The sequence below is a fragment of the Haliotis asinina genome, chromosome 11, assembly GCF_037392515.1.
Source record: "Haliotis asinina isolate JCU_RB_2024 chromosome 11, JCU_Hal_asi_v2, whole genome shotgun sequence".
Taxonomy (NCBI): domain Eukaryota; kingdom Metazoa; phylum Mollusca; class Gastropoda; order Lepetellida; family Haliotidae; genus Haliotis; species Haliotis asinina.
The window spans coordinates 10,215,294-10,359,472 of record NC_090290.1 but is presented as its reverse complement, the minus strand read 5'-3'; the positions used below and the strand labels follow the sequence as shown (position 1 = coordinate 10,359,472).

Below are 144,179 nucleotides of genomic sequence, written 5' to 3'. Positions count from 1 at the left end.
CTCCTAACGGCACAAATCTCTTAACTACAACCTCTCAATCGTGCAGAGCTATCACAAAAATTACTGAATATTACGGATTTCCAGGCCGCGAGCGGGGATGGCAGCCTTGCAATAACATTAACGCGGTCCAAGTCTCCAACGACGCCGAAATGCCGTGAATTTGAAAATTAAATCTTAGGAGCTCTTTCACTATTCGTGGTGGAGACATCGATTTGTTGGGAGACAGTGAACGACATTAAAGTTTGATAAATCCCTCGCCATTGACTTGCCCTGTGTCATCCACATCGCTTCGCGTAATCAATTTATGGCTAATTTCACCCGAAATAATCGCTTCGCACACGCGCGGCTATCATCGAAACCCGACAATTATTCAGCAAAACAGCCTCAAGCTCATCCTTATCTTCTTTCCAAGATGGCCGCCTGTCAAAACCCTCCAGTCCATTTTTGCGTGTGCAGCACGTGCATTGACTTTACCTCGTGACCTAGGTTTGCACGTGAAAAACGTGGACGGCGAATGTAAACATATTTCTCTCATTCCGCCTGCACGCGACTCGGCAATCCCGCGCCCTTAACACGTCGATACACCGCCTGTAAAACAAACATGAATATATGGCTCCTCATTGGCTGACCGGTCGTTACCATGGAGACAATTTCCCTGAGGGTATGCTGAAAAGCAGGAACCGTTGATGAGGGATTGGAAAGTGTGCCCGTCGCACTGGGACAAAGCTTAGACGGAGAGTTATCAGGAAAGCTATCTTAGCGAAGATTCCTTATTAACCGTCTCTGCCGAAGGCGGGATAAGATGGGACTCGCTCCATCACGTTCTATAGCTGCCAAGTTTCAAGAGAAAATGAAAGAAATTAATTCTATTGATCCTTGTCAGCAAGAAAAAGATGCAAATGAGTTCCTGTGGTCACTCTGTAAATATTCTGACCATTTATGATGATTGGTGCATTATGAAATCAACAAAGGTCAATAATGAGACATTTGGACCAAGCACGTGTGACTACAAGCCGAAGGCCGAAAGGACAAGGAAGTTAAAGGAAAAAGCCAATGTACCTGAAAACCATTAGGCATCGATTTTCTATCTTTCTCCGACAATCATTTTTAGACGGGCGATATTTTCCAGTCACAGACAGCGCTTGATGTATGTTAGCACGAAACGACGCTACAAGAATCACGTAGACATTTTGGTCATGCAAAACGCATTAGAAAAATACTTATTTCACTTTCAGGGCGGTGAGGTAACCTCGTGGTTAAAGCGTTTGCTCATCACGACGAACATCCAGTTCGATTCCAAACAAGAGTACAAGAGTTAAATGTATGAAACTCAGTTCTGGTATCCCCCACCGTGATATTGTTTGAATCATGCTAAAAGCGACGTAAAGCCCGCCCAGCTCACTGTTCACGCACTCGACAGCAGGAAGTTAATAAAATAATTATGTCAAATCAAATAAATTCTGTTGGGTCTCGTGCGATTTGCAATATATTGTCATTACACTTTCACAAAATATAAACTGTTAACAATGTTGATTTTAGTGACCCTAGAAAGATCGCGCTGAGTCTTATAATCTGGAAAGCAAGTTGAGCAGGTGCTACACCTAGCATGGGTTTGATGGTGGCAAACTCTGTGCGTATGGGATTCGAACCTACCATGATTCGTTTCTGTCCACCCTTAGCACTAGATGACTAAGCCAACCAAAGGAGATGGAACCAACACTGAAAGGGAAAGCGACACGTTTTTAGTCATCAGCTGTCAACAGAAACCATGACTGTTTTCTGTCAGAAAAATAACACGACAGAAGCATTTTGTTACTTGAAAATATACAGTACATTCATTTCCTTATTTGGAGAAGTCGCTTGTGTTAATGGGTGATAATACTATTGTTTTTAATGGCTAACAATTTTTCTGTAATAGTTTGTTAATATCGCTTACATTTTGATATAATAACCAACTGTCCCTTGAATGGATATCGTGGCATCCGAAGTTGGAAATGTCTATTCGGGATTTGAACTGCTTGTTTTGTAGAGAGATCCCGTGGCATACGATAAATGCATTATGATTTAATCACGAAAATGCCATTTCACATTTCAGTTTCTCTGTCAAGAAAAGAAAGGCAAAAGAAAGGAGACAAACCAGGTTTGGTAGAGGCTAAAGTATAACAAACAGACAAGCTATTCCCAGGTGATGTATTCGATACGGCCACCGTAGGCGATGTTGCGTGTATAATATCAGTATCTATCAACGGATGCCGTGTACGTGACGCGTAAAGGACCATGCGGTCGTAATTCCACGTAATTTACCAAGCATGTACTATCTTTTGAGCGCCAGGATATGTCACAGAAGAAGTACCACATTACACCAGTGTCACACATATATTGAACTGGAACCACAACTATATTAACCAGATTTCACATCGTAGTTAAAGCGGTCTAGAAGGCAATATTAAAACATCACCCCGTATAGCTATGTAACTCCTCGAATTATCATCTTTGTCCGATCTTATTTGAGAAAATTCAAATATTCCTTTTTGCATGATAATTCCCAATCATTATAGACAAGAGACGAAGAATCATGTTCCCACAATTATCATTTTTATTATTTGATTAATTTCTAGAATTACCGACTAAGCAGCTCACCCTAATTCACATGACGTTGAGACAAAGAATATCTGAAAACGAAAACCAGATTAAACTAATTTGACGTCGGTCGTATGATTTCTTTTTACAAACACAGCGTGGTCTAATCAAAGATCATATATATTTTGTGGTATGTTTGCATTTTTTACGTCATATATTGATATTGTGTATTACACGCGATTTCTTTTAACAAAAACGAATAAAATTATTAATACAAATAAGTCGATACTGTTATATCGTGTTGTAGTAAGTCGGTGGACGTGCATATGTGCATCTCATAGTATATACTCCGATGTGTATATTTTCCTATTAATAAAATAAAACTCCTTCCTTGCAAGAATTATTATATAATTTCTGTTAAATGTTCAGCCACGATGAGTTCCATGTGTGTTTTTTTTTCGCCAATAGTGTATTTTTTCTATTGTAGAGGCTGATCTCAGAGGGAGAGATGCAGTCGGTCTCACAGTCACTGAAACATGTTATTGTCCCTACACCCTAGTCCTACCGGCAATGCTAAAGTTGAAATGAAGCAATTTCCCAGATTCTGAATTTCTGGATTCTGGGTTTCCTTTTCAATTTAAATGGGTTTGTTTGTTACAATTATAGATAGTCAGAGAGTAAGTGCTAGTCTAAGAAAGATGAGATGAGATTGTCGTGAGTAATAACTGAAATGTTTTTATTTGCACACAATAACCTGTTTGTTGAATTATGAATAACTGTTCACCAGCGGCGCGGCGTCCTTTTTCGCTTGAAATATTATGTCACGAATCCTCCACTTTCACAAAAGGCCTGAACCTACATTTTCGCAGCTCTCTTAGCATTAAGATAGTCGTACGTTAATGTTAATGTGTGGCACTTGCGACTATCATAGGGCTAAGAGAGCTTCGAAAATCTAGTCCCAGAAACATAAGAGTTCTTAATGTCTATGTATTTTAGATCGCAGTTTCACGTGCATCATAAAGACTTTTACTCTGTACCCAGGCACTACACAGACATATAAATTAACCATCTGATATTTACGTAACACATGACACTGTTTATAAATATTATTTCAAGCCTTTAATTACATATATGAAGTACCGATATCAAAATGTTTAGAAATGGTTTTAATTTAAACATGTATATCTACATTCGTGTCAAGCTGTCAGTCTCATCGATGTCGATATCTGTGGGGTGGGGGTGTTCATTTCATTTGGAAACATCTCTGAGTCAACACATCACGTGTTTTGGTAACAGTGGCACAAGATCTGGAACGCGCCAGCACGGGGCTGTCTTCCATACTGGTACACCCCACATGGTGGCACCACCTCTATCCTATATTACCACGGATTAAACCTATACATAGACATAAACAACGACTTATCTCCCTTGATGGTCGTGTTTGTTGTGAATTCAGGGCAAAGACAGCGTTTCATTGGCATTTCACGGTCTGGACGTGTTGTTGTTACTCTTGGTGTTGTTGTTGCTGTTACTGCTGCTGCTGTTCATTGCTACACCATTTTTTGAAATAATCAGCGAAAATAATAGTAACACTCGATATTGGACACATGAAGGAGAAATTTATATTTCGTTTAGAGACACATAAACAATTATCTACGAAGTACATAATCTATGAAATAGCAAAATCGCTTTTGATGCTGTTGTCTATTGCCTGGATTTCATTACAATATATGGCAAATATCATGAAAGCGTTTCTTGACTAAAGAGTTTCCAATATACTCAGATTTATAGTTATAAACACAATATTAAAGAATACGATTTTATGGAAGAAAATGTCTTCTTTAGAGTACTTTTCGGTGTAGATTCTTAAACCGTAAAGTTACAAGTTAAAAGCTAACAACTGTGCACGAATCTACACCGACACGTGTCCCAAAAAACAGCTCTTATAAACATCATACGGTTTTTATTGGCACACTAATCTGTAGAACGTGGACCAAACAGTGGTGCAACTCATAGTGCATAGTTTCTTTACACAGCAAATAAAAAATATCGACATTTCGAAATATAGGTATGAAATTGTGTCGTTGCATCAGCACAGGTCTGAGATATTTCTTTGTATGTTGTTCAAACCTAGTCTGTTACTTATCGTTAAGATATACCGAACTTCAACTACCATCACAACTAGACGGTCTTTCCGAGTTAAAAGACAGACCATTTCTTTGTTTGTAAGAACCTCAGTAAATGAAGTCAAAAGTGGCCAGTCTTAATTCCGATTGTATTTTCCTTTTATAGTGCCACCGAGGATAGTTGTTTATAACGGGAATACCACAAATGAAATATTTCCAAAAAATGTTGAAATTTCCCAACGGACAGACTTTTGTGAATCTATTTTTCTACTCGTTCACGATGCAATATTTTTAATCCAAAAAATGAATTACATACAGTACTCCTTGGGGCTGTTGGGTAGCCTAGTGGTCAAAGCGTTCGCTCGTCACGCCCAAAACCCGGTTCGATTCCCCAGACGGGTACAATGTGTGAAGCCTATTTCAGGAATAATGCTAGAAAATCGCGTTTTTTTCTCCCGCGATCTATCAGTTGAATAAGTCTGACATGTCATTGTTTCTGACGCGGTTGTCGTTTGTTGCTGTTGTTGTTATTGTTGACAACGTTTTTGCTCTTTTGAATGACAATGGTATTATTGTTTCTCACACACCCGGAGAAAAAGCGCGATTTCCGTGCGAATAAGATAACAAAAAAAATATGTGTCACGTGGCTGAAAAGATGATGTGAAAAAGTGTATAATGCTGAGTAGAAAGTATATGTAAGTATCTCACGTTGTACTGAGCATTCAGTGGTGTACGTGCATTACATATCTCTCATACATATATTACACATTTCATAAATAATTTGAGTCGTGCGTTTAAAATGAAAATATGTAAAACTGCTTCGCACGCTGTACATTCATCCAATATGTTCGAATTAGAGTGGATATTCTCATGCTTAATTACATTTTAAAAAATATATTTTGTAAAATATCCACGTGCTTGAATTAATAACAGCCTTTCAATTTCGGGTTTGTTGGATCACTGTGGAAAAGTATGTTGTATTAGGACAGATTTCAGTCAGATTTAGTCTCCATTTAAATGCAAACAGACAGCCGATGCATACAAGTCTGTAAAATACAGTTTTGCGACATTGTTGAGAAACTGTAGCAATCGGACAACAGCAGTGATGTGATCAAATATATCTAGGAAATATGTTTTGATTTTATTAGAAAAGAGCGGCCGCCTCCAGTGAACAAAGTTGACTGGCATGGTGACCGCACGTGGGATTTGATCCTAGAAATGTTTATCTGACACATTGGTCCATAGACATAAATGCGATTGTTACGAAACAATAATGAAACATTCAGTCAGCTGATTAATCGATACAATCGGTGCCTTATAAGTGAGGTTGTATTGTTTTACGCCGCTTCCAGCAATATCACGGAAGCGAAAACCCAGTCGGTCTTCGAGTCCAGAGATTTCACTGGAACAACCTTTGAGTGTTTTATTCATGACAGAAAATATTTTTGTTGCACATTCAGCTCGTCGATCACCAACTGGATCCATGTATTTGAATATCTGGCATTGCTTGTCAGTATTTGCATATTCTCATTAATAATCGTGAGTCGAAAATTAATTGCGTGTATAAAATGTTGGAAACTTGCAAATATTTCGAGCTGCACGGATTCCGAGTTATAAACGTCCCCAGAACGACATGCGTTGGTGTTAGAGCCGACATTGTCGATAGCGTGTCGTCCTAGCAACGTAGTTGCTCACTATATCGATCACTTGGTTAGACTGGAATCGGTTTGTATTTTCTTGACAAAAAGACACTCGTGTTCCATACATTTTACACGAAATTTGGATATCTTGTTTTGCGGCGACAATATTTTTGGTTTCGCAAATCAAAACTGGTGTGGACGGCGTATTTTATGAAGTTAAATATGTGTTTCTCAGATGAACTCTGTGTTATCCTATACAATCTGTTACCTCACACCTCATGAATGATATATGTGTATATGTTACCGGAAACAATTATACTCAGAGATTATGTAGTCAGTGAAATTTTCAGTAATTAGACACAATCACTGAAATTAACCAGGGGAAATTATACTTGTTTACTGAATGCATATTCATGAGCTTTCAGATGAGATAAGATATGAGTACGTCTTAGTATGAGTGAGGATGTAAGTTAAGACTAAATCTAATGAACTACGTTATTCTTTGTTACATTATCATTTCGAAAATCGTACAATATAGACACAACGACTTATACCTGGTAAACAAGCGTTATTTTCCCCATTCATGTCAGTGATTATATCGAAACGCTGACAATTTTAGCAGTTTTTCATGACAACTAAGTGAAACGTGCATTAGACATAATTACTATAAGCTGTGACTGTCATAGTTAACTAAACTGAAATATACTGTATAAGATGTACATGTACGAAACTGATGCGGAGAAAGCCATCTCATTCATTCATAGCGTCACTTTTAACAGCCAGTATGAAGTCGGTTTGTGGTCTAAGGGCAGATAAATGGTATCGGATTGTGAAAAGTTGCAAGGAGTTACTTCCCTTAGACCATACCCTGTTCGTCTACTGTCCGTTTTACAATCACAGGTGCATGAACAACCATGGAATATTCTTGGGATTTGTGTCTCGAATTTAAATAAAATTGGATTAATTAAACAGAGCGGAGAATGAAAAGGCGTTTTCTAAATTTTCAGATTGGAAGCCGGTGAAATCTGTTTCAAGGCTGGTCCGAGTTTGTTGATGAACTTTCGATCGGTGTTCTCGTGTATAAAGTTTTGAAATACTTTGACGTGGTGTCTGAACTCAACACCTCGCAATCATCACATATTACAATCAGCACCGTTTATTCTGCATACCAATACTCGAAAAAAAAATATCGTGAAGCTAATCATGGTCTTTAGCCAAATGGGTTGAAAACTTGTTCCGCTCCATTCCCTGTTTTTAATGTAAGGCATAAAAAACAACAAGAAAACAACAAACAAAACCCCAAACAAACAAATAAACAAAAAACAACAACAACAAGAAAAAAACAACCCAAAAATTAAAAAAAAAACCAAAACAAAAAACAAAACAAAAAAAACCCACAGAAACCAGTATGGCTTGTAGCACAAACACACAAACTCAAATAAACTCGCTTTATCAATTTGAAATGATGTAGCGCACTCAGCTTGATGGTGTGAGACGTTTCACCTTGACTTACATCTCGTCTCTGAAATGAATATATATACTCATGGAAACTAATTAGGGAACACAAGAAAGTACGAGTGCTCCTTTATCTATCTCCCGGAATTCTCCTGCATTGCAATACAAACCTTGTGAAGAAACCTGGAAAAGAATAAAGGGACACTTGTACTTCGATGTGTACCCTTATTCGTTTCTATGAGTATATTACAGAAAACGGCTCGAACATTGCCTGCATAAAATGTGATATAACAAATCCAGAGATTCTGGGGAATCGAACATGGGTCTTCGGCGTGATGGGCGAACGTTTTGACCACTGACAGTCTTTGTCTTCCATTTTCCATATTTCTCTAACCCGAGGTGATGCTGTGAGGGGCATCATTTAGACTCTAAGATCGTCCTAAATATCCTAGTTTGCTTTGACAGTCATTAGTGAGTTCGTACAAAGTGACATACAAAATATAATAAACACCCGGACCAAGGTTTTCGAAGCTCTCTTAGATAGCCGTTAGTTATTTTGAATGTGTGGCACTTACGACTATCTTAGAGCAAAGAGAGCTTCGAAAATCTAGGCCCCGATCTCTGGGGAATACCCAAAACAATGTAATATTTTCACAAGTGATCTGACCTACACGTCAAACCTCTGTGTATGTGCTGCGAATCTTCGCAGTTTTCTGCGTGGTGTATCATGAAAATCATGATTTCTTTTCGCAGCATGTACGGAAAGTTTGTGACATTTACTTCACAATCAAAGCACTTTTTAAAATATTAACCTTTTCTATGGAAATGATCCCCAAACACCAGTACTTTCTTTTGTGCGTCAGAATAATCTGTTTAAGCGCTGAAATGAAAACGGCATACTTGTTCTTAAATGTTTAAAAACTGAAATAATCCTCCGCTAGCAGACGGAATAGTTCTTGTTTAATGGGCATTCTAGAAATTGGTGAGTCAAAAAGGAAACATACAGCGATATGGATGACAAATTCATGTTTAATACGTTCAGCGACATTTCGATATAGATTCTTACATCGTTATCAAGCACATTTGACTTGATAACGATGTAATAATCTACATCGAAACGTCGCTCAACGTAATGAACAAGAAACTGTAACCCATAAAGCTGTATGTTTCATTTTTAGACGGAATAGTAGTTTGGTCGAGTGGCCTGAGATTGTTGTTTGAATCACTGTCTTGTTTTATTCCTTATGTTTTTCTTAATGTCCCTTTGAAAGCACCTATGCGTATTATACTGCAGCTATCCTGAGTGTATCGTTCTGGAGTAGGGGGTTGTGTGCAAAACCTCATATTTGTCAAAATCCTATATCTGCCTCCGTGTTAGACTTTTGGATAGCTAAAGAGTTTTTTGTCACAATCAATATATACATGATAAATATTCTCACTTACTGAACCACTGGATGTACAAAAGCCACTGTCGGCTCGTTACATTTGAAATATATCTCGTTTTGCATCAATAACTCCATGTGTAAATTTGTCTGAAAATATTTGTTTTAATGGTTGGTCTATATTGCACAAATAGGTTAAAGACTTAATAGGTGAACTTGTCACCTCTAAACGAGAGGGAAAAACATTATTGGAAAGAAGCAATGAAATCCACTACACACTTTACAAAGCAGTAACTTTTACACGGATCCCTGCAGTTTGCCTCAAGGACTGGCAATTGACGGTTGCGAAAATAATTAATCTGCGAGAAAGATTGGTAACGTCGGTTGTGAAAAGCAAAGTAACATATTGTTAAGAGTTGTCGCCCAAGTTTAAAACTTAAAGGTTAATCGAATCACTTCGTGAGGCAACAACAACGAAATGTGCTGTAAGTTCACATATCAATAAAATTTCTAAATAACGTTTTCACTATGAGTGAGTGAGTGAGTACGTTTAGTTTTACGCCGCACGCAGCAATATTCCAGCTATATGGCAGCGGTCTGTAAATAATCGAGACTGGACCAGACAATCCAGTGATCAACAACATGAGCATCGATCTGCGCAAATGGGAACCGATGACATGTGCCAACCAAGTCAGCGAGCCTGACCACCCTATCCCGTTAGTCGCCCCTTACGACAAGCACAGTCACCTTTTATGGCAAGCATGGGTTGCTGAAGGCCTATTCTACCCCGGGACCTTCACGGGTCTTTTCACTATGATCTTACACATAGACTGGCAATAGGAATTCAGAGCTGTGATCATATACTTCCCGTCAAACCTTTAGGATTAAGGATTAATTAAGGATTAATTAACCGAATTATATTTTCACACAGACCGGTTAGTCCTAATTAGTGGCGGCAGTTGTCCAAATGCTGGCACTGCTATTTCCGTATATGTCCCGTTTCTGGAAGTGGATTAAATTATAACACCGCATTACGTCATCTGGCGTCATTTGATTCTAGAATAAGCTTTCCAGATCATTATCTACATCTTTATATTATTATTTAAATCATATTTTCACACAGACCGGTTAGTCCTAATTACGGGTGGTAGTTGTCAGAACAGAACAGAACAGAACAGACAGAAATTTATTCTAAAAAATCACATAAGGTGACACAGAGAACATACAGCAATTTGATGTAAATTAAAACATTGAGCAAAGTCCAGTTTTGATGAATCTGGCAATTTTTAATTAAGCGGTAAATAGTCACATTTCATTAGATGCACAAATTTTTTAAATAGAGGGGTGTTTACAGAAATGTTGAGGAAGATATTTATTTCTGAGGGCTCTGAGTGCTAGGCAGTATAATAGGCAGTGAAGTTCATCACAGACAGGTGATGCACAAAGTTGACGTTTTCTGTTACATCGTTCGATGCCGTACCAACGTCAAGTTTCAATGGGCAACCTGTAGTTTGAGGTTCTAAATTTAGATATCCAGCGTCTACAGTGATAAGGTAATTGTAGCAAATATGGTTCTAAAAATAGAGAATGCTTATACATTACATAGCAATAACCCTTCGATGAGTCGGCAGCAGAGCGCCACCATAACTGCTTAAGATGATCGGCTTGAGTCACCTGTACAGTACTCTTAAGCCAAGCAGTGCCCGGTACAGATTGGCTGAGCCAGACATAATACAATCCCGTATCCTGGAGGATACGCTTGACACTTGGTATCAATGGAAAATTAAAATCAGCATTTGAAGTATATAGATTGTACGTACCATGATAAAAAATGGTATTTATTTTGTCATTACAACATAACATTTTTGCCCAGTTTGATATCATTCTAACTCTAACGGATATACTGATGGCGTATCTACCTAATTCACCGTACACCATAAAATCTGGAGTTGACTGTTTCACATTCAAAATATATTTACAAAATTTAAGATGGACACGTTCGATGATGGCAACATTTTCAGATCCCCACACCTCGGCGCCATAGAGAAGGATTGGTTTCTCAAGATTATCAAACAGTTTCAATTGGCAGTCTATCGGAATCTCAAGTTGGCGAATGTTTTTGAAAATAATAATCAATGCCTTATTAGCTTGTACAGAAAGGCGTTTGATTGGTCTAACAGACCGACCATTACCGGTGAAAAGTACACCAAGATACAGATATTAATAGTTGTACCATTTAACGTAAAAGTGTATTTCTTCCGACAATATCCTTTTGAAAATATGATCACCTTTGTTTTTTTCTAAATTGCTGGCACTGCTATTTCCGTAAACGTCCCGTTTCTGGCAGTGCATTAAATTATAACACCCCTTTACGTCATCTGATTCTAGAACAAGCTTTTCAGATCATTATCTACATCTTTGATTGGCATTCGAGAAGTTGGGTCGATGAAGGATGGGGAGTATTATATGTATATACAACTTCTTTATTTTGTATAGGTGGCGTTTCGACATAGATTCTAATGTCGGTGTCAAGCAAGTGTTTCATGGGAAGTATTTTTGGGGTGATATTTATACAAGAGGTGTTGGGAGAACACATCAGAGATGAGGCGAAAATGAGTTGTTTATGCAATAGATGTGGTTCAGGTAAATAGATGGAAACCAGTTAAAGATGGAGATGTTTGCATAAACGTGTTGTTTTCGATCCGCCTACATTCTTAAACAACACTTCATGGTCTGTTGACCACAGATTACACAGTGATAAACAACAGTCACCTCTATGATCTGAAAGTTGACTCTTCTGTTTGAAAGAAGAAAAAGGGGTATTACAGAGGTATAAAATTACTTTATTTATTAATATTGAAAGATATCTAACGTTTTAATGGGAAGAAATAGTAAGAAGACGATTTCCCCCGAATGATTGGGTATATACATTTAATGCCCAATAGACGTGCACAGAGTGTAAATATGCAATATTTCCAATACAAGATTGCACAGAATATTTTAACAGCTAATACGTCTTTACACAAGGCTGGAAGTAGAGAATGCACATTTTGTAAACAGAAATTTGTATGGCATCTATTGTTTTACATTAGTTTTGTAAAGGGAGCTAGTGTGGACCGAATTGTCCGTATAGCTCGGGAATTGGCCAAAGGACAAACTGAATTAACATTAGAAAATACATTCCTAAAAAAATAAACGCATAATGAAATTCAATAATGATACTTACAATTTTGTACACATATGTAAACTCAAACATTTCTGAGGGTTGCACATTGTTTATGGAATGGTTTAGAAGATCATGTTTGACCAAACGCAACCAAAAATGATTTTGAACGGTTTTATCAATCAGGACAAGTCAAAATATTGCACACGCGTGAACGATTGGCTGGTCGTCGTGTCTTCAGCAGATACTCGATTGTCCCCCACCCTTTGAGACAGAATCACAATAGGTATGCAACGATAGCTGCAAGTGTGCTGATAGTAATAAACTGACAACAAACCATTCTGTTAATATGGAATATCAACACACATGACCCCCAAAACTGCAAAACAAATCTTGAAAAGAAGGCAGTCAATGTTTTGGCCATTGATATCATCACCGAGTTTACACCTCGTGGCTAGAGCACCACTAGAGACAGTCACGTGACTGCAAATGGCTATATTTAGCCAAGTGAATGAGTTTAGTTGAACGCCGCACTCAAGAATATTCAAGCTACTCGGCGGCGGTCTGTAAGTAATCGACAAGACAAGCTAGTGATCAACAGCATGAACATCGATCTCCAAAACTGATAACATTAGAGAACATAACTCTCATATCTTGTATTCAAGTCTATACTGACAAGTGTTAAATGCCGAATAAGGTATTCAGAATATATTCATAGATAAGTTAATTTTATCAATGGAGATTTGTGACTGTGTAAATTGGAATGTAATGTAAAAGATATATTATTCTGTGGAAATGAAGATGGGTAAAATAGATAAATAAATGAATGAATGAATGAATATATACATACATACATACACACACACACACATACATACATACATACATACATACATACATACATACATACATACATACATACATACATACATAAACAAACAATAGATAAAACAAACATGTGGTGGTACAGAAAACTGTACGTGTACATTCTACGATATATTGTACCCCGATGCGTTGTACACATGTGTAATTATCACTGTCATTTCATGCTGCGTTTAACGGCAATTTACCATTATCATTATCATCCCAGTTAATATGAAAATGTGATAAAAGCATCCCCAAAGCATATGCCGAAATGTTTTGGTTTTTCTTAATAAAAGTTTTATTTACGCGAATTTGTATGGCTCCAGAACTTTGGAGTTTCAAACTCATTTTCGTATACACTTGGCTGTATTTATCAAATAAACCTTTTTCTGCGAAATAGTTACCAAACGTGTGTGTGCTTATTTTTTTTCAAAATTTTCGTTTCGTGTGAATTTGTATGGTTCCAGAAATGTTTCCTTTGAACTTTTGGTTTACAAGAAATGATGGTGATGATGATCATCATCATCGTTAATGCAGACATAGGATTGACCGATTAATTATGACATCCTGAACAACTCTTACTAACACTTACTAATCACATTTTATGATCGCTACTGTGGGCGAGTACAAGCATGTCCGATGTAAACACCTCCACGTCATTTCCAATTCTGACAGCCAATCCGCGGCTATTTCCGGCGCGCGCATGACAATTTCCCGCGAAACAATTTCATGGCGGAGTGTTGAACCGCGAAAGGAAAATAGGAGAAATATATGTTGTCAATGGATGATGTTTGGTGAACGAAATTACACAAGTTGGTCCCGAGGATACTAAGGTATATATCAAGTGTCTGCTGGGAGAATATTGTTACCAAACTGTGTCGGAATGTTGAGGTGTCTGCTGGCGATATGTTCCTGGTGCTGATCTTGCGAGTTTTCGTTTTGTTCACATCGGTCTTCGTGCGAAGACGATAATTTTGTTAGCATTTCAGACTGATTATTCAAGAGACCGCAGGATTATTTTAATGAGAAAGAAAGAATGACATTGCATGGTTTAATACGTCCAATCACCAAATATCAGGGATAACGTGCTATTTGATGGTGAAATCGTTTAATTTTTTAATGTGAATCTTTTTACGATTATTTAGTCATGAGTATGTATGTCTGTTATCTAAATATTGAGATGGAGTGTCTCGTGAAGAGGACAACACAATATAAATAATACACAATACACATTACCTAGATTTGTATTGTCACAGGACAGGTCAGACCAGACCAGACAACAAAGATCATTCTGTCATCTTTGTCTCGTTAGATGTCATTAATTCACCATTTCCATACATGGCGTATACTGTAACTATAGGCTTATGGTTATGTTTGCAGACTCATTCCAGGTCGGCTGGCAGTATAACTGCCTGTGGCTGTGAGTTCTCCCACATCAAACTGACTTGATATCCAGAAATATTGTATAAAATGTTGTTAAGTCCATTTTACAGTTGCCATCATTCATTATCTTGGTGGTGGGGTAACCTAGTGATTAAGGAGTTTGCTTGTCACGCTAAAGACCCTGGTTCGATTCCACACATGGGCACAGTGTGTGAGGCCTGTTTCTGGTGTCGTCCACTATGATATTGCTGGAATGTTGGTGAAAGAAGCGTAAAACTAAACTCATTTGCTTATAACCATGAGTGTAAGCAGCTGTTTAGCTGAAATATTCCGCGTGGCATTAAGCCATACATGCCACCCTTTTGCATTGTTTTTGATCATTGAGATTATTTTCCGAGATTTTTGTTGTGTTGTGAAAAGGTACAAACTGAAAAAACAGGAATACATTTGAACATTGAACTTTTTATACCAAATCCTTGTTTCAGTTAATGTCAGATTATGATGGTAGCAGCTTCCTCGCCGAGCAGCATGAATCTGTCTGTCGTCTTGACAACGCTCGAGTCCAAGAAAACCAACCTGGATGATAAGATCGAAGCCTACACAACTCTCTCAGCGTAGGTGTCGAGCATGATTCAATGAAGTTCTACTGATTTTCATACATTCAGCATCATGGAGCATAACAAATGTTGTGTGTTCTGAAATTCTCAAATTTTGTGAACTGTCAAGTTCTCACTGTTGTAAGTTTGATGACCCGTGAAGGTCCGGGAGTAGAATAGGCCTTCAGCAACCCATGCTTGCCATAAAAGGCGACTCAGCTTGTCGTAAGAAGCGGCTAACAGGATCGGGTGGTCAGGCTCGCTGACTTGGTTGACACATGTGCAGATCGATGCTCGTGTTGTTGATCACTGGATTGTCTGGTCCAGACTCGATTATTTACAGACCGCCACCATAAAGCTGGAATATTGCTGAGTGCGACGTAAAACTAAACTCACTGTAAGTTTGATTGAGTCCAGACTTTGACATCAACAATGTTAAAAGCAGAAGTTTTACGACCAGACTTTTAGAGGGGAAATTTCACATTATGACTACTTGAGTTAAGTTTGTGTTTCAGCAACCAAGACTTGTCATAAAAGGCAGCTAACGAGTGTGTGAAATTTACACTGGTCCTGTGGTCCCTGAGTAGTGAAAATTAATCAGGACCACTAAATAACAAGTTTACAGTGGTCCTAGTGGCTATTGAATTGTGTATTGAAAGTGAAGTAAATCTATGAATGTTGTGTTGGACCAATGAAGTACATACAGGACTACTAATTATTGTCCTCTCAATGGTTCTCTGGTCTTGGAGGAAACCTTGAAAGGTTTAATTCGCCGCTGAAAGGTTTAATTCGGTCGGGTCAGGCTGAATGACTTTGTAAATTTATGTCTTGTCTCAGTTGTGTAAAAGGGTCGTCATGGCATCAATCACCAGATTGCCTGACTTAGTGCTGTAAGACACTAGTGTATTTGTTTCTTCAGTATTGATCACTGGATTGTCTGGTCCTTGCTTGATATTTTATAGGCTTCAGCCAAGGGATGGGACCGGTCCAAATTTTCTCCCTGGGTAACCCACCCCTATTACTTTACCCTACCCATATACCCATAAGGGTAGTTCCTGATCAAATGTGCTAGAAATGGCAACATATTCTTTGGCCTCAAGGCTACGATTTTGAGGTTTTCAATATCTCAGCCATGTAGTGTATTCAAAACACATGACTGCTTAATTATTGTTGAAATCTTCAAAGACAGTATAATCTTTTAATCATGGATGCATAACATTTTACATTGTTAAATCTGTTGGTCATGTGATCATAATAGGTCCAGGTATTGAGGCGGGTATAGTTAACATATTTGAGTGTGGTGATTGACGACAAACTGTGATATGTGTCATGTTGTATACTCAATGCTTTTCCAGACAATTAAGAGAAAATGAGTTGAGTTTCATCAGCCTTGACCTGACAAAGCAAGCTGACCGAGTGTTGACGGTTTTAAGGAGAGATGTTCAGAATGATTCCAATGCTGTTCGTCAGGGGGCGCTGCAAGTGCTTGGATTTTGTCTCCACGATACAGAAATAGTCAGGTATGTTGAGAAACGGTTTGGTTCCTGAATTGACATCAGTATTACCAAACGAAGCACGCTCTTGACAGAACCTCTGTCCCTGAACCATGGTTTATTGTCTGGTTCGTCTTGATCATGTTAATGGTGAGTTAAAATTTAAGACAATATACCAAGATATCCCATGGATTCTGGCTGGCAGTGCTCCTTGTGTTAAGCTTGCAGCTGACCATAGATAGCCATTGATATGCATGCTAGTCTTATGGTTTGTGCCTTCATAATTGAGATAAGGACTTTTAACAGTAGAATGATTGTTATCCTGTTTGAGAGATAGCTTTAGAGGGCATAATTTGTGAATCAGTTTTAATGCATAAGTTCGCTACAAATTGTAGCTGAATAGAACAAGCAGAGAAAATGTTAACAATATTTGTCTCTTTCAAATCAGACAGGTAAAGTGTTGCTAGAATGAGCTATAGCCAATCTCTTTGGGCAAGTATTCTGGTTAAACTCTACTCAAGTTTCCATGGGCGGTTAGGAACCCTAGTGGTGAAGACATTTGCTTGTCATGCTGAAGACCAGGGTTGATTCCCCACATGTATAAAGGCCATGTCTGGCAGCCCCATACTGTCTAATTGCTGGAATGTTGCCAAAAGCACATAGAACTGTACTCATTCACTCGTGTCCATTACATTTCCAGGTTCCTAACTCCGGCCTTGAGCAGCGAGCTCCTCACTCTGCTAAGACAGTGTGTGGAGAAGACCGAGGACAAGACAACAGCAACTCGAGCGCTGTGGTGTCTCAGTCAGCAGCGTCTTGCTGAAGCTGTGGTTATGAAAGAGGTGAGGCCAGGTCTAATTACATTGTACCTCTTGTCAAAGTTCAAGGGTTGAATTTGTCCAGGTCAACCTGTGTTCCATGTTGAATTGGTTGTCAGCGTCAATATAGCTGTCAGTTTTTCAGCTGTGAATGCAAATATATGTTTACATTTTGATTCTGTCATTGACTCTAGAGTCCTTTGTCTAATCACTTTAAGACTCTTCCTATCAGAGGTGCATCCTGCATCCTGCATCCTTTACATTAAACTTGTGCTATGAAATATGATTGTTCTGAATCAGTGTTTAAATCATTTCAGCTGCCGGTGTTACTAGTCATGTGTGAACATGCCTTTACCAAGTGGAAGAATCAGTCTACTGCCGTGGAGTACGAGGCTCTCAATGTTATCTCTAGGTATGACTGGCAACAGCTGTGCTTCATGTTTTGTTCACACTAATGTGTGCTCATGGTGGGAGGCTTCATGTGTCTGTTAACACTCTGATGTAAAATATTTAGCCCATTGTGGATGTTTTTGTTTTTTATGCAGAAAAAATCAGTGCAATTTCCCCATGGGCTAACAAGTGTTCAGTATGAAGTATCCCCAGCCATGGACTGGTTGAAAAGCTGCTGTTGACATACTCACTCGCTCACTATATTGTGAAGGCATATGCCTTCAGTTGAAAATATCTGTGAAAAGCTTGTGTTGTATGAAAGTATTGTAATTTAGTTATTGTTGAATAGTTCTTGAAATTTCATTGAACATCGCCTGTGAAAACAAATTTAACGTCGTCTTGCAAGTTGGTGGAAAGTGCTGTCAGCCATCTATAGTTATCTAGAGATGCCAGCGTCTACAATTTTATAGTAATGGCTATTCATACACCAGTGCATTTGCACTGAAAATTCTACAAAATTTTAAGAAAGTGCATCATAATTTTGATATATAGTGATTAACAAATATTTTCGTCATTGAAATACATTTTCGCCAAAAAAGAGACAAAAAGATTAAATATAACGCTGATAATTTGGAAATTTGCTGTTGTGGCATGTGAAATTGAAGCTTCATGTTTGGATCGTGTCATATCGTTTTTCAGAATTCATCATGATTTGAAGTATTTAGTTGACAACTAAGTTTGTGATCAGCTGTCTAAGGTTGATCCTTGAAACTTCTTTTTTCAACAGTTTGTAGTTGGCTTATCTGGTTATCCTTAGTGTTTGACTCTGTGTTTGGGACAATAAATATTCTGTGTTGGTGCCAGATTTGTGGAACAGATTCCTGCCGAGATGAAGTCTGGTTGTCCGAAGTGGGGAAAGCTGGTTGTGCCCCTTGTTGCTCACCCTGCCATCAAGATCAGAGAGAGAGTGCTACCGCTGCTGGACACATGTCTTCCCTGGATGGTCAACATTAAGGAGTTAAGGACCGTACTTGTCCAGGACTTCCGAACTGTAAGTACACTTCTTTGGGGTGAGGAGAAAATTTTACATGGTGTTGACCAGACAAAGTTAGGTCCTCTACTATTGTAGGGCTGGTAGGACCCCTTGTAGAATCCCGATTTGATGATACATGTGTGTTCTTTTCCAGTGTTTCCTTTATCTGGTATAGACTGTTCCTTAAACAGTACAAAGTTACAATGTCAGCTATTAAAAAGGCTGTCAGTCATCATGTCTGACAGATGTTTAAATCAATTTTCTAATTACCCATGTCACTTTTGCTTCTCAGAAAATGTTACATTTGCACATTGACATCAAGGTGTTGTCAAATGAAAAAAAATAGCAGTTTTGGAAAGCTGTAGGCTAAAAATAGCAGCATTGATGCATTGTTATATTCTCTACATTTCTGACTGGTTTTTAGGATGCAAGGTCTCACAGAGAAAAAGGTGTGATACTTGAGTGGTAAAATTTACAAATGACCAGTGTTTGACGGTCGCAATGTCCAGCTGTAAATAATGCAAGCAGATTTCTCAGAATGACCAGTCTGTCATTATTTTCTGCGCAGAACTGCATCCTTCTGGCAGTCAAACATTTCATTATGTGTTTGAGGTTATGTTTCATTTTGTCAGTGCCAGTACTTTTGGTTTTCACCAAAGTGGTAAGTGTTGGAGACAGATGTTACTTCAGTGTGTCTTCTTTTATCCCCTGACATGACATTGCTGGAATGTTGCTAAAAATGGCATACTCGTTTATCAGACGTTAGGCTAGGATACAGTGTTAGGAATGAAATACTGTTAAAAACAGGTTTAATCCACAGACTCACTCTATTAACAGAAACAGTGTCCAGAGTTGAAGAAACTGTTCCATGGCAATGAGATCTATGTATTGAAAGTGTGGAGGATTCTGGTGAAGCTTTTCGGAGAGGTAAGAAATATCAGCATTTGATGAACCAATGACCATTCAGCAAAGTACTTGTTCAAATATGGTTGCAGCGACTCTTGTCTTTGTGTTATCTTGTGGGCAAGTGCTTTGCACTGATAATTTATTAAGTTGGGTTACTTGTGAATGAATGACATCCCTTTATCAGAACTTATTGGTGGTCCAGTTAATTGAAATAATCAAAGATTGATCACCGTGACTAAACAACAGCAATCCATAGTATTTTTTCAACACAAGCTTTGGAACACATGTTTGCATTAACAATATTTTTCACAAGGGTGGTTTTGCCTGCGTTACTAAATTTACTCTTCATAACCATCATTCAAAGTCACAATTGAATCTTATCTTAAAAGACACCAAGAAATTTATGCTGCTAACATACTAGAAATCCTGTAATTTGTTATTTCTCATTTTGTGCAATTTGATATTACTGATCATTTCAACTATGATTTAGAAACAAGTATTGAAATCTAAAGAAATGGTGCTTAAATATTAATGGAAATAGTGTCAGTTCTTGGTGTGAATAACAGGACTGTGCATGTTGTTCCAGGAACTCCACCATGGGGGCTTCATCAACCACATGCTGCCTATAGCAGAGCTCGGCTTTAAACACGCCCTGGCAGAAGTCAAGATTGAAGCTTTCAAATCCTGGAAAAACCTCATTGACAACTTTGCTCTCAATCCAAGTAAGCATCGCTTGTTTCAGTTGTCCTCCATTTCACAGTTTCTAGCTTCTGGACCCAGTTGGATTAAATAATTTGTATCTGTAAACCAGGTTCAATAACAACATCTTGATCAAGAGTTATAATGTTTACATCGTCATAGTCAGCCATGATCCTACTGAATTTGACAGATTCTGTCAAAGTTTGTATGTCCTGTTTATTTTAGCTAACTTGGTAGTGTTTCATGAGATAATTAGTCGTATTTATTTTCAGGTATTGTCAGTGATCCAAAGAGGGTGAAACTCATAATGCAAGTTTTCAAAATTAATAATGCCAAAGTGGAAAGTGTTGCCTTGGAGAAGCTTGAAGCATGGTGGCATTTTGTGACAGCTCTTGGTTCCAAAATCTCACAAAATTTTGACCAGGTATGTAGTGCAATTGATGTATCTGTGACTAAGGATCAGAATGTAAATTGAGAATATGAGTTGTGTGTATATTCTTTGTTTACGCCAACTTTCAGCAAGTCATATTTTATGTGTTTCAAAAGTAAGCATTCAAACTTCAGAAAGTATGTTGGAACTTATTCACTGATGTTTTAAAGATGTCTTATGATGCCAAACAGGTAAAGCATGCGTGGTGATATATACAGAGACACCTACCCATCCATGCACCTACCTGTCCATCTTCCATCTATCCAACTACCTATTCATCATGTGTTCTTCCATCCACCTACCCATCCATGCACCTACCTGTCCATCTTCCATCTATCCAACTATCTATTCATCATGTGTTCTTCCATCCACCTACCCATCCACGCACCTACCTGTCCATCTTCCATCTATCCAACTATCTATTCATCATGTGTTCATCCATCCACCTACCCATCCATGCACCTACCTGTCCATCTTCCATCTATCCAACTATCTATTCATCATGTGTTCTTCCATCCACCTACCCATCCACGCACCTACCTGTCCATCTTCCATCTATCCAACTATCTATTCATCATGTGTTCTTCCATCCACCTACCCATCCACGCACCTACCTGTCCATCTTCCATCTATCCAACTATCTATTCATCATGTGTTCATCCATCCACCTACCCATCCATGCACCTACCTGTCCATCTTCCATCTATCCAACTATCTATTCATCATGTGTTCATCCATCCACCTACCCATCCATGCACCTACCTGTCCATCTTCCATCTATCCAACTATCTATTTATTCGTCATGTGTTCATCCATCCACCTACCCATCCATGCACCTACCTGTCCATCTTCCATCTATCCAACTATCTATTCATCATGTGTTCATCCATCCACCTACCCATCCATGCACCTACCTGTCCATCTTCCATCTATCCAACTATCTATTCATCATGTGTTCATCCATCCACCTACCATCCATGCACCTACCTGTCCATCTTCCATCTATCCAACTATCTATTTATTCGTCATGTGTTCATCCATCCACCTACCCATCCATGCACCTACCTGTCCATCTTCCATCTATCCAACTACCCATTCATCATGTGTTCATCCATCCACCTACCCACCCATCATACACCCATCTATACTTCAACACCCACCCATCCACCAACCCTGCATCCATCCACCTACCCTGCATCCATCAATGTCAGTGACATAGTATTGATGTCATGTAAAGCCAGCGGATAATGCATGGGGAGATACGAAGACATGAGCACCCTATGTGCTGAAACAATGATTAAAATTATATATATTAATCCCTTGTGTCTGCCAGGTTGTGCTTCCGCTGCTACAGTTCTGTATTGGTGGCAACAGAAACAGTGCCGTCCACCCGATGACACCGACAACACCACACATGGGTTTGTAGCTTTTTCTGTAAATGAGAACCTAATGTCATGTGTCCGTTGTGTTGTGTCTGTTTCCATGGCAACAAGTTTCACATATTATTTCACGACAAGTAGTTACCATTACCTTGGATATCAATGTGCTGTTGTTATATCTTGTGAGTCTGACCTCTTGAAGATGTAGTTACCTGTCCCATTATCTCAAATACATCTTCAAATGTTTCCTTTTGCCAAAAGCTTCTTAAGAACCTGACTCACTCATTCCATTCCCGGTATGTCAGGTTTGAAGAATGCCATGTCAAGTCCAGTGACTCCCCGCCTCAACCTGACGGTCAGCAGCCCTGGGATGTCCCGCCCCGTCTTCCCCGCGCTACAGCTCAAGGGCTGCGACGTCCTCGCCCACATCCTGGTGTGCCCCAGTAAGATGCTTGACCTCCCCAAGGTCGACATTAAACTCGGTGAGTATGTTGTTTAACACCACACATGGAAATATTCCACCCCTATGATAAGACTGACACAGACTGTCCAATGATTGGTCCTGTGGAAACAGGTCATGCTCGGTATGACAGGTGGATGTGGATGATCCTTAACTTGAGTAGTGTATGAAGATTTGTGAGTACATTAAAGTAAGGGTGATAAAATGGGCAAATAGTGTTCGCCTGTAGTGTGCATCTGCACCGTCTAGTTCATTATACTTGGGGCAGTGGGGTAGCCTAGTTGTTAAAGCCTTCACTTGTCATGTCATATTGAGCCCATGTGACGTGACACCGTGATATTGCTGGAATTTTGCTTAAAGCGACGTAAAACCATACTCACTCATTAATCTCAGCTGGTATGAATCAGATGACCGCAAATTACACAGAAAATGGCCCTCAAGTCAGCATTTGTGTTCAAGACTGTAAAGGTTAAATCTTCCTGAATTTATTGTCTGTTTGCTAGGTACAACTGGAGGATATTGGCAGTTTTTTTTAACTCGACCTTGGTTGTGTTGTAGATGGGCTGTCATGCGAAGTGGTCAGTGGGACGCCGATGTTTCTGAAACATGCTTCTGTGATAGTATCCTGCAGTCTTGACCTTATTGGTGCCCAAGGATCACATATACCAGGTGGGTGGTTTGCAGGAATTGAAATATTCAGTATGTGTCTTGGGATCCTTATTAGGTGTATTCACAAACCAGGTAGGTGGGACCCATCAAGATCTTGGTTAGTACTGTCTTCAGTGACCAATGCTTGTCAATTAGAGGCAACTTGCAGGATGAGGTGGTCAGACTCGCAGACTTGGTTGACATGTCAGCAGTTCCCAGTTGCACAGATTGATGCTCATGCTATTGATCACTGGATCGTCTTGTCAATACTTGATTACTTACAGACCACTGCCATATAGCTTTAACATTGCTGAGGGCAGCATAAAACTACACTCACTCACTCACTCACTCACTCACTCACTCACTCACTCACTCACTCACTCACTGTTACAGAGCCTCAACTGATATACATCTGGCACTGTCTGCTGCACCACCTCCGTTCGGCCATTGAGTCGTCCTCCAGGTCTGAGAACAGAGAAGCCTTGTCCAGCTTTCTTGGTCACTTCCAGACTCTCGTCTTCAGCCAGAGTCTGACGCCTAAAACTATCATGGTAGGTATCAATACGGCTAGCCATAGATAGTTTGCCTCAATGTGGCCAGCTATAGACCGTTGGGCTCAGTGTGGCCAGCTATAGACAGTTGGACTCTAGCACAAGTTGTTTATACTGCTTACCTTCATTACTGCACTGACATGTTGTGGACTTGAATGACATGTCATTGGTTCCCCAATTTGCAGATTGATGCTCATGCTGTTGATCACAGGATTGCCTGGTCCAGCCTCGATTATTTACTGACACCATATAGTTGGAATAATATAACTAGTATATTGCTGAGTGTGGTGTAAAACTAAACTAGCTCGCTCACTCATTACCGATTCCTTGGTGTAGTGGTTAGTCTCAGAGCGTCCTCCCGGGGAGAGGAAGGTCGCAGGTTCGATCCTTGCCACATCATACCAAAAGATGTTAATATGTGGTACTTGTTGGTCCCTGCCTGGTGCTTTGCGGTAACTGGTTCAGCAAGGACTGGTTGGTTTGGAATCAGTATAATGTGTTGGAGTTGGATATTCATGCTTAATTGCAAAATGGTATCTTTGTTGAGTTAGCGTTATAAAACCACCAGAACTCAGGGCAAAGACAAGCCATGCATACACACACATGCATGTTGTCATATGAGGACATATTCTTCTGTGTGATTATAATCCCCTTCTAAGCCACTTCACTTACTCATTACAAATGAAGTGGAGTGAGTCAGTAGGATTAACAGTAACGATCATAATAATCACAGTCTGTTGCATCACAGTTTGTTTCCATGCATTTCCACACACTCAAAGGTTTAAGGGAGGTCACTGTCTATAATATGGACCTGTGAATGTCTGGGTGAGAATGTATCTTCAGTAACCCATGTCTGTTGTAAGAGGCAACTGATGGGATCAGGTGGTCAGGCTTGTTGATCTTGTTGACATGTCCGAATTGTCTGGTCCAGACTCAGTTATTTACAAACTGCTGCAATATAGCTGGAACAGGGCTGAGTGAGGCCTAAAACTGAACTTGCTCACTCGAGCTATGTTCATTCTTCACTTTGATTGAGTGAAGTCAGTTTTCTAAGAATTAAACGCGTTTTCAGACCCTGACAACTTTGAAGATATGAAGATATATAGTTTCAAACACTGAACAGTAGTGCCTAAATAGTAGTTTTTGTTTGAATCTAACAAAATGTGATTGATTGCTTGGTAAAATGTTCACTGTGACCAATGTTGGATTATTTTCATTAATTAGAAAAGTACAAGATGTGTGTACGTGTCTTAGAGCTGTAGGAGTCAGTGTTCTGTTCTCTGTTTTCCAGAAACTGTTTGCTCCAGTGTGCAGCTTACCCCAGAAGGCGCTCGCATCAACTGCATACAACATCAACAGCGGCAAGGTCGTTCGGGTAGGGGATCTTGGTCTGGCACTTTTCAATAATTGAAACTTTTTAGTGTTCACAAGCAGTGGTACAGAGATCGAAATTCCTGCTTCTCAAGACTTCCAAATTGTGGACAAGTAACACTACAAATTTTAGCATGAGGCCACACTAGTATGTTTGTACTAGAAATTCTATGAAATCTAAAGAAAATTAATTAAAATTTGGATATATTAAGAAAAACATGTTTTTGTTGACTAAATAAGTTTCCATTATAAGAGATTGCAAGAAGGAACATAATTCTTACAACTTGGAAATCTGTTAGAGGTATGTGAAATTAAAGCTTCACTCTAATGTTATGGCCAAACTACTAATTTTAATCCTTGAAACTGTTATCAACACTTAGGGGATGCTTACTGGGGGCCATTCTATGATCAGTCACTGGTTTCTGTTGCAGGGAACACCTGCTCTGTTTCTGTGTGAAGTTCTGCTGGCGCCAACACTTCTCAAAGAATTAGCCAGCTCGGAAAAGTAAGTTGAATGTCGGCTCATGTTTCTGACCATGCCAGATTTTTCCACTTAATTTCGGTATGACTGTCTCATGGTAGGTGAACTAGAAGGCTGTTTCAGTGTTGTCACAACCCCTAGTGTACAGTGCACAACCATGTGCACTTAAAAGAACCAGCAAATACATTGGTAAATGACGAAATGGTGGCGGTATCAATATGTGCAAACGGAAATGCATGTTGCGGGTACAGCGACATGCAGTAAATTTGAACAAGGTACTGTGACTCTGTCCTAGTCCACCCAGCTGTGAATGGGTACCTTGCAAGGAAAGACGCAATAACTTGGTGTGCTAAGTGGCTGCAAGAGGTATATATATGTTCCCCAGGGATTTGAGATTGATAATATGATGTGCTGTTTAGATAGGCAGCCAATGACTAGTTGCATGAATATTTAAATATCCTATAACATGCATTAAAAAATAATATGACAAGTTATACCCCTTTCTGCGTCAAGATACGAAATGTCATTTGGAAGATACTGCAAGATCCTGTCTCTTTATTTCATTAACAAGTCACAATTCTGAAATGAGCATGTATTTTGAGATAAGCGGGTTTAAGTGGGAGTGAAAAACCAGAAAATTAAACAGTTTATCAAGTGCTGTCTTTCTCTGGGGTAGGAGAGTGGTTAAAGCGTTCTGTCATCATGCCAAAGATCTGGGTACGATTCCCCATATGGGGCCAGTTTCTAGTGTCCCTTGTCATGATATTGCTGGAATATACTGAAAGTGCCATAAAACTAAATTCACTCTCGTCCTCTGTCATAGGTGAACTATCTCAGCAGTGTCACATGACATAACTGCGAATCCTGTTACATCGTTTTGAAATAAGATCACACTTGAAAGAATGTTCTGGGCGTTATGTCGTCTTTTTGATTAAAACAGTTTTCAAAGGAAAGTTCTTCAGATGAAATAATTGATTAACAAGTAATCATTCTTATGCTGCAAAGCGGCAAATTTGGGATTGAATTCCTGAAACAAAAGTTACTTATTTCTAAAAGCATTAATGTGCATTTAATAATCAAGGAAATATTTGAGCTTTGGGTCTCATTTATTGTAGTTGATCAACCAATCAGCTTGTTGTACATGTTCTAGTTCATATGAAGTTATTATGCAGCCTAGATCTGGGTTTTTGAGGCTCTCTTAGCGCTAAGATAATCAGAAGTTATGTTAAAGTATGGCACTTACAACTATGTTATCGTTAAGAGAACTTTGAAAGTCTGAACCTAGTACATTATATTGACTTCCTTTAACATATTCAGTTACCAGTAACCAAGGTAATTAGATTACCATTTTGTTGTGGCATTTATTGTCAACCCTGGTAAGCCTTAAAAATCACATGCATATCTTGAAAATCCTTGACACTGTTCGTCATATTACGAATAAGATATGTTATAAATTGTTCACTGGTTACAAGGGGGGGGCATGAGTGGATATAACCCTTGATGTTTTTTTAGGGGAACATAACCATACATCGAGGGTACATTAACCCATGAACCCTGAGAGACCATTGAACAATATATTTATCTTACCGAACACCTCAGTGTTAATTTTGGATTCTTTGAAGCATGGGTGTTGGATTGTACACTTCAGTCAACCTGTGTGAATCAAACAATTGCGAATCTTGCATCTTGCTGCTTTTCTCACTAGTATTGTCTTAGTAAAGTCACCACAGTGTAATTCCCTTTCTTAATATTCACTGGGACTACATTAGAACATTTTGTTAAAATATATATATTGGAATGACAGGCTAATCTTTTTGTAGTCGTTGCTAGATTTTGTACACGACACAAGAAAAACAGATTTAGATATATTTCCCTGCCATTGATTTGCATTCGCAAAACTTTGGTAATTTCCGTGCATCATGGGTGATAAATGTTGTTCGAGATAAAGAAACACTACCAGGAAGTGCTGAATGAGTTGCCATTGGCAGCGGGGTACTTTAAAGAGTACCTTGCTTGTAAGTGGGGTACATTGAGAATAATAGTAGAGCGCTAGCCAATCAGCAAACGACATATGTGCGAGGTAAGATAAATCTGTATGTACCTTTCTATCATTTTCAGTTTCATCAGCCTGTTTTCGACTCTCATCAACTGTGGGACCAGCACAGTGACGGGTGTTCTGGAGTTTTGCCAGGCTGTTACCAATGTCCTCAATGAACAGGCTTCCTTCATTACCAACCCCGACGCCCTCTGGCGGCTGTGGAGCATCTTGGCCAACACCCTCCAGGAACATATCGTCAAGGTAGGCAGTGTTTTCGTTCTCTGGTATATGCCTGAAAATTGCTGGTAGAATTCATAAGGGATCGGTAAATTAAAAACTAGCTGGACACTATGTTAAGTAAATCATCAAATAAGAATCAAAATAAAAAGTCATGGGTAAGCAAATGACAGTCATGTCTGTGCTTTCATGGTCGCAAAAATGGTTAAGTTTTGGAAATACCCTGGCTGTGTGACAAGCGATGCTTGACCATGTGATTGGTCAATGTAATTGGTCAATCGGAATTACCAGTTCAAGTATTATTACCTCAAATGGTGGCTGGAACGTAATGAACCTGAGAAAATGGAATATCTGGATTGTCTAACCACATCTCCAATGTTACGTCATTATTTCGAATTTGTCAGCATGTCAGTATCCTTACAGTATGATAATAAGATATGACTGGAAAATTTCATTCATGCCACCGTGTCTGATAAATAATGGAGTCAGCGGGAAAAACTGTGTAAGTCTAGATGTGGGCTTTAGTGGTGTTCCGATTAACTGAAATAAAACGAAGATTGGCCTCAGTGACTAAGCGACCGAGCTGTCAATTACAATCTCTCATAGTGGAATACAACAATTTTAGAACTAATGAAAAAATCATGACTGACTATTTCTTGAAGATTCCTGGAAGTTTATGTTTATGAAACTTGCATCATTATACACTAGATGTGAAGTTTGCAAATGTTACAGTGTTCCCAGAAATTATTGAGAAAATCTTTGTTTTTTTTCTAATGATGCTAAGATTGGAAAAAGGGCTTTCACTATGCACTAAGCATACTAAATAAGGGAGACAACTCTTGAAGGCTTAGAAGGCAGCTCATTACGTCAAGAGTTATCTCCCTTGTCTGAGCAGACGGCTTCCTGTGTTGACATGGCAAAATTTACAGCAAGAGAGAAAAGAAAGCTCATTCTAGATGATTTTGAAAGGGGTGAGGCTGATGCTAAAGTGTTAGCTTGTAGACATGGTATTCCTCTGTCTACAGTATACAGAACTTTGAAGAATATTCAAACAGGAACCCTGATAGAGCACAAAGCAGGGGCAGGTCGGCATAGGAAATTCAGTGTTGTGGATCGCCGAAGACTTGGGCAGATTGTGAGTAGGGGCAAATTGAAAAGTGTTGAGAACATCAGAAATGAAATGATTAGCAGAGGAAGTCCTCAGGTATGCAATGAAACAGTTAGGCAGGAATTACAAACGTGGAATTCCCTCGCCGTTGATGAAAGATGCACAAAAGGAAAAACGTTTAAACTGGTGTCGGGCTCATGAAAATCAAGATTGGGATAATGTTTTCTTTTCGGATGAAAGTTCTGTTTGGCTTTTCCCTAATTGTGTGAAAATTTGGACCAAAGATACTGTCAAACCTATCTACCAGCGACCAAAACATAGCCCGAAGTTTCACATGTGGGGTGGCATATCGGCTTGCGGAGTGACGCCATTGTGTGTTTTCACGGGAAACTTGACAAAAGAAAGATACGTTGACATTCTAAATGGTCACCTTCTTCCGACAGCACAAACATTGTATGAAGATTACTGGATTTTCCAGCATGATAATGACCCAAAACACACTGCGCGCTACACAAAACAGTGGTTGTCGGGCGAAAATGTTCAAGTTTTAGACTGGCCCAGTTACAGCCCAGACCTAAACCCAATTGAGAATGTGTGGGGAGTCATGAAGGACAGAATAAACCAAAAGGGACTGAGAAATATTGAAGATATGAAGGCCGAGGTGGTCCAATATTGGGATACCCTGTCACACGATTACCTACAGACTTTGATGGGTAGTGTGCCTAGGCGTATTCAGGCATGCATTGGTGAGCGAGGAGGTCTAACAAAATACTAAAACAAGACCGAGACTGTAAAAGGATGATGTTTTAACATGTTTATGTAAGTAAAACGCCAGAAGTTAATAAACGTAATGAGTTACATGAAGCTACATGATTCTCAATAATTTCTGGGAATACTATATTTGTGCAGTTTCTAAATAAAACAAAAACAACAAGAGAGAACCAAGTTATACTTATCTGCAAAAACGCAAATAGTCATAGTTCCAGATACGGCGTGTAGTTGCGTATTTTACTCAGTGAAAATCACATTTGCTCAATTAATTACAAATCTGGCGGTACAAAAACTGCACAAAATCATTTAAAACTATAGACTTTACTCAACCAACTAATAATTCGTCATGCCGCCGAAACTCTACAACAGCATTACCTACTGGTAGGCGACGCCTATATATATATATATATATACTATTATGGCCATAGCCATGGTCCGGTGTTTACTCTAATAAACGAGTTGAGTATTTAGAAATTCCTGCCAAGTGTTTGGCAATGTGACATTTAGAAAAAACTTTTAGTCTATTGAGATGTATTTATATTTGTATATTTAGAAGAGTTAAGTATACTTAAAGGATAAGAAACCGGGCGTAAGATTACTCAATTCTTTTAACTAGTGGGAGTAAACAAAATGCTAGTTAGTCCGCAAAACATGCAATTACTCATACATAAACAGACCTGGGAGCAAATAGAAAATTTGAGGAATGACGCAAACCAATTTATTTTGAAGATTGCCCTATGGTAATGAACCAGTCATTAATTGCGAAATTTAAACCAGTTCCCAACACATGTGGTGTCAAGCTTACTTTGGTACTGTGGTCAACAAACGTTTTAATGTTGATATCCCTTAACCACTGCAATGTGACATTAACTGATCATTCAGGTGATTTATTGGTGTAATGTTAAATGAATTTCAATGTGAATTGTATTTCCAGACAAACGAGGTGAATCAAGGTGACTCGCTGGAATACAACTTTGACTCCTTGTATACTGTCTTGCTGTTTCCTGTCAAAAACAAACTGGGTACTCGTCTAAATCAGGTGAGTATTTAATGTCATCCAATCATCTGATTTTTTTTAAAGTTCAGGTAAAATGACATTAAGTTAACAAGATGTTAGTTTGGGGAAAAAAGTTACATAAAGTGCACTTGTTTCTACTAATGCCCTGATCTTCCTCTTTCTTCCCCAGCCTATCTCCAAGTCGCTGCTCAAGACGTGGGGAGAACTGTACCGGAGTTTCGCTCGTCTATCAGCCCTTGTCACAACGGCCGAGGCTAACATTGCATGTGAAGAATTTTGCCAGAAAGTCCTCCATTGTCTAGAAGAGGAACCATCAAAGGTAAGAAATGCCAGTTGACTCTTTTTATTGTAACAATTCCTAATAATAGGATTTGAATAGTCATGATTGCAAGTGGCAGTTTGATGGTCACACATAATTCCTTGTGTTCCTGAGTTCTGTTGTTCTGTGGTAAATTCTGTGCACAATTTCTGACTGTTCTCATATTAAAAATCAGTTGCTGTGTTGGATTTATAGCAGATGGTCGTTTTGCACACCATGGGAAAGTTGCTGTATTACTTTGTGATATATTTTTGTATGAGTGATGGTGCCAGACTGGTTTGAAACCTTACATGGTTATAAAATGAAAATGCTTTTTGCTGTTGAAATACAACTTAAAATAAAACTCATTCTTTAAGTTGATACCTGAGAAGGTCCAGGTTAGAAACCTGTCTTCAGAAACCCATGGTTGTTGAAAGAAGCAGCTAATGGTATCGGGTTGAAAGGCTTGCTGACTTTTTGAGACACATGTCATCAGTTCCCAGTTGTGTAGATCAGTGCTCATGCTGATGATCACTGGATTGTATGGTCCAGGCAGGATTATTTACAGACCATCGCCATATAGCTGGAATATTGATGAGTGCAGCGTAAAACTAACCTCAGTCACTTACTTTAAGTTTAATCTGAACAGCTGAGCCAGATTTAACCTTAACTGTATTTGTTTCTACCAGGAGAGTGCAGTTGTGGAGTTTGTAGCTCAGATGTGTCAGGTTGTGGTTGACAATGTCGACTTCTCCTCCCTTGGAAGCAACAGTGGCTTTTCACATGGAGGTAAGACAAAGTTTATGTTGTGTTGATTGTACTTCAAATTACTGCCATACACATATGTTTTCATGACTTCTGAAAGATGTTATGTTTTCCAGTTCTTGATTTTGAGTAAACATCATTGATGTCGACCGAGTTCTTTTGTTTCCTTGCCTTCAAGGAAGGTGTAGTGTCATCTCATGAACCATGTCACACTGCATCACACATTTTTGTTGATTGTGTGGAAATTCATGTAATTTTCTATAATGCCTCATTGCAATTTTCTCGAAGCTTCTCTGAGTCCGTCCAAATGGATCAAGCGGAAGAACAAACCGATGGAAAATCTACAATCCTTCATCAAGCTGCTGGTCCACTTGCTTGAGGATCTTGCTGAATTGACAGAGTCAGGGGAGACAACTCTTACTGCCAAGCAGGTATATGTTGTAATTACCTCTAGTCTAACAAGTAATAATATAACATAACATCGGAATATTATTATTGAAATAGAATTTTCAAAATACCCAATCAGACGCATGGGATTTTGAGCCAATCAGATGTCAGCCTTCTGAAACCGATCACCTGCATACCATTTTTTACATATTTGCTAACTGAATCTGAAAGAAGCATTTATGAGGATACCTCAGGAGTGCTACATATTTCTAATTGGATTAGATGGTGAAGGTTAGAATTAACCTTCAGTAACCCATTCATGTCGTAAGGGATCGGATGGTCAGAATTGGTGGCTTGGCTTGGTTGACATACATCATCGGTTCCCATTTGTGCTGATTCATACTCATTCTGTTGATCACTGGATTGTCTGGTCCTTATCCGATAGAAGACAGCCACCATATAGCTGGAATATTGCTGTATGCGGCGTGAAAATCAAATCACCTTAACTGGGCTAGTTAAAATGGAAAGGGTGCTACATAAAGTTTTTAAACAAACAGTCCTGTGATTACACGATGCCACTTAGAAAGTGGTCAAATGCAACATATGTCATATTTGGGATTTCACTTTCTTAGTAAAGTACAAATTCTAGTACTTTTTTCGGTTTAGTCCCATCCGGGATTCGAACCCGCACCCTCAGAGTCAGGCACCTAATCGCCAGCACACAAAGTCAGCCGCCTAGTCCGCTCAGCCATATGTTGCATTTGACCACTTTCTAAATGGCATCGTGTAATCATAGCTTTTGGCCGTGGGAGCCGTGCCAATTTACACTCATCAGAGGGGTACACAAAGTACGCAGTCTAGACTACCAGTTGTCCGACTTTCATTTTTCTGGAAGTCGCGGTGGCTGAGTGGGCTAGGCGGCTGACTTTGTGTGCTGGCGATTAGGTGCCTGACTCTGAGGGTGCGGGTTCAAATCCCGGATGGGACTCAACCGAAAAAAGTACTAGAATTTGTACTTTACTAAGAAAGTGAAATCCCAAATATGACATATGTTGCAGTCCTGGTCTGTACTCTATCTTTGAATCTGGAATAGTTTATGTGCATGCAGATATCCTCTTGTTGCAGAAACCAGCAAATGTGACGGCAGGAGCTACATTTCTTGTGGACGTGTTGTCTACGTTGTTCACTCATATCACTGTGTCGACCATCATCGCAAGGATGCTTGGACAGCTGGCCACGCCCACTTCCTGGTTCTTCTCGGCGTCAGGCAGGAAGACGTGCAGCAAGTTGTTTAATGCAGCATTCATGCAGAAGGTAGGAAGAATAGTCAGAGAGCACTGTTCTTTCTTTTTGTTCCCCACAAAACAGACAAAAGGTTAAACAATAAAATAATGCTTTTCCCTCACAGATAAGACACTGAAAAATGTGTCAAAGTTTATACTTCCAACTTCCATATTTGTTGTGTTGTTTATTGTCATAGTATTATTTGAATATATATAGTTAGCGCATTTATTTATTCAACTAGTAGATGCTCACTGGTATTTTCCCCTCGATGACCGGATGTCAATCTCAACGTCATATTGCTGTCAGTCTCAACTCCCCAGGGAACATACAACTCTTACTGCCTCTAGGTGCACTGAGTTGATGTGGCCTTTCCATTCTTATGAAGTGGGAATGACAAATGTTTTGATTAAGAATCTTTTATTGTGATATATATTTGCATCTGATATCTGGAATTTTGTCAGATGCGCAACCCGAGTTCTCTGAGAAATCCTACTATAATGAAGAATGAATGACTTGTGTTTTTAATACTGGTCATAAAAAACAGTAAAAAAAACCTCATGAACTTATTGAGTTTTGTCCAACCTGTTATAGAAACACCTATTTTTAGCCAATATCAGAATATTTTGAATAATGTGACAGATTATCTTTGAAGAAGAGGGGTAGAATAGACCTTCAGCAACCCATGCTTGCCATAAGAGGCGACTGACTATACTATGCTTGTTGTAAGAGGGATCAGGTGGTCAAGCTCTCTGACTTGGTCGACTTGTCATCAGTTCCCAATTGCGCAGATTGATGCTTATGCTGTTGATCACTGGATTGTCTGGTCTAGACTCGATTGTTTACAGACCCCTGCCATATGGCTGGAATATTGCTAAGTGCTGCGTGAAACTAAACTCACTCGCTTCTAAGAAGGGATGAGATTCACCCAGATTTCAAACTGAATTGGGCCATGACTTCTTGATGTTCATTAAGTGTCTGTTGAAAGACTCCCCATTTGCCTAAAAGGGTTACCTCCCTTCTGAAGCCAGGATGTGATAATCATTATCCCAAATACTGCAATATCATTTGTTTCGATGTTTGGTTGCTCAGTATCACACCAGTTGTGTTCTGATTAATGTAAATAATAAAAGATTGTTCAAATTGACCAATCGACCAAGCAGTTGATCACATTTTCTCATAACTGAACACAAATGATTAGGAACTACTGTTTTTAGTGTTTGAAACACTTGACAATGGAAACTTGTCTTGAAAACATATTTAGTTCTCAGAAAACTGACTTTACTAACTGAAAGTCTTAATATTTCTTGAAGAGCACAGAAGGTTTATGTTGAAGATATATTAGTCATCATTTAGGTAGCAATTTCCATGCAGTTACAATCTGAAATAAAAAATCTGAAAAGTGATGGGTACCAATTGTTTTTTTTCAATGACTGAAAGTGATAAACCAATTGTCAATTATGTCATTTCAGCCAAGTCCCAACACTGTAACATAACCATGACTTTCACTGAAGCAGTTATGTCTAAGTGTTTAACCTGCCTTGATATTCATTTGTTGTTGATGTCATTAAGTGGCTACTGTTTCAGTTGGAAAAGCTGTGGTTGGATATCTCGACCTGCATCCAGAGTCGATATACGATGCCGTATGACACAGAGTTCCTGACATGTGTGTCGCCTCTACTGAAGGAGACGTTGCTGCACCCTCGCCGACAGATCAAGAATCAGTCCCTCATCCTGTGGAAGGCCACCTTCAGTCACGCTGCCCCACTCATCTACCCTGAGGATCTCAAGTGAGTGGGTCAACATCATCTGAGTTGTCTCCCTTAGCTGGTGTCTGCTTGAGTTCCTTCTTTCTCCGTTTCATTTCAACCTCATCTTAATCTGTTCAGTGAGAAAGTAAAGGGGAATTTAGGTCTGCAATTTTGAACCTATCAGACTGTGCAAACGGAAAGTCATCTTGGAAATTTGAACATGACGCTGAAGTCATTTTGTCACACTTAAAATGTGCATGTTACAACATTTGAGTTGGCGGGAAAATTGTCAATCATCAACAGCTGCCAGAGCCCAGTCACAGATGCTCAAAGAGTTGATGGAGTTTTGAAAATATTTTGGTTGAATTCTTTTGTCATTACTTTCACAGCTAGTAAACGTCAAAGTTCAAATTTCTTTCTCTGATTTTTAGATGCTTGATTGTTGAACTTTTATATCTTTGTGACCTATGTTTGGTGTACAGAAGGCTTTCCTGTTGTTACCATGATTATCAGTTACCTAAATCTCCCTTGTCAGAAGATCCAGTTTGAAAAAAGACCTTTAAGTCTCTACCCTCAAAATATCTTGGATGTACTGCAGTCTTGGATAGAGTATTCCTGCTATAGTGGGTGTTAAAGGTAGGGAGAGATGGTCAGCATCAGACACGGAGGACGCGGAATGCAGTTTTTGACAAGTCCAAACTGCTGTTCAACAGCTGGATGATCTGTCACATGTTTATAGTTCTCTGATGTTTGCTGTAGACCCGTGTTGATGAAGGTGAAGGACAAGACTCCCATCATGCTACCGGGGTGGGTGCAGACTGACACCAACGTCATCGAGGAGACACCCTTCAGCCAGTACAGTCAGGTAGACCTCTAGAGTCATCTCCCCTTGAGATTTGGAGTAGAATTCATCTCCATGCTTGTAATGAGGATGAGAATTGATGGATTGGTTGATGCAACATGTATTTTGTTAATTTCATAGGGGAATCATTTTGATAAATTCAGCAAATTTCCTCAGGTGCAATTAGGTTTATATATTGCAAAATTCGCAAGTCATTTTGCGATTTCTCGTGCTGGTTGTGGCTACCATGGTTACTGATTCACCATGTTATCATTCGTAGTGGCAGATGTGGTTTCCATGGTTACTGACTTCCTAATGTGGTTATTGTCATTACTGATTCTCTGAACTGAAAATTATACTGAACTGTCAGTTGTGAGGAATACGTCTGCTTTAGGTGTGTTAGTTTTGTGTATAAAACCTTACATTGAAAACTGAGATCAGTCAAGCAGTTCTATTTCAGGTGATTATTATTCAAGAATAGTGGCAATTTTACATCAAAATAATATTTCCAGATGGACTCGTTCACCCCGGACGCTCGCCTCCCAGGGTTACCCTCTCCACACAAGCTTGTGGGCAGCTTCATGCACAAGGCAGTTTCCCCCAATATCAAAAAGTCCCCTGCCAAACTGCCCCCTCCTGATGTAAGGCCTGTTGGCACAGCCAAGAAGAAACTCTCCGTCAACGACTTCAGAGATGAGGTATGGATACACATACTTCTTTCTTGGGATATTTGATGCTTTACAGGTGCCGAGCAACCTATGCTTGTAAGCGGCTGTTGACTGCAATTGACAGTCATAATAAGTAGCTTGTTACATGATGGCTTGTATTGTTGCTCTCAGTATCAATCACTATTTGTGATATGTTCCTGTTTAAATGGGGCAGTGGGGTAGGCTAGTGGTAAAGGCATTTGCTTGTAATTCAAAAGACCCAGGTTTGATTCGATACATGGGCAGAATGTATGAAGCCCTTTTCTCGTGTCCCCTGTCACTTGGTGTTAGAATATTGCAAACAGGAGCGTAAAACGTACTCATTTGCCTATCTGACTGTTATGAGGTCAGTGTCCATACCAGATACCAGCATTACCCATTATACTGTGCAAAATCTGTTCAATGGTAATGGGACAAGGTGGGTGAACTGTCTAGGGCACCACGCTTGTAAGCAAAAAAGTGCCTGGATTGATCCCCACTTGTGACCAGGTGTATAAACCTTGGAACAAACACTACTTGCAGGCTTTTTCAGTGTTGTCATAACCACTAGTGGCCAGTACAGGACCCACTCATGCAATGGTTGGTCCTCCAGATGGTGGACACAAGAACACGTGCAGGCACCATATTGTTAGTAACGTGCAGTATCATTGGACAGAATACTGTGATTGTCGGTGTTGCTATGTAACATGCTGCTATGTTATGTTTATCTCAGGTTATTACCAGGATGCTGGCAAGTCCAGTGGCGATCGGAAAGCCTTGTGGTTAAAGTGTTCACTCGTCACACCGAAGACTCAGTTTCGATTCCCACATGGGTACTAAGTGTGAAACCCATTTCTGGTGTCACTGCAGTGATATTGCTGGAATAGTGCTAAAGGCTGTGTTAAACTAAACTCGCTTACTGCATAAGAAAAGTAGAGTTGAGTGCTAGGGTTGTCAGAAACGAATGTTATTAACTGTGGCTGGTTGTCTCTGAATTGTGATGTTTTGTGGATTCTGCATGCTGTTATGTCATAGTCTGTCAGTGGTGCTGATTGGTTGTGGATTGTCTTCAGGACTTTGTGGTCATCAAGACGTCACCCAAGAAGAAGCGAGTTTTGACAGAGCACCAGAAGGAGGTGATGAAAGAGAGGAGGTCAGTGTCCCCATCACATGTACAAACATGAAGTCCGAGTGTCTTTCCTCTCTCAAGTATTGCATCCTGCTGTCATTAATATGAAAGTTCAAATTTTAGAACAGCTGCAATGTGTCGTCCTCGGAAACTCATGTCACAGTTTTCTAGTTTTGTAACAGTAGCGTGAGTTTTTTGTATTTCACTATGTTGGCCTACCAAAGTGAACTGTCCCACTGTGAAGAAGAACGCCAACAAGTAGCAGCATAAACATATTACCTTGCTACTGAAACAGGAAAAATGGCAACGAAAGACTATGAAACTGCAACATATTTGTATCAGCAAACTTTTACCTCTACTATGCATGTGCATTATGATCCCCGCTTCCTTCAAATTTTCAAGCAATCTTGCTCGTAGAAAAACATTGAATACATCGAAATATGTTTCTGTCAATCACTTCATATGAATGGAAAGTAAGCGAAACAAGTGTGCACACAAGTATGATGATGATAATAAATGTCAAATAGCACAACAGATTTATTTTAAAAGGTAATGCAACTTTTGTCCAAGCTGGAAGATATCCACGTGTAGTCAAGACTTCCTCTGCCATGTGCACACCAAAGTGGCAAGGTCTTCAATGTTCATCCAGTTTCAGCGATTTAAAGTTGCTGTTTTTAGTGTTTCAGAAGCAAGGTATTATGTTTATGCTGCTACTTCCACGATTAATTTTGGCTTTACTGCATTTTTCTGCACATTTGGAGAGTGTCCTTAGGCAGGCATGACTATAGGTAAAGCAGTCATGGTCTTGAATATGCCACACTTTATTGTCCTATGAAAGGTTTCACTGAAAGTATGATTGCTATTTTTCCTTTACAAAAGAAGTTAGGAAGAGAAACAGATAAGACGAAGCAATTGTTTTTGGCCTATACAGGAAACAACTATTTTGTTTTAGTCTCAACATTGTTCCTGATAGATTAGTTCCTGTCACTTGCTCATTGCTTGTTGTTTCCTACAGGACCATCCCGGTGATGTATAACAATCTTGACCTCTCTCAGGACGTATCGCTAATGGCCTCCCAGTTTAACACAGACACACAGCAGGAGTGAGTACCAATTGTAACCATTTTTGTTTTTAGTCTTATGAAAACGTAAATTACTATTTGAAAACCAGGGGATCATGATGTTCCCCCTCAGAAACCATCTCTGTGAATTTATATTATTTTCAATATTATGTCATTTGAAAACATGAAAAATTTGATTTTGCCCCGAAACATGGCATATTATATTTGTTAACCGAGACCTAGCTGTCCCCAGAATCAAACAAAATTGATTCTTGAAGATTCACAAACGGCAACTAATTGATTTCATGTGGTTCTGTTTTATGACTTTATGGATAACCGCCATCATATCATGGTGGCGTAGATTGAATGCTTATGCTGTTGATCACTGGATTGTTTGGTTAGTATTTGATTGTTTACAAACAACTGCCATATAGCTGGAATTATTGCTGAGTTTGGCATGAAACAGTAATGAAACACTACATAAGTACAAAATGTTTCTGCTATCACCTGGCTTGATCATGCTGGAATGTTGCTGAAAATGACGAAAAAGCACTTGCCAACAAGAATATGCCATTGTTACCATAGCTGACTGCATATGGTCTGGTTACTGTTGTTGCTAGCTGATCTATTTCCCCTTACGTCATGGATGATGATATCAATCAATCACATGGTTGACTGGTCCAGTCTCGTCAATTTTTAACCGCCATCAGACTGCTGGTATATTGCAGAGTGCAGCGTAATAACAACAACAACCAAAAGCGAATGTGTTTGGCTTTGATTGTGTATGTGGATTTGTTTTTTCAGTTCCGTCACAATGCAGTCACAGCCACAGTCAAATGATTCAGTCATAGTCATAAATTCAAGCCAGTCACAAAACCTTGAGCATGACAAGGTAAGAATACAGTGCAATAGTCAGAAACTTGTCAGAATTTTAGTTAAGTCTGTAGTCCAGATCAACGCAGTTGCAGAGTTGACGCCCTTAGACATACTGGGATCGTATAATTAATCGTTCAAATTTTGATCCAACTATGATACTGATTATCAACACCATACACTTGTTCTTTTTCACAAGTGATAGTAGAGCTAATATATTCTTCTCTCACATCATTGACTTAACTGACCCGTGAAGGTCTGGGTGAGGATACTGGCCTTCAGTAATCCAAGTTGTTGCAAGAGACAACTAATGGGATCGGGTGGTCAGTCTCACTGACTTGCTTGACACGTGAGTGGTTCCCAATTGCGTGGATCGATGATCATGCTGTTGGTCACTTTATTGTCTAGACTCAATCATTTACAGACTGACGCCATATAGCTGGAATATTGCTAAGTGCTGCTTAAAACACGACTCACTCGCTTTATCACTCACTGATGTGTGATCTCTGCCTTCAGGTTACAGCCACTGTACCCAAGTCTTCAAGCACAGAGTCTCTTGCTGATGAAACCACGTCCGATGTAAAGAGGGGTCGCAGGCGGCGGTCAGTCCGATTCAGCACGGATGACAGTCAGGAAAAAGAGGGAGAAAAGTCTGAGATGAAGAGTCCACCCAATGTACCTCCAACCCTCCGGTCTCTGAGGTCCAGGAAGGATACAAAACAGTCAGACGAGGAGCAGAAGTCAAATGAGAAAGATCCAAAATTAACAGAAAAGGAATCAAAGCTGACCAAAAATGATATTGAGAGCTCAAAAGACAAGGATGGTGATAAAGATTCAAAAGTGAGACGAAGTAAGGATGAGGAGTCCATCAGGTCAAGTTGTAACAATGACTCCAGTGATCCTTCAGCGAGTCCATCCTTGAAGCAGAACCTTATGCACGCACTCGGTGATCAGTGGTTGAATAACTTGAGAAGTTCATCCAGTTCATCCCAGGGTAAAAGTGACTCCACAGTGGGGAGCAAGTGTGAGGAAGAATGCGTAAAAGAATCTGGAAACTCGACAAGTAGCTCTCAGAATTCCCAGGAAGGAAATGTGGATCATTTCAGTCCATTCAAATCAATCAGTCAGTCCCCACCTGAACGAAGGTCAAGGTCACCAGGGAAAAAGTCTCTCAGCCAGGAGGTGATAAGTTCCGTGAAGTCACCCAACAATAGCCGAGATCGAAGCAAGAGCTCTCAAGCTGGTAGTTTGGATAAATGGTTGGTGAAGTCACCTGCCAAAGGAAAGAGTCCAGTGTTAGATCCCAAGTCTCCTGATGAATCTTTTGTTCCTGATACTCAGTTGTCAACCACAATGGAGGTATCGCTGTTGCATTCAGTAGTTGAAGATACAATGTCTCCATCGAAGGGCACGCACTTGTCAAACAAGTTGTCCCACTCGTTCGTTGAAGACACACAGTCCCCCTCTAAGTTTAGTGAAAAGAATCTGTTTTCCCCTGATATTAATGCCTCAATCGAGGAGACACCGGTGAAAGATTCATCCAGTGTTCTGCCTGGACCGTTATCACTCCCCTCCAGTCGCAACTTGTTTGGCGAATGTGACAAAATTGCAAGTCAGGACCAAGAATTGGATGAAAAGGAAAATGATGTTAAGCTCGGGACGCCTGTTTTGAAAATAAAGAAACTGACTTCTGAAGAGATAAATGTGTTGTCTCATGGTTCTCCTGAAAAATCAGTGTCAAAGGCTCTGTTCAAGGAACCCTTGTCAGTTACTGATGACAGCACATTGCAAAGTACTGATGTTCCGTGTTCGCAAGGGTTTCCGACAGCAGACACCAGTGAGGACTTTGAAACGATGGAATCCCAGTTTAGTCCTGTGTATCCAAAAATATCGGGAGAGAGACCAGACTCACAGATATCTGTAAATTCTGATCCTGATTCGATGGGCATTTTGAGCTTTGGACAGAGAGAGGAGTTGATTAATGCATCGAGTTCATCCTCCAACTACAGTGTTACTGTCCTCAATCCGGACTCAGTAAAGAGTTCTCAAGATTCCACTTCTCAGAGTTCTGAAATTCCTAAAGCCAAGGAAGCAGATACGGAGACAGGGGACAAATTTACTGAGGAGCTGTTTGAAACTTGTCCAAATGACCCCATCACTGCATACAACCCAGACTCAATATCAACCTTGAAAGAAGGTTCTTCTCAGAGCACATCTGCTTCCAGCAACTCTCAGAGCACCAGTTCGAGTCAGAGCTCACAGGCAAGTTCAGAAGCTGAGACTGTATCGTCTGAGGGGTCTTATAAGGTTGACCTTGTGTCCACTCTAGCTGAAGAACCAGCATCTAGGAGGAGGAAGCAGGATACGCCGAAGAAAATGGGTTTGGAAGATTTGAGGAGGACACCGAGACAGAGGAAGAAGAAGACTTTCGATGGGTTTGAAGTTGATGGAATATCAAAGTCTGAGAATACTGCTGATAGTACTCCTTCCAGAAGGAGTGCACGACCTCCTAGTGCCAAGAAAAGGTTGGAGAAACAGTCTGAGGACCTACAAAGCTCTCAGGAGAAGGAGACTGAGAAAGTGGAAGATGTGTTGATAAATGGAAAAGAGGAGGGCAGGAAGAAGGTTGGACGACAAAAAAAAGGTTTGAAAGAAAGCGAAGAGGTAGATGGCTCTCAGGAGAAGAATACTGAGAATGAGGAAGATATGTTGCCTCGTACAAATAAAGAGGAGGTTAGGAAGAAATCTGGACGAACGCGAAAAGTTGACGTTTCTAGTTCACAGTCAGAGCAGGACAGTCAGGAGAAGAGTGAACCCAGACGAGGAAGAAAACGGAAAGCAGATGTTGATGAGGAAGAGGAAGATCTTCCTCTGTCTCAACTTAGTCAATCAAAGTCTGCGTCAAAGAGGCAAGGAAGAAATAAAACTGATTTAGAGGAGACTGAGGAGAAGGCAAAAGATGCACCCAAGAGGAAGAGAACAAGGAAGAGTCTAGCCACTGAGATGACCGAGTCAGAAAACCTCGAGTCTCAGACAAGGAAGAAAAACCATCTTGAAGAGTTAGAGAAAGTAGATTTGGACCATGACTGTATCCAGAAAGAAGGGGATGAATTAAAAGCCGATGTTGTTGAGGAGACCAAATCTGAATCCCAGGTCAAGCAGACTTGCAGGAATCCAACTCAAGATGATGCTGCATCCTGTCCAGTAAGCTCCAGTGCCACTTCTGGATGTGATGATTCTGCTTCCTCACAGGGAAAGAAGCCGAGGAGAATTCAACCCCAGATGGTTGAACCTGGTCAGGAAATGATTCATCCTGCATTTACATCTGGTTCAAAAGAGACACCAATTATTTTGGAGGAGAGCTTTGTGAATTCTGAAAGTACTGACTCAAAGGAAAGTGATAGACAGACAGAGGAAAGTCAGCCAGGTACAGAGGTTATTATTGTTGGAATGGAGTTCGACAGTTCCAAGGCACTAAATGAGCAGACACCAGAAGAAAGCCCAATGTCCAGTGAGGATATATCTAAGGAAGGCGAGCAGACGCCCTCTGCCAAGCCCTCACCAGCTCCTGTGAGACGCAGTACCACCAAACAGAAGATAGAAGCTGCAAGAAAAAGGTCTATTTCCAAAATGTCAGACAAAAAATCTGAGGATTCAAGTGTTGAAGATGCAAATGAATGGACAGAGAGCAAATGCAGTGCAGCAAAAACAGTTCTTTTACAGGAAAAGAACAAAGATAAAGAAAGTGATAAAGTTGACAGTCCAATGGATGTTACTGAGTCATCACAGACTCAAAATAAGTCCATGTTTGTTAATCTGGACCTGTCGTTTTGTAAGGACTCTCCCCGGGCAGCTGAGCATGACAAAATCAAAGGAAAGGTGGATGAAATAATAAGTAGTTTGGCAAGCCCAGTGCCTCCTGGTAAAGATGTTTCTAGAAGCAATAAACGAAAGAGGAACATGTCAAAGCCAAAAGTCTCCTCTCCAGTCAGTGTACGACTACGGTCATCAAAACTGGTTTTACGAGCACGAGCCAAATTAGCAGGTAAAACTGTGTCCAAGGTTTCACCTTTAACTTTGGTAAGGACAAGAAAGAGACCATCTCCCAGACCAAAGAGAATTCTTGAGGAAAATGATTCAAAAACAGTTTTGGAAGTTGACACAAAATGTACATTTAAAACAGATGATAGAGACGAAATCACCAGCAATTGTGATGTGGTTGCCTTGGCAACAGATGATAATTCCGGAAGTGCTGTAGAAACTGAAACTGGTTTGGAACAAGTGGAAACTGGTTCAGAAAAAATTGAAACTGGTTCAGAAAAAATTGAAACTGGTTTAGAACAAAGTGCATCCTGTTTAGAGCCAAATAAGACTGGTTCAGATAATGATGAATCTGTTCCAGAACAGACTGAAACTAGTTTAGAAAAAAGTGAAAATGATTCAGAAAAAAATGAATCTTGTTCTGTTGTTGCTACTGAAACGAGTGATGAAAATACAAGTCTTGCTAGTGCTCCTGTTCGACCTAAGATTGATCCTCTGAATGATACCCCAAGGAAATCTGCAGAAAAGCCCAAGCGCAAAGTGATCCATGCTCATCGTGGCTTTTCTGATTCAAAAGTGCTCAGCTTGAATAGAATTCGGGCCAGAAACCGCTTGGCTGATCGTGGAATGAGTATAGTGAGACGTAGCATACTGAAGCAGAAGAACTCCACCGACAACAGCAGCCCTTCAAAGAGGCCATGTGACCCTGACTTTCAGCCAATCAAAGTTTTCCAGTTTCATTCACCGAGTGCCTCCCCAAGTGCTGGGATCTTGAAGAAGCGTCGACTGATTTCGGACACACCAGTCAACTCTCCATCACCCCCTTCCAAGGTGAGTTAAAACATTGCTGGGGGTGGTGATTATTTCTTATAAGCCTGAACTTTTCATGATGCGATATTTGTTCCTGAACAATCTTGAAAAAATATCTTGTGATCAGGTGTGAAGTAGGTGTGTGTGGAGGTGAAGCAGGCTTATTGACAGAGGATTCATGAAAAAATGTTTTATTAGCATGTTCCATATCCTCCAAATTGACACCAATTTTAATTTTCCGGCTTTTGCCAAGCGAAAATATCGGCAAATACAAATTAACTGAGACTTGATTGATATTTCTCACTTTACAAATACTGTGGTGAATTCGACTTAGCTTTTTGATATGATTGTTTACCATTTAAGAAATGTATGCATCATAATTACATTAAGAACTTAGGAAAATGTGCGTGCGTGCGTTCCTTTAATATTTATAAACTCTTGCTCTTTGCAGAATAGACTTTTTAATAACATTGACATTTTGTGTCATTTGATTATATCTGTGTAAATTTCTCTTTTGAATTGAACCATGCTTTCACTTGAAGAATGATTTATGGGAGGTAAGTCAGAGAATATGTTTAGTAAAATCACTCTTGGAGTTTTAACTAAATTTGCAGTTATGTTTGCACCGGCATTGTTAACAAACGTTATTGAAACCACCAGAAGCAAATTTAGTGCTTTGTTGCTTTCAGTGGTGCAACTCATTAATTCAAAGTGCAACCTCATTATTAGTTTTACTTAACTAGGTGCAAGACAGTTTTCAGTGAGTAAACCTTTGAATAAGACATCTGAATAATTCAGTAGCATATTTCTTTCATTACATATCACAATAAAATCAGTGCAAATGGAATTTGGTGCAACTAGGTTTTCATCTCAGGTTGCACTTGGTGCTAGTAGGTGAACATTTACTTAATAAAGCTCTACAGTGCCTCCGCTGTCCAATGGTATTTTTAGCCACAAGTTGGGTGTCAGTGACTTCAATGAAGCATAGCTTGGAATTACATTTTCATATTTGCTAGTGCCGATTACGACTGATGTGGCAGTAATGTTTCACAGAAAGGATGTTTTTGTGACCGCTATCTATTCTGTTTGATATGTAGGAACTTGATATCCATACAACTTTTGAGCAAGGTTAATATACATGTTTGTGATCAGACATTTTTTTGTGAAAAGTGATAGATAGCATTAGAACTGATTTTCATTGACTTATGCTGGTGGTAGGTGCTGAAAGACAGGAAATGTCCAGTCTGGTGGACACAGTTCAGTGTGTCATTTTACCTCAACAGTGAAGGTCATTTTGATCATGGGTTTGTCTAGCCCAGACGAAATTAATATACTGGATTGCAGCTGTTCAAGACATTACCAAGCAAACATTGACCTTGTCCAGTGTGATGGTAGGAATGCATTCTTGTAGTGTCAGTTGGGTGTGTGCAACAATAGAATGCTTATGTAACTCGCATGTACATTACAGAGGCGGGTGTCATTTGCTGAACCCATCATCAGCGGAGAAAGCCCTCACCGGAGCGTCAGCATCGACTTCAAGTCCAGGAGTGCTGCAGGAAAGGTAGCCAATCAGATGACAGCTTGTATCTCTGCCCTGTGTTTCAATACAGTACGACCAAGACAAAGACATACACTGGCTCCCTTGCAGTTTCTTTGCTTCTCTGCTTGTCAATTAAATCTGCTATCTTGGCCTCAGTTGGAACTATTGTTTCATCTTATTGCGCCTGATTGCAATTGCTTGTTACTAGGTTCTGATCTGTTGAAGCTTGGCCTCATTGTTTGCTTTCTGATGCTTACCTAAGACATGCTTTGCTCTTCCTAATCTTGTTTTACGTCTTTGCTTGCCTTTGCTTTGCTCTGTTCAATGCATGAGCTTTGCTTTCAATTTGTTCACAGCAGTTGTTCACAGTTCCACGAAGACCTACCAACAACCTGCGTGCCCCACATAGCAGACCTAAGAAGGTTCATCTTTCATCTTTCATATCTCTGCATATTCATGGACATTTTGAATTATACTTGTGATTGTTTTGGAATGAAATATATCAACACAACTTGATAACAGCAGCTTGAGATTCTTAGCAGCTTTAAACATATGTCTCTTATTGTTGAAGTGAATGCACATATAGATATATATATCTTCCTTGCTTCAGCAGCAACTTTTTTGATTGGCTTTTTGTGATTTTGGCAATGCCTATGTGTAATAAACATGACAGTGTTTCAAATTTGCGTTAAACCTCTCATTAGACAACCAGCATTTCTTTTATTCTTTTAATGAATGTAATGTGATGACATAACATGGTGACAAATTTATCACTAAATGTTTGAATCAGTCTCCGAGTACTTAATTTCTTAAAGAACTTCCATAATTTTTTAAACATTGATAATTATTGAAAATACAGTTCTGGTAAATATTACACATTTGCCGAACTGTGACACTTATAACTGGGTCAGTGTCTCCGGCATGTAAAATTCAGTTATCATTACATCAACAACTTGTGAGAGAATGATGTCATTGATTGTATCATCTCAGAATTCAGCACCTTCAAGTTTGTCAGGTGTCAAGTGACAGTGTAATGTCGTCTTTAGTATTATCTCACTGACAACTAAACGTGATGGCAGTATCAAACAGAATGATTGTGAATTAAAAATCCTGCACAGATTTCGAAAATTCAATGGGAAGTGGGCATGAAACCAGTTACTTCGTGCAATCAATCAGAGCTTGGGTCCTGTTGATTAGTTTATCACCAGCGACCGGGCTGTGGTGTAACTCTCATGTTAAAATGAAGTGAGAGACTGAGTATGGTTTCATAGCAACATTTCTCCAATATCATGGCAGGGAACATCAGAAATATGTTTCACATAGTCGTCAGGACATGAATGTCCTGGGTATAAAAACTGGAACCAAGCAGGAAACCATTGTGTTGGGGGATATTGACAGCGTATGAAATAGCGTCTGCCCAGTGGCCTGCTGCTTGCTAGTTACATGGAGAACTTACAACGTTATTGTATTGTCAGCCATGTGGACCAATCCATTTTCCATGGGTGTATATTCTGCGAGTGATATTTTGAAAATAATTTTCAATTGTGGTAGCTAGGTGACATCATGGTTCATTATTAATCAAACTGTACCCTCAACAGGTCAGTCTACCCTTTTATCTAACACTAAACGTGATTGGTCTAAAGAATGATTTCAGTGATCAAGTTATATTTGTTAAATTTCTTGCTGCGCATGTTTGCTTTCACACAAAGTGTTTGTAATCCCCTCTGCTAATTGCATGAGTAACATGTAGAGACCATTCTTGCCAAAGATATTGACAATTCTGACTTTGCCTGTTTGTCTCATTCACATGGCAGTGACACTAAATGAATCAACAGGGACCACTAAGCTATGCTCTGTAAAATTTGCTTTTGCATATATTTAAGTTTACCTCACTATAAGTAATTCTTTGATAAGAGTATTTTAACACCTTATCTCAGTTTCCTTTTTTTAAGACAGGGCTGGTTACATGTTCACAGTGTCAGCAACATTTTTCAGTTGTCAGCCTTGCTACCTGAGGTTTTTTTTTAGGATTTTCATGCGCTGCTATTGATGACCGTGTCTTCTTCTTGTCGTTTTCCATACTTGTAGTGCCCAGCTTGTAAAGAAATGAGGTAGGGTTGATGGGGTAACCAAGTCGTTACAGCTTTTGTTCGTCTGGCCAAAGCCCCAGGTTCAGGTCTGGTGTCCCCGCCATGATACTACTGGAATATTTCTAAGCAGCTTAAAACTAAACTCTCTCAATTTATGAACTGGGAACACACCTGTGTAACCACGGCTATTCCCTTGTCATATCACTAGACATGGTAATTAGACTTTGAAAGTTCTGTCACCACAGCTTCAGCTGTAGACTTCCCAGGAAGCTGAGACTAAAATTTGGCTACTCACTAATGCATGGACATGGATCATTATGATGTATTTTTGACGACTGTTAGGGAACTAGTCTCACTATCCATCTGATTTATACACCATATTATTGTAGACGGTCGTTGATGGCGGTGTGGACTCACAGCCCAGCCAGTCACCAGCCAGCCAGTCACAGGCCAGCTACCGGAGCACGCAGGAGTCACAGTTGAATAGCTCCGATCCTGTGTACCCAGATCTCATCACTTGCACTGAGTCCGTCACGAAGGTCCTGCCTCAACTGACATCATCTGTTTGGTAAGATGACTATTGACATCTTCAGTATTTTTGCATGTTGCAAGGCTCAGAGGGGCTTCCTAGTGGTTCAAGTGTTAGCTAATCACACCAATACCCGGGTTTCATTCCCGACATGAGTACAATATGGTAAGCTATTTTCTGGTGCCCCTTGCTGAGATATTGCTGGAATATTGCTAAAAGTGGTGTAAAACTTACTTAGTCACTATTTTATATCACAGTACGTCACGGTGTGGGGCATTGATGGGTACAATGACTGGTCGGAGACAGTATAATGTGTCTCAGTGGGATATTCATGCTCAACTGCGGCATAGTATCTTAGTGAACTGGCATTACAAAAGCAGCATAAGTATGATCACCTTCACCTGAGCTTCTCTGCATATGCATGACCCAGGAGGTCAGATGGCACCAGCTGCTTGTCGAGATAACTCCATTAAACAGTGGACCTGAGAAAGTTCTTAATGTTATATTCTTACGAAGCATACACACATTGGAAACATTAGACCATCTGTATCAGAAGTTAGGACATTGCTGACGATTTCTCGACAGTGAGATGTTAAACGGCAGCCTTGTCTTGGCTGTTGGGACATGTTGACAATCAACTGACAAAGGTGCACCCCTTTACTATATTAGATCCAACCACTTATGACATGGTCACGCTATGCATTAGTATTCATTTAATCATTAAATCAGGTCAAGCTGCAGTACATGCATCCATACATATGCATGTGTGTGCATGTCGTCATATGAGTGAAATATTCTTCAGTGCAACGTTGTGTCCATTTCACCTCACCGGACTGCACCCCATGTTATGACTACACAATGCCAGTTTGAACCATGTTCGGCCAGAAGATTTTCAGTGCTGTCACAGGATTATTGAAGCTATATGACGGCGTTCATCAATGCACAAACAAACCTGTCCAAATCAATGGATTTGTTTCGTGATTGTTTTGCTGTAGTTGAGTAAATGATTGTGAGTTTTCTTGAATTGTAGCAGATGTCAGTTTTGTTGAATAAAACAGGATTATATGAGTTTGCTGGTTGAATGATAGAGGATTATCAGTTTGGTAGTTGAATGTTCGAGGATTATATCAGTTGTCTTGTTGAATGATAGAGGATTATCAGCTTTCGTGTTAAATGATTTAGGATTATATCAGTTTGTTGGTTAAATGATACAGGATTATGTCACTTTAGTGGTTGAATGATAGAGGATTATGTCAGTTCAGTGGTTGAATGATAGAGGATTATGTCACTTTAGTGGTTGAATGAGAGAGTATTACATGTATATGAGTTTGGTGGTTGAATGAAAGAGATTATATAGATCTGTTTGATGGTTAAATGAAAAATCGTATCTGTTAAGTTGAATGACTACTTTTTAATGTAATCCACCTGTTCAGGTCCCGTGGTCTGGGTCAGCTGGTAAAGGCCCGCAACATCCACACTGTTGGAGATCTGAGCAAACTGACAGAGGTCGACATCCACAATCTTCCCATCAGGTCGCCCAAGGTCGTCACAGTGCGCAGAGTTCTGCATGACCTTGAGCAGCACCTTGAAGTCAAAAGGTCAAAGGATGCCAAGGCTACAGATTCTGAATCTGATCAAGAAGACAAGGCTGAAAGTGCAATTTTCAAAGGTAAATAAATGCTGGGGACAAATTAAAACTTAATGTTACTTCAAGACTTCATATTTTGTTAAGTGATTTTGGGTCTATGGCAATCTCAATTCATGGCATCATTGTTTGGATTAACTCACTCACCACCATCAGCAAACTAACCAACCAAACTTCATTAAAATTTTCTGAAGGGAATTGTGTATCTATTTCTATACTTCATAACAAGGTTCCTCAGCTTACTTAGTAACAACTGTGATAAAGCTAATTTGGAAGTGACCTGTGAAGATATGGGGTGGAATAGGCTTTCAGCAAACCATGCTTGCCATAAAAGGCGACTAAGCTTGTCTTAAGAGGCAACGCCGACTTGGTTGACACGACATTGGTTCCCAGTTGCACAGATCGATGCTTATGTTGTTGATCACTGAATTGTCTGGTCCAGACTCATTTATTTACAGAGGGCCAACTTTTAGCTGGAATATTGCTGAGTGTGGCGTAAACCTCACTCACTCACTAATTTTGAAGTAATTTCAAGTTTTTACGATTGTTGATAGTGCCAAGCATAGCTCCAATGCAGTCACTTGACACAATAGAGGAGGATGGTGAGACGGAGACCAAGGAAACCCGTGAAGAGGAACCCGACTCCCTTCCAGACATGGAGGTGGCTCTGGATGAACTCATGCCGAGAAATGGTATTAATGTTTAGTCCATCTGGCCTCTACAATAAGTTAATTTGACTTTAAACGGTGTCATCTTGTGTAAAGTTTTGCAACTCCTGATCAAGGATTTGAGTAGGTGCTGGATGTGACCAATGGGATAGGGTTGTCAGGTTTGCTGCCATGGTTCATACATGTACTTGTATTAAATTTGTGTGATAGATGTTAGTCACATTGTTTGGACTAGACGTGATTGTCATCATATATCAATGTTAGTGTTATATCTTGTATACAGAGGATACTAAACAACCTTCTGTGTAATACCATTTTTATTAAACAGGTTAATGAATTGGTATCAAACGAGCTAAACCGAGTTTGATCCCAAATCTTTAACAATTTTAATTAAAGTGGTATTTCATGGAAGTGAGTTTAGTATTCTGTATATTACTCGCCAACATAAATTGACACAAACTGCGGCGAAATAGTGCTTACAGCGTGAAGCCTCTCTGCTCTCCGCAAGTCAAGCAAGGTCTAATAAAAATTGTGACAGCGACATTAGCATTGCGACGTCACAACTTTGTACCATTTTGACATCATACGTCAAGTGTTGTTACACTAGTGTAATATTGCCATAAAAATATTACTCTGCAGTATCTTCCATGGGTGAGTAATAAATTGCTATATTGACATTTGTCTTGCTATGTTCCCTATATCTGACATTTCAATATTTCAGCAGAAGATGAACTAAACAGCAGTATTGAAGCTGAGCCTGAAGTGACAGCTGAAACTGCAGCGGAGTCATGTGACCAACCAAATAGCCAATCACAGAGTTCAGGCAGTTCTAGCCAATCAGATTCAGTATTTCTACCAGACTCTGTTGCTGATACAAAAGGAAAACCTACACCAACTGGGGAACTGGCGTCAGTTTCTGCCATGGCTGAAGATCCGGGTGCCAATCTGGCAAATGTTTTGGAAACTCTTGTAAAAGAATATGACTATAAGAATCTCCAGGGGATGAGAACTGGGGACTTGTTCAAGGTTCATCAACATCTTACCCATCTGTCAAACATTGTTGTCACAGCGATGAAGAGTCGATGCCATTCACCTACTAATTCTCAGTGAATGGTTCTTTATGGGGATTGGATAGGTAAAATGGTTGCTAGGTGTGGCTTGCACCTGAATTCGTGATAGAAAAGGCAATTTGACATCACTGACGGACTTGCGATGAGAGGACAGTTTTGATATATGAGATCGTAGTGTCCTTCGACAGCAACCCTCTCAAGCAGATGCATGGGCTTTGGACAAAGTTTAGAAATTATCACTTAACAGAAACAGCTGATGATAATAATGAAGTAATTTTAAAGTGAGATTTCTTCCGGTACACGATTGAAAATATGTCGATAAACTTTGGTCCAAATGGCAGTGGACTGTTCCTACTGTGCAAGAGCAAGGAACACCCTCTGTCAGCCAGGACAGTACGATTACACCCAGACCCTATACTCTACTATACCTTGGTTTGTGAGACCATTTTGAGATTATGTCCGTGGTCTTGTTTCTTATTGGCAACAAATTTACTCTTGTTCATCAGTGTACTTTGATTGAGAGGCTAGTTTAAGGAATGTTTTGCATGATGCTGTATTGTGTTGAAACTTTTAAACACTTGTACAGTGTGAAAGCGACATATGTTGTCTAAAGCACCACTTCACTGTTGCGTAGTTGCTTCCCTTACTATGTTGTATGAGTCTGTTATAATTCAAGTAAGCCCCTATTGTTTAGGTTTGTGATTGTGTGTTCAAAACAGTGGTAAGCGTCAAAGACCAGCATCACTGACTTTTCACACACATCAAACCTCCACACTATGGTTCGTATTAGCAGAGGAGTGTGGTGCTCACTCTATCAAACATTGGTTCTGGGGTTTTCTTAGAGGCTGGTTCCTGGACATATGGAACGGGGCTGTTTCAGGGGAAAAAAATAGAAGGAAGATATTGGTCTGAGAAGCAATAAACATACATTCTTATTAACAAAGGGGATATTGGATTTGCCGAAAGGTAAAAGTGTTCCCTTGTCAACTTGAATACCGAGTCCATATCACAGGGCAGACACCAGAAATTGTACAATCCGTGAAGCTAATTTCTGGTGTCCTAGCTGTGATATTGCTTGAATATTGCTAAGAGCAACATTAAACCATGCTCACCTTCAACAAAGTTTTGATTTCCCACATTAGTACAATGTGTGAAGCCAATTTCTGGTGTCCTAGCTGTGATATTGCTGGAATATTGCTAACAGCAACGTAAAACCATGCTCACTTTAAACCAAGTTCTGATTGTTTACATTATTGTCATGGTTTTAATGATTTTCATTGATTTTACTCACGAAATGCACAATTTCATACAGAAATAACATCTACCAATTTACAATTGTTTACAGTGATTTTGCATGATTTATTTTACCTGCTTTGGACCCGTGAAGATATGGGGAAGAACAGGGGACCCTTTCACAAAACTCTCGTAAGGCTAAGGTCTCGTATCGTAGCATTCCTACTTCCTACGTTACAGTATAGGAGGTTTACAGTATAGGAGGTACGAATGCTACAAGAAAAGTTACGAGACCTTAGCCTTACGAGAGTTTTGTGAAAGGGGCCCCAGGTCTACAGCAACCCATGCTTGCCACAAAAGTGGATGTTGTCAGAGGCAACGAACAGGATTGGGTGGTCAGGCTTGCTGACTATGTTGGCACCTGTCATTAGTTCCCAGTTGTCTGCTCCAGACATAATTATTTACAGCCTGACACTCTAAAGTTGGAATGTTGCTGAGTACCGTGTAAAACCAAGCTTCCTTCTCTCCGTTTGCCAGCATTGCACTGAGGATTTTTCTGAACATTCAGTGTTGTATCAAAGAAACAGGTGAGAAGCCCTGTCACTGTTAGTAGTGATGACCACAGTTTGAACAAAGACAAAGACATGACAGCTATACGAAGCAACAGTGAGTCAGTGAGTCATTGAGTTGGGCAGAAAGAAACCTAAACTGTTTTCTGACTCGAAGTTCTCAAACAAACTTTAGTTTTTATTCAAAGTTTAAACTGTAATTTGCCAGATTGAAACATCTGAATTGTTAAGTCAAGTGTAGTTAAAACAAAACGGCCTATAAAGTTTTAATTAATCTATCCACCGAACTCAATTTATCAGCTATGTTTGAGTTAAATATCGATTTCACTTCATTCTGGGAAATAAATTTTGCTGTGTTTTCTCAAATTTGAGTAAAAGCTCTAATTTGAGTGAAAACTCAGACCTAAGTTCGTTTCAGTTAGCAAAAATCTTAATCCAAAATATGACATTTTTTTTAGATTTTTGTCCGCTCATTCATGAACGAATTTTAAAATATGTCTGGCCAATGTACGAGCAGAACATTGATTGACTCCGTTGAGGGCGAAGGTATAGTGCTGTAGGACAAGTCAGAGGCTGCTACAGGTCTGTAGTAGGAATGTGTCTTTGAGGAAGTATTTATCAAGTTTGTGTCTTGAGAATGTATATATGTTTGTTCTTAATCCTGTTAATAGATTTATGGTCATTTTGAATGCTATAAATAGCCACAGCTAACAGTTGATACATGTGTAGATATTCCTTGTATTTTCATGGATTTGATAAATAAACAAGATAAATATGTCTTGTGCATTGTCATCTGTCTGAAACTTTGGTCGTTTTTTGTTTACATTCTTATTTATTTTTCATCTGTTGATGGTATCAGTGGGTTTGCAAATGGCGTCAGCGCCGTTATCCAGATATATAAAGATCCAGCTTACAGGTGGTCTTCAGGAACCCATACTTGTTGGGAGAGGTGACCAGCGAGATCCCTAAATTACAGACAGCCGCCACAGAGCCTGAATGTTGCCAAGTGTGGTATTAAATAACGTTCCAATCTGCGGGATCGGTCTGTGCTTCGGTCAAGCTGCACTAAGGCTTGTCATCATATCCCTAATAAGAAGATTGGTGCTCATGCTGTTGATCCCTGGATTGTCTAGTCCAAAACCGACTATTTACAGACCGCCGAAGTCAGGGTCCATGCAGGTAGCTTAAGTCCCCATGGTCGCTTGTTTGGTGATCTACCTTCGGTTGTTGGCGATCTTCATCCCGAAAATTATATCTTTCAGTTAGACAATAATGAGCAATCAATCATTCAATCAACGTATTATCGGCTAATCTTTGGAACAGTGCGTTGTGTGTGTATAACGTGCCTTAGTAAAGGTGGTTTTGCAACTCAACTGAATATTCTTGTTCGTCGCGCCGAAGACACGGGTTCGATCCCCTACAAGGGCACAATGTGTTAAGCCCATTTCTGGTGTCCCCACCACCGTGATTTTGCTGGAATATCGAGGTGAATTTTTTAGAGTTAATCTGCAAATTTAAGGTAATGTGAGCCACCAATTGTTACTATTGTTTTAAAAATCACCAATGAAAGACGACAAATGCAAGCATAGGACTTGTACCAAAGAACATGGAGGGAAAGAGTGTAGTACCTCTATATTACTATTATTACACCCACGGCATGTAATGCGGGGGATATAGTTAACGCCTCGTATGTCTGTCCGTCCGTCCGTCCGTCCGTAATCACTTTGGTTCCGGAGCATAACTTGAAAACCGTTCATTATTTTTAGACCATAGTTGATAGATATAATAATCTGAACCTATGGGGGTTGTGCCTTTTGCTATTTACAGAGTTCGGGCATTTTCATTTTTTTGGTTTTTCCATGGAACATGTTGGTGTCAGTCTAATGGTGGGGTGGGCCTCGTTTCCGGAGCAGATGTGAAAAACCGTTCAATATATTTCTGCAAAACTTGGTATATAATTATATCAATTAGAACCCAAAGTGGTACCTTTCGCTATGTACATGTTTTCTCGGTTTCCATGGAAACGTTTCGGACTTCGTCTCAAAAGTGAGAGGGCTGTTTCGTTTCCGGAGCACATCTAAAAACTTCTTAATATCTGTCAGTAAAACGTGGTAGATATGTGTGACATACCCCAAAGTGGCGCCTTTGCTATTTACAGGTTTTTGTGATTTATTGTTTTCTCGGTTTCCATGGACACGTTTCGGACTTAAGTCTCAAAATGGAGCGATGGGCTTCGTTTCCGGAGCAGAACTCAAAAACTGTTGAATATTCTCTGCAAACCTTGGTAGATATATCAATCAGAACCCAAAGTGGCGCCTTTTGCTATGTACAGGTTTTTGTGTTTTATTGTTATCTCGGTTTCCATGGAAACGTCTTTGACTTAGTCTCAAAAGTGAGAGATGTTTCGTTTCCGGAGCACAACTCAAAAACTTCTTAAAGGGACACTGATGCGGAGCGAATAATGTTTCTCACCAACGATCTAATTTACGAAACCAAGCAGCAAATTGGTCAACTCGACCGTGACGGACAAAGGGACTGGGCTCCTGTCCACATTAGCAAACTTTCTTCACCCTAAAAAGTGAGGAGGCCGGACACCCATCACATGCCGTTATTTAAAAATATCCATGGTATTCCTTATCTGATTGTAACCCCCAAAAATTTCTGATGCCTGGATGGTATAGTGACTGATCCAATTTGATCCTATTTCTGTGTTTTTACCTCGATATTTAATCATGTCATTTGAAAATATGATGTCTGCATACACGTTGCAAGCCATTTGTTTCATATAAGTCAGAAAGATTGCAAAGCTTTATATTTAGATAGTTTTGAGGGTTGGTCCAGCTGTCATAGCAAACATCATACGTAAATTTTGGTAGCTACGACCCTGGTTTACTATCTATGATAATAAAAACACACAAAGTTGATTTATCTGAATTCGTAAACTAATAACAACGACTTTGCCATTGGTAGAGAAATCTGAAAATTTTCGTACGTAAAAAAACTGATTATACCTATTTACCAAAGTAAACAGCAAATTCCTATGTGCATTTCTTATGTAACAACGACGTCCCGTTGGTATCCTCAGAACAGTGTCGGCCCATAAGTGTTTTCAGGCTGCATGCGACACAGAGATTACATCCTCCTTGCTGTAACTCGCGTTTGATGGTATAGACCTACACGTTATATGTTATCATTCTCTTGATGGTCAGTTAATGAATTTATAACGGGAATAAAAGGTTGTAACACACACCACTAAAATTACTCGACATAGGTTCCCATTTGGCATTTCTCCTGTCTGGAGTAAATACTCAACATTATAAATTAAGGTCTGTAGTGGCAAATGTATTGCATGTTATGTAATATGTGCATGTAAGTGATGCAAGAGGGTTTATCAGCTGAGTTACAAAAACAAACATCGATCAAAGGATTAACCGATAACACACTGATTGATTAATTAATTACTTACTTCCACAGCGGATTTGTCTAAAAGGCAGTGTTTATGAGTGTAAATTTACGTAATCTATACTGAATACACCCTATCGTAAACTACGAGTGTAAAAACAACATCCTTCCAACAAAGAATTAACCGCCACTGGCTTGATTGACCGATTGTTGCTCATTATTGGCTAACTAATGGCGGATATCCTACAGTTAGTTGCCAGGTGTACTGTCCTGGGTGACCACTGAGATTATGTAAGACTGTTGACAGACACAAGACATGGAACAGGGTTATTTACCAGCTGCAGATGAATGGAATATCGTTCTTTTACGTGGATATTGATGGATACATTCCTGAACGAGGTAATAACCTGACATTGTTGCTATAACTTTAGTCTCTATCAAATTTAATATTTGCATTTTGTTTTAATTTATTTCCTGTATCATTCAGCAGAATTTGTATTACAGAAAACATGCACTAGGTCGCGAATAGGGTGTGTGTGAAATATGATTCATTTTGGCCATCTATACAATGTTTAGATATTAAGATCATGTAGAAATTCACTGTAAGTATAAGCAGACCGTGTTTTTTATTAACTTTCAAAATGCATACAAGTGTTAGAAGGAACTAATTAGGTTTATGAGACAAAATATAAAGACGTACTTAGTTATTTTTCTGTCCTAACGTGTTTTTTTTTCATACCACTGGCAGATGAGTAAACTTCAAGGTGTTTCATTTGTTTTCATAATAACGAAGTGGTGCCTTTTGCTATTTACAGTTTTTTTGTGATTTATCATTTTCCCAGTTTCCACAGAAACAGTTCTGACTTATTCTCAAAATGGAGGGATGTTTTCTGGAACACTACTCGAAAACATTCAGCAAAACTTGGCATATATGTGAGGCAGACCACAAAGTTTAGGCATTTCTACTTTCCCGGTTTCAATGGAAACAATTCGGACTTAGTCTTAAAAGGGGGGGATTTACAAAGTTTTGGCATTTCTATTTTCCCGGTTTCCATGGAAACAATTGGGACTTAAGGGAGGGATTGGCTTCGTTTCCGGAGCACAGCTCGAAAACCATCTGATATCTTTCAACAGATCTTGGCAGATACATGAGGCAGATCTCGAAGTGGTGTCTTTTGCTTTTTACAGATATATGGCATTCATATTTTTCATGATTTCCATGGAAATGATTCAAACTTAGTCTAAAAAAGTATCAAGTAACCTTCAGAGGATTTGTCCTTTCAAATATTAGGGGACCGGGGTTATGTCATCTTCGGATGAGTCTTGTTAATTGTATCATTAACTCATATATTAAGTTGCCTGATCAAGAATGGGTCGTTGCTGAACTAACACGCGCAATTGCTGAGGTGTGTGTGTGCACACGCGCGCACGCACGCACATACAAAGTTACATAGGAATTTCAAGGTGGACGGTTTGGGAGTTATTGTGAGGTATTCTTTCATGACGCGAAAAAAGTGTTTCAAGGCGAGGCCACGTTTCAGAGTTGACGATTTTTGTTCATTAAAAACACTTTTTGTCCGAGCTGATATCCTGTTCTCCCTTCACTTGCCTACACTTCTTCGGATGGGCAAGTAGGGGTTTATTCTACGGTATGTTGATATGAAAATTCTTCAAGGCCGATGTCGAATAGAAAGGCACGTCTGTTCAACACATGACCAGCATTGTGGTCTAGAATAGTGTGATCTTAGGGTGTTATTTTTGTAGAAATAGCTATCTCAGTTGTGGGCTGACATGTTTGGCTTGTCCTCTCATCGCCCAAACACACATCACATCTCGATGGCCTTCCTTGTTGCTATGACTATATAACCTCTGTGTTTGATTCAGCGTACTCGCTCATTTATACCGCGTGGTGTAGCTCTCAATAGTCCACTTTAGCTCTTGGGTAGCTTTGTGGCGATGGGTTTGCTCGTGACGCCGAAGACCCGAGTTCGATTGCCCAAATGGTTACAACTCATGAAGCCTATTGTGTCCCTCGCCATGGTATTGCTCGAATGGTGGTAAAACGGCATAAAATCATACTCACCCCACAGTGACTCTAAAGTCGACCCGTCTGACAGACCATCCGCTCATGATATCAGCCGAGGGGTGGGTGACTCAAGTTCGGTAAGCGCTGAGGTCGCGGTGACAGCGATACTATTTTTCTAGGCTGTAAAGGACAAACGCCTTCCACTGATAGGTGAAGTATTGGTGAAGATTGGACAAAGACATCGCGAGACTCCGACATTTATAGGCGAAGTCGACACAGTTATGGGCTGTCTTTGTCCCTGGCGGTCAGGGATTGTAGCAGCTAAGAAAACCTGTACAAACAGCCCTGGTCTATATTCCACGAACAAATATTCAGATTGTACCTGACGCGACCACAGCCTATCTCTCAACGCCGTATTCTTTGTGTGTATTCAGCGCTTACCTTTGCAAACACTACATACGTTCGCTCTCGGTGTTTTGTCTAACACCAAGCTTATGAACGGTTTAGACCAAACTCCCTCACTCACTCATGACGATATTGAATGCGAAATGACCTAAGGATGTAGCTGCTGGCATGTGTCTTGACCATTGTCACCCAATTTGACAAAGTCCGACCAGCGTCCCTCCAGGCCTTGCTCCCCCAGCAAACGGAACTGACATAACTGAAATATTGACTACCACATTCACTCCAGTGTACCCGATAAGCGGTTATGTAATGGATTGTTGAAGTTCTTCCATCAAAATGACACCCTCATCTAACACACACACCGTCATAAATATACAATCAATCAATCAATCAATCAATCAATCAATCAATCAATCAATCAAAGAATGAAAGAAACTCGCAGGCGTAGTTTCACAAATGCAATCTGATCACTTGCACTTCATGTCACCATGAGGCCCAAAACGTCTCGGCATGGACTGAATAAGTCTTTGAATTCGATCTCCTAAATTCTGGCATACTCCTCTTGAAATGCCTGCGACGGTTGATCTAAATCTCTGGGACGCCGGTTGACGTATACGTCCCCCCACATCACGACGCTGTGATGACATAATCGGTCAAACTGGGTCACACAATACTGGGCAGAAGGTTCATTTCGACGTCGATAGACACGTATTCTTTCCGTCACGGCTCCGAAGCAGAAAGCATGATCCCTTGCTAGAGCATATGTCGACTGTATTGTAGAGGCCAGAATCGAACATTATTGCACCACTAGGCCTATCGACGTCAATGGAGCCATTGGAGTGAGTGGATGAGTTTAGTTTTACGCCGCACTCAACAATATTCCCGTTATATGGCTGCGGTCTGTAAATGATTGCTGAAGGCCTATTCTACCCCGGACCTTCACGGGTCCGTTGGACCATAGGGTCAAAATGGTTTCTTCTGGCTCGACGTTCAGCTTCCCGTAAATTTACGAATGGTCTACGAACGGTTGCAGTTGCAGTTGCAGTTGCAGTGGCAGTTGCAGTGACAGTTTGATTCCGTAAATGAACTACCCGGATGTACCTATCCTACGCCGAGGTTGTAATCCGACTGACGGTACTCTGGTGAAGATTGAGGCGACGTGCAACGGCAGATTTACAGCAGTGATTTGTAGCAGAGGCGTGGCATATCGGTATTTTTCAATCAGCTGAAAGAAATGCCAGTGACTGTCAGAGCAAAACGACCTTATGCAGGCATTGTCCCCAATCACGATTTCTCATTTCCATTCAAACGTAAATGTGCATTAAAGTTTTCGAAGGTGGGTTTTTGCGCAGTGCATTTGTTCCATGTACACAAGCAGCTGTGAATACACAACACCATTTAGAAAGTGGTCACATATAACACGTTATATTTGGGGTTGGTAAAGTACACATTCAAGTACATTTTATGAGTTGAGCCCCATGCGGAATTCGAACCCACACCCTCAGAGTCAGGCACCTAATCGCCAGCACACAAAGTTAGCCGTCTAACCGCTCAGCCACCAACACTTCCACAAATATGAAAGTCGCACAACTGGTAGTCTAGACTGCGTCCTTTGTGTACCCTTCTGATATGTGTTAATTGGCACCGCTCCCACGGCCGAAAGCTATGATTACACACTACCATTTAGAAAGTGGTCAAAAGTAACATATTTCTTGGTAAAGTACAAATTCAAGCTCTTCTCAGCCAGCTAATTTTGTTCATTGCGGTGCTATGTCGGAATCGTTAGCATTCGGTTAACGGAGAAGTGTAGACGTGTTTGTGTAGCTCGAAAACCCAGTGCTCAACCGGAACAGGTGTTCTGTGTCTTTTATCTGTGAATTTTGTTGATCCCGCCATTCATGTGTTAGATTAGGGGGCGTTAGATTAGCATAGCGCCTTATGCGTTCTCTGAACACTTCAATACAAATTACATGCATACATATTACGTTTCATGAGCCAGTTAGTGAACGGGATTGACCATTTTCAGGGCCGGTGCGGTGAGTGCAGGACTTTAAAATCTGCCAACGTAATAGTAAATTACTTTTATGACGGCCTTGAAGCAATGGCCTGTCACTCAAAGTCTCTTCCCGTCAAGAATATATGACGTCATGATTTGCACACGACACCACACAGCAGTCTGTCGGAACTCGGCTGGTCTGTTTCACAATCCCCAAAACGCATTTTCCCTTCCGCCAATGGTCAGCCCTTTCTCAAGGGTCCATATGAAGCAGGATTAATTTTTTTACGCTGAATCTCCCTCATTACTGGTGCTCCTTTTTCAATTCCAGTGGGACTGTATTGCTGTCTAAATTATTATACTCAGTCATTAACCGTTAGTCTTGAGCTCAGTAGAGTTGGGAGACGAGACGGTGCTCACTAACTTGCATCCATGATGGTGGTAACCCACCCATCCCTCTTTAATATCAGAATACAGTGGAAGCTGTCTAAAATGGCACTCATCGGCCCTGAAGAATTAATCCAGTTTAGACAGCATGCCAGATTGTAGGACTGATGATAACTGTACAAGCCAGGGATGGAGCTGATATTTTAGGCCGGTGTTGACAACTTGCAGGATTGGACAAATGCCGGTTTTCACAACTTCCACTGTATCTTCTGACACACACGTAATTCCTTTCAACAGCCAGCAACTCACTCTCTCTCCCTGTTTCTCTCTCTCTCTCTTCTTTTCAATAGCCCACCAACTCTTTCTTTTTGTATGTGGTGGTGTGTGGCGTGTGGCGTGTGATGCCTGTGTGTACTATTATTGTGTGCTGAGTCATCACTACAGTACAACATCCCCCAAATATTCGTTTTTCTAACTTGTTATGTTTAGTATATGAAGATCAAAACTAGTGGGCAATTCTTTGGAGTTGGAAGTACACGTGTAAATTCGTAATGCATGATATGTACTTTACGGAAACACTGAAGAGTAATAATCTCTTGATCATATAATACCACTGCTAAACTAACAGGTTTCAAATGTAATTTCCCTCAACGAAGTGCCTTTAAAAACCGATGAATACCTTTGTCTTTCTGTGTTTAGAATATCAGGATTTAAGACGTGTGCTATGGTCTTTACACATTTGTAGTCTCAATATATACGGACAGCGAAAGAAACGAAACTTATATGAGAATTGCGTTTCTTTTGCTGTTCAGTATATGATATATACTATAAGGAAACGCTCAAGAGTAATATCATATCTATTCATAGTATAATTCATTCTTAAATTATTTGAAGTTTCAGACGTAAATTTGTTCAATGATAGGCATTAAAATCAGCATACGAATACTTTGTCTTGAGTATTGCACCCGGTACTTATATAGTACCCAAAGACGTGTTGTCTTGTTTGGGTGGCATCCTCTGTCTGGTTGTCTGGGTACACTCCACTGGAGAACAATGAGAGCAACATACTAGGAGAATAGGTCTGGACAGATACCGAGTCTGAACACATGGGGAACGTTAGTGGATAGCAGGTTTGGAAAGCAGGTGTTACGTTTGGTATGCGGTGCAGTTCCTGCTCTACGTGTAGAGTTATCCAGTCACGATACGAACGTAATCGTGTTGGTTTATTGAATCGGTAACTCGATCCTGTATATGATAAGAAGTTAAAGAGGGCTATATCACGTTTCTGATTCAGTTTCTAATGTCCAGCTTTCATAATTAGCTGAACTGACCATTAGTCAGTTACGACGCATGGAGGTCTGGGTTAGAATTGGTCTTTGAACAGCGACCCAGGCTTGTCGTAAGAGGCGACTAACGGGATCGTGGATCAGGCTCGCTTACTTGGTTGACACATGTCATCTTATCCCAAATGCGTCGATCGATGCTCATGCTGGTGATCACTGGATTGTCTGCTCCAGACTCGATTATTTACAGACCTCTGCCATATTGCTGAGTGCGGCGTAAAATTGTACTCACAATAACCAATCAGTGTCAGTAACCCAGTTAAGCTTACGTTGATGCGCGTTGACGTCTCCTCACAACAAGATGGACTGAGCTGATCCTACAGACGAATACTCTTGGTGTCTCACAATCGTGCTCACAGAGTTCTGACTTGAACTTAATAATAAGCGACATTTTTTCCATCACACTTCTGACGTAGAGTTGCTTGTTGCTGTTCTTATTAAGGTTGTGATCGTGCTTGTATACCTGACTTGCTATCTGGGCATACTTCACGGCTGACATCAAAGGAAAGTATACAACAACCCCTGGAGTATCTGTTTACCGCTCACTGCCTACCATGCTGTTTTGAACGCATGTGTCATCACGCATGCGCATCTACCTGTCGTCTACCAGCGGGACGAGCAGACGTCATTACCAGGGATAGCGCTGTTAGGTGAGGTGCGACTCCGGCAAGGGAAGTGTGTCACAACTGTGCAAAGTACGCCGGCTACATTTCTTCATTTCTGGCCCGAAACTGACGTCATCAACATTGTCTCGGTTTTTTTTCAAAGCAAAAGAAAAACTTTTGCGATTTGGACCAGTATTTATCACAGTTCAAAATACTATTAAACAAGCGTGAAAATTTTCGATATTCATCGAAAACGTTTGATTTCTGTTTGGATTATTCGTTGCTATGGAAATAGGTGGATCAAAGTCGTCGTTGACGTCGACAAAAGCATCGTCATCCAAGGGATGCGGAGGCATAAGCAGTAAACGCCTCAAGTGGGGCGCCGTGATCGGCGTGGTCGTCTTGGCAGTTGTTATTGGTGTTGCCGTCGGGGTGCCACTGTCCCAAGGGAAGAGTAAAAGACAAACAGACGCTTCCAACTTGACCACGGCTAAACGCGTTCTGAGTGAATATCCACTGATTGATGGGTGAGTAGTTTCACATTCACCTTAAGATTGAAACTTTCAAACTGATTTGATGGAATGACAATTGCATTGAAGACTGTCTTCCACCTTCATGTGTTGTGTTGGATGAGTACTGTTTTCACAGGATGTGTTTCGAGTATATCGTAGCTAATACTGTTAAGTCGAAGTAGTTTGCGGTGTGGATGTAGACTACAAGAATGTACATATCCCGATGAATTAACAGGGTTTTGGGATAACAAGGTTTAATTTATCGACATGTTACAATGTGATTCCAAACGTAAAGGGCAAAACAACACTATATCTATTATGTTTTATGTTAACACTTAAAATAATAACCCATTGAATTTGGAATAAAATTATAGTACTAAAATGACAAAAGAGATTTCCCTCAAATGCGACTTTGCAAGGCTTACGCGTCTCTCTCGCTCTCTCTCTCTCCCCTCCTCCCTTCCCCCCACACACCCTCCCCCCGTCTCTCTGTCTCCTTCCGGCCGTCTCTCTCTCCTTCTCTCTCTCTCTCTCCTTCACTCTCTCTCTCAGGATGTCGGCCTAGTCCCACCCCACTCCATTTAAACCGTTATAACATCCACCCGGCTGAACCATCAGAACGTTAAGCGTATTACCAGACTCAACCTCGCTCCTATGAGTATTTGAGTATTTCAAGAAATGTACATGTGTACTGGAGGAAAATTGCCTTCACACATGAGCGGTCTCAATGTCCCAACGTGTATGCATGTTTGACGCCTGTCGGGGAGATTTCAACTTGAGGCCCCTGTGACGCGATGGTACATAGGTCACTTGAAGCCTCCCTTACTCGGCTCCCCGGCTCGGCCACCAGTTGGTACAATAGTATGGGCTCACATCTTGCTTGGGTCACGGATTTATGTGACTTGGTACAATGACCTCTTTTGAACCAAGGACTCTTAAAAACTTATATGTGTGCCCAAGATGTGTTTTAGTGAAGGTGCGTTCAAATAAAATAGGACTTAACACAACCTCTGATACTGCTGCAGTGGAATAGAGTACACCTGTTGTAGGTGTGTTAGTCTGCTTCCCAGGCAATAGAGAATACGTCTAAAAGGAATCATACTTAAGTCTAGAATGAGTGGGTAAGATTGAAAATGCAAGACGTTTTTTTTTAATGTGAAAAAGAAATATTCCTGAAGTATCCTTTGAACGATATCGATGTACCTGAAGCGCATACCTTGATGAGAGATTATATATGATATATGTATAGCTCTGGGACTACATATCTTGGAATTAACCTTGAAATTCCGACCAGGTAATGAATTTGCATAGCTCATTGCTTCTACTACCGTCTTCGCCACGTCTGTGACTCCACACATAATACACCCCTAAACATATCCACGGTGTCATGAAAAAACTTGCTTTTATACTTTATGGACAAGATGCACCCAAATTCCTGCCAACAAATTTGATCTTGTCCTTTTAGATGAAGTGAATATAATTGAATTTTCTGTTACTTTTGTTCGCAGTGTGATTGGCACGATTCAGGAATTGCATGATCAATACTGTTCACCGTGCGATATTTTGGTACCTCTCGATGTCTTGGCACAGACAGGGGGAGTGGGTTTGGTGGTCTGGAGGTTCACGTGTCCGTTCGTTACTCTGAACACCTAGGTTTGATTCCCTAAATGGGTTCAATGTGTAGTGTCTGGTGTCCAACGTCGTGGTATCACTGGGATATTGCTACAAGCGGCGTAAAACCAAACTCACTCACTCACTGTGGGCGCAGATCAGGAGTGTGCTTGGGTTCTCTGCTTCACCCAAGCCCTTCTGACAGGTCGGGTAATACAGAAGGGAGGCTACATATTCACCGGAACGTTTGTTGATGGGTTCGACTATGCATACGCAATGACAGGAAAGTCAAAGTGGTTTTATTTGAGGTTACACTTTCATAGTGATGTACAGATTCTAGTACTTTTGTGCGCTTTCCGAGGTCCTTTTGGTTAGGCTTTGAGTTCGGGCGATTAGATGGCTGAGGGTGGGTTCCAGTCCCGGATGGGACTAAACCCAACAACTCTAGAATCTGTGCTAAACTTCCCACATATAACGTATGTCATATTGGTTCGAGTAGGCACTACGCCCTTGGATATGTCCCATTCGCTGTCAGGTTGCATGCAGAAAGGGTGAGGACCCTGAGCTGACGATGAGTTTTACCAGCCTGACTGTGCCAGGTACATCCCTACCCGCTTTTCTGCATTTGGAAAAAACAGCTGACTCGGACTATGCGGGGGGCTTGACGTACACTAAGGGATGCGTACACTAACACTTAGTATCTGGATATATAAACGTGACTGTGACAAATAAACTCCTTTAAATTGAAAAGGATCCCAAGCAGACTAGAGATTCAGAACCAGGGGAAATCTAGACTTGCTTCATTTAGAGTTTAGCACTGCACGAAGTGCTAGGCTGTAGGGAAAATAATATGGTTCAGGGACTGTGAGACAGGCTAGCGGATGCCCCGTGGTACTACGAAGTAATAAACATTAAACCGTTAACGTGAACCTGTGAAGTCTCTTCTGAATACACATGTATATTTTTATTTAATTCTTTTTGGTTATTTTTTTTTATCGTAGGGAGCTTAAAAGCCATGTTTGACAAGACTGTTGCACAATCTGTGGGATCGGAGAGGCAGACACAAGAAACCGTCTTACATAGAACAGTCTTAGATACAATCACACTTATTCTCTGACAATCAACTTTACAATCACCTTGCAATTGCCATTCTCCAGTAGCACAGATCCGATCCTAGCGCAATGGTAAGACGACCTAGGTTTGAGATCGTTTTTTCTTAAGGATTTATAAAACTGTGACTTTAGATTGTTATGACCAATTTTGCCCGGAGTGGACGATGTTTCCGCCAAAATTGGTTGTGATCGATGTATTCACGGTATGGACTGATCGGTTGGTTCTGACAAAGAAGAATAAGTTGGACCGGCACAGAAAACGCGTTTACGAGAAGTAGGCGATGCACGACAATGAGCAAACCCATCTAGTTTGTGAAAGGAAGAGCATTGGTAGACTAGTGCACGTACAGTGCATGACGATGAAATTGATTCCGTGCGTAGCTGCACACGCCTTGCTCATAAGACTCTCCTTCTCACATCGCTCCTACTACACTTGATCGCGGACAACCTGACAACCTGTGACCCCTTCGCTCACAATGGCATGCGCCAGTGTGTGACACTCACACACAGTATTCGGGTCAACTGTCAGGTCGTTGCTCAACTTACCCTTGTTTGTCATGAATTCTCTGGTCGGTGAATTCAGAACAGTTTCGGATTTATATTTTTACAAAATGCCTCTTGAGTTATAGGACATTAGACAATTTACAAAGTCCATGCAGTTATAACGTTTAATTCATGTGCTGTATTACTCTCAACTGTTTTGTGTTCAATCTCGGTGAAAGTTGAAACGACCTGGCCTACTAAAAGGTAATTTCATATTTAACAAAGACTACGAAATAAGTTATAAAGTCCTGGTGAAGTGGCGGGGCGTCTCCAAACCAGAGAGTAAATAATTCGGATTTCAACAGGGTAGACATGTCATAACATAGCCGACATGTACATTGTGTAAGTATTGTTGAATGCCAGTTCATTTTCGTTATTTTTTTTTTTTTAAAAATTAAACTGTCCTTATACAAAGCACACTATAACTGGTTGGTCTATACATTTAACTGGTTAATCCATATCCATATCTACTGGTTAATTAATTTCAGTTACGGGTCCTGTTGTTTAAAACTCTGTTATCTTATAACAGCATTGAAGTACATTTCAGCGACGGTTCACTAATAACACCTTCCCCTGATTCAGCTATCGTTTGTACCTGAATGTGTGGTACTTGTGATCAGAATGATTCTGCCTCTGTGTACTGTTATATGTTTCATCGCCTTCATCGTAAGAAAGAGAAGCCCGAGCTCTCTTACCGTTAAGAAAGTCGTAAGTTAATGTTAATGTATGACACATACGGCTATGTCAGCGCTGAGACAGCTTCGAAAATCTAGGCCCAAGAGGTAACTGGCGGTTGAGATAACCGAGGTTTGAACAACTGGACCCAGGTCGTTTTGGGGGCTCGGTTATATTTATGCGACGTTCTATGATGGAATAGATAGGATACACACAAAAAGACTTAGAGACTATTCATTTGCCATTTGACTCGCTGAAGGTATTCTGTGATTGATATAGCTTCAATGTTCTGCCTCGTCTCAGACCCGTCAACGACACCCACATATGTCAACAAATGAAGATGTCCGTTGGGTCTTGTGACGTTGAAACGTGGCAAATTTACAGCTCCACGCATAGTGGCCCACTCATGCTATCGTGTTTCATTCTGTTGATTGTTTGTTTCGAATACCCATTCTTATGTTATTCTACAATGTAAACACTAAAACAACAAACAACAAAACATGTTCATGAGTGTTAAACTCCTATACAAAATACACATCATGTTTAGATTATAAGGCTCTGTCCACGGTCTCGTTCTTGGATAATGGCGGTGGGGTGGGATAGTGCATAACGCGTTCGCTCGTCAAGCCGAATACCCGGGTTCGATTCTCCATTTTGTCGGAATGTTGCTCAAAGCGTGGTAAAACTTCACACGTTCGCTCGTTTTGGGTGACATAAGGATCCCCTTGACTAAGTCCGTGTTATCTAACAATATGTACGTGAATTTGACAATGTTAAATCCCCATCTTGTGATGTTTCTCTGGCGGTTGGAGATGCTTGGTGTTTATAGAGTGAGTTTAGTGAGTGAGTGAGTTTAGTTTTACGCCATATTTCTATTCTCTACACGGGTACTATGTGTGAAGCCCATTTCTGGTGTTCCCCGCCGTGACATTGTTGGAATATTGTTAACAGCGCCGTAAAACCATACTCACACACTTAGTCCGTTTGAAACTGTTTCTTCATCCCTGTTAAGTCCACTTCTGTTATGGTGTATATATTTCGAATGGAACACGTCCAACTCAAACAGCGGAGGGAATGTGTCTGAATGTTTGCAGGACACACTCTTCACGCCTGTAAACATTCAGCATTCGTCGCCGTGCACGTTGACCTTTCTGTGATGTCGCTCGGCTATTTCCTTTATCACCATCGGAAAGGTGGCGGAACTCCGCAGAATTACGTGCTTCAGACCATGCAGGATCCGCTGACCGTTGTTTTGATTTCTATGATGCATGGTTTGCCAACACTGTCCCCTTGATCATAATTATCACTAAATTTGTTAACATTTTATTCGGTTGTATGTTTTAAATTAATATATCACGCCGTTGTTACCACTATTCCTGTAAAACGTTCACGGGGCAACCTTTATTAAGGTTAACCTTAACGCCCATTCTTTAACATTGCACTAAGGGTGCCTTAGTGACTTACGAACGGCATCCAACCATTATGTCCACGTGGAGAACCGAACTTGCAAAGAAACGAACGATCGCTTTATCCACGATGCCGCTTCACCTGCAGAATAACTTGGTCAAGCGAATTTTGGTTCAAGGGCTTTGAGCCTAAGTCCTACGCGCATTCTGGTTGGCTTGTTTTTTGTGGGTTTTTTTGTTTGTTTTCTTTTTGCATACACCACTCATCTTTAGGAGTGTGAGTGGAGATGGGGGTGACGAGTATCCTTGCTGGTTATGCGAATAACGAATATAACGTGCACTCTTCGGGTACCTGTGTCTAATATCATCACTGAAAGGTTGTTCATGCATCACCTGCCAACACTGACCGTACCACACACAGACAAACAAATAAACTACATACTCTACAAACCTACCTACGATACTTTTACGGTTAATAATTTGTCGTGACAAAAGGTATAAGAAATCCCCCCCGAAGCAGCAAAATATAACACTGAAAAGTCTTAAATATTCAATATTATGTATTGAGCAGACAAATAGCAACATACAGCGATTCACAATATAAGTTTCTAGCACAATGTAACTGAGTCAAATCTAAAATAATGGGTCACAAATATAATATCAACTCACCTAGTCTTGGGTTTTAGTGGGAAACAGCTCTACTAAATCTTTAAGCAGAAACGTTGTTGAATGTAGGCTGAACGTTGACGAAGAGGCAGACAGATGTAGCTAGGCAGAATAATCACATTCCCGCGTATTCCCGCGAAGTATCGAATCTTTGCGATCGGCAACAGTTAGAACACACGCTAGAGAGGAACCTCTAAGGCGCTACCTTAAAGGCGTGCCGCTAAAGCACTATTACCGTGACACGAAATATGTCCCATAAAAACTATCGCTCAAAACTCTAGACGTTGTGCCCCAATAGTAACTATCACTTTATCAATACAAATACACTCTCGTAGCAATACTGTAAAAATGCCATTTTCTGATGAAATGTGAAGCCACCATAATCCACCTTATAATGCCCCCACTATACATAGTGTATCGACTTTGCAGCGGAACCGTTATGGTCCAGTTCCCGGGGCAACTGTCACTAGTAAAAGAGGGTAGCGGTATTTTTGTTTCTTGTTTTTGTTTGTCTGTTCGTTTGTTTGTTGTTTTGTTTGTTTTTTTTTTATATTTTTTTTGTTTTTGTTTTGTTACCTGCTGTTTAACGTTGTATTCCGCACTATCCAGGCTATATAACGTCGAATTTTTAATGTCATCTAGTCTGTACCCGACAATCCATTGGTAGTCATAGTGAGCATCGGCATACGCAGGTAGCTATAGCCTGACCAACCGGTCCCGTTAGACGCTCCTTGTTGCCAATTCTAACCAGTTCTTTTCCTGCCTTCAGGACCACTTCAAGAGCTCCACTCAGCAACACACGTGCATGCAATAGCTACACACACAAACCTGCATGCACGTTCTTGTACAAGTGCAATAACTGCGGCGTTACGGCAGTAGTAAAGCTGCTCGTCTCTTCACGTGTTCATCCATGTCGGCGTTTGCAACAGTGCATACCTGTTTAGAGCCACAGAAGAAATAATTAAATGATCAGTCCCCTTGTCAGATCTCAAAGAAGTGAGTGAGTGAGTTGAGGTTTACGTCACACTCAGCAATATTCCAGCTAAATGGCGGCGGTCAGTAAAAACTCTAGTCTGGACCAGACAATCCAGCAATGGGAAACTGGAATATGTTTGCCAGGCTGTACATTTCAGTAACTCGAACCGTTATTTTGCAAATGATCCATTTCATCCTGCACAGTACAACGATGATCAGAGACAACACCATGACTTGCACCTAATTCTAAATCTGAACCCCACTGAGACTCCACACGGCCGTATGCAGTTTGACCCTCTACGACGCGGTGTTGTCCGTGACATTGAATACGTCTCCGACAGTGGGACACAGCGCGCCTTAAAGCGACCCGTGACGTTCAGAATAAAACAGCATAGCCATCACTATTGAAACTACCAACGTGCCACAGCAAGTGAATGATATTTAGCGCCGCAGCAACATTATTCATAGGTGTAGGTACCGTTGCACAAAAACACACTGTCTTAAACATGTTTTCTCTTATGACAGTTGTGCAAGCCCTCTGTATTATATAAAGTATAAAGATGTACGGCTTACACTAGTATTAAGCCTATTGGCTTATATACTTATACTACTACTAAAACTATTGGGTTTATTACGCGCCTGATATTCCAGATGTAAGGAAATTCTAGTCTGGACCAGACAATCACTTATAAGGTTTTGGAGATTGTCTGCAAAGTTTATGCATTGGGCCACTGCGGTTACGTTTGTGTTTAGTTCACATGTATAACATTAGACTAGCCCTCAGTTTCTTACTATGTATAACCTTGGTGGTAGCAAAGCCATATAAACTGAAAAAGAGACCCAGGGAGACCGGAGATTCAGAACCTGACGAAATCTAGACTCGCGGCATTTAGGGGTTCAGTACTGCAGAGGGGACTCGGGGGTAGGGAAAATAATGTGTTTCAGGAAGTGTGAGACAGACTACATTGCAGAGGGGACTCGGGAGTAGGGAAAATAATGTGTTTCAGGAACTGTGAGACAGAGTATCAAGGAGACGGAGTGATATGTTTTCAGTGAGATTCACCGAGTTCAAAGTGATTTAATGGTATGTTTATGCAATAGATTGGCGTCGAGATATTAAAGATTGGTGTTGCAGACGGTTTATACAAAAATCTCTTTTAGAAGCATTTGGGAGTTGTAATGATGCAGGAAAAGTTCTATGGATTGTCAGCTTCTTTATTGCAATGGGTGCGACGTTTCGGAGTAGGTTGTTCAGCACATTTCAGATTAGTTTTACTTTGTCTCACACAGCTGTCTATTTTTTTAAACAATACTGCGAAGACATGACTTAGGGTGACACTTGAACTTTAAGTACTCTTTTGTTTACTGTCGTGCAGTCTGTCAGTCTCATAGTCCCTCAAACACAGACTTAAGGTAAGGTAGCCTTAGCACTAAGGTTGTCTTGTACAAAGGCACCCGATCCACAGAGCGTTATTAGCACTACGACATTTCTGAACTTACAACTGGGCCTAGATTTTTGAAGCTTTCTAAGTACAAAGATAGCCGTAAGTGCCATATATTAAGATTAACTTAAGACTGTCTAGTGCTAAGAGAGCTTCGGAAGTTTTGGCATTGCTTTACGACAGGTCGTAACCTTATTATCCCGGGTGGATCGAGATCATCTGGGCCTAGATTTTTGAAGCTTTCTAAGTACTAAGATAGCCGTAAGTGCCAAACATTAAGATTAATTTGAGACTGTCTCAGTGCTAAGAGAGCTTCGGAAATTTTGGCATTGAGTTATGACAGGTCGTAACCTTATTATCTCGGGTGGATCGAGATCATCTGGTTTCATCAACGCCCAATCAACAATTCTGCAGCTATTGGTAGCAGGGAGTACAGTATGGTGCAGGTATACCGGAAGTGGCACAATGTGACTAAAACCCAAGATGAAGGGCTTTATATTTCACATGAAGGAGTTTCATGTCAATCTATCTGAGATGAGTTTACAGTATAATTATGACCTGTAAATCTGGATATACGGTGTACAACGTCTTGTCAAGCATAACAGTTTCTGTTGGAACTACTCGCCATTCAAATATATGTAAAATATTGAGAGAAAAGTTGACTGTTTATAAAAGCTTCCATTAAATAGTAATTTATTGTTCATGATCGCTTTCTTATGGCGAACAGGCTACTTCAGACAACATCACTTTCAACTAATCCTAAATTTGAAAGAGAGATTCGCTCAAATTAAGAATTGTGTTGTGTCAGGGACATTCGTTCTGTCTGCTCGATGCAAGTTGTGAAATGTCGGTGAGTAGGACTGACCTGTTTGTTTGGTTTTGTCAATACTGGCGATAGTCTGGTGGTATTCATGGTCGCTCGTACTTGTGTCAAGATATTGACGGTGTGTACCGGCGTACAACAATACTCAAACACAATGTGCTTAATGTGGAGGTGCGCGTTCGGTTCCCAATCCATTTTAAATATATATGTTACCCACACTCAACACACCTGTACAATGTGATGACACCTGTACAATGTGTAACTGATGATGACTGTCCCGAATACATCATCACTTTAGTATGCCCCGCATCTTCCCTATGGGAGATGTCCTGAGACCCAGATTGAGGTAGCTGACACGTGTAAAACACCCATACCTATTTCAATTCCAGTTACGAACATGAACACGCTTGCTTGCGGTGACTTTGTACTTTCTTGCTGACCTTGACACACACAGGTTGGTGTACAATGCAGTCTGCAGCAGAAAACCGTCACGAGACACCTTGACACAGAAGGGTTGGTGTACAATGCAGCTGCAGCGGAAAACTGTCACGAGACATCTTGACACAGGAGGGTCGGTGTACAATGCAGTGTGCAACAGAAAACTGTCACGAGAAAAACTCGTCGAGTAAAGAAGTCCTCGCGCATAAGCAACTAGGGCTCCTTTCACGAAGCCACCTTTACTAGGGTTAACCTTAACTCTCATTCATTAACATTGCACTACGGTTACCTTAGTGACTTACGATCACCTTAGTGCTTCGTGAAACCAGGCCCTGATGTTTCAGGCCGCCATTTACGACAGGCATGCGTGACTTGACATCATTGTAACCTAAACCTTCACTGGGTTGTAATCAGTTGCGTTTGTGGTGGTGCTGCACTGTCGGGTTGTGATTTGTTATGCAGTGACATTTCTGGTCCCGCAGGGCGTGATGTTGCTAGAATATTGCTGAAGGCGACGTAAAACCTCACTCACTCACTCATTGTTGCGCGATGGTCCGTTGATGAAGTTGTACAACGTATGGCTGTTCGGTCTAAACCGTTGTAAACTAAACACGAATGATCAACACTGACTCAACATTTCACATAGTGTCTTATGTCACTACTCATTGCTTTACATAAGGCTCACTTGATATTGCTTAAGGCGCTTGCTTGTTATGTCGGTACACAACCCTGCGCAGTTAAAGAACGCACGTATCCGTTGGTAGATGACCAGATGGTGACCACATAAATACGTGCAAACACCTTGTTACGGGTACAGCAACGTGCTGTAAACTTGGACAAAGTACTTTGACTTTGTGTCCAGCTCTGAATGGGTACCTCATAAGGATTGGAAAACCGCAATAACTCGGTTCGCCTTGTGGCAGCAAGAGTTGTATGGTCCCCAGGGAGTTGAGATTGATATTAAGATGTGCCGTTGAGATTGACATCCAATGATCGATAGAACAAATACCAACCATGTAGTAGGTACGTGGATATATGCGCATTATTAATACCAAATAATTCGGAATCCAAATTATCATGTTGGTACCCCTCTTTGGTAATTTCTAGGGTTTAATATGACGAGACAGATCCCGGTTTGAAACTACCACGAGCATGTTATTCGACAGCCCCTAATCTGGCACGCAGTCTCTCATAAGCGGGTCTCGAAACCACCATAGAAAATGTGCTCCCATATGACATAAACGTCTTTGAACCTATAAATCTATAAATATTTGCTTGAAGGATCACATTTTCACACCTACTCAATTACCAGATTGTGCAGGTCAGGTGTGTTGATTAGTGGAACAGGCAGAGGTAAGCATCCTGCCGTGGTTGTGATCTGGGGTTTGGCTATTTTCCGGACAGCAATACTTTGTCGATACCCTCGAATTCCCCGAACGAACAAAGAAAGTATAGACACCGCAGGCAACTCAGTGTGGTACACCCGTGAAGGTTTCAGGAAGGAACTGATCTTCAGTATTCCTTGTTTGTCATAAGGGGAGACCAATATGATCAGGTAAATGCATGTCACTGTATCCAAAGTGGTAAGAGCCATATGCTCATATCCGTATGGCGCTTAAAATGGTAACTAAAACACATTTCACGTGAGTAATTATCAAACATGGGGCAGGAAGTCTGAGAGCACAACCAAGTGAGGAAATGGGAGTGTACCTTTAATGGTGGTGATATTTTATTTGGACATGGAAAATATTTTTCGAACCGAAGCGAGGAAAGTACGTTTCCAACCTTTGCTCGCTTTGCGCTCATGTAGAAAGACTGGTAATTTTCTTTATGCTGTGCAACCCATTTGCGCTACAGTTTGCCTCTGGTCTCATTAACCTATTCAGACAATGACCTGCTTTTCACCTTGTTCGAATTTTCTCGCGTGAAAGTGAAAATAGACACCATAAACGAGTCTAAAGATTCTGGACTGGTTATTCTCGCTAAGTTGCGCAGTAGGATGGAACCCAGTAAACCGGAAACTAGACTGTTCTGTAATCAAAGTTTTGTCTTGCGCCATAGGACGCTTTAACCAAAAGGCTACCCCTACGCTCCAATGATTGCTCACATTCAATGACAATTTACTCGTAACAGCGTCTTAGAATGGCTATGGGAAGGCTTCACTTGGAGATATAAACTTCTCGTCCTTTATTGCACTCTTTTGCTTGTTTTGCCTCAGGTGGCTGAAGAAATGATGTGTGTACATTACTCTTCAGAAAAATTGTAAATTGATTTGATATCTCATAAATATTTAATTACCGCTGTATATCGTTATCTGAGGAGTTCATGTGTGCCACTTTACGGGCATTCTAGGTTAGGGCATAGAAGCTAAATTGTGTTTCTCATCATTTTATGGTTTCGTTGTTGTTTAACGCGGCACTCAGCAATATTCCACCTATATGGCGGCGATCTGTAAATAATCGACTCTGGACCAGACAAGCCAGTGATCAACAGCATGAGCATCGCTCAACGCAATTAGGATGTGAGTTTTTATATGAAGTAGCAACCTCAGTTCACTCCTTACAATGACAAGTTCAGTCAGTTTGAAGCAACCAAGCCACACTACCATTCTCCGTCAATTTATGTGTTTCTCATTTTCAACATCACGAGAGCAGGTGATCTAATCAAATCTGATAAGCGAAAACAGATGGAAACAGCAGCAACAAAACTCAACAACGGTTTACATATTCTAGGACTGTGTTGTAAGGACTTCGTACGAGTCTGTAGACTAATTCATGACGTAGCTAGAGAGGTTGACTTCGGAAACAAATTTGTAACAAAGACTGTTGAAGAATGGACATAGTGACCTGGCTTGTGTTGTCTGCGTGCAGCTGTACCGATATTTTATACTCTTGAAAAAGTAGGGGAACGTCATCTGTAATTTACGTTTGAAAATAATGGAAGATGTGGATCAATCTTTGCTCATATGATAGTAATGAATGAGAGAGTGCGACGCCACTACTTGCACTTCCTATGAGCATAGTTGTTTGTGCAGCAGTCGCTCTTGAAAAATTATTGGTGTGTGGTACGAAATTTGCAGACAGATATTTTATTAAAATATACATACAGTACAGTAAACTACAATGACTGGGCAATCCCTTTAGGGTTATGAGAGACTATGTAAAAACAGCAACAACGGCCGTTGGATATGTGTACATGATTTAAAGAGTTATACACCATTCTTAAAAAAATACACGTGTACTCTTATCATTTTGAAACATACCCAACTCGGAGAAAGTATTCAGTGGAATACTCGGGGCGGACACGGGATTGAAAAATCTCCGTCTTGTAGGATACAGTAATAGGTAGGTGTCACGTCATGCAACGTAGGTGTCATACCTGGAGATGTAGGTCTCATACCTGGATAGGTGGGTCTCATATCTGGATAGGTGGGTCTCATATCTGGATATGTGTGTCTCATACCTGGATAGGTAGGTCTTATGTCATAAGAGTTTGGTCTCATACCTGGACCGGCAGGTCTCATACCTGGGTAGGTAGGTATCATTCATGAATAGCCATAGAGTGGCCGAGTAGTCAGCTCACTGCATCTGAGTCTCAAGTTTGACTCTGATATACATGGCCATAATTTGTCGATTCTTGTTGCCCCTGTACGTCACATCACGCGATTCACTTTAAACAAAGATCTGTATTATTATTGGTCTCGACAATTATGTTCTTTCGATACATCAACAACAACTAACATCAACTTGTCCCCGACCGTTTCCAAAATACGAATCTAAGAGCATGTTCAGTGTCCGTTTTAGTTATTCACTGACCCCGACTAATCCAGTAGAATGTGACCCAATTCAAACAACCCTTCAGTAAATGTTGACACATGTATTGAGGACATATATTCCGCTAACATCATTCTGTAGGCTTAACCCACCATGAATATGACACAAACCCTGGGTGCCTCAGTGGGGGTTGAATGCTGCTTAAAGCAAAGACACGAATTACGTAAATATATCTCATCTCAGGTCGAACTGGATGTCACTCAGCCGCCGTCATACAGCTTGGCCATGGTAGATATTCCTGGTTAGAATATATACCCAGCCATTTGATGGACTGGACAGCTGGGCCATGGTAGAGATTCCTGGTTAGAATACGTACCCAGCCATCTGATGGGCTGGACAGCTGGACACTGGTAGAGATTCCTGGTTAGAATACGTGCACAGCCATTTGATGGGCTGGACAGCTGGACACTGGTAGAGATTCCTGGTTAGAATACGTACCCAGTCATTTGATGGGCTGGACAGCTGGACACTGGTAGAGATTCCTGGTTAGAATACGTGCACAGCCATTTGATGGGCTGGACAGCTGGACACTGGTAGAGATTCCTGGTTAGAATACGTGCACAGGCATTTGATGGGCTGGACAGCTGGACACTGGTAGAGATTCCTGGTTATAATACGTACTCAGTCATCTGCTGGGATAAACGGTTGAACCCTGGTACAAATTCGTGGTTAGAATACGTACTCAGTCATCTGCTGGTCTTAAGAGACTCTATATTGAAGCACATAAGCAAATTTTAGACATTGGATAATTTTAGTAAATATGTCACCATATCCTCCTAAAATGTTACAATGTGTTACTGGATAACAAATATGATGAATTTGCATGAAACATGTGGATTTGGATATGCTTTTAAACTTGATTTATTAGCTTTCCTAATGTGTTTATAGAATCTATAACACAAAGGTTGAAAGATATGCTTTTGCAACTGTGGACTACCTCTATCACCCAAAACCTCATTACATAGCAGTTTAAAATCAGATCTTGTAGCAGAGCGTTCTCTCTTTGATGTTAACATAAAAAAAGTTTACAACAATTGCCCGATAACGATGTACATCCCATGAATTAAATATAGAAAGAGACACATACTTATCTGGAGGTTCCACGAGAAAATAGACTGTATATGTTATGGTGTGTGAAAGATCAGTAACATTCTATATTAGTTTGTCCTTATTTCCGCAATCTAAGAATGCTAAATATCTCTCCACTCAGTCATCGTGAGTATAGATTAAAGTTATTGTTGAAAGAAACACATCTACAAATTGTTAAAATTCTATCCACATTCATGGTTTCAACAATAAAAAAATCTGTTTTAGGTATTAAGTGACTGTACACACTTTATATCTTAACTGAAACTGAATTGAAATGGCTTCGTGCAGGTGGTTCAAGGGTCCCGCCGATCCACAAAGCGTTCGTAAAGTTATGACCAGTCGTACCTTCTATGTTTACCTTAAGCTTATGGATGTTGCAGCACTACGAACGCTTTATAACCTTATCTTCGAAACGGATCCACAAAGCGTTCGTAAAGTTACGACCAGTCGTAACTCTGTAGTTTACCTTAAGCTTATGGATGTTGTAGCACTACGAACGCTTTATAACCTTATCTTCGAAACGGACCCACAAAGCGTTCGTAAAGTTACGACCAGTCGTAACTCTGTAGTTTACCTTAAGCTTATGGATGTTGTAGCACTACGAACGCTTTATAACCTTATCTTCGGAACGGATCCACAAAGCGTTCGTAAAGTTATGACCAGTCGTAACTCTGTAGTTTACCTTAAGCTAATGGATGTTGCAACACTATAAACGCTTTATAACCTTATCTTCGAAACGGACCCACAAAGCGTTCGTAAAGTTACGACCAGTCGTAACTCTGTAGTCTACCTTAAGCTTATGGATGTTGTAGCACTACGAACGCTTTATAACCTTATCTTCGCAACGGATCCACAAAGCGTTCGTAAAGTTATGACCAGTCGTAACTCTGTAGTTTACCTTAAGCTTATGGATGTTGTAGCACTACGAACGCTTTATAACCTTATCTTCGAAACGGACCCACAAAGCGTTCGTAAAGTTATGACCAGTCGTAACTCTGTAGTCTACCTTAAGCTTATGGATGTTGTAGCACTACGAACGCTTTATAACCTTATCTTCGCAACGGATCCACAAAGCGTTCGTAAAGTTATGACCAGTAGTAACTCTGTAGTTTACCTTAAGCTTATGGATGTTGTAGCACTACGAACGCTTTATAACCTTATCTTCGCAACGGATCCACAAAGCGTTCGTAAAGTTATGACCAGTCGTAACTCTGTAGTTTACCTTAAGCTTATGGGTTTTGTAGCGCTACGAATGCTTTATGGCCTTATTTTCGAAACGCTCGCAGCCTTAGAATTCGCAACTTTGATCATAGTCAGTGCATTAAGCATTGAACGGACGTTTCGTGAATACCAAGTCAGGACCCATCAGCAACGATAGTCTTAAGTACATGTATGTGTTAATGAATGGGAGTTACGATAACTTCAGCGCCAACCCGACATCGTTGACAAGTTTGGACAATTGTTAACCTACAAGCAACAGATACCACCCATCAAAAGTTTTGGCACATTCAAAGCACTCACTATGTGTATGTATTATATGCGGTTACATCGAAGATTGATTTCTCCACTGACTTGGGGGAACCAACTGCAAATCATATGCAGGTAAACTGCACCGAGATCATGCATCAAATTTCTGAAAAGCATGTGCTGATATCGTGTATGTGAACAGCTGCGTTTGTGTGTAATCTTTGTTAAGAAGTCGCCAATATTCACTGAGTTTCGTCATTTGTTGAACTCCTGACAATAACCTTTTCAGCGCTCCGAATTCGTTTTACAATACATTAATTCATGTGTAAACAGTGCCTTTGAACAGTAGGGAATATTTTGCAACATCTAGTTTAGAACAGTTGTCTGAAGTAGGTGGCTACATTTACACTATTGTAATGTCTAAACGTTTGATGGGTAGTCTAAATTACACCTGTATGCTTCAGACACAATGACCTGTCGTGGCAGTACAGGCTAAACGCCCAAAACAAGGTGTATCAGGTGAATCTGAACATGGATTTGGCGCTCTCGTGGAACACCACCCACACCGACATCAAGAGGATTCGTGATGGCCAGCTCGGGGCGCAGGTGAGTGAGTGAGTGAGTGAGTGAGTGACGGATTCAGCAATATCCCCTCTATATGGTGGCGGTCTGTATATAATCGGCATTGGACCAGGCAATCCTAGCGAGATTTACCTGTTCAGTTGGCAGTCTGGGACTGACTAACGCGGAAGGGAATTCTGTTTTTTTTGGTTTTGTTTTGGTTTTTTTTTCTGGCATATGTGTGAGTTGGTGTAAGTACTAGCATGGCGATGAATACACATTTAATGAATAACGTTTCATCCTTTATCACCTTGAATGCTGAGTCAGTGCACAGAGTTGACATACCCTTTGTTTCAAACGTTTAGATTCACATAAAACATTCACTACAAGTTATGCCCATATACATCATTACATCGACTATTGATTTCTCCATTGGGGGAATCAGCTGTAAACCTTATGCAGAGGAAGCTGCACCAAATTGTTGAAAAGAATGTGCAAATATCATGCATGTGAACAGAAGCATTCTGGTTGAACGTTTGTTAAGAATTCGTCAAATTTAACTGCTTTTTATAATTTTGTGAACACAACGTCTTTGCAATGTTATGAATTTGTTTTACAAAACGTCCATTCATGTGTAAACAGTACCTTTAAATAGTATGGACTATTTGACAAAATTTAGTTTTGAACAGGTGCCTGATGTAAGTGCCTACATTTACACAAGTGAATCTAAACTTTTGAAACGAAGTAAATAATAGAGAACATGTTTACACAAAGCAAGCTGGGAGAATTTACAAAAACACCAACATAATCACGAAGCCAAAGGAAAAGAAATTATTTAAAAACACTGCTAATGAAACTAATGGTATAACAACGTACGACCGCCATCATAACACAAAGGAGAAGACATTGGGAAGGTTGATGCCTTGGCCTTTGTTAATGGCTGACATCTTTCTTATATTTCACAGCTTTCGTGAACCTGAGTATGAACAAAGTAAACAGAATTTACAATATGATACCATTTCAGTTTTGGGCAATTTTTGCTCTGTGTGACTCTCAGTCTAAGGATGCGGTCAGGCAATTCCTTGATCAGCTGGACACCATCAAGAAGTTCGTGGGCAAATATCCGGACACCTTCAAGTTTGTCACGACTGCAGATGGTAAAGTAGTCTTCTTAATAATATGATTAAAGCTATCGTTGATAGTGTGACCATGTCGATTATTTACATATTTATAACGGGCGCTGGTGAAGTGGTGACCTCTGGGCAGGAGGGCCCGGGTTCAATTCCCCACATTGTGTGAATGTCGGGAATCCCCAACTGTGAAATTGCTGGAATATTTGTTAAAAGCTGCTTAAAACCACACTCAGTCATAAGATTAAAGGTTTGTCTGGGGCACAAGAACTTCCACTAGATAACCACGGCGTCATATATATCGTAATAACAAGCTTACCAGAAAGGCTACCGATAACACTATCCATGTGGAAATGGACATAAAAATTGTTTGTTTCAATCTTGGCGTAGACGCTCATCCCATGTGCGTGCTGTCTAGCTGATATACACCATGCGCGCATGATTTTTATGTGCAATCTGTGAACGAACAAAAAATCACATTCAAATCGATCCTCATAAATCTTCCTGCAACGCAAACAAATGTACCCTCGATGTTTGTTTATGTTCCCCTCGCTCGTCAACCCATGTCCCCCTCGTGACCAGTGAACAACTTGTAATATAACATACTATACAAGCCAAATGGGGACAACAATACAAAACAGCATCATATAACCTACAAATGCAGCAGAAGCTGTTGCCATTCTGTTAGCAGCCAGTCAGAAAACAGACGCTTGCTAGTGGGTGGGGCTAATTCTCGGTTTTCGGTTCCTGGAAGATATCTCTTAGCCAATCAAATACTACGATAACTATAGGTAACGATTTCTGTTTATTAGATACGCGTCGTTAAATGTCGTTTATTTGTCACACATCCCGATAACGCTGTCCTGTTTATGATTTTCGCTGTTGTTTCTACAGGGATCATGGAAGCCTTTAATGATGGGAAAGTGGCTAGTCTGCTTGGCCTGGAGGGAGGTCACGCCATTGACAGCAGTCTGGGCAATCTGCGCATGTTCTATGACCTTGGGGTCAGATATATGACCGTAACCCACAGTTGTAACACACCATGGTATTGTTGTTGTTTTTTTCACTTTTGTTTGTTTTGTGTGTGTATATGTTGCTAAATTGCTAGACACCACATGATTCCAACTAATAACGACGGTCTGTAAACGAGTTCTGGCCAGATAATCATGGGACGGACATCATGAGCATCGTCTTTCGGGATTAAATGGGTCACGATGACATGCATCAAGCAAGTCATCATCTTGATCCTAGTTTACGTATAGCCGCATGTTAGGAGGAGAGCATTTTTACTTAACTGCGCACTGAAGATGTCTGTATGTGATAACACTGAACGAGGACAGCAACTTTACTGAACTAGGTATTGGAGGTAACTGAGTGTGACAGCACTGAACGAGGACAGCAACTTTACTGAACTAGGTATTGGAGGTAACTGAGTGTGACAGCACTGAACGAGGACAGCAACTTTACTGAACTAGGTATTGGAGGTAACTGAGTGTGACAGCACTGAACGAGGACAGCAACTTTACTGAACTAGGTACTGGAGGTAACTGAGTGTGACAGCACTGTGCGAGGACAGCAGCTTTACTTAACTACGTACTGAAGATATCTGCCAGTGAAAACACTGTGCGAGGACAGCAACTATACTTAACTACGTACTAGAGAAAACTGTGTGTGATAGTACTGTGCGAGGACAGTAGCTTTACTTGACTACGTACTGGAGAAAACTGTGTGTGATAGTACAGTACGAGGACAGCAACTTTACTTAACTACGTACTAGAGAAGACTGTGTGTTTTAGTACTGTACGAGGACAGTAGCTTTACTTAACTACGTACGGGAGAAAACTGTGTATGATAGTACTGTACGAGGACAGCAACTTTACTTAACTAGGTACTGGAGAAAACTGCGTGTGATAGTGCTGTATGAGGACAGCAACTTTACTTAACTACGTACTAGAGAAAACTGTGTGTGATAGTGCTGTATGAGGACAGCAGCTTTACTTAACTACGTACTAGAGAAAACTGTGTGTGATAGTACTTTACCTGGACAGCAACTTTACTTAACGACGAACTAGATGTATTTGTATGTGATAACACTGTACGAGGACAACAACGTTATTTCTGAACATACTGGAGATATCTATGGGTCATTTAGAAGGGGGGTGTATAAGAAAAACAAGATTTATGGATGTAAACTTCTTTATTGAGAATAACACGAGGTCGGAGGCTGATGAAGGAGCAAGCATTCCCTACGAAACGTTGTGTTGTGTTATTCGCATGAATAAGCTGATATCCATAAATCTTGCTTTTTATGTCTTTGGGTGATAGCACTGTACTGACAGCAACTTTACTTACCTACGTACTGGAGAAAACGTGTGACAGCACTGCACGGGGACAGGAACTTTACTACGCATTGGTGATGTCTGTGTGATAACCCTGCAGGGGATAACATAAGATAACCTCGCAAGGGAATTATTTATGTCTTTACGGTGACATTACTAGTGGTTAAAGCGTTCACTCGTCACGGAAAAGATTCGGGTTCGATTCCCCAATGTGTGAAGCCCATTTCTGGTGTCCCCCGTCGTGATATTGCTGGAATATTGCTAAAAGCGGCGTAATTAATAACTACACTCACTCACTAACAGTAGCGTGAGTGATCTACGTACGGACTTCTCAATGTATTTCAGGGCCGACAACTGGACCGTCGATCGAGACAAGAACCCGGAACACAACGGTCTCACAGACTTTGGCAAGGTGAGATGTACACTTTAACCTGGTCACTCGATCTCCCGGTAGTGGCAAAACTAGAGAAATGTAGCTCGACGTCAAATTTATATCCTGTATTTCAACCTGTATAGGTCATGTTTATATCCTGTATTTCAACCTGTATAGGTCATGTTTATATCCTGTATTTCAACCTGTATAGGTCATGTTTATATCCTGTATTTCAACCTGTATAGGTCATGTTTATATCCTGTATTTCAACCTGTATAGGTCATGTTTAAATCCTGTATTTCAACCTGTATAGGTCATGTTTATATCCTGTATTTCAGCCTGTATAGGTCATGTTTATATCCTGTATTTCAACCTGTATAGGTCATGTTTAAATCCTGTATTTCAACCTGTATAGGTCATGTTTAAATCCTGTATTTCAACCTGTATAGGTCATGTTTATATCCTGTATTTCAGCCTGTATAGGTCATGTTTATATCCTGTATTTCAACCTGTATAGGTCATGTTTATATCCTGTATTTCAACCTGTATAGGTCATGTTTATATCCTGTATTTCAACCTGTATAGGTCATGTTTATATCCTGTATTTCAACCTGTATAGGTCATGTTTATATCCTGTATTTCAGCCTGTATAGGTCATGTTTATATCCTGTATTTCAACCTGTATAGGTCATGTTTATATCCTGTATTTCAACCTGTATAGGTCATGTTTATATCCTGTATTTCAGCCTGTATAGGTCATGTTTATATCCTGTATTTCAACCTGTATAGGTCATGTCGGCCCTAAAAGTCGTTTTCCGACACTTGACCGTCATATTGTACGGACCCATCGTTTTTTACTAGAAACCACTGGTCAAAATAGTACGCTGTCGTCACATTGTTCTAGGTGCCCCTGGTTTAGTATCTCCTGATCTCTTTGCTCAGATTATGAGAGTGCCCGGAAGCATAGCCCTTCTGTCACTTTTAGTAATGCAGAAGGCTTCAGTGTTGGGGAGTCTACATACTACTATTCTCCGGAGAGGTATTTGAGCGAGGGACGATTGGGTGGACTGGTGGTTATAGGGATACACGGGTTCGATTCCCTACATGGGTCCATGCGTGGAGGCCATTTCTAGTGTCCCCAGCAGTGAATTTGCTGGAATGTTGCTAAAAGCGGCGCAAAACTAAGCTCACTCCCTCATTACTTGTACGGAAGATTCGTTGTTCGAGGTCCGGGGACCACGTCAGACTGAAAGACGTCAGAACATGGCATTTGGTGGTATCATGCATACATGGCTCTATGCATTAAGTTGAACCAAACCCCAAGATTTGTTCGGCTCCGAGTCAATTTATTTGCTTGAGAAGGGTTTCATCGCTAAACCTCAGAATGACATTTCGGTGGTCTGGCACTCTATGTAAACAGTCTATTCCTTGGAAAATGGAAAACACGATTTAAACATTAGGCCATGTATTAGCGTTCACCTCTATTGCTGTTTGTATATGGTTAGATCAGTTGTCTTATCTGATCAGCTGCTACTGCCAATGACAATTTTTATCTTGATATAAGTGCTGTTTCATCAGCTAGAGATGGTTCTGTTCTGATTTTTCCTGTATCTTATTTTGAGTATACTTTAATCATGTAATAAAGCGAAAAAAAAAAAAAGCTAAACAGGGGAAGAAACTGCTCCACGAAACTAATAGATAGTGTTTGCTAACTGCACTGTTTCCGATAAATGTGAACGAAACAATGAAGTTCTTATGGAAGATAAATCACTGGGCAGTACTATTTGCTGGAATGTTGCTTCAAGCGCCGTAAGACCATACTCAAGTCAGATGATTCTGCTGACAGTGACGTAGACAGATTCTTTCATACAAATGCATAAAATCAGTGATTTACAGTGTGATTAGGTTGTCTAACAAAACATCCACTTGCAAAGTTTGAGATCGATTGGATCATGGGATGAAGACTTATTGACAAAAAGCGGGTCCACATGCATTTCATGCCAAACCATAGATGTTTATCTACTGTGATATCTTTTTGGAACGAAGTCACGGCAGTCAAACAACATTCATATTGTATCAGCATTTAACTCAGTGTATATAACACACATAGGCGGATCCTGATGGAGCTGCAGCGGTGCGCACCCTCCCTTTGGTCCTGAAAGTTTATTAAATGACCATTGAAACTCGGGTGAGAATGAAATGTGCAAAAAGCTGTATCCGCTCTGAGTCATATGTTACATTTGACCTCTTTCTAAATGGCACTTTGTCATCATACCGAAACTCGGTTCCAAAATCAAATATTTAAAGCCAATAACAAACGTTGTTAATGCCGGTATGGGAATGTTTCAGATTGTGATCCGGGAGATGAACCGTTTGGGTATGCTGGTGGACCTCTCCCACGTCGCCCGGAAAACCATGATCGATGCTCTAGAAGTCTCCGAGGCTCCCGTCATCTTCAGCCACTCTTCCGCCTTCACCATCTGCAACCATTACCGCAACGTCCAGGACGACGTGTTGAACCTCACGGTAACCACCGCAACTCGCTCTGTCAGTAGAAGTAGGTGGTAAGGTGAAACCGGTGGACGACCTCTTGAACCTCACGGTAACCACCGCAACTTGCTCTGTCAGTTAAACTAGGTGGTAAGGTGAAACCATTGGACAACGTTTTGAACCTCACGGTAACCACCTCAGTTCGCTCTGTCAGTTAAACGAGGTGGTAAGGTTAAACCCGTGGACGACGTCTTGAACCTCACGGTAACCACCTCAATTCGCTCTGTCAGTTAGACTAGGTGGTAAGGTGAAACCAGTGGACGACATGTTGAACCTCACGGTAACCACTGCAACTCGCTCTGTCAGTTAAACTAGGTGGTAAGGTGAAACCAGTGGACGACATGTTGAACCTCACGGTAACCACCGCAACTCGCTCTGTCAGTTAAACTAGGTGGTAAGGTGAAACCAGTGGACGACATGTTGAACCTCACGGTAACCACTGCAAATCGCTCTGTCAGTTAAACTAGGTGGTAAGGTGAAACCAGTGGACGACATGTTGAACCTCACGGTAACCACTGCAACTCGCTCTGTCAGTTAAACTAGGTGGTAAGGTGAAACCGGTGGACGACGTCTTGAACCTCACGGTAACCACCTCAATTCGCTCTGTCAGTTAAACTAGGTGGTAAGGTGAAACCGGTGGACGACGTCGTGAACCTCACGGTAACCACCTCAATTCGCTCTGTCAGTTAAACTAGGTGGCAAAGGGTGGACGATGTTACCGGTAATCCAGTATATTGCAACTTTAACTTCACAATACGATATATTGCTGTACACTTTTTGCTAACGGGTTCACCGTTACGATCGGCAATTTCTGTGACCATGATCAGTAATTTTCATGATGATGAAGTTCCTTTATGTCATTTTACGTGAATAGTTTTGAGAGTGTTCATCAGTCATCGGCATTTGGGTGACTTTTAAACCATATGAATAAGAAATATTAAGTGAGTTGAGTTTTACGCCGCACTCAGCAATATTTCAGCTATATGGCGGCGGTCTATGAATAATCGAGTCTGGACCACACAATCCTATGATCAACAACATGAGCATCGATCTGCAACTGGGAACCGATTTCATGTGTCAAGCAAGTCAGCGAGCCGGACCACCCGATCCCGTTTGTCGCCTCTTACGACACGCATAGTCGCCTTTTATGGCAAGCATGAGTTGCTGAAGGCCTATTCTACCCCGGAACCTCACAGGTGAATGAAAATAATACACTGGTACCGACACTGTTAAGGATAAACAACCCATGCGGATGCCGCTGCAGACACTTTTTCTCGAGTTCAAAACTTTAGAGCGAAGTCTTCAATTTGGAAACATTTTCAATTCATCTCTTGTACAGTCACATCAGAGTCCTGACATTGGCCAGTGGCATTGTCTCAGATGAAAGGAAACAATAATTTATTACCTTAAACCATGTGTTACACTTATAGTGCAATACAAATTGCAATACACCAACACATATTGCAATATATCTCAATGCGAATTTTTTTCAAAACCCAACCCTAATTCAGACGTCACAATTCCCTGTACAGAGTTGCACGACGTGGGCACGCTAGGATCCTGGGCCTAGACTTTCGAAGCCCTCTTTGCGCTAAGACAGTCGTAAGTGCCATACATTAACATAACTTACGACTGCCTTAGCGCTAAGAGAGGTTCGAAAATCTGGGCCCTGGCGTGTTTGCACTGATTATGTACGTTTGTCAGCAAGTCCCTTACTTCACACTGACTTTAGTTTGAGGCCGCACTCATCAATATTCCAGCTATATGACGGTGGTCAGTGATCAACATCATAAGTATCGATCTGCGCAATTGGGATACGATAACATGTATCAACCGAATCAACCGATCAATTCTAACTTGGATCTTCACTGATCTATATGTAGTATACAAAAGGACAGAATGTTGGCATGAATGTATTTTTATCGGAATCAAACCTTGTTTTTCAGAAAATACCTCAGCAGGCCAAATGGAACCGGCCTATTGGTCATATTATACTTTGGGCCTACCTTCAATTTTAACATGATTTCAAATGTCCAGGATTTAGGGCAGAAGTGATATGTGGAATCCGATTGCTTTCATAAGTGGAAACAAGTCCAAATAATGACCGGACGATAACCATTTCACATAAGTAACCCAGGCTCTCACGGGCGAGTTGCAAACCAGGGCCTAGATTTCCGAAGCTCTCTTAGCGCTAAGATTGTCGTAAGTGCTAGATATTAACATTAACTTACGACTATCTTAGCGCAAAGAGAGAATCCTAAATCCAGCCCCAGGAAGATAATTTGCATTTTCAAAGATTATCTAGAACAAATGATTTTTTCACACAGGAGAGAGGGAAGAGCCACATAATTTAGTTTTATTGCATGTGCTTTCTCTTTTGGAAACAGAAAATCAATCAAGGCGTGGTGATGGTGAATTTCTTCGACCTGTATATCAATTGTTACCCTAACAACCAAACCGAGGCCACGTTGGCGCAAGTTGCAGGTACGTAACTGACTACATAAGTGGCATGTGCACCGATTTACTGATCACATAAACAAAAACTGGTCCTGCTAACACGTTTCCTGTCTCTTGGCATTAGCTGAACTTGGTTGTGTTTTCAGGAAACATCATAGCTATGCGATCTATCAAACCTTTAGTCTCACTAGTGTAAATATAGCTGCTCATTTCAGTCAACAGTTCTACACTAGATTTGGAAAAATATTCCATAGTGTTTGAAGGAGCTGTTCACACATGAACTGATGTATTGTTAAACGAATTCGTAAAGATGGAAAGGTTATTGTCATTAATTCATGATGCTTGTGCATTTCGTCTGCATGAAGTTTCCCCCAAATTAGTGCAGAAAGTCATCCTCCCTGTAACCATATACATATCCATTCATATACTTCAGTGAGTCTAAAACTTCATGGGTAGTATATTAAATGTTATGGTAAGAGCTAATTTTGGGGATTGGGCTGGGGGAGGGGGTGGGGGTCTGCGTTCGTGCTTTGGTTATTCCATCTGACGTCAATGGCAACTGTTTCGTTATCTCGAACGTACGGATATGTCGATAGTAAGACACGTTCCTTCCGGGTTGAGAGTATTCAGCCCATGTATATTTGACTGAATCGCCATTCAGTGGCATAAGTTTCCAAAATATCGAATTGTATTTGCAAATGGGCACAGCGTAATCACTGGAAACAATGCCATCAGGTAATGACAACAAAATAGTGTCTTCTGTTTCCCCTGGAATCAAAACCATACAACCTATCCTGTAAAGTTTAAGCTTTTTGTCGATCTTGTGCCAGTAAAGGACCCAAACAGCCATTTCCGAGGAGTTATAATGGGGAGGTGCCGGTGTTGACATCATAGGTGTATAATCGCCATCCTTCGGCGCTGTCTCGGGTTTATGTGAAATGGTATTTCTTGAAAATGAATTGTTTCTTTCAGACCACATTGACTACATCAAGAACCTGATAGGAGTGGACTATGTAGGCATCGGGGCTGATTACGATGGAGTGCCCACGTACGTTCATTTGACCATCACCTTTGCTACTCTGTGAATATATCCCCAGCACTTGACCTTGTTTTTTTATGAGGAATCATGGGCGTGTGTCTCCTTTTGGGAACTGGGGTCGGTAGGTCCCCAGTACCTGGGCTTTCATACCACCTGTTTTAAGTCTTCCACAAACTATGTTCCCCGCTTCCCATGCGTCTCCCCGTCTTGCGTTCTGGGCGGAACGAGGCGCTCGCTTGTCTCCACCTGTTCTTTCAGTCAAAGTAAACTTAGCCTCGGTACTCTCCGTTACACTCCTCTGCTGAGTCTAACAAAACCATACGGGAGGTCGCACCCCGTCCCGTTTGAGATTGACCAATCAGAACACAGCTTACCAAATCGCGAAAGTGGACATTCGCAAATACCTTGTGAACGTTTTATCTCGAAAAGGTTCGCACCCAAACGATTTAGCGTACGCCCGCTTCCAGGTGATGCACACGGCGCACGTTACGACCATGACAACGGTGAGTAAACAGTTGCAGAAGATTGTGTTTGGGGCAATATTCAACCAAGAGCTTGCTGAAATATTAGCTAATGTTGACCATGTCAACAGAAACCCCAAAGCGTATATACTGCCGGTCAAGTAACTGAGTTATATGCGGATTTTTGTTTGTGGAGATATCTGTCAGTGACCCGAATATTTCGTAAGTCCCTCCGATCCCTATGTAGTACGTGTTGTCTGATTGGTTAAATCTATTTATCCGTCTGATTGGACATTCATAAGTCGCTCAAAGGTTACCTGACGCGACCTTCTACTAGGGTTTGTTAGACTCAGTGGGGGAATGTAACGAATAACGCTGAGACTAAGTTTACTTAGACTGCCTGTTCTTTCACCCTACATGTTCCTGTTAGGGTACATACCTCCTTTCTTGTATGATAAATAACTTCATTTCGAGTCTGATCCAGTTACATGCGAGAGATATTCAGTAGTGGCTTACTGTTAAGAACGACTGTGATCGTGACGTCACTTCCTACGATGGTATTTATCCAACAGCGGATGTAATTCCCAGGATTCTCGAGGATGTATTTCTTTGTTGTCAAGGTTACCAGTGGGACTGGAAGACGTGTCTACCTATCCTAAACTGTTTGCGGAACTTGTGGGACGTGGTTGGACCGAGGAGGAACTTCAGAAACTGGCGGGGAGGAATCTTATGCGAGTTTTCAAAGCTGCCGAGAAGGTTGGTCCAAATAACGTCTGTTAACTCCTATTTTATACATGTAACTCGAAGTCGCCATTATGAAAGAGTCATGGTGGCATAGCTGTCGAAGACGCTGAGACTAGGTCTGAGACGTTGCGTCCACAAGGCTTGAAATAGTCTTGGAATACGTTAAGTGTGTAACTGTCTTCGGTGCTGCTCACTGGACACAACTGCATATTTGTTTTGTGAGATGTTCCGTAATGTTAGTAGCTTTGTGTAATAAGTCCACATCGACATCGTCTAAAGAGGGCAACCCACAGTTAGAGCAGTTCCAACATAACGGTACTTTTGCTTACTCTGATGTAACAGACAGAAGATACTAAACGACCTTCCGTGTAATACCGTTTTATTAAACGAGCGAAAGCGAGTTTGATACTAAATATTTCACGAGTTTGATAAATCTGGTATTTAATGGAAGCGAGTTTAGTGTTATTATTCTGCAACACAAATTGATACTATTAGAAACTGCGGCTACACTGCCTACAGTGTGAGGACTCTCAGCTTTCAGTGAGTCAAGCAAGGGCTTGTACCATTACGATAGCGGCATTAATATTGTGACGTCAGAACTCTGAACCATCATGACGTCACACGTCTAGCGGTATTACAGTAGTGAAGCATTGCCGTAAGAATTTTACACTGCGGAATTTTCCACGGGCGAATAAGTCGCGTTATTACTAGCCCGCGGAGACCCGTGAAGTTTTGAACTCGAGAAAAAGCGTCTGCAGCGGCATCCGCATGGGTTGTTTATAATTAACAGTGTCGGTACCAGTGTATTATTTTCATTCACCTGTGAGGTTCCGGGGTAGAATAGGCCTTCAGCAACCCATGCTTGCCATAAAAAGCGACTATGTCGTAAGAGGCGACTAACGGGATCGGGTAGTCAGACTCGTTGACTTGCTTGACACATGTCATCGGTTCCCAATTGTGCAGATCGATGCTCACGTTGTTGGTCACTGGATTGTGTGGTCCAGACTCGATTATTTACAGACCACCGCCATATACCTGGAATATTGCTGAGTGCGGCGTTAAACTAAACTCACTCACTCACTAGCCCGTGGAAGATGCTGCAGTGTAATATTTTTGTGTTACATTTATATCTATATTATATTTAATATTTTCATATTACACTAGTGTACTACCAATAGACGTATGACGTCATAATGGTTACAGATGCGCCGTCACGATGATGATGCCTCTGTTGAAATGGTATTGGACCTTTCTTGACGAGCGGAAAGATAGGGTAGTAAACAGGCTACCTATTCTCGAAACGTTCGTAGCCCTGCGGACGTCACGCATTCTTAATACATTGGTTACGATCAAAGTTAAGAATTCTTAGGGATACAAACGTTTCGAGAATAAGGGCCCAGAATACTAACGCATAGTATCCTCGATATGTACCTCAGAGATACTGTCCAACTCTCGTTATATCCAACTCACTCATTTGTGTGGCTGCGTGGACGTTAGTAAAATATAGCAAAATAAGTTTATAACGAACTGGCGGATATTACGAAGTGTGTTTTGTCCCTGTCGTATGCTGTGTATATTTTAGTCGAAATAACGAACAACTGCTAAAATGAACGAAGTTATTAGTTGCCCTTTTTCATTTGTTATAACCGTAGCTTCACGGAGATACTATTGTGTTGAAACAAGATTTGGTGTTATGTCGAGATAGCGGTTTTCATATTCAGGTAGCTACCTTTATAACGAATGTATTTTAATGAAGTGTTTGGTTGTTAGCCTGTTTTATATTTAAAATTTAAAATGCGTAAAACGACCCACGGTAATAACGAATTAAATTGAGTGAACTCTTTCAGCACGTCCTAACAATAGCTTTCTGTAGCTGGTACTTTCTGAAGACGATCAAGGACGATGCCATTCTGTTATAATACTGCTGTTGATCTCTCACGCGTATGTTAATGCCTTTCCAGTAACAATCAGGTAGTCCTTAACATTTTTTGAGTAGTAAATGACGTTAAGCCATTCCATTCCGTCAGTATAACGCCGTGTGGAGTGTTGTTCTACATTTCTCGATACTGCTGTGTCGCGTTCGCTTGTGTTGAGTTAGCATTCACAGTGGCGAAAAAAAAAGACTTGCGTGTGCTCGTATGGAGAATTCGGATCCCCTGGACACATGTGATGAGTTCGGATAACGATAAAGGTCCTCAGCAACCGACATCTGTAGAACCTGACGACTAGAGAGATCAGATGGTCAGACAGCGTGACGTTTACTTCCTATTTACATGTCATGTTATTTGATTCGTGCACATGAGGTCAGTCACTGGGTTTCTGGTCCATCCCCTTTTAAACCTGTGATGATCCTGGTTAGAAGTGATCTTCAGTAATTCTTGCTTGTCGTAAAAGGCGACTAACGGGATCTTGTGGTCAAACTCGCTGACTTGGTTGACACATGCTATCGTATCCCAATTGTGCAGATCGATGCTCATGCTGTTGATCACTAGATTGTCTGGTCCAGACTCTATTATTTACACACCACCACCATAAAGCTGGAACATTGCTGAGATAAACAAACAAACAAACAAACAAACAGAGCAGCAAGTAAAGTTACAATGTATTTCTTTTCTACCAGGTGAAGATGGACATGGCTAACATTCCACCCTATGAAGATCTCATCGACTATGAAAAAGTTAATACCACTTGTCGGACTGGTATTTAAATCAACAGCAACAAACTGACCAAACCGAAGTCCGGAAACAGCTAGACACTCCCGATTGTACCACTCAAAACAAGCTACAGAACAGCTGATATTTTATATGACTATGGTAATTTGTCATGGCGAGAAGGTATTGCAGCTCAGAGAGTGTCGATGTTCCTTAGTTTTTAATTGACTAGTGTACGTTCGACAAGTTCATTCCAATATCAGTCTACATGCACATGATATCCTCCATCTGTGTATTAGGTATAGGGCGCTTGACTATAAAGTGGGTTGATGAATTGCTATCTAACTCGAAAACTAATAGAGGCATAACACTCAATGACACGCTGATCATAATTAAAACAACAGACCAGCTCGGATTTTTTTATGCAGAATTTATGTCCCCCCCCAAACAAATCGTTTAAAATACATGTATTGACAGTTCACTTTTTGTTACGAGGGTGGGGAGCAAAGCAAGGGTCAGCCAGATGTGTGAGAAAAGATGGCGACGGAACAGCACATGTAAATGAATCAATAGCTTTTTTGGCAACTGTGCACGTTTCACGTACACCTGACTGTTACTCTCTTTGCACTCCTTCCTTGTAACAAATAGTGAATTTTCAAACTTTGTCAGACTTTGATGAAAGTTTGTAAAATGTTATAGAGTTTGCCTATGGTTTTCATTACGACCAGCGTTTCATTGGGCGCTGCTTGTTTATTAGTTTTCGTGTTAGAAATTGAGTTCATCGGCCCGCTTAGCCAAACGGACAATAGACAAAGAAAGTGATGGATACATACGTCTGTCTTTGATCCGCATAGTGAAAGAATAGAGTGATTTAGGATTGGGAATTCCCTGGGATTTTCGCCACTTAAAATCTGAATAAATCTCATAACACTACATTGATGGATGAGAGACCTTTGAGGGATTCAAAGGTTTAAATTTGAAATCATCCAAATGATAATACAAATTTTGTGTAAGGGAGAGCTGATTTCATGGACGTGTTTTCTAAACCACAACGTGCATATCGTTTTACCTCAGGCATTGTGGGGTGTCTGGGCGTAATCTAGTGGTTAAAGCGTTCGCTCGTCACGCCGAAGACCCGGGTTCGATTCCCCACATTGGTACAATGTGTGAAACCCATTTCGAGTGTCCCGCGCCGTGATATAGCTGGAATTTTGCTAAAAGCGGCGTAAACTATACTCACTCAGTCAGCTATTGTGTTGATGCACATATGGTACAAGTGTACCAAACTCTGGGACTGATGAATGTGTCTCAGTGTGTATACAGGGATTATATATGCTACTCAAAAGAAGTAACGGATCACCCGACTGTATCATAAACTGTCGTTAATCTCTCAGGCTGTAATCTCTCGGTCTGTCCTTATATTCCTTTGGGTAGTATATATGTATATGTATTTCATATTTCACTAAAGATTACCTTTAATTTGAACCCATATAAAATGAAAACCCTTGAAACCAGAAACATGTCTTTACGACCACTGGTAGAACAGGGTGGAAGATGTACAACGACAACGCTTCGTTAATCCGGACGATTTCAGTCCGGATAAACAGAGGTTCCAGATACTCAGTTTTGACAACGCACATTGACGGACTCACTGATCTACACGTGTACATATACATACATATTGTCAACTTCACCTGCATAATCAGTAGATTTTGTCTAGTTTACGGTGTTCTTCAAGCAGCTTGGACACTGTACAAACACTTTGAAATCCATTCAAACTTTGCACACTGGTCTAGGTATACACATATGGATTTAGAAAATATCCAGGTTGCCTCAAACTAAAAATACAACAATTAAGGACAACACTATTGTTTCAGTATTACTGTCGCGAGATTGTCAGAACAGTATGCGACAGTATAGAAGAACCAGGGTGTCCTTAACGTTTTGGAATGGTCAGTAAAATGTATGGCTTCATTCAAAAAACCTATTACACCTTCTTATCGTATACAGTGACAAAGCGGTACGCAAACATAGTGAATAAACCGAAAAAGAGGATGGACCCGCAAAGAAATGGCAAAAGACAAGTTACGTATCAAATATGAGCTGTTCCAAATTGTCTGTAACCGATAAGATCACATATTTTCCCAATGAACATAAACTCTTCCTTAATACATAACCCCACATGTAATAGAAGATGTGCTCAGGTGTATTGTTCGGTTAGTTGTCCGACAGATATATTTTTATTTCCATATATCAGGTATTCAGATTTTCTACAAATATATACATGATAGTGTACAATAAAAACTTATTTAATAAAGATTTTATTTTGTATACAGTGTGGCGTTGTTTTGTAAAACGGACAAGCTGTGTAGTGTTGTTTGGTTGATATTTAATAATATACCAACATTGGCTTGCAAATATTGGAATATGGACCACGCTGCTGTCATGGAGTAATAATTAATGATGTATTGTCCTACAGTAATAGTGTAAAAAAAGCCACCAAATTAATTATCTCTACTACAATCGATATATAAATTCTTCCTTAATACATAACCCCACATGTAATAGAAGATGTGCTCAGGTGTATTGTTCGGTTAGTTGTCCGACAGATACATTTTCATTTCCATATATCAGGTATTCAGATTTTCTACAAATATATACATGATAGTGTACAATAAAAACTTATTTAATAAAGATTTTATTTTGCATACAGTGTGGCGTTGTTTTGTAAAATGGACAGGCTGTGTAGTGTTGTTTGGTTGATATCGATATATTTGCATTAAGGTGTTAGGAAAATATGATGACATCGCTCTTTGTGGCGATAATTAATGATGAATATATTTATATACCACTACTCCATGATGCGAGTGATAACACTGCACAAGGTCAGTAATTTTATACAACTATGTCCTAGAGATAACTGCAAGGGATAATGCTACAGAAGATAACGTGAGATGATTTCGAAAGGGAATTATTTTGGTCTTGACAGTTACACATACGAGGTGGGGGTAGTCTAGTGGTTAAGGGGTTCGCTCGTCACGGCGAAGACCCGGGTTCGGTTCCTCACATGGGTACAATGTGTGAAACCCATTCCTTGTGTCTGCTCATTACGCTGAGGTTCGGGTTCGATACCCACATGAGTACACCCCGTGAAGCCTATTTCTGGTGTCCCCCGTCGTGGTATTGCTGGAGTATTACTAAATATTGTCAAGTTGGCACAGACACCAAAAGTTCAAACCAACATGCTTAAGAACCATATACAAATAAAGTGTTTTCCAACCACTTGACTGGCTTTGTGGATCAAGCGTTTGCTGGGAGGGCGGAAGATCAGTAGTTGGATCTCTGGTCTCGTTAGGCCAAGAGGCTTTGTGAGACGGTACTTGTTGTTACCGTGCCTGGTGCTGGGCTTTGCGGGGACAGAACAAGGACTGGCAGACTTGGAGTCGCTATACTGTTTGTGAAAGGAGTACATGTTAATGTCCACTGGCGGATGGTATTTTAGTGGACTCGTAACTAGCGCACGCACCCTCCACAAAGAAACACGTCTGTTCACAAATTCACAAACACCATGCATGCACGCATCCATCCATGCATCCATCCATCCATCCATCCATCCATCCATCCATCCATCCATCCATACATACATACATACATACATACATACATACATACACACATACATGTATCAGTTATGATTGAGTGACTTGAATTTTACGCCGCACTCAGCAATATTCCAGTTATGTGGCGGCGGATCAGACAATCCAGTGATCAACAGCATGAGCATCGACCTGCGCAATTGGGAATCGATGACGTGTCAACCAAGTCAGCGACCCTGACCACCCGATCCCGTTAGTCGCCTTTTATGAGAAGCATGGGTTGCTGAAGGTGTATTCACGAGTGGCTTTCGAAATGAGCCAAGAAGAGAAAGTATTATACAGACACTAAACACATACACTTCAACTCTCATGATATATCCTATCTGCCAATATGAACTGCTCTGTCGCACTATGTGAGTCTGGTCAAGTGTGTGAGTCTGTTAGGACTATCTCCCCTGGCCTGTTTACCCTTTCGTACCTGGCACAATACAAGTCGTGCGAGAGGGTCAGCAAATATATACGCACAAAAACATGTTTTATTAAACAGTAGATAATACATACATAGCAAAGCCCTTGATCACATCTGCCTTCTGAATATGCATGAAGTTCATGACCTCCGCTCGTGATAAAAGCATGTAGAGCTCGTGGAAATGGGTCAATGTTGACTCGGAGAGTGGATAGTCAAGTAAAATAGGTAGGAAACGCCCTCTGGTTTTGTTAGAATATTGTGTTTGCCTTTGAATCTTACACATCGTGTATTCAAACAATGTAAGTCAACAGACACCCTTCTCCCGTCTAAGGTGGGTCGAGAAAAATATGTCCTTAAACTGACATTAAGATTTTACAGTCAGAACATTTGTTGATGTTGGTGGTATTTAAAACTCCTGAAAAGGTTGAATAGAAGTCGTGTAACATGTGCTTGCTTCAAACTGAATTCAGATGGGTTTTCCTTATAGTGAAAGCGCCACACATCAGTATTCCAGGTACACATGCTTTGATGAGCTTTTTAAAAGATGCCATTTGATGAACATGCAGAGTTGTCTGGGTTTCAGTGCTTATGAAGTCACAATGCTATTGACGGCACAGTGCATGGAGCTCAGTCGATACAGGTATCGTGGCCAGCAGGATCATAAGTTATCATGGATATTGTTTACTGCAAACTTACTGGATTAACTTGGAAATGTATAGATACTAATTATACAAACTTGCTGATTAATTAGCCCTGTTAGCTGTTGCTGTTCAATTTTACCTCGTGATGGGGTCAGAACAAGCATTGAAACGTTGCACTCAAAATTGAAAAGAAGACGAATCCCAGAAAATTCTCCATGTTCAATATTGCAACTATATGATGGGTGCGTTTTACGTGGGGACTGACAGTCCAGTGATTGATGACATGAACACGGATGTAAGGAACTAGGACACGATGACACGACGACAAGTATCTGCCATGTTAGTGAGCCTGACCACCCTATCCCCGCCCTCGCCAGGGGTTCCTTTCACGAAGCAACATTTACTAGGGTTAACCTTAACTCCCATTCTTTCACAATGCATTACGGTTACATTAGTGACTTACTATCACCTCAGTGCTTTGTGAAAGGAAGCCCAGCTCAGACTTTCACAGTATCAGTTCTTTTAAACGAGGGGAACATGTTCTTTGGGAGGAGAGGTGAATGCTTATAAATAATACCATTTGTCGAAGGAAGTTGTTCCGTAAACCAATTATCGGGCAAAACATTGAAGCAATTGGGATTTGTTGACGTGTGTCAGCCCAGTCAGCGAGCCTCACCACCAGATCCCAAGCATGGAGCTACTGAAGAGCAGCTCTAACCTGGATCTTCACTGCGCACTCCTAACAATTTCACAGTTCATTGGAGCACAGGCAAAGTGTAGCGCAAAATGGGTTGCGCAGCAGAACGAAACTGACCAGTCTTCGTATATGCCTGTGATTGGAGCGAACTGGTCCAGTTCATCTTTATCAGGGCAACAAAACACGGGAACAAATGATCCAGTATGGCCAGTGTTAGCCGAGAGCCGCGATGCGGTCCTATACAGTCAAGACATGACCCTGCATCGCGGGCCGCGATGCAGGGTCATGTCTTGACTGTATAGGACCGCATCGCGGCTCTCGGCTAGGCCCGGATAGATTTATTTGTTTAAACTGGTGTTGACATTCCTTGGAAATTCGTCTGAAATACCAGGACGTGAAATTGTAAGTTATGGTAACATGATGGGTCATGGACTGTTCCTGTACATTAACAAAGAAAACATTCAGGGGAATACTACAGCTGAGAAAAGGACAAACTTCACTGAAGGGCACAGGGGCCTGCTTGTATTTGACAGGACCAGGGAAATACATTAACAATCGACCCGTGAAGGTCCCGGAATAGAATTGGCCTTCAGCAACCCATGCTTGCCACAAAAGGCGACAATGCTTGTAAAAGGCGACTAACGGGATCGGGTGTTCAGTCTCTCTAACTTGGTTAACACATGTCATCGGTTCCCAATTGCGCAGATCGATGCTCGTGTTGTTGATCACTGGATTGTCTGGACCAGACTCGGTTATTTACAGACCGCCGCCATATTGCTGGAATACTGCTGAGAGTGGCGTAAAACTAAACTCACTCATTAACAATCGCTTCTGGGCTGGCGTTTTTTTCCAACGCTGCATATGGCCTAAAAGCTTACTTTAATTTAATGGTAAGTTTAATGGTAATGAAGACATCATCTATAAATAGGAAGCCAACAAAAGCATACTTCTAAAATATTTATTCCAAAGGCTCTGGAAATATACAGCAAAATTCAGTGTTGCTAATATTTAGGATGGTTCAATTAATTCACTGATGAGGTTGGGAATATTGACACTTCCTGTACAGGTTAAACTGACAGACCCTGCCTGACTGGTCTGTGTTGTTCAGACACTTCTATGTACATACTTACAACTGTATTACAGCAGAGATCATATAGATCTATTATATGTTCTGATTACAGGAACATGGAGTTCAGCTTCGTGTGACAGTCTGTTTACATTCACCTTCAAGCCAGACCGCTTATTTACCATGATATAGAAGGACTTGCGGATCGTGGTGTAAACTAAACTTACTCACTCACTCAGACCAGTTAAGGACCTCTCATATACAATAGACACGATTCTCTAGATACTACTGCAGTCACTTTTGTATATGACATGCAGGGGGAGTCATGTGTACTTACTTTGCACATATATTTAGGGACCTCATTCACATTGTACATGCTTCTCCATAAAAATCCTCCTCCCCAGCCATATATTACATACAGTCCCAACATCATACAGTGTGCACATAAATACATCAGTGTGTGCTTACACAGACGCTTTTGTTGGAGACACATTGGAACGCAGAAATTCATCACTCTCTAAGGTCAACTTACCCTCACTTGGTGCATGATCTTACTATATATATTTGATCGTTTCATGACTTTGAAATTATGAGTAGATTAGACAATAGAATATCATCGACATACTCTGCCTGAGAGATGCTTTGTATAGAGAGTGAGTTTGGTTTTACACCACATTTAGTAATACTCAGTAACATGATTGGGGACAGCAGAAATGGGCGTCAGACATTGTACATATGTAGGGAATCAAATCTAGGTCATCAGTGATGAGTGAACCCTTTACCCACTGGGCTACCCTACTGCCCTAGGTGGTTGTATAAGCTAACATTTAAATGGTCTGAGGACTTGTTGGTTCAAACTACTGACAGAGATGTCAAACCCACAGTTTTGCAAGTCGCTTAAAGGATAAAAAAAATTAGAAAATTAATAGTAAGTCAACTAAATGCTTAAAATCTGAAAGATAAGATTACACTAATTAATTATTATTATTAATTACACTAATTTTAATTTCACATACCAATTTTGTATAACTGAACAGAAGGAGCTGGTCACATTGTTAAATCGTTCAGACAGGATCATCATTTTCCATCTTTTTCTGACAAACCAGCTTTTGATTTGGACAATTTTGCTAAAATTATGTTTGTTACTTGCAATGATACCACTTCAAAAATGTCATTAAATTTGATGAGTGTTAAGTGATGTGAAAGTGAAGTCTGAAAATGTGTTTCACTGACAAAAATATATGTTTTTGTCCAGATATCTTAACTTTAATGAATTTTCTTTAGACTTCATAGAATTTCTACTACGATCACACTGGTATAGTTTTAGGCTAAAATTAACAATAACACCATGAGTTTGGCATCTCTGCTGACAGCATCACACAACGCCTTTTAGTTGACAATGGAGGTACAAACACTGATGAACATGGAGCATCAGCTCATGAGATGTTGAGGTTAATGTTGGAGCATACAACTCACATAATAATTAGTATAAAATTATTTATATACAGGACAAAACCTTGTACAAGGACAATAGCCAGAAACGGTAGAACTGTCTACATCGTTTTTTTTATATAAATACACATGTCAACTCATGATAAATAATAGAACAAAATGATAAGGTCAAAGGAGATAACTCTCAAGGATAAGCTGTTTGAAAGTGGGCCAAATTAAACCCCCTGAGAAATCCATGGTCCCTACAAATAACTATTTTGTCAATAATATCAAGGTTCCATCGACCTGCTAAGTTCAACATTACAAAAACCATCTTATCCGTGTGCATATCACATCAAAATGAAATACTTGTAAAAAAGTTTAAACAAAATTTTCAGTAACTTACAGAATACTAAAGCTATTGAATTCACAAACATTAGTGACAATATATCACATAAACATTACAAACATGACGTCACTACGCTGCCAAATGTTACTAAGAACATTTCTCTGAGCAAAAGCTGAATCATCAATTATTTTGTTTTGGTAAATATTCTGGCATTTGAAAATAAATGCATCTCTAAATGCTAACAAGGTGGCAAGACACAAAAATACACAAATTCCAGTCACTGCAGTACAAATTGTAAATCGATAAAGTCTAAATAATACAGGGCTCCAAGACAGAAACACTTAGCATAACAAATAAATCGCTCTACAAGATTGGGACAAGGAAGCAGTCTTTGGCTTGAATTATACACAATCATTGTTGAAACACTGCACCAACACACAAATATGGTATTGGTACTATTTCAGAGACCAGATCACCTGATTCTGCAATCCTGCTAGAGTTCATGATCATGAAACACATGATCTCTAGTCACATGAAAGGATCGGTTTTCTTGGCAATCTTGTGAGCAGAGTATATTATTCACAATAACGGTGCAAACATGGCTGCAATATTTACAGTATATATTTTTGGAGTATGGCATCATCTGGGCTGGTAGTCTGTAATTTCAAACCTGTGATTGACACCCATTGGCTTAGAACAACATCCTGGAACATCTCTGGTTAAATTGTACACAAACTATCTTTGTAATCTGAAATTCTTCCCACAAATGATATTACTTTTGTGTGTTTGTGTGTCTGATTTTATATAATGCCGCACTCGTTATATTCCATTCAATTGAGCATAATAATTCATAGAGGCTTAGAGGATTAACAGAGCAGGGTATTTAATATTATCAATACATGTGCCAGTCATATTTGTTTTCTGAGATTGTGAGACAGCCAAACAAACTTAGTCCCAGCATGGTTGAACCTAACACTTATTGCATCTGTTCCTGATGGTTTTCATTTTAAAATCAGCAACATACACAAGAGATATAGATGTAAAGGTCAGTTTTCTGTTGGGGCACTCATAGATTTGATGCTTTGAGATTGGTCTTTAAGATGATATGTCCTGATACCAGCTCCTAATACGCTTCACACTGCACTGTGTTAAAGATTTTGTTGACAGTTTCATTGCATATAATTGCAAATTAATTAATAATTTGATATGGAATTGAAATGCTTCATTATTTTGATTGAAGTAAATTAATAGACATGAAAGTCTTGGACTGACTAGAGAGAACATGAGCATGACTTCACTAGATATGCATAGAAGATGCATGTCTAACATCACAAAAATTAACTGCATCAAAAATATATTCATTATCAAAGATTGAAATGTTTTTACAGAGAGGTTGAATATTTGTTGACAAATAAAGGACAATTTAAGCAACACTTACACAAACATCAAAGTGCTATGTACACAGAGTGAGCTTTACAAGACTAGCAACTAGCCCACCGGCCAGCTAAATTTGGAAACTATTTCGTACACTATATGGAATGAGATTATGAACTAAAATTTTAGTGATCCTCATCATTGCCATTATTATACATGTGTTTCAAAAGGAAATATTTGATTTTCTAACTGCAAATAACTGCAATACAGTTAATGTGGCTTAAAACAACCTACTCTACTTCATCCCAAGGAAACAGTATCTGCAAGCTTGTGTGAAAATGGACACTTGTGTCTCGGAAAGATTCATGTGGTTTCTAAGTAAGATCCCAAGCAAAACTCTTTCTTAACCTTTAACTATTTGAATAAAATGGTATTATTTTAACAACAGGTTTGCACAATACAATTTTTATTCCTCGTTACCATGGAAACATTCCAGCAAAGGAGATCTATTGATGGAACAGAGATATAACAGAATGGCGACAATACCAAATATCATCGAGGCTGAGTCATCACAATAGCATCAGAGCTTGCCACACATAACATAATACAACTAACTTGTGCTTGATCCCTCAGAGTGGAGAGTTCAATAAATGCTTGTACTCAAACTAACATTGCAGAAATACTGGTCGTGGTCAGGCATACAGTGACAAATATTGCATAAAGAATAGCCTTGGTTTGACATTGGTCATCTAATCTCTGAATGATGGCATATGAACTTCATTATACACACTGCAGAACAGCATGATATACACATCATACAAGATATCTGACTATACATGCATATGTACATACAAATAATGCCACTGGATACCACACCCACCCAGTGCATACAGTGACAGTCTATCCAGCTCTATACATACAGAAATATGCCACTTGTATCACCTGCATATCAGATGCTATACAAACAAACCTCTGGAGCTCTGTATTTCTGGAGTGTTTGTTTATGTGATATAGTCTGGTCCTATTGTTAGAAACAAATAAAACATGAAAAATATATTCCTGATTTCAAAGACACGTATTCTGAAGGTGAAGGCCAAGGGAAGGGTAGGTCAAGTGAGGTCAAGGACAGGTGAAGGATTGTCTTCAGTTTGTTTTCCAGCAGTAAGATGGCACTGCACTAGGTGACTATTATGACACTCTGAAGTGAAGAGACAATCTTCACAACAGTGGAATGGAAATCAACAACATAAATTCAAAACAACTCAGTAAATATCAAGTAAAAACACAGCGTTCATTGCTGATGTTCTTATGTTCATTCAGGTGATTACACCACAGAAATCCTAAAAACAAGTGCAATAATTACAAGATGACAAGTCATCCCCTGCTCTGTTAAATGTGTGCATAAAATCACAAAACATATAATATATGACATGAACTTACTACACAAGACCAATTTTCAGAACATCAAAACAATTCAACATTTTGTTTTCATTATTACTTTCACAAACTTACACAGATATCATATGCTAATCAACAAGTTCTTTACAGATGATATCAGGTATTGCATTCAAAAGAGGTAACAAATTATGGACTGCTTACTGAAGTATGTTAAATAAACTATGACATTGTTGTGGTCCAATCTGGATGTTATTCTGTCAAATACCTTCTTGGAAATACAAGAAGTGAATTTAGGATTTGAAACGCCATGAAGTATATGTGTTATGCTTTCTCAAAATGTCAATGACTGGAATGGCATTACGTTGCTTTTTGCAATATTCCAGTGATATCATATCAGGGGACACCAGAAATAAGCTTCGCACATTGTACCCATGTGGGGGAATCGAACCCGGACCATCGACATGACAAGTGAATACTTTAACCACTAGCTCACCCAGCCACCCAAGGTATGAATGGTAGATAGATGTGCATACAACTGGTCGACAGTTGACAAATGATCGCACTGTCTACTGGTCTGTCTCACTCCAAGATGCATTAACTGAAGTATTAAATATATTTGCCTGCAGGCACATCTTTTTATATAAATGATAGCCTTCTGACTAACATTATAATAAATGCTGAAAACATTCAAAATAATATTTTTTTCTTTTTGGAGAGTCTTTGAATTTTAATTCCAATCAAGATCGGCTAAATGAATGTTTTAATGTTAAAACAAATATATATTTACAATTACTTTCATTTCAACTCCAACCCATTGGATTAAAAGAAAATAATATATTCCTGAAACACATTAAACATTGTGATCATAATAAAAATGCCTCTCTTGGCAAATGTATGAAAGAAAATATGAATAGATATTTACAAGGAGTTAGTGAATGAGTGAGTGAGTGTGTACAGGTTGATGCCACTTTTAGAAATATTCCAGCATTACACAGCATGGGACACCAGAAATAGGCTTCACACATTGAACCCATGGGGGAATCAAACTCGGGTCTTAGCATGACAGGCAACTGTCTTAACCACTAGGCTACCCCACAGCTCGTTTGCAAGGAGCTGACACTTATCAGTGAGAGGATGATTGTGCTTTTTACACTGTAAACAGTTTTCCAGTTATATCTTGACAAGTCATCTTAATGCTGGACCAAAGACAGAGATGAAGCTGGTCTTCCGTGGTTACCAGCTTGTGTTACCCACAAGTCAGATATCAAGCTCACATGTGAAACACTTTTACTGTGATGGGGGACCAACAACTGTAAATCTCTGGACATGACAAAGGGTGACAACTCTGCACAGCCAGTTGTCATGTTGAAGACGACTGAGCAGCCAGTGCCCAGTGTTTAATGATGAATGACTAATGAAAAACAGGTACCATTTTGATGACCTAATTTTGAAAACTAAAATCTGTGACTATATAATTAAGACAAGGTATTTACACCATGAATTATGACATTATGATACACTGACGCTGATAATGACAAAACAATTGCATGAGTGAGACAAACGTGTTGATACCAGCAAGAAAGACTTGAATGAATGTTTCTATCACAAAGGTACGGTTTGACATCCTGTCAAAACATCAATGTAGGCATCAATGAGCAATATTGTATTACAATGGGGATTGGGGTTCGTTGAGGGACACGTTGATTATGATGTGAATGTCGTCGACACATTGCGCTGACATAGCAGCGCCTCTTGCGCTGACGATACTCATATCATGCACGTCCATGACCTTGGGATCAAGTAGTCGACGAAACTATCCTGAAACAACAAATACTACATGTCATGTCTTGCCTTTACAAGATCCTGCCAGTTTACTGTGCAAACTCCAACCCACCAAATCACCTACATGACATCATCCTGTCAAGATCCAGGAATAGGATCCATAACAAAGGATAACTGAGACACATAACGAAACCATGGCACATGACCCCCTGAGGAGCACTTCATACATCGAGGACCAGCAGAGACTGTGGGAGTCGATCTACATCAGTATGGAGTTGAAGTTTGTGTTACGTCAGCATTATTTAAACCATATGGTGACGAGACCGAGTCTTCATACACATGCATATCAGTATCTGCACTTGGATCTTGGATATTGATATTTTTTTGTAAACTAAATATTGATCGATTATTAATTAACACTGTAGGTGTAACTTTGAGCTAAAATATACAGATATGTTTGAAAATAGTATTAAGTAAACGTAATTCATGCCACTGGTGAGTGGGGACACATTTATACATGGATCACAGAAAAAAAGGACATGAATTGTTACCAAGTTGACAGGACAGAAGATGTATACTTACTGACTTGACAGCAGAGCAGACATGTTCTTACAAAGTTGATAGGACAGAAGGCTTACACTCAATAGGCTTACAGAGATGACAGGACAGCAGACATGTACTTACACAGATGACAGGACAGCAGACATGTACTTACACAGATGACAGGACAGCAGACGTCTGCTTACAGACGTGACAGGAGAGCAGACGTGTACTTACAAAGTTAATGGGACAGCAGAGATGTACTTACACAGATGACAGGATGGGCAGTAGATGTGTACATAAAGAGTTGACATGAGAGCAGACATGTACTTACAGAGTAGACAGTACTGCAGATGTGTACTTACAGAGTTGACAGGACAGTTTTTCCTGGCATACCATTCCATGCTGTACAAACACATCAAGAGACCATTGCCAATGAACAACGCCACCCACAGAAACACATTCCAGCTCCGTGATGACCCCTTGTCCGTCAGGAAAATAAAACCAACTGCAATAAAGAAGTTCAGGTTTCTTTTCATTATGACCAAACTGACAGAGTGTTGAATGGATAAAATTTCACAGAATGCTCCATATTCATCTTTATCTGTATAAGTGCACATCTTTAAACAACCGCCCAACTTATTAAGTGAGTCAGTGCATATTGTTTTAAGCTACATCAGCAGTATTGCAGCTATTCATAGTTTGCTAGTTTCAAAAGCAGTTCACTTTGGTCCCTAAATTGATCTTAGGTATTTACCACAGCAAACAGTCATCCTTTACCCGGCAGAGTACTAATCGCCATACAATGATTGCATTGTTCTAATCATCTTTTAACCCAGAGTGTTCATATCATCATTGACCCCTGAAGGTCCGGGGTACAATAGGCTTTAAGCAACCCATGCTTGCCACAAAAGGCAACTATGTTTGTCATAAGAGGCATAATGGGATTGGATGATCAGGCTCCCTGACTTGGTTGGCACATTTCATCGGTTCCTAATTGTGCAGATCAATGCTCATGCTGTTGATCACTGGATTGTCCGGTCCAGACTCGATTATTTACAGACCGATGCCATAGAGTGGGAATATTGCTGAGTGTGTCAATTCACTGACTGACTGACTGTTATCATCATGTTATCATCTCTCATCTTAATATAGGTCATCTACAATAAAGGTTGTGTACTGTTTTTAACCCTGTTTGTGTATGAACCATATTTAACCCAGGCAGAGTACTAATCATCTTTTACCCAGGCAGAGTACTAATCACATTTAACCAAGTCAGTCCACTAATCATATTTAACCCTGGCAGAGTACTAATCATCTTTTACCCAGGCAGAATACTAATCATATTTAACCCAGGCAGAGTACTAATCACATTTAACCAAGTCAGTCCACTAATCATATTTAACCCAATCAGAGTACTAATTATCCTTAACCCAGACATAGTACTAATCGTCTTTAACCCAGACAGAGTACTAATTATATTTAACCAAGGCAGTCTACAAATCATATTTAACCCAGGCAAAGTACTAATCATATTTAACCAAGTCAGTCCACTAATCATATTTAACCCAATCAGAGTACTAATTATCCTTAACCCAGACATAGTACTAATCGTCTTTAACCCAGACAGAGTACTAATTATATTTAACCAAGGCAGTCTACAAATCATATTTAACCCAGGCAAAGTACTAATCATATTTAACCAAGTCAGTCTGCTAATCATATTTAACACTGGCAGACTAATCAAACCCTTAATCAAGGCACAGTACTAATATCTTTAACCCAGGCAGAGTACTAATTATATTTAACCAAGGCAGTCTACAAATCATATTTAACCCAGTCAGTCTACTAATCATATTTAACCCAGGCAGGGTACTAATCAAACCCTTAATCAAGGCACAGTACTAATCATCTTTAATCCAGACAGTGTAATACTTTTCTTTAACCCAGACAGTTACTCAATCGTCTTTAACCCAGGCAATTCACTAATAATATTTAACCCAAACAGTGTATAAACCATCTTTAATCCAGACAGTCATCTACTTGTATAACCCAGAGATTGTCTTCAACTGAGGTCAGTGTGTGTTGATGTTTTCTGGCCTACTCACATCCTGCTCCAGCAAACATGACAAAGAGGACTGGGTAGAAGAAGCCGAAGGAAATAATGAGGACATATTCATGGAAGACAGCAGAGATGAGGAACACCATGGCCATGGCTGCAGCTCGGTTCTGGTGGCCGAACAACTGCAACACAGATCACAACATCATGAAACTCTTGGTAAATGTGTGTTGTAGATGACTGAGTGAGTGTGTGTTGCGGAGAGTATGTGTGTGATGGAGTCTAGGTGTGTGCGTTGGGGGCAATGTGTGTGGGATGGAGTGGGTGTGTGATGGTGCGTGTGTCACATTGGGGGCAGTGTGTGTGTGATTGCTTGTGTGCAATGGGGTCAGTGTGTGTGTGTGATGGAGTGTGTGTGTGCGTTGGGGTCAGTATGTGTGATGGAGTGTGTGTGTGCCTTGGGGGCAGTGTGTGTGTGATGGAGCGTGTGTGAGTGTGCATTGGGGGCAGTGTGTGTGTGGAGGAGTGTGTGTGTGGAGTGAGTGAGTATGGTTTCATGACGTTTTTAGCAATATTCCAGAAATGGGTTTCACACATTGTACCTATGTGGGGATGTTGAACCCAGGTCTCCAGCAATGACAAGTGAACGCCTTATCCACTAGGCTACCCCATAGGGCCGTGCGTGTGTGTGTGTGCGTGCGTGCGTGCGCGCGTGGAGGAGGAGTGAGTGCCTATTTGATTGAATAGCTAAGTAAGCGTTTTTGCCGGAAATCTTAAACAGGCTCCTAGAATTGTCCATAATCATTACCAAGAACCATGGCCTGACAGAACACTAGAAACAGTGAATTTCTGACGGGCTCTTGACTGTCTCTTTTATCACCACAAATATATCAGACACTACATGGCATGTTCTGACTGTAAACCTCAACAGTGCTCCTAATGCACAAGTCCAGTTGTGGATGCATGACTTCGGTAACTGAATCTCAACTTGGCACCAAACGGTATTATCCATCGTTAACTGAGGACCCATGGCAAGCTGTACCCACCCTGCAGAAGTCCTTGTAGATGTAGGTGTACAGCCAGTCGTGTACGACGACGTTCCAGGTGCGGTAGTAGTTGGAGAAGGTGGTGGAGTTCCACCAGTCCTTGTAGAAGAGGCGGTCCCCGAAGCGTAGCATCTCAGCAAATGCATTCAACCAGGAGTGCAGGATGGCAAAGAAACCTGAGATAGAAAGACCTGTGAGTCAGAGGCAAGTGAGTGGGCGAGTCAGCAATACTTCCGCTGAGTCATAGTGGTCTGCAAATGAGGTGGACCATGCAAACCAGTGGAAAAATATTATGAGCAACATCTATCCACTTTCAGTCTCACAGCCAAAGGTTAGTGACTATAGATGATAAAAAGAACACTCTGTGAATGTTGCTTTACACCACACTCAGCATTACTGTAGCCATGTCATGGTGATCAGCAATTTTTATCTGGGCCAGGTAAAAATCTCATACCAAAGTCAAAGAACCACCAAACAAGAAATAAAAGCGAGTCAGTTGGCTTTACACCATATTCAGCAAATATTCCATTAGAGTCTTCACACCATGCATCCATGATTGAAACAGAACCTGTAGCTTCCGAGAACATGTCACACCAATATATGGCACAAATGTCCTCTGTAACACAACTTTCCAATAAACAGTCACAGGTTTCCTGGCAACACATCTTACCAATAAACTCACCATACCAATGTATGGTACCAGTTCTCTTATCGACATACCGTACCAATGTATGGGACCAGTTTTCCTGGCAACAGCCCTTACCAATATATGGGACCAGTTTTCCTGACAACAGCCCTTACCAATATATAGCACCAGTTCTCCTGACAACAGCCCTTACCAATATATAGCACCAGTTCTCCTGACAACAGCCCTTACCAATATATGGGACCAGTTTTCCTGACAACAGCCCTTACCAATATATAGCACCAGTTCTCCTGACAACAGCCCTTACCAATATATGGGACCAGTTTTCCTGACAACAGCCCTTACCAATATATAGCACCAGTTCTCCTGGCACTATACCTTACCAATATATGATACCCATTCTCCTGGCAACCCACCTTACCAATATATGGCACCAGTTCTCTTGGCAACACACCTTACCAATATATAGCACCAGTTCTCTTGGGAACACACCTTACCAATATATAGCACCAGTTCTCCTGGCACTATAGCTTACCAATATATGATACCCATTCTCCTGGCAACCCACCTTACCAATATATGGCACCAGTTCTCTTGGCAACACACCTTACCAATATATGGCACCAGTTCTCTTGGCAACACACCTTACCAATATATAGCACCAGTTCTCCTGGCACTATACCTTACCAATTTATGATACCCATTCTCCTGGCAACCCACCTTACCAATATATGGCACCAGTTCTCCTGGCAACACACCTTACCAATATATAGCACCAGTTCTCCTGGCACTATAGTTTACCAATATATGATACCGATTCTCCTGGCAACCCACCTTATCAATATATGGCACCAGTTCTCTTGGCAACACACCTTACCAATAAACAGCACCAGAGTTCCAGGCAACATACTTGATCAATATATGGCACCAGTTCCCTCAGGCAACACACCATCCTAATATATGGCATCAGTTCTCCTGGCAACACACTATATTTATATATGCCATCAGTTCTCCTGGCAACAATCCTTACAAATATATGGCACCAGTTCTCCCAGAAACATACCTTACCAACATATGCTAGTTTTCCTGGCAACACACCTTACCAATAAACAGCACCATTTCTTCTGACAGTACACCTTACCAATAAATGGCACCAGTTTTCCTGGCAACACACCTTACCAATAAACAGCACCAGAGTTCCAGGCAGCATGCAGCCAAAGGCTGATAGCATCAGGGCCTTGGGAGTGACATGATCCTTGTTGAACTTCCGGAAATATGGGATGCAGAATCTCTCAAAGATGTAGTACGTGTACATGAGACAGGCAAACACCTGCGTGAAGTTGCTCACCACATATTTCCATCGAATACTGTGTGTTCTGTAACATATTCAAACAGAGATTTGGCCATCTTGCATCACCAGCAAATAATCTGATCATAATCTCTCTCATACTGAAGTTTCTGAAAGATGTTCACATCCTGACTGAATCATCAAGGTGAGTGAGTGAGTGAGTTTAGTTTTACGCCGCACTCAGCAATATTCCAGCTATTTAGCGGAGGTCTGTAAATAATCGAGTCTGGACCAGAGAATCCAGTGATCAACATGAACATCGATCTGCGCAATTAGGTACGGCTGACATGTGTCAACCAAGTCAGCCAGTCTGACCACCCGATCCTGTTAGTCGCCTCTTACGACAAGCATAGTTGCCTTCTATGGCAAGCATGGGTTGCTGAAGGCCTATTCTACCCTGGGACCTTCATGGGTGAATCATCAAGGAAAATACTAAGTGAGTTAGTGAGTTTAGTTTTATGCTACACTCAGCAATATTCCTGCTATTTAGAGTTTATCTGTATATAATCGAATCCAAACCATCCTACACCGAAATGTATCTACAGCATTAAAGTTGTCTATCCATAAAAAGCGTTCCTCATCACACCAGCTCCTAAATACCCCTAAAAGAAGAAACATTCAAACACACTTTTCAACATCCTCGATATCTCCAGGGTATACGTTCCGATAAGTCTCCACTATACCCTGGACGCATCTACGGCTCAGCCAGATAAATTTATTACCTCCCTTTGCTGGCTCCGCCTTCTCACAGTAGCCAATCAGCTAGGCCGCCGTTATAACCGAGCTTGCCAGTGTCAACAAAGCTAGCGGTCGCAACTGCGAAGGTTTGCTCGCAGTGCGACTCAGATTTTAGGGAAATCATACAAGCAAATTGACAGGTTCGAAATTTTAAAACAACATATGCAAGAACTCCTTCTACCTCTTCCAAATAACCTCTGCATTGTTTCTGTTGCCAAGTATAATCGGTTAGATAATTAAAAAAACGAAAGTGAGTTGTGATTGGTTCGCTCAACTTCCCAGCGTAGACACCTGATTGAAGACAGTCAAGGGAGGTAATAAATTTATCTGGCAGAGCCATAGATGCTTCCAGGGTATAGTGGAGACTTATCGGAATGTATACCCTGGAGATATCGAGGATGACTTTTCAGTCACCCACCAGTTTATAATCTGATCATTATGAATCTGAATCACATGTTAGATACCTATGGTTCACATACCTGGGGTAGGAGTCTCTGTAGATCAGGGTGGGGGCAAACAGGAAGTAAAGATACTTGGAGAAGCCTGGGCAGTGATTTTCACTTTTCGACATATCTTCCCCTGAAACAGTGTACACAGCTGAACTACTTGCCTTTCAGAAATCATTTCATACATATAGCTTGTTGTTAGGATATAATTACTATATTTTAAGAGACCTTGAAAATCAGTGAGTCACATGTGAGTGAGTGAGTATGGTTTTATGTCAATTTCAGCAATATTCCAGCCATATCACGACAGGTAACTCCAGGAATGATCTTCACACATTGTACCCATGAGGGGAATTGAACCCAGATCTTCAGCATGATGAGCCCACTGGACTTTCCTATAAATACTGAGATTTCTGTTTACAAGAGACTTTCCTCAATTAGGGATTGAGATTAAGTTGCACACATTGAAACTTTGCGATACTTTACATGAATCATGATGTCTTTGGCTGGCTGAGTGTGTTCTGAATATTCTCAATTTAAGATTGTTGCAAATCTGTCTTCAGTATTATATGGTTAGTAGTGGTACTATAAACACCCAGTATTACGAAAACAGCTGGAAGTCATATTACCTTCAATCTCCTTGCTGTCATCTTTCTTGTGATTCAGTAAACGTACCATGTTGGTACGCACAAAGGCGTGGGTCTTCATGCACAGGCGCAGCTGTGGGGAAGAAAAACAAACAAAAATGTTGATTTCCGTAGGGACAAACAGTGGTATTAGTCTATGCTATGTCAAGATACAAACACATAGTTCTATAATGCAATAGTCTTGCATCTCACAGTAGCAGAGTAGAGCGTCACCTCAGAAAAACACGGTTTTATGGTTAACTATTCGTTAATTTGCAATGCCATGACTGTCAAACATTCAGCGTGAACATGCCATTAGCATGCTGAATACGGGTACGTCTGTCACTGATGTTGCAAGGGTTATGGGATGCAGTCGACAGACATAATCTCCAGCCATGTGTCAATCAAACTGGCATCACAGCTGACCACCCTTGTCCTGGTTGACCACGTGTGACGTCACATGCAGAAGACTGACAGACTGTTTTATGTCATTTGCGTAATCGGTTTGTCACTGCCACATCCACTGGGAATGTATTGTTTGGAGGTCGAGTGACTGCCCAAACCATTCAAAATCGCCTGCACTCTGCTCGTCTTCATGCACAGTGACCATATCGTGGACGAATTCTAACCCTTTTCCATTAACAATGTCTTCTCTGGGCATGAAAGCACCTGAGATGGACCCAGCAAGATTGGAATAGGGTTGAGTTTAGTGATGAATCAAGGTTCACATTAACCTTTGCTGATGGAAGGGTTAGAGTTTGAAGAAGACAAGGAGAACGCAATGCCCAGTGCTGCGTACAGGAAGTGGATCAATTTGGGGACAGTAGTGTTATGGTTTGGGGTCATATCAACAGTCATGCTCGATCCCAACTCATTGTCATCAAGGGAAACCTTAATGCTGCAGCATACAGGGATCTCGCTCCAAACTTTTTTCCATTCATGGCAGCTCAAGGCCCAGGTCTGACTTTCCAACAGGATAAAGCCAGACCTCATACGGCCAAATTTACAACGAATTTCCTCAGGAATGCTGGCATCAATATCATGGAGTGGCCCTCAAGATCTCCCGACCTCAACTCCATAGAGCATGTGTGGGATGTGTTAGGCAGGCGACTCCGTCAAGTAAGGAACCCTCCACAGAACCTGCAGGAGCTTGGTGCCATGTTGGTACAAATATGGCGGCGCATTCCCCAAGCTGTGTTCAGACGCATCATCCAATCCATGAGGAGATGTATCGCAGTTGTGAACACCCATGGAGGACACACTCGATATTGACATGATTTCATGAAGTTGTGACTCCACAAATGTTCAACTTATTGACTTTGAAACGAGTGTACAGTTCTTATTTTTGTTGAGTTAAGATTCATCTAGACTCAGGTTGTCTATACACAGCCTGATACTTCTAACAAAAATGATTGCTTTCCTCAAACCACTTGTGGCTTGAGGTCATATTTCACGGCAACTGTTAAAAGTTACTATGAGAAATGTTTACGTGTACCTGACTGGTAAAAAGTTAGAATGACCAGTTTAAATTCTACAATCAATTTTCTAATAATCTCTGTCAATAATATTTCTCCTGAAAAAACATTACATTTTTACTATGACATCGGCGCATTCCCCAAGCTGTGTTCAGACGCATCATCCAATCCATGAGGAGATGTATCGCAGTTGTGAACACCCATGGAGGACACACTCGATATTGACATGATTTCATGAAGTTGTGACTCCACAAATGTTCAACTTATTGACTTTGAAACGAGTGTACAGTTCTTATTTTTGTTGAGTTAAGATTCATCTAGACTCAGGTTGTCTATACACAGCCTGATACTTCTAACAAAAATGATTGCTTTCTTCAAACCACTTGTGGCTTGAGGTCATATTTCACGGCAACTGTTAAAAGTTACTATGAGAAATGTTTACGTGTACTTGACTGGTAAAAAGTTAGAATGACCAGTTTAAATTCTACAATCAATTTTCTAATAATCTCTGTCAATAATATTTCTCCTGAAAAAACATTACATTTTTACTATGACATCAAGGTGATGTCAAAAACAAGTAGCAGTCTGGGAAAAACCAAGGCTAAAAATAGCAGCACTGGCGCACTGCAATACCCTCTATATTTCTTAGTGGTTGTTTGGGTACAAGGTCTCATGCACAATGAAAAGTGTGATCAGTTGGCTGGTAAAATTTACAAATGACCGGTATTTGAAATGCTAGCCGGGCACAACGTCCAGGAGTATAAAATGCCAGCGAAAACACTGAAAAAGAAAAAGTGGAATGGAATCCGCTCAGACACAAAACAACATTCACACAATCACTAACTCTTTCTCAACCTGCGCACAGGTGAAAATGATGTAATTAGAGACACTAAGTCCAGCTGTTGGCTGTTGAGGAGCTCTTCATTCAGCCAATCACTAATGACACTCACCTGCTCACAAGCAATAATGAGGGTAGATGCAGGTGGCAGCTCATTCTCTGTCACATATTTCATTGGCAACACCAGGAACAGGCACTCGTACGCGATGTACAGCACTAGCCACATATAGTCCATCAAACCTGAAACAACAGGTGAAAAGCACAGGTGTTATTCAAACAGCAGCATATCCACCCTAGCTATTTCCTGAGTGCCTCAAACTTTTCAATCATAAACTTGTTTCGTGAGTGAGTGAGTTTGGTTTTACATGGATTTCAGCATATCTCAACAATATCATTGCAGGGAATACATGAAATGGGCTTCTCATGTATCGTACCCATGCGTCAGTTTGGATGTACCTGATTCGATATGATGGTAGTCTGTACTTGAACCTTGAGCTCCTGACATTCAACTGGTTGTATTCTCAACAGGGAGTGTTCTGTACTCGTTTACCAGGCGTAATATGTCGGATATTGAGGATGCAGTGTTCATGGATAAATGCGCTATAAATTATTGTTATTATTATGATCATGAATCATTTTGACCACAACAGTTGATAACTGAGGTCACAAATGCCTGATGCAGTGCAACTTTCAAACTGAAAGGCTACTTCTAACTGATGTCAACCAAGTCTGACCACCCAATCCTGTTAGCCACCTCTTACGACAAGCATGGGTTACTGACAATATATTGTAACCTGGACCTTCACAGATCCTCAGTGAGAGAAACAATTCTAATACTAAGCATCAATATCAAGGCTACAGACTTTTTTTTTTTGAAAAACATTTAGGATCCCTTCAACAAAAATGCTCAATTGTTTGTAATATATATATTTATATGATCTCATTAAGACACTGCAATGCACAAAATCTCACAATCAAATGGCTTGGTTGAAGGGTAGTTGTTTTTTTGTAATAATATACTGCTGTACTTGGCAATATCGATGCTACAAGGTTGCTCTTTCAGAGTAAGTCTTAGATCCCCTCAACAAAGATGCACAATTGTTTGAAATATATATTTTATATGATCTCATAAAGACACTTTCAAGTGGATCAAAACCTCACAATTAGAAGACTTCAAGGTCACATGCATTGAAAAAGACAATTTTGCAGATTCTGATACCTTTCGGTATGCGCTTACCGAAACAAATCATCAAAAATGCCAATTCAATCTATAAAGATGAACAAAAAAAAGGCGATGGCAAAGAGCCCGTGAAATCAGAGTTCAAACGATTCACTAAATTTCCCTAAAGGAAAAAGCGGTTTCAACAGCTATGTTGTGCTGTGCTCATAACACATGCCTGGTGAATAGGTTCGCGGACCTTGAAACAGAACGCCTGCTCAGAGTATCAGATCATGAGCAGTAGTCTAATCATGTATAACAAGTAAATAATCTACTCGTTACATAAAAAACCCTAAAAAAACCCAACATGTTGATTGTGGTAAGCAGTCACAAAGAACACTATATGTCTGGTTTACTGACATCTATATGTCTACCTGCCTGTCCGCTAATGACAATATGCAATGCTCAATGCTCTAGCTGGATAAGGTCGGGTTTGGTATTGTGCCTGCCTCATTTCAAGGGAAGTAAACCAAAGTACAAAATATAGCACCTTTGATTTGCAATTATACTGTTATGATTTTGTTTATTTGTATTTTTCTTAATCAGCAATGCATTTTTACATCATGAATACGTGATAACTGTGTTTTAATCTTGTTTGATTTTTTCGTTGCATGTGACCTTAATTGATTGGTAGTCGTTTTTTTATATTAATATTGCAGTCTAGTCCAGTCCAGTCTGAGTCTAGCCCAGAAAATCTAGTGAGTGATGGTATGAGAATCGATTGGGATACGATCACATGCCCCTTAACAAACAGGCTTACAAGGCAAGGAAGAATGTGAAATAAATCAAATGCCAAAAGTATGAAAATTGGGGTCAGTCGATTCACAAACTGAGAAACATTTCATAAATGATTATGTTCCAATCTTCGATCAACAGATGACATTATCAACACAGTGCTTGTGGAAGAGTTAACTCCCTTTAGTGTGACTCACGTGGTTTGCCAGGGACACGATTGTTGGACCAGTAGTAGAAGGCGGGGTACACCACCAGCAGTGTACTTAGCTTCATACACACCCACAAAGCCATCACCTTGGGAAACTTCCCAAGGCCCCATTGTATCAGGTCAAAGTCAAGGACAAGTCTGTCAAAAACAATGTACAAAAACGTGACAATAGTGAGTGAGCGAGTTTGGTTTTACACTGCTCTTAACAATGTTCCAGCAATATCAGCAGGTGACAGCAAAAATGGGCATCACACGCTGTACCCATGTGGGGAATCGAATGTGGGTCTTGAGCGTGATTAGCAGACAGTTAAGCCATCAGGCTATCCCACAAGCCCAACCGTGATAATAAGGGTATAATGGAGAGAGCGTTTGTTTGCTTGTATGTTCAACACCCAACTCTGCAATATTCCAGATGGCCAGTCATCAATGTCATGCACAGTGACATATGCATTTGGGGTGCGATGACATGTGTCAACCCCAGTCAGCTAACCTGACTACTCGATCCTGTAAGTTGCCTCATATGACATGCATGGGTTACTGAATACCAATTCTAACCTGGATCTTCAAGGGTTAATGGAAACAGCGAGTTTGGAAGAGAAGGCTTTAAAAAGAAGAATGATATGGAATGGGTGAGGGAGGGGGTGAGGGAGGGATGAAAGGGGATGAAGCAGGGAAGGAGAGTGGGTTGGAAGGAGGGAGAAGTTATGAGCAGATAATAATTTTACTGTCTGCTGTTTTGGATCACATATGGAAATATTCCAGATATATGAACCAGATAATCAAGTAATTGATGACAAGAGCAATGACCCATGTCATTGGGGTTGATGACGCAAGCCAAGTGAATGAAGCTGCCCTCTTGATCCCTCTGGTCACATATGCTGAGACCAGTACAGGTTGCTGGGAACCTTGTGAAATACCTAGAAGTATTTCAGGTTTCATCCTCACTGTTCAGAAACGTTCCAACCATATAACGGCATGAAAAACATTGCTTACCTGCCTTGCTCCACCCAGTCGAAGATGATGGTATTTAGACTAAACACCACGAGTATTGCTACAAATATATGGTAGATTGTTCTTATATGGTTGATCTCAAACAATTCCCTGAAAACAGAAAGGGGACCCATATTACTAAAAACATATTCAGAGTTTATTTTAGTTGTTGAAAACAACAGGAATCCTACAAAATGATGAGATAATATTGATTTCCCACATTGAACATGTAGGGAATCGAACCCTGGTCTTCAGCATGACGCTTTAAGCACCTGGCCATTTCACATCCAATCATGCTATGTCAGCATCACACGGGTGGAAAGTGATGCTTTTATTAGTGAGTGAGAATGGTTTTATGCTGCTTTTAGCAATACTTGTATTCCAGCAATATCACGAGGGAAACAAGAAATGGGCTTCACACATTGTACCCACATGTCTTAAGCATGACAGCTGCCCCTTATGCTTCTATGATGTTACTGTAAACAACAAAAAAGATATGATACAGACAAAATGAGAATTTTTATCAGAGTGAATCGTTGATTCTAGTGCTTATCGCTCCTGACAGATGACATACATCTGTGGTCAACCGACAAGTTCTATACTCACGTTAATACTGATCGGCGATTTACAAACACTTTATCTGGAAGATCCCCATCCTTTCTTCTTTTACTGAAATGTTGAAAGTAATAGCTGTAGCTATGGTAACAAAAATAAAAAAAGCAGGGGATACTGGATTTGCATGACTGATAAAATACAAATGAGGAGAAAACAGATGATGTACAGAAATTGAGGTAAAATGTGAATTTATTCCATTCGTTAGGAAGTGTTTCATTCTGTCTAAATACATTAGTTACTCTCATACACACTGGCATTGGCACTGGTTAGAGGTATTCTCACAAAATGGGATATCCCCTACTTTTTTTTAATGGTATAGATCAACAAATACATCATGGAAAAAAACGAACATTAACTTTGCATTTTAGAACTGTATGTGTTAACAAACTTCCACAGAGTAGACTGAAACTGTCAATTAACAAGGCACGGGTAGTTCAGTTGCTATCAAAAACAGGAAAATATTAATTTCATATCTTCATAGTGGACATGTATAGGTGAGACAACATATCATATTTGATATGAAGTAGTTATGAGAGAGTGACATGACATATGGCATATTACAACAGGATACTACATAAAACTTGTGATAGACACATTGTGAGGAGCTGACAGAGTCAGGGAGGTTGGTTTAGTGAGTGAGAATTGTTTTCCTGTCGATTTTAGCAATATTCCAGCAATATCACGACAGGGACACAAGAGACACTTCATACATTGTATCCATGTGGGGAATTCGAACCCCAACCCTTGCTTTGACGCAACCCCAAAGTAGGCTGGCATGACGTTGATTTAACACCACATGGAACAGTATTTCAGTTATGTCACAGTGTATCAGCTTGATGTGGAGGAAAGGCTGAATTGATGCAGGCTTCTGATGCTTAACAATGAGTGAAATCAACTCACACAAAATCAGAGCCAGTGTGGGATTTGAACCCAGGATTACTGTTTCCTGGCATGCCGAAGGGCCATAACTCTGCATGTCAAATTGTGACATCTCATATGACCCGGCCATTTATGTCACCAACACTTCCTCTTGAAGTGGAGACAGTTATAGTTCCGGCCACAAACTGACAAAGAAATCAGGTCATGCTTGAGTGATAGAAGTACTGGCTAAGGCATATCAGATGCAACCTAAATCCAGGCCTGACAGGCCCTACTTCAAATACTGCACAAAAGTCCATGTGATTGGGTTACCGTGGCAACAGAAACACTTAACTAACCGAGGCTCCTTTACAAAGCATGATGGTAGCATACGAATGTCATGACACCTCTACTTGTCACAGACTTACGACTGTCGTAGTGCCATGTCACCTCTACTTGCCACACACTTACAACTGTCTTAGTGCCATGTCAGCTTCATGAAACAGTGCCATGGTCGCTGAAACCACCCAGCCAACATTTTCCTGACCATAACAATGAGCATGAGGTATACTCAAAAATACCTTGACCCACTCCAACCCGAGATCAGCTTGGTAACATGCAAGGAGGGGATAACTCTAAAAAAACATTGAGGGACAAAGGATGCAAAACAATCAACCTTGTGCAAAGTTATTTCAGCTTCAACAAAATATTTATAATATTATGAAAGACAAACTACACCCCATCAAAAAAAAAAAAAAAAAAAAAAGGGTGAAGACAGTTTTCTCATAATATCCAAGCGGGACATAATTTTTTTAAAACAACATGATAAAGGCATATTTGAATCATGTTGCAGTGTTCTGATAGAGAATAGCACCATGGTACAGTGGCTCACCTACATAGTCTACAGTTTAAACTATCAACACAGGAACATGTAACAAGAGTCAATGTCAGCAATATCTGCTATTTCTGTAATCTAAATATCATTATGATAGCACGGTACTTAAGAAACACAATGGTGAAGATATGCTTTCTCGGAGTAAAAAAATTCATTGCATTGTAATTCCACTGAGTTAAGGAAAGGGATGGTAGTTTCAGGTTTGCTATAGTGGTTTATCAGAGGGACAATGAAAGTAAATGATCTTATTGTGGCTTATCAGAGGGACAATGAAAGTAAATGATCTAACAATACATATATATGTTTTAAAAATTTACTTCATCACAATTTCAGTTAGTAATGAAAATGGATAGTTTTTTCAGCTTTGCTACTCTCAGAGGGACATTAGAAGTATATGATCTGGACTATTATTTGTAAGGCTTCCATTCTGATTTTGATAAACATATAAGCAATTCAACACCTTCACATACTAAGAAATTGGTGAAATTACGAAATTAAGTGTGCATACTTTGAAATGTGAAATGTATCTTCAGGAAATGTCATATAATTTGTGCTGTCATGGTTACTAGAGTGTTTCCATAGCTACGGGCTTATAATTCAACCCAAAATTTCCAATTTTACTCCAAATATGGGTGAGTGAGTGAGTATGGTTTTATGCCTCTTTAGCAATATTCCAACAGTATCATGGAACACCACAAATGGGCTTCACACATTGTACCCATGTGGGGAATCAAACCCAGGTTTTTGGCATGACGAGTGAACGCTTTAACTACTAGGCTATCCCACAGTCCCAGAAGCTTGCAGAACACAAATTGTACAGGTTTGAGGACAACTACCCCTTCTATTTGGTGACTGCTGAGGAGATTGTCGTAGTGATTTGGCGCCTCACTCTTAGAGCATGGGTTTGAATCATGGATGGGATCCCACCTAAAACAAGTATTCAAATTGTACTTCAAAGAGAAAGTCTGATACCAGATATAATGTCTATTACATGGAAACTTCCATTGCTGACAGACACTTGTCACATCTTCACAGGTTGTTGGTTTGTTATGGAATGTAACCTATACTTACTGTATTAAGATGAGAGACAATTACATGATGATATGAGTGAGTGAGTGAGTTTAGTTATACACCGCACTCAGCAATATTCCAGCGATATGGCGGTGGTCTGTAAATACTCGAATCTGGACCAGACAATCCTGTGATCAACAGCATAAGCACTGATCTACACAACCGAGAACTGTTGACATTGGACATGGGTTACTGAAGGCAATATTCTAACCCAGACTTTCACTGGTATGAACAGCCACAGATGGCTTTTCATCGGAACAGAATTGAGCAGGTTCAAGCAGAATAATAGCAATTTATGATATCTGCATGTAAATTAGGTTACCAGGTGTTTCTGATACCAAGGTTTTATGTGAACAACATCAACAGCCATTATTCAGTCCCAAATCTGTATCATGTTACCATCAAAGTTGTCAAAATTCAAACTTTCAGATTCACGTTTGAATTAACACGCCATATATTTCAACATGTTGTCGAAGGGGCAGTTGGTTTCCCCAAACTGCCTTCAAAGGATTCTTAATTTAAAATAGATGGCGCTGTTGTACAAAGCAACCTTATCACCAAGACTACCTTATGCCTATGTTAAAGTTTCGGAGTTATGGCCGCTTTGTACGATATCATTCTGCATAAATCTTTCAGCACATCTACCATTTCAGATTCAGTGTGTTTTGTTAGATCTTTGTGAAAAGGGAAATACAAACAGGGTTCGGAAAAACAATAAGCTGTGCAATGAAATAATGAAATAACTAAGTGCCTGAGTTACCTCCTCTTGATGGTTTTCCAAAACTAAACACCTGCATATATACTGAGAGTTAGAGGATGCTGAACAGAGAAATTCAACCGTGAAAACACCGGGGCCAGGTCCCTGTCATGTTAGTCATGCAGTGGAAGAGCCAAGAAATAATGCCTTTCGTAATACACAATATTCATCCAATACACGATGTATTTCCAATACACAATACCTTTCCAATACATGATATTCATCCAATACAGAATGCCTTTCTTTTAACAATATTCATATAATACACAAAGCCTTTCTTAATACACAACGTTCATCTATTTTACAATATGTTTCCAATACACAATGCCTTTCTCATACATAGCATTTATCAAATACACAATGTATCTCTTCATACACAATGTTCTGCCTATATACAATACCTTTCCAATACAAAATATTCATTCAATATTCATTCACAGTGAATTTTTGATACACAATTTTCGCCCTATCTACAACACCTTTCTTATTTCGCAATATTCAACCAATGACAATGCCATTCTTACACAAAATGTTCATCCAATCCATAAAACCTTCTCAATACACAATATTTACGTAATACATAAGGAATTTTGTAAATATATAGTGTCTACCTTATATACAATGTCTTCTAAGTACACAGTATTTACCTAATGCACAATGACCTCAACATTAATTATAAACACACTACACCAGCAATGGTGTGGACTCAATATTCCAAGTGACAGACAAATTCCAAATAGTAAGCATTCCTGTGATATGTGCTGATTAATTCAACCTTTCAATATCTTCAGTCACCCTTTCTCTGACGGCTGTATACTGTACCTACTGACATGCATATACATTGAAAACACAATCTGTCACGATGGCAGCTGTCCTACATGTATTCAGCCATGTTCAACAATATCCTGTCTCTATTTACTAAACACATTAGTTACATATCAACGAGCTGAGCAGTGCAGGCATGGAGCTTGGGGAAATTGAAAAATCAGTATTCTTTACAAAATGGTGGCATGAATGTTTGTATTGAAAACAAAAAATTAGTGAATTTATACAGCTGACTGTGTGTCCATTAATGAAAAGACCAAAGAGACTGTTAAAACAAAAACCGTTGATCTTGTTCCACATCAGAATACATAGATGGATCTTAATGGATTTTCAAAGCCATATAGGATTATTTAAGCTTCTCATGATTAAAATAAGATCTGTTTATGAATTCTCAGAAAACCTCACTTCATATGTATATAGCATTTTTCTGTGAACACCTTGCCTCACATGTAAACAGCATTTTTCTGTGAACACCTCGCCTCACATGTAAACAAGCATTTTTCTGTGAACAGTCCTTCTTCGTGGATTTTCAGAGCCGTATAGGATTGTTAAGTTCCTGATGGTAATAAACATTAGTCTTTGAGCTCTCAGAAAACCTCACGTCACATGTATGCAGTATTATTCTGCGAAAACCTTCCACATGAAAACATCACAATTCTGTGAACACCTTACATTACATCTAAGCAACACCATTCTGTTCAAGCCTTGCTTATACAAACAGCAATGTTCTGTTAAAGCCTTGCTTATGTAAACAGCACTATTCTCTTAAGGCCTTGCTTATGTAAACAGCACTATTCTCTTAAGGCCTTGCTTATGTAAACAACACCTTTTTGTTAAGGCCTTGCTTATGTAAACAACACCATTTTGTTAAAGCCTTGCTTATGTCACCAAAACCATGCTGTAAAGCCTCGCTTATGTAAACAACACCTTTCTGTTAAAGCTTTGCTTATATAAACAACACCATTCTGTTAAAGCCTCGCTTATGTAAACAATACCATTCTGTTAAAACCTTGCTTATGTAAACAACACCATTCTGTTAAAGCCTTGCTTATGTAAACAACACTATTCTGTTAAAGCCTTGCTTATGTAAACAACACCATTCTGTTAAAGCCTTGCTTATGTAAACAACACCATTCTGTTAAAGCCTTGCTTATGTAAACAACACTATTCTGTGAACACCTTACGTAAACAACACTATTCTGTGAACACGATGGAATGGTTCACATCAAGTCTATAGGGCTTTGATCTGTAAACGTTCTCCATCTCAACGTATATACAACATTTACTTGGAAGACCTAATATCACATTGTGTATACCGCATTATTCAGCTGACTTTACGGATACAGAATTGTTATGGTAACGTGACATTGCAATGTACATGGCGTTGTTTCTTGGCTCTTCGCTAAGTTATAAAAAAACTACCAAAGCATCCTGGGTAAATACAAGCCACCCTTTGATACATACTGCTTAATAAGAGTCTCTTCTTTAATTATGACGCTGAGGTAAAGAAAAAACTGCACAGGTTAAGTTAGGTTAGTTTGTTTCCTTGTGTGATGTTTATTGTTGTTTATTGTTTATTCCTCTCAGCAATATTCCAGCTACATGGTTGTCTGTAAACAATCTATTCTGGACCCGAAAATCCAGAGATATATATCATGAAGAGCGATAGTTGCCTTTAAGGTACAACAAAATTTTAAACTCTGTTGTTCAAAAGAACCTTACCTCTTAAGGTCAACCTTATCTCTAAGATTACAACCTTAGACCTTTACTAAGGCTAGACTCTCGTTGCATGAAACAACCTTAACTAAGGTTAACCTTAAGTTAAGGTTGATATCTGAGGTTGGTCAGACCCAACCTTAGCGTCTCTAAGGTTGGGAAGGGAATATAGCGACTGCTTTTATTTTACACAACGAGACTGAGAGAGGTTCGAGGAAGCAGAGAGTGTACAAAGACAGAGCAAGTCAACTGGACACGCTGAATTCACGTGGTATCTAGGGACGCTTCCATTACTCCTGTGTTGAAGAGTTTAGCCTTAGTTAAGGTTACGACTAAGGTTGGAGTAAGAGTTACGGCTGCCCTAAGGTTGTTTTGTGCAATGGGCGTATCTTTTTCTTGAGGTGATCGTAACTCTAACCTTAGTCTTTAAGGTTGATCTTAGCTAAGGTTGTTTTGAACGACGGAACACAAGCTGTTTGAGACGCATTGTAGATGTAAGCAATGGGTATGACAAGTCTGTATGGACAATCAACTTCTTTACTGTGCAATGGTGACATTTTGGAATAGATACTGATACCGTTTTCATGCATGACCGTAAGTATCTATACTGAAATGCTGCCATTGCACAATGAAGACGTAGATCATTGATAAAGACCTGTCATTTCCATGTCAGTAAGCCTGCCCACTCCATGTCGTCTCCTGACAGAGCAATCATAGGTTGTTGGAGATGTATTTGGACCTAGAAGTTAGAACCCTATCGGGTGTACAGTTTCAATGTCTATCATAACATTTTTTATTTTGAAAAATATATGCTGGACAAAAATAGTTAGGGATATATGCAAATTCTGAAAGTTTAAAATTTTGGATAATAGTTTACTTTTCATTCACACACTCATACAATATCAATCATAATACCAATATCCCTAACTTATTTTGTCTAGTATACCAATCAATTCAACACCTTCACATACTCAGAAACTGGTGAAATTACGGAGTTAACTGTAACTAGATAGAAATGTCACATAATCTGTACTGTCATGGTTACTAGATGTTTCCATAGTAACAGGATTATAATTCAAACCAAAACTTTCCATTTTACTGTAAGTATGGGTGAGTAAGTATGGTTTTGTGGCAATTTTTAGCAATATTACAGCAATATCATGACGGGAAACACCAGAAATGGGCTTCACACATTGTACCCATGTTGGGAAGCAAACCGACGACTTCAGCAACAAGTGAGCGCATTAACTACTACGCTAACCCTCTACCCCTTTAAATATGGAACATGAACAAAATCTGTATGTAATCTAATACATATTATATATATATATATATATATATATATATATATATATATATATATATATATATATATATATATATATATATATATATATATATATATATATATATATATATATATTAAAAGCCGTCATTTGTGAGTGAGTGAGTTAAGTTCTACGCTGCACTCAGCAATATCCAAGCTATATATATCGGCGGTCTGTAAACAATCGAGTCTGGACCAGACAATCCAGCGATCAACAACACGAGCATCGATCCGTGCAATTGGGAACCGATGACATGTGTCAACCAAGTCAACGAGTCTGACCACCCGATCCCGTTAGTCATCTCTTACGACAATCTTAGCTGCCTTTTACGGCAAGCATGGGTTGCAGAAGGTCTATTCGACCTTTGACCTTTACAGGTTCATTACAAGTTGCTGTATAAATGACCAAAGGACTCTAGTGGCAGATACGCTGTTATTATGTAAGTTATTATACAGTCTGAAAATGTAAGCATTATTATTATTCACGTTCACAACAGTATGCATGCAAAGAATTATTTGCAAGGATCTGTGAATCAAGTTTCTGCAAATGTTCTTCAGATATTTATATCACTAGGCAGATAAAGCCTACTAATCAATGAAACTACTAAATTAATTCTTGTCCTTAAACATTACTTGTTAGGAAATCAGCATTAATCATCTGTGATCATGTGTAACTTCCTCAATGTGGAGAGGAGATAAATACCTTTTGGAAGAGACGGGAAATCCATTGCTTGTACTGCCTTGTTCAATAAGCTCAACTTCCGCGACAAAAGACTCAAACAATTCATCTAAATGTTTGTTCAAATTCTCGTGAAGCTCTCCTTTCAAGCGCTGAAAAAAATAATTCAAGACATGAATATTTCATACACAGTATTTTGAAAAGGGTATTCTTAGGAAAATGTTATATCTAAAAAGAGTCAGTGAGTTTAATTTTATGCTGTACTCAGCAATATTAAAGCTACATGGCCGATATCCAGTGACTAACAGCATGAGCATCCATCTACACAACTGGAAACCAATGACAAGGTAACGAAGGCAGTGAGTCTGACCACCCGATCCCACGTCTATGGCATGGGTTATTAAAGATCAGTTCTATCCTGGGTCTTGACATGTTGGTATACGACTGTACAGTGTTCTCCCAGACCCAAGAGGGCAAGACAACTAAAATTAGAAACTTTATAAAGCCCTTTAAAATAGTGACACAAATATTAATATTAAATAATAAAGGGCAAACGAATACTTCAGACCTTTACTTCTGAAATAAAGATAAGGACCCCTTTGAATTGCTGAATTCTCGAACACTGACACCTAACTGAAATTCCCCACAAATATGAATTATTCTCATGGTATATTTCCAAGGAGGAAATAAACTGTGAAATTCTTTGAGAGGCATGTTAGGAGTTGAAAGTACAATATTGACAAACTTTCTGGATAACAACTTCTTTTATTTCCTGAATGCACTCGTGAAATGAAAAAGTTGCTATCCAGGAGGTTTGTTAATATATTTGAACAGCAAAACAACTGGGGCTTTTTGTCAAGTTTTCAAATAGAAAACAAAAACATGTACACTTACTTTTATGAGCTTTAATTTTTTTCGAAAATTGTATTTCTTTTGCTGTTCAGTATATAATAAGTTGAGACACTTGAAGTCAGCTACAGTTGCACTCTCCATTGCTGAACTTTGTCAATTTCCTTGTGTATTGTCTACCTCTTTCATATTCTCATTGTCTTATGTTGTTTTCATATTTTTTAAGATGTACAGAAGTGTTGTGTGAACAAACTATCTGCCTGTCTTCAAATGCTTTCAGCACTATTGGACATAGTTCATTCAAAACTTGAGTAACCAAACTGAAGAAGATGGATGAACAAGAGAACCTGGGCCCTGATCGTAGATTTCATAACGTTCCGACCTGTCATTACTAAATAGTTTATCACAGGCATATGAATGTTGTAGTGCTCCGAGTGCTCCATGGGTTGGGACCCTGGGCCCTTATTCTTGAAACGTTTGTAACCCTAAGAATTCTTACCTTTGGTCGTAGCCAATGTGTTAAGAATGGGCTTAAGAACTTCGTCAGGCTACGAACGTTAGCTAGCCTGCTGTCCAATTTCAGCTCAAACATTTCCACACAATGACAAACATTGTAATAACCTAATTTCAAGTTCTTACACCAGTCTGAAAAGACTGTCTGTCCTTGAAAGTGTTTATAAAACAGTTCAGTTAGTTAATGCTTCGTCTATTAGTCCACTATCACAAATGTTAAGATCAAGAAATAAGTCAATGCTAAAACAGAATTCATACGCACCAAATATCTCTTCTCATCACAGAGGACACGATACGACTTCATTTCGAAAAAGACTGCAGACAGTTTGTACATGACTTATGAGTAAACAAGATTAGTATTTGCAATCTCCTCATCTGCAAGATAACTCTATCAGTCACGTGTCAAAACACTTGTCTTTGTCGTCTCAATGAGCATCACTTACCTTGCATGTTCGATTCATGTCAGATGCAAGCATATGTCAAATGGTGATCACGTGACATTGCAGGAAAACTGGGACCAGGGGTTCCTTTCATGAAGCAACCTTAACAAAGGTTAACCTTAACTCCTAATCTTTAACACTGCATTAAGGTTATCTTTGTGACATACGATCACCTTAGTGCTTTGTGAAAGGAGGCCCAGCTCAGATCTAGAAGGGTTTGGACTGAATGGTTACAAATATATGCTACTTTCAAACCCAAATCTGCAACCAGTACTAACGAGGCGTAAACAAAAATGTTACCTGACTGACCCTTGAATTCATGTGACAACCTCATTCTTTTAAGCGTTATGAAAAAATAAGCTTTTAGACATCAATGTTTTTTTCTCTACACCGACAGACATAATTCTGATAGAGAAAGTAGACATGGTCTCAAGCTTGATTGGATAAAAAATTTACTTCTAAGAAAATGTAAAAAATAAAATAAAAATCCTACCAACCTACCCTAAATTTTAAAGAAGGGCAATTGAAACCACAATATTTTTTTGCAACATTGATCCTGACCTGTGAGGCTGTGACAATGTAACTCTCACTCCCAGTATTATGTTAAGTCTGCATGTATCTGTTACTTACAAGTTACTTACAATGTTCTGTGCTTGTTCAGCCATTATCTTGGTGACAATGTCACTCTGACCTACCTGTTGATCACATGACATACACACATATTTGTGTTTTTTAACTAATGTCCCTCCACATGCTCATACTGTTGATGACAGACTCTCTGGTCCTGGCTTGATTATTTTCACACCACTGCCATATAGCCAAAATATTGCTGAGTGCGGAATAAAAATAACCAACCAGCCAAATCCAGAGGTCCAGATAAGCTTCGTACTTGGGTAAAAGAGACTTGAAAAATTTCCAATTATGCACAGATAAATAATTGTTGTGTTCCATTTATGCATTAAAAATGTTAGATATGCCACAAGTTTAAAACATATATGCGTACAGAATATGTCAATAAAAACACTTACATAATGAAAAAGACACTGATTGTTAACAAGTTGTACTGCTAGAGCATGTCATACTGTCATTACACGATGAGCGATTTTCATGAAATCATTTCTACTCTATATGATATGGTTTTGATTAGGTATGACATAAGGCAGTACATACCTGCTTAGAAAACTTACTCAGTGATATTCTACTTGGGTGAGTAAAATCACTGAAATACTCAGATATCTGAAAACAGTGGATTATCAACAATAAAGTACCTACTCAACATTCAAAATCCCCATTCCAAGAAGATACAGGGGGTAGAGTACCCACATGAGCTGAATCTTATCTAGAGCTCTGTTTCCATGCATTTTTTAAGCCTCTCATTTGACAGACACTGTTGGTGTGCATGATTGTGACAAGAGAACAATAATGAATTGTAAAATGAGTAAAGTGCTGTTGACCTGTGCTTGATCTCGGATTCTCTGGAGATTCACTTGACGCTGAGCAGCAGTAGTGGTGGTTTCTGCAGAAAATAGAGATAACTGTTACCATGGTTACATGTGATAAAGTGAGGTGAAAAGAGGTTTAACGTCACACTTAAGAATATTTCGCTGATATGCGGACATGTTTGCATGTATATGTGTGGCTGCTTGTATTAACCCAGACTTCAGCTGGTATTATAGTACTAGCTCGCTGAGATACCATGCCACAGTTAAGCATGAATACCCCACTCAGACACAGTATACTGACTCCCAGCTGACAAGTCCTTGTTATCACCATTAATGCCTAGTGACAGACATAGACCAACGAGTACCACACATGCATTTTAACAAGTTTCGGTACGAGATGGATCGGGATCAAATTTGCAACCACTACACCAGGGTGGCTGTGCATAGTTACATGAAAACTGTAACACGTTTGTGACAAGATCATAACACGTATATGTCTTAAGTTTCATATCATTACAACCCCTAAATGAAAGGATATTGACTTCCAATTTGCAAACAATCTGTCATTTGTCAGCTAAAGAGAGGCACAAGATTTTGGTGTTCCCCACTATTTATATGTAGAACTGACTGGTTCAGCAATCAGTGTCAACACTAGGTAGGTTTTCTAAACATGAACAATCATAACTGATAGTATACCAGTGTTCACGAATAGTGTCTCACCCTCTGACAAATCTGGCAGATTTGCCAATGGTCAGGCAGAAGTCCCCAACCTGCTGGCCCCAGTGTCCGACTGAATATATTACAATGACTTTGTCTGAAGTTGTTATTTGTGGCCTGTGACACTTGTTCACTGTTTATGAATTTATGTTTATAATGTTTGTCATTATATAATGTTAATAATTTCAATGCCAATTTTGAAAAAGTTAAATCTGAAATGTTTGTTTAACTTTATTCTGTGGGTCCTGTGAATTTTCAGTGGGTCAGAGAGACATCTGAAACTTACAGGACCCAAAGTCCTGTTACTTTGAAACACCATTCGTAAACACTGGTATACAGTACATATGCTTATAGGCAATGCAAATATGTAACTGTTCTTTTGGGTTTTCTGAATCCAGTGCCTAAGATATTTTAAACTTTAGACATTAGGGTTTCAATAGAATCCCTTGGTCTTGATGATGACGTGTCCTGTGTTTCTTGTAAGAGGCAACGTAATACCTCAGGATTGGATTAAAAGGTCCAGTCACTCAGTTACAGCCGAGGATGTTGCTTATAGCAAACATCACCATCAGATCCTGACTTGATTATTTCCTAGCTGCTCTCATAAATGGAAAACTGCCATATTTCCTGTTTCAGAGTACAAAGGAACGTCAGCCAAACATATTCTCAATGCAAATCTGCAGCATGTGAGGACAGAAGCGACAGCTGGTGCAGTAAACAACCGTCACTGCATCAAAGTGCATATAGCTGCAGACATGCATGAAACTAAACAACTAAAAACAAATATAGTGATGATACAAAGCTTTATGGGCGTTGGGTTATCCTAATGGTTAATGAGTGCACTCGTCCCACTGAAGACCACATGGTCACAGTCATTCTCTTCCAGCAGAGATTATTCGTCATATCTTCCAACAAACCTGTTTTAATATGGCCATGTTTCCTTGTTCTCGAAAAATTCCCTCGCGGCAAAAAATAGCAAAACAAATCATCTCCCTTCTTTTTATCCAATCAGGACATGCCTTACATCTACTTAGATCCAACTTGACTAATACAAGCAAATATGTGGCCACAATTATCCGTCCTCCGCCAGGGACTTGTGTTGATGTGACACACAAGACATTTAACGCGCAGCTTGTCCGCTATCAATGAAGGCGATGGAGACGCCATTGATATGCCATTACATGACTGAGTTCTATCTAGAAGAAACATTTGCGGAAATTACCGAGGCCTTGCGAATGATCACTTTTGACACAATGTCACTGACTGCACAACTAAATCTGATAGCAACCAACCAAGAATACTAAATACTTGCACCATGAAAGGAAGATATGACAGGAGTAACCACTGTGGGAAGAGAATGAGGGACAGTGTGTGAAGCCCATTTCTGGTGTTCCCTACTGTGATATTGCTGGAATATTGCTAAAAGTGGCATAAAACTATACTCACTCAGTCATTACTATGCTGATACATGTTAAATTTTAAGAGAAACAGTAATTTGTTTACAGTACATTCAAGATTAAATTGAAAGGTTTGAAACTTGCGCAGGCAGAACTGACAACTTTGGTCCCCTCCTCCTCTCTTGGTCAGTTCTGTACCAGGTGGCACAAAAAAATTTAAATGTTTCTTGGGCACAAAGGGCAGTAGGACTTTATTTTTTAATTTTTCAGAGAAAAAAAGTAACAAGGGAGGAACATATTTTTATTTTTTTCCCTCAGAAATACAGTTTGGGAAGTTAAGCATGTGTTAATGAGTTGTAGATTCAGTCACACTCGTTCTTACAGACACTCATTCTTATAGTGGACAAATGTATGATTGGGATGTAGCCAAGTAACTTTTTTTTAAAATGGCGATAAAGAATTGTTCAGCGCACAAACAAAAGTGATGTGCCGATGCCCGAGAAACATTTCACTTTTTCTATTTAGTCCTACATTGTAGATCAAGTCCTTGTTAACCAGACCTCCACCTCATAAATCAATTCTTGGACTTCGATAAACAAACAAGCACACATATGCAAGTGCTTTTTTCAAATTTGGAACAGATGGTTGTCACTGCTGGGGTCAGATCAGGTGAATAAGATGGATGGGTGAAGGTCATGTTCCCATTCCATACAGCTGCCAGTTCAGAGTTTATCAAGCAGTTTTTCCTGAACAAATACTTTCATCTCAGAATTCACCATATTCATGTTTAGTACTGTGCTTAGTGGTGTAGCACCTGGTTGTAGATGGCGTTGCAGTGTTCACGAATAGTGTCTGACCCTCTGACAAATCTGGCAGATTCACCAGCAGTCAGATAGAAATCACCAACCCACCAGCCCCAGTGTCTGACTGAATATTTCACAATGTCTATGTGTGAAGTTGTTATTTGCGGCATATGACACTTGTTTGCTGTTCAGAAATCTTATGTTTGTTATCATATAATGTTAATAATTTCAATGCAAATTATAGGAAATGTCAAATCTGAAATGTTTGTTAAACTTTATTCTGTGGGTCCTGTGAATTTTAGGTGGGTCAGACAGACATCTGAAACTTACAGGACCCAATGTCCTGTTACTTTGAAACACCATCGTGAATATTGGCGTTGATGTTCTATTTTGTTGTTCAGATGGTGGGTTGATGAGATCCTGTTGCTCTATACAGTCCCAGTCTCTTGGTGAAATACTTCACTGCGTGACAGGGCAGCTTCCACTGAAGCACACGCAGATTCAATATTCTTTTGTGGTTAACCCCCTAGGGTATGATCTTGTTTGTTTGCATGTTTCAGACCACATTCAGCAAAACTCCAACAGTAATGCAGCACTGGTCAGTCAAGTGTCGACCAGACAATCCAGTGATCAACATCATGAGCACTTAACTACACAGCTGGAATAAAATGATGTGTCAACCAAGCCAGTGACTGTGTTTAGGGTACAGGATGTGAATTTTGAGAATGAAGTTTTCAAAGGTTTGTTTATTCTTAAGCTAAATGTGTGAACGAGTGAGTGAATTTAGTTTCATGCCATCACCCAATATTCCAGCTATATGGCGGTGGTGAGTAAATAACTGAGTCTGGACAAGACAACCCAGTGATCAACAGCATGAGCATCAATCTGCGCAACTGGCAACCAATCACATGTGGCAACCAAGTCAGCAAGTCTGACCACCTGATCCTGTTGGTCACCTCTTACCACAAGCCTGGATTACTGAAGGGCAATATTCTATCCCAGATCTTGATGGGTCAAATGTCATAAATGTGACTAGGAATGTTCAGAGCAGAAATCAGTTACCACTGAGGCGTGGCAGACTGTAAAACATGACTCAGCAGACAGATCAATACAAGCAGATGTCACTAAAAAGCATTTCAATAACAACCTATTTGTGTCAAACTCAAAACTTTTTCTCTTGCATGTGAATTCATGTAATGAAACCCATGAAGATATATCCGGGTTAGAACTTATCTTCAGTAACCCTGCTTGTCGTAAGACGGGACTAACATGATCGTGTGGTCAGGGTTGCTGACTTGGTGGACATGTCATTGTATCCCAATTGCACAGACTGATGCTCATGCTGTTGATCATTGGATTGTCTGATCCAGGTTTAATTATTTAGACTTCTGCCATTTAGCTGGAATATTGCTGTGTGCAGCGATAACCAACCAACTAACTAACGATGTGAAGAAATGTACATGCAACGACAATATAAGCATGTTACTATCCTGCATTAACTGTCTACATGCACATGATAAGCATGACAAAAACTTTTAGTTAAGTTGTGGTTTATTTGCATTTCTAAAATACTAATCACTGTGATAATGAGGCAAGGTGGGTGAGCTGTCGAAGGTGACATGCTAGTGATCCAGCGAGTTGTTTTGAATGAGTCATCCTGTGACCAGGTGTAAAAATCTTGCAGTTAACTTTGTGTGCAGACTCCTTCAGTGTTCTTACAACCCCTTGTGTAGTGTACACAACCCTGTGCACTTACAAGAACCACAAATCTGCTTGTAAATGACCAGATGGTGGCCAGATGAATAAATCAAAAACACCTAGTTGCGTGTACAGTTATGTGCAGTGAACTTGGACAAAGTTTTGTGACTATGTGTCTCAGTTCACACAGCTGTGAATTGGTTACCTCATTAGGATGGGAAAGCCACAATAAACTTGGTGCGCATAGTGGCAGCAAAAATTGTTTACTCCCAAAGGAGAGAGACTGATAGTATGAAGTGCTGTTGAGATTGACATCCAGTGATCGAGAAAAAAAATGCCATTTATTATAATAATAATAATAAACACTAACTGTCCTTAATATCGAACACATGCTCATTCACATCACAGCATGTTTCATCTTCAACTGAGTTAAGCTTGCATGTCACAGGGTAACTATTATAAACCAAAGTTATAAATTTCAGGGTTTGCATGGAAACAACACCGAAGAATGTGTAAAAGTTCCAGGAAGCCCACTTTACTTCACAAACTGATCACTACCTAATAACATACCATCTGTATTTCTTCAGTTATTTCTGTAAGGTTTGGGAAAGATGTTTCTAAAAGAACCAAGACGCTTGAACTATTAAAAGAAATGTCTTCTCCACAGGCATGGTACAGATTTATTTGATGATAAGAGACAGAATCGGTATGCTGTACACTAAAGGCTGCAACTATACAAGAATGATTTTTTAAACTTAAGTTATGTCGCTTAGGTTAACACCATCAGTATCACCTTCAAACACCTTTTCGAGAACCGGGCATAGGGGTATAGCCTAATGGTTAAAAACTTTGTTTGTCGTGTGAAACCCATTTCTGGTGTTCCCTGCCGTGACTTTGTTGGAATATTACTAAAAATGGCATTATGCTAAACTTACTCACTAATGGTATGGACACTGACTGCTTTGAAATCTGTGAAGGTACGGGGTAGAATATACAGGACTTCAGCAACCCATGCTTGCCATAAAAGGCGACTATGCTTGTCATAAGAGGTACGTGACTAATGGAATCGGGTGGTCAGACTCAACTTACAATGGTTTCCAGTTGCGCAGATCAATGCTCTTGCTGTTGATCACAGGACTGTCTGGTCCAGACTCGATTATTTACAGACTGCTACCATGTAGCTCAAATATTGCTGAGTGTCACATAAAACTAAACTCCCCTCACTGAATGCTTTGAATAAATTGACTTCTATATAATTAACACTACCAGCATAAACTTGATAAATAAGATTTTTGTAACTATCCCAGTCCAAAATACAACATTCACATATGTACAACACACTATCAACTGGGTCAAACGATATTACACAACCTATCCAGTCATCTCAAGTCATTTTCAAAAGAAGAATAAAACATATTCTCCCTGTGTCACTAATAATAAGCCAATACCACGAGAAAGCACTGATAACCGTATAATATAGATCTAATGAGTGAGGACCCGCCGGTGATAACAGATGATAAGCTAAGTGATCTATTCAACACTACTGATTTGACAGTGATCGGCAATATGATTTACAAATAATTACACATCTGCTGCACAACAAGCCACTCCTCAATATAATAATGCGTGCAAATTCTACTCTGCAGAGGTGAGAGACGTGACACCGCTGCTGTCAACACACACATTGACAGACAACACATGTTCTTGCAAGACTGGAAGTTGAACACTCAGTGCCACGCTGGTCATTGTTTACCTTCAATTTCTTAACAACCGGAAGATAGTTTTTGGTCAAATCATACTTGATGATGGTTGTTTAATGTATGTAAGTATTTTCGTTCCATTTCTAAAATCTTCTCCACTTGAAAAATCATCTTACCCGCGTTCTTTACGTCTCCATTCGCTCCTGACTGCTGAACGGGTCCGTTCGACGCCATGTTTACAGTGCGCTGACGTCACACTTCCGGGTCATGGGATACGAAGGTTACTGATTCCGTTTTCAATGGAGCGAAAGGCAACGATGTTAATCATTTGGTGTGGCACATGTTGCACATATTTGAAAAGTACATGACAGGTTCTTTTTACTTTTCACTTTATTTATGTGTTTGGGTTTTTTTAAAAAAAAGAATTTACTAGATAATTAAAACTAAAATACACGTTAACATTAACCCCAAATTAAAAACATAGGGAATATTGTACAATTTTTGTTTGTCGCTCCAACAAATTCATATTTCATTCATTCATGTTTGAATAACTAATTCAGATCTATTGTATTAAACAATAAGGAAGCAAGGTAATAATTATTGGGCTCTTAAATATCAGTGATTATCACGTACTGTACTTGAACCTGAATTTTTGTCGAAGAGTCTGTCAAAATTATAAGTATATAATTAGGTTTTAATGCATTTTCATCCTGAAACAAAGGATGAAGGTACTCTGAGGTTTATGAATGTATTAACTTACAATATTGAGGTCACACGTGTTTACCTCGGCGCTGACTGACCTGACGCTTGGTCACGTGATCGGTGGTCAACGGTAGGTCACATGCATGTCTACATGTCTAACTTCAACCACACCGAGGTTAATCTTTTGAGCGCAGCCTGAACTGAAGTGTGATAAGATATCAGATTGGGTCCTCGTGTACTTAGGTTTGCGACGATGGTTGCATTGTCGAGCTGCTTGTTTATCGAGTGCTTGAGCGAGTGAGTAAGAATGACAAATGACGTTTTCAGGAATAGTTCATATTCGTGGAATAAACGCTAGAATTTAGCTTCTCACACTGAATAAAATGAACTCCGGCTTTCGACGTAAAGAGCGAACAATGCGAGTGAGGGCGTGTGTCACATATTAAACAAACCACGTGTTCGCATATTAAACCACGAGGAGATATTATTTGAAAGCTGACTAACAAATTGAAATATTACCACGAATTAAAGTCTTTTTACAGTTGAACTAAAATACAGTCAGCCAATTTGCATAGTTTCTTTTGCTTCTCACTGAAGTATAACATTCAAGCGAGTGAGTTACATGTTATTATAGTGTAATAATTGTAGAAAAAACAATTCAAGTCATATTCATAAAATATGTAACTACACTGACGTATTCTGACTAACCGACGTTGAGAAAGTTCATGTTTTGATTATTTTATCACTAACTTAAGATATTTTCAGTGGGAGAGAGTATAAGTGTTAGGTTTTATCAGGGATACTCTACAACAACTACCTCTATATAGGCTCCCTGGTATTATGAATCTTTTAACAATATTGCACCATACTCACGGCGCGCGGGTGGGTGCACGAGAAATAGGCACCACCCATACCAAAATTGGGAATCGAACCCGTGCGTTCGGCGTAACCTCTCGTAAATATCATCATTTGAAATGGTGTCCGTGTTAAAGCTCTAAATTTTGGATTGAAACGAGAGATGAAAATAACTACGCTCTAGGCATTAAAAGAGGAACAGTTTTTTGCATATTTAATTGATTAAAATGGTCAATATCGCGTGCAAGTGTACACAGAACGTCAATATTTCCTGAAACGGTTTGTATTGATTCATCAGAAAGCGGTGTTGTCATTTCACAATGATTTATTACAACAATGTCCCCGGTTAGTGACGCAGTCCAGTAATTACTCTGGGTTGTGAAGAATTTCGATACGAAACATCTGTTGCATAAAGCTCTCAACAGCGTAGCTGACGTTCATCCTTTTGCAAACATGGAGATTATGGGGATAACACGTGGTGCCAAGAGCATGATCGAGCTAGCGTGGGTACTTCGTGATGTAACAGGGTTTTTGAGGACAAATTGGACCAAAACGGTCACGTGACACTCACGTGCTCACTATGACGTGTGCCCAGACGAGGTCAGAGTACATGTGGCGCGCATTTGTACAAACTGACGCCGGGTTATTGATTACTAATTTAGTGCATATGACTGCGGAAAGTCTCATAGTCCCTCAACCACATATTGTCCTCGATCCGTGTTGCAGAAACCTTAGAGGAAGCATGAAATGTCGATTTCCCCCGTGTTTTAAATATCCTGCCTGACTGGGACTTATTTCGATCAGTTCAAATGACTAAATTTGTTTCCACCAATATTACATATTTGAAGAGATTAAGTGGACGATTGCCTTATTTTGACCGTTGGCGAATGCGTCATTTGGCCGCTGGTGATTGCCCAGTATCTCTTTAACTCGGCAATATACACACTGTGATTGTGAACTATACACCGTTTAGACTGACAGAAATAAACATGAATCGAGTTGTGTGAAGCATTAGCGCGGATCAAATTGCGGTAACTGCACGATCCGTTTTGAACACCCACACAACTCTAAAATGTAGAAAGGCCGTTCTTTTTTCATTGAATATAGTCATATCTACTGAACAGCAAAAGAGACGCAACTCTGGCTCTTGGTCAAATGTAATGGAAGACATAAACGCGACCTCTTACTTTTATGAGATTTCATTTTTCGAAACCTGCATTTCTATTTCTGTTCAGTTTATATTACTAGTACCCACTGCGTCTTTCATGGAAATAAAACTCATATAATGCATACGTAAATACGTATGACGGAGCGATCAAGGATGGGTGACAGATCCAGATGTGAATGATATGATTGACAATGCTTGTAATAGACAAGGGAAGGAAATGACAACTAGACCGTGGAATATTGTGCAGTGTGTACTTAACCTTTGGACCCAATTCAATACTCCGAGCGAGACACATGCGTTCAGTTTCCTAAGCGACCCAGAAAAAGAAACTGGCACAGCGATTGCATAGCTGTAAATGCTATTTTTATATTTTCAGTTTGGATATATGTGCTTAAACTGTAGCTTTGTTAAAACAATGACTTTTTTTATAGTACTTGTATCTCTCCCTTGGGGTTCTTTTCCAACCATCTGATATACCTACCTTCACGTTTACTATTCCATTTTTTTCTGATTATCACTAGTTTGTTTGCTTCTTGTAGCTCGCCCCAGTTCCCTGCATAACTATTATATAGAGACATGTTCATATATTGTCTACAGATATGTTGAACTATTGTCTTCAGAAGTGTTGATCTATTGTTTACAGATATCTTGATCAATTGTCTGCAGATATGTTGATCCATTGTGTACAGACATGTTGATAAATTTTCTACAGACATGTTGATATATTGTCTACAGACATGTTGAAATATTGTCTACAGACATGTTGATCTGTTGTCTGCAGACACGTTGAAATATTATCAACAGAAATATTGACCTGTTGTCTACTGCTGTGACCTGATGTCGAATACACCATGTCTGGCCTGTCTGTATAGATTACAGCCAGAGCGTCTGGAGAAGATTACATGCCAAGGTCAAGGTCACTGTAGCAGTGATTTCGTAACTGATTACATGTCAAACCTAGTTTTGTTCTTATCTAACGTTATTATATCATATGCGAACTTCTTGCACTTGTATACGTCATAGGCATGAAAGACTGTGTTCGGGAAAAAAGTTCTCGGATAAAAGTAAAATTTTTAAGGTGAAAAGCACTAAATTTGCATGGGAAAAAACGTCCTACGGAAAAAAATCCAGACAAATGTCATCTGAAACTTAGATACCAGTATTCTGATTTGCAATATTTGTTCACATATAACAATGTAAATTGAGAAATCAAATTTGCAGGACTTTACAAAAATAATACTCTATTCACACAAGAACTTTCACATACAACAATGGAAGTTAATGGAAATTTGCATCTGCACTGACACATTTGCAGGACTTTTTGTCTTCTATTACTTTATTCACATATACTCTTTTGCATTGCACTGTAAAGAATTTGACAAACAGAACTCAAACATTACTCCCTAAGCCATTTTGTTAAAACAATCTTGCTGTGAACACATTTTGACAAACAGAACTCAAGCTAAGTATTGAATAAGATCTGTTTAGTTAAAATATCATTGTTCTTGGTTAACTCAATATAAAACCCTTGTCTTTTATACACAATCACTTGATCTTTTCTGTAAAAAAACCCTTTAATGTCAACGTCCATTTAGGCTGTTTTCACTATAATAGGATTTTTCAGGCACTTTTTATACCGCGTACCTTTCTTCCTATTATCTCACAGACACATGCTTCCCATGACAGATTTAGATTCACGACACTCACTGTATTGTATGGTTATATCGAAAATTGACTTTTCCACTAACTTGGACGAACCAACTGCAGAATTTATTCAGATGAATTGCACGAGGATCATGTATCAAATTGCTGAAACGCATGTGTAAATATCGTGCATGGGAACAACTGGCTTTTGGAGTAAAGGTTTGTAAATAATTCGCCAATGTTCACTGACTTTTATCATTTATTAAACGCATAACAATGCCAGCGTTACCAATTTGTTTTACAACACATTAGTTCGCATGTAAACAGTACCTTACGATGCTATACACTGTGGAATACTTGATAAAATCTAGCTTAGAACAATTGGCAATAGATCAATACCACGCGACGCGAAATAAAAACGTCTTCAAACGCATCGCACTCCAT

At 40.0% G+C, this 144,179-nt stretch overlaps 3 protein-coding genes across 5 annotated transcripts; 2 read left to right on the top strand and 1 right to left on the bottom strand.

Moving 5' to 3' along the window:
• The first annotated feature begins 13,895 nt into the window (after positions 1-13,895).
• LOC137255195 (telomere-associated protein RIF1-like) lies at positions 13,896-55,062 on the top strand. Its single transcript, XM_067792604.1, has 34 exons — positions 13,896-14,043; positions 15,079-15,207; positions 16,545-16,709; positions 17,383-17,524; positions 17,818-17,912; positions 18,755-18,941; positions 19,761-19,850; positions 20,416-20,551; positions 20,801-20,952; positions 22,292-22,376; positions 22,643-22,819; positions 23,356-23,466; positions 23,839-23,996; positions 25,288-25,371; positions 25,799-25,872; positions 27,967-28,147; positions 30,937-31,041; positions 31,190-31,339; positions 32,008-32,107; positions 32,372-32,514; positions 33,596-33,784; positions 35,339-35,541; positions 36,262-36,367; positions 36,856-37,041; positions 38,103-38,182; positions 39,174-39,260; positions 40,023-40,110; positions 40,608-44,963; positions 46,411-46,503; positions 48,962-49,140; positions 50,535-50,770; positions 51,301-51,438; positions 52,136-53,821; positions 54,017-55,062. Exons 2-33 carry the CDS (start codon positions 15,092-15,094, stop codon positions 52,522-52,524), a joined length of 8,781 nt encoding a protein of 2,926 aa, XP_067648705.1. The 5' UTR covers positions 13,896-14,043; positions 15,079-15,091; the 3' UTR covers positions 52,525-53,821; positions 54,017-55,062.
• A 9,484-nt stretch (positions 55,063-64,546) lies between these two features.
• Positions 64,547-95,699, top strand: LOC137256094 (dipeptidase 1-like). Its single transcript, XM_067793793.1, has 10 exons — positions 64,547-64,977; positions 81,507-81,648; positions 82,628-82,760; positions 83,628-83,778; positions 85,418-85,484; positions 87,795-87,971; positions 90,383-90,479; positions 91,425-91,500; positions 92,573-92,708; positions 95,317-95,699. The coding sequence occupies exons 1-10, from the start codon at positions 64,736-64,738 to the stop codon at positions 95,401-95,403; spliced, it is 1,308 nt and encodes a 435-aa protein (XP_067649894.1). The 5' UTR covers positions 64,547-64,735; the 3' UTR covers positions 95,404-95,699.
• Positions 95,700-107,066: 11,367 nt separating this feature from the next.
• On the bottom strand, positions 107,067-139,650 carry LOC137255746 (sterol O-acyltransferase 1-like). 3 transcript variants are annotated; one of them, XM_067793253.1, is made up of 15 exons: positions 139,543-139,608; positions 133,064-133,125; positions 129,832-129,959; positions 127,550-127,582; positions 121,671-121,733; positions 121,068-121,175; positions 120,064-120,212; positions 118,025-118,152; positions 115,603-115,693; positions 115,007-115,106; positions 113,621-113,817; positions 111,796-111,971; positions 110,799-110,934; positions 109,056-109,198; positions 107,067-108,186 (listed from the first exon to the last, which is right to left on the bottom strand). In XM_067793253.1, the coding sequence occupies exons 1-15, from the start codon at positions 139,598-139,600 to the stop codon at positions 108,136-108,138; spliced, it is 1,623 nt and encodes a 540-aa protein (XP_067649354.1). In that variant the 5' UTR covers positions 139,601-139,608; the 3' UTR covers positions 107,067-108,135. The 3 variants fall into 3 exon arrangements, with proteins under 3 accessions (XP_067649354.1, XP_067649355.1, XP_067649356.1); XM_067793254.1 differs by lacking the exon at positions 127,550-127,582 and having other exon boundaries at positions 139,543-139,650; XM_067793255.1 differs by lacking the exons at positions 127,550-127,582; positions 133,064-133,125; positions 139,543-139,608 and adding an exon at positions 131,432-131,531.
• Positions 139,651-144,179: the final 4,529 nt, after the last annotated feature.

Coding starts and splice junctions, on each gene's coding strand:
- LOC137256094 (XM_067793793.1), top strand. CDS start 64,736: ATGGAAATAGGTGGATCAAAGTCGTCGTTGACGTCGACAAAAGCATCG. Junction 64,978..81,506: donor GAATATCCACTGATTGATGG/GTGAGTAGTTTC, acceptor TGTATGCTTCAG/ACACAATGACCTGTCGTGGC. Junction 83,779..85,417: donor CACAGTTGTAACACACCATG/GTATTGTTGTTG, acceptor AATGTATTTCAG/GGCCGACAACTGGACCGTCG.
- LOC137255195 (XM_067792604.1), top strand. CDS start 15,092: ATGATGGTAGCAGCTTCCTCGCCGAGCAGCATGAATCTGTCTGTCGTC. Junction 38,183..39,173: donor GAGGTGATGAAAGAGAGGAG/GTCAGTGTCCCC, acceptor TGTTTCCTACAG/GACCATCCCGGTGATGTATA. Junction 39,261..40,022: donor AACACAGACACACAGCAGGA/GTGAGTACCAAT, acceptor TTGTTTTTTCAG/TTCCGTCACAATGCAGTCAC.
- LOC137255746 (XM_067793253.1), bottom strand. CDS start 139,600: ATGGCGTCGAACGGACCCGTTCAGCAGTCAGGAGCGAATGGAGACGTA. Junction 111,972..113,620: donor AACTCTGGTGCTGTTTATTG/GTAAGGTGTGTT, acceptor TTTCTATCTCAG/GTTTCTTTGCCATCCTGCAC. Junction 108,187..109,055: donor AAAACTGTCCTGTCAACTCT/GTAAGTACACAT, acceptor TTGTTGTTTCAG/GATAGTTTCGTCGACTACTT.